Source organism: Lissotriton helveticus, chromosome 5_1 (assembly GCF_964261635.1).
Source record: "Lissotriton helveticus chromosome 5_1, aLisHel1.1, whole genome shotgun sequence".
Classification (NCBI taxonomy): Eukaryota; Metazoa; Chordata; class Amphibia; order Caudata; family Salamandridae; genus Lissotriton; species Lissotriton helveticus.
The window spans coordinates 57,906,554-58,050,732 of NC_136065.1; positions in this window are offsets into that span (position 1 = coordinate 57,906,554).

Consider the following 144,179-nt stretch of genomic DNA (forward strand, 5'->3'; position numbering starts at 1 on the left):
AAATATTCGAGATAAGGGCGAATATCTCTAAAAGCTACCACCTGCCCTGAGCAGTTCTTAGCCATGTTATCCAATGGGAGGTGGATAACATGGCTAAGAGCATTAGCTCGGTAATGCATGAATATCGCTGAGTTTTCAGCGATATTAATGCATTGCGGTCGTTTTTTATCGTATTTCCGATAAACCTTGATAATAGCAAGGTTTATCTGCGATAATTTCTGACGGTAAAAAAATCGTTGCTAAGCATCGTTAGGGATAAATATCGCTTAACTTTGGTAATATGCCCCAACGTCTGTTAACGTTCGATTCGAAGGAAATCAGGAAGTGTTGAAAAACATTGTCTGCGCCATCTTGTCTTTTTTCAAATGCCACACTTTTGTCGTGCACGGAAGCCATTTTAGATGCCTTGACCAGACCCACTCTGTGCACGCTGTCGATCCTTAGCATGGCTCCCCACCCTCGCAAGCATCTCCCCCAGGCAGTGGTCACCCCCGCTCTCTGTCTTATGCATGGGTAATAAACCTCCCCCATCTGCGCTGCTGTTCCCTGAGAATCACACCCTGTGCCCGCCCGACACCTCCCTTTCGCCCTATTCACTACCGCACCCTCTGACACTCCTTTTCCTCTGTGTCCGATTGTCCAGGCTGGTCCTAGGGTATCAGCTAGCCCTGCAGATGTAGTTTATGGCCACAGCTGTAAAGAATCACCCCTCTTCAAAGGAGTTATAGTAGATCAAGGCCCACACTCGATGAGATCCGTCACAGCAGAAGCGTTGCTATTATCTGAAAACCATCCTGTATTGTGATTGGGGAGGGGACCGAGCCTGAAGCGGAAGATTCCAGGGATGACTCTTTGTACATCAAAGTTTTTACAATTATGTGTCACATTAAAAATATATAGCACTCCGACAAAGTAGTAAGATTATAAAACTTTAATAATTTATAAATATATACAAGAAAACAAAAATAGTAATAACATATAAACATTTTTAGGGAAAAACAACGAAGTAGCGGTCGGCTGTGCGAATAGTCCCAACGCAGCACAACGTCCAGATTTCCGGCGTGGGGCGTCGCGGGGGGTGGGTCATCAGTAGCAAACTGTTGTGCGAATAGTTCCAAGGCAGCAGAACGCGCCGAAATCTAGATGACACGAAAGTGATGTCTAGTAAGTTGCCACCCAGCAAATAACGGCATGGGGCGTCGCGGGGGGTGGGTCATCAGTAGCAAACTGTTGCGCCAATAGTTCCAAGGCAGCAGAACGATGGCACCAAGGTGATGTCCAGTAAGTTGCCGCACTGGTTTTGGTATCCTACAATGCTGCTCCGAATAACGGCGTGGAGCGCCCCGGGGGAGGCGGCGTGAACGGGCCTCTCCAGGTGGAGTCTCGTCTGTTGTAGTGGGGCGCCCCTTTACCGTTTCAGTTGCCATTCCGTCCGTTTTTGGTCCACTGTGTCAAAAGCCGCAATTCAGCTGAGTTGCGCCCACTCTTGCGGTGCAGCGATAGGCGGCTGTCACAGGACTCTCAAAATGGCGGCAGGCTGTTTCCTTTTTGGGCCTGGTCCACTGAAATGGCCCTGGGACACCTTGGAAATCGGACGCTTGTCTGCTAGGTCTTGGACCTCATTCTCGAAAGCGTCCCCTCCGCCTTGAGAATTCATCAAAAGTTTTGGGGGCTCCGACTCCTGCAGGCTTCTGGTGGGGAGCGGCTGCCATGATTGCTCGCGGAATGACCACGACTGAGCTACGAGATGGTGGTGCTTTCATGCTGACGCCAGCTTCAGTCTGAAACATCCAGAAACAAGGTGGGGCTTTCATCGTTTGGGGAAAAAAAAAAGTTTTCATCCTATGAAAAGTGTTGTTTTTAGGTCACATGATCAAGCCTTCCATCATTAGGAAACCAAAAGTAAAATGAACCAATGAAAAGTTTTATAAACAAGTCACATGACCTGTTATGCGGCATAGGGTGTAAAATTAGGAGAAAATACGTTGGCACGTGAGGCGGCGTCAGTAGCGGACCGATGTGCGAATAGGCCGAAGGCAACACAACGCGCCAAGATCCGGATGGCACCGAGGTGGTGTCCAGCAAGTTGCAGCACTGGTGTGGCCATCCTACAATGCTGAAAGTCGGCGTGGGGCGCCCCGTTGGCTTGTGAGTTTGCGTCAGTAGCGGACCGATGTGCGAATAGGCCGAAGGCAGCACAACGCGCCAAGATCCGGATGGCACCGAGGTGGTGTCATAGTTGAGAGTTCTGAGCAGCGGTTGTAACACTGTCTGAAGCTTATTTGCAGCTGCTGCAGCTTCACTACGCGTCAAGATCCGGATGGCACCGAGGTGGTGTCTAGTAAGGTGCACTGGTGTGGCCATCCTACAATGCTGAAAGTCGGCGTGGGGCGCCCCGTTGGCCTGTGAGTTTGCGTCAGTAGCGGACCGATGTGCGAATAGGCCGAAGGCAGCACAACGCGCCAAGATCCGGATGGCACCAAGGTGGTGTCTAGTAAGTTGCCGCACTGGTGTGGCTATCCAACAATGCTGAAAGTCGGCGTGGGGCGCCCCGTTGGCCTGTGAGTTTGCGTCAGTAGCGGACCGATGTGCGAATAGGCCGAAGGCAGCACAACGCGCCAAGATCCGGATGGCACCGAGGTGGTGTCTAGTAAGTTGCCGCACTGGTGTGGCCATCCAACAATGCTGAAAGTCGGCGTGGGGCGCCCCGTTGGCCTGTGAGTTTGCGTCAGTAGCGGACCGATGTGCGAATAGGCCGAAGGCAGCACAACGCGCCAAGATCTGGATGGCACCGAGGTGGTGTCTAGTAAGTTGCCGCACTGGTGTGGCCATCCTACAATGCTGAAAGTCGGCGTGGGGCGCCCCGTTGGCCTGTGAGTTTGCGTCAGTAGCGGACCGATGTGCGAATAGGCCGAAGGCAGCACAACGCGCCAAGATCCGGATGGCACCGAGGTGGTGTCTAGTAAGTTGCCGCACTGGTGTGGCCATCCTACAATGCTGAAAGTCGGCGTGGGGCGCCCCGTTGGCCTGTGAGATGGCGTCAGTAGCGGACCGATGTGCGAATGGGGCCAAAGGCAGCGCAACAATATTTTCTGATTTGAAGACACCACAAGGCGCTGAGATGCCAAGATCCGGATGGCACCGAGGTGGTGTCTAGCAAGTTGTGGCACTGGTGTGGCCATCGTACAATGGTAAAAGTCGGCGTGGGGCGCCCTGTTGGCCTGTGAGATGGTGTCAGTAGCGGACTGATGTGTGAATGGGGCCAAAGGCAGCGCAACAATATTTTCTACTATATTTTCGGAGTAGAAGACACCACAAGGCGCTGAGATGCCAAGATCCGGATGGCACCGAGGTGATGTGTAAGTTGCGGACCGATGTGCGAATGGGGCAAAAGGCAGCTCAACAATATTTTCTGAAGAGAATACACCACAAGGCGCTGAGATGCCAAGATCCGGATGGCACCGAGGTGATGTCTAAGTTGCGGACCGATGTGCGAATGGGGCCAAAGGTAGCGTAACAAGATTTTCTGTATGGAAGATACCACTAGGCGTTGAGATGCCAAGATTCGGATGGCACCGAGGTGATGTCTAGCAAGTTGTGCCACTGGTGTGGCCATCGTACAATGGTAAAAGTCGGCGTGGGGCGCCCTATTGGCCTGTGAGATGGTGTCAGTAGCGGACTGATGTGCGAATGGGGCCAAAGGCAGCGCAACAATATTTTCTGACTGACACCACAAGGCGCTGAGATGCCAAGATCCGGATGGCATCGAGGTGATGTCTAAGTTGCGGACTGATGTGTGAATGGGGCCAAAGGCAGCGTAACAATGTTTTCTGTATGGAAGATACCACTAGGCGTTGAGATGCCAAGATTCGGATGGCACCGAGGTGATGTCTAGCAAGTTGGTGTGGTCATCCTACAATGCTGAAACTCGGCGTGGGTCACCCCATTAGCCTGTGAGATGGCGTCAGTAGCGGACCGATGTGCGAATAGGCCGAAGGCAGCACAACGCGCCAAGATCCGGATGTCACCGTGGTGGTTTCATAGTTGAGAGGCACTTCATCTGCAGTGGGGCGCCGAGATCCGGATGGCACCGAGGTGATGTCTAGCAAGTTGCTGTACTGGTGTGGTCATCCTACAATGCTGAAATGTAGTGGGGCGCCCCTTTACCGTTTCAGTTGCCATTCAGCTGAGTTTCGGCCGCTCTTGATGCTACAGCGACAGGCGGCTGCAAGAGGACTCTCAAAATGGCGGCCTGTTCTTTGGATTTGGGCCTGGTCCACTAAAATGGCCCTGGGACACCTTAGAACTCGGACGCTCGATTTTTTTTTCCTTTCCTGTACATGCAAAAAAAGGTAAATGCCCGGTATGTTACACGCTTCATCTGCCACGATGAACTCTCCAGAGGAACCGAAAAAAAATATAGTTGTGGTAACTATACCATGCATCGTCATATGGAGAGGTGGCACCAATTAATTATAGTGCTGCATAAAAGAGAGATTTGGAGGAGAACCCCTGACCTGCTAGTACATTCATCAAAGAAGTGGCACTGAGAGCTTCAGAGGCAAGGGAAACGGTCCCAAATATTTAGAAGAACTTTGGAAAGATTAAAATGACATGTTTAGATTGTGGTAAATTAATTTCATGTGGGCAGATGAGTGTTACTCTAATAAATACAGCATATGAACATCATCATAGTCGATGGTTGGTAGAGACATTTTGACTATATCCTGGACCTGCCCGTCCTCGCCCAAAATGGCGCCGGAATAAATGGGACTCGTAACTCCTTGTTGTGTACTGGTTGCAGAACCTTGAAATCACGAGATACGTATGCAGTTTTGAAGCACATGGCGGGCGGGGACGAGAATTGATTGAATATTTCGACATCCCTATTGATATTAAGTTCTGATGTGTTATTGATTACTGTACTGTTGAAAATTCGAATTAACGTCACCCATGGTACTTGCCCGCAAATGTATATCTAGATAATTTTATTGTAACTGGCCCTGTCGTATTTTAATTATAAAATGTACGTCCACCGATTCCGTAACTGTTAGACACCTTAGTTTTTGCAACCTAATGGCCCGCCCGTTACGTTCCTCTACAGTGTAAATGTCTATTCATCATATACGATTACAGTTTGCTCCGTGGCAGGCCCACGTGGTTATAGGCTCGTATTTGTATAATGAAATTTTCACAATAAAGGTTTTTAAAAGAAAACATGGTAGTAGTGTATACATTGGTAAAGTTTTTAATAATAGTCACTGTTTTAGAATCATTAAAAGGCAAGTGAAATAAAGCAGACCAATTACATGAAGGGTAAAAGGTATAATACGAAGGAACGCAGTAAAGATAAATGGTCAAGGGCTGTTGTGTTTTCTATTCCTGCAACATAAAGTGATCGATAAGAATCTCATATTCAGGCGTATCGGCGACTAAGACAGCAGGTCGACCCTCTTTTGCTCAACGGCTCCGTCATGGGACGAAGAAACGCTCTTTTTCTCGAAAAAAGAATATATTTTACTTGCAGGACAGTTGTAAAATTTCCGGGAAAGTACATTAGCCTGGAACATTATAACATATATTTAAGAGAAAATAATGTTCGGAAGTAATTAAAAGCGTAATTTTTAGGTGATATGACCAAGGCTTTCATCATTAGAATAAGAAAAGTAAAATGAACCAATGAAAAGTTGTATTAACAAGTCACATGACTTGTTATGCTTACATTACGCGCTGCGCGCCCCGGATGACTTCCGGATGCGCTAACGCGGCGCGTTATATGACGCATTACGCGACAACGCAGGTCCAGAATATAGTCAAAATGTCTCCACCAACCAGCGGTCGAAACACAACCCCTTTCAGCAGGCTAAATAGTTCTGTTAAATGACAACAGAAGGGACAGGCAACAAGAATCATCAGTCAAAGAGGGGAGGGCTAGTTCTTCTCTACCGGGTTACATTGGGGCGCTACCGGAACTGATCGAATTGGTAGTCTACAGTGTTTCTGGATGTTTCAGACCGAAGCTGGGGTTAGCATGAGAGCAGCACCATTTCGTAGCTCCGTTGTGGCCATTCGCAACCAATCATGGCAGCCGCTCTTTATCGTTATTTTGGGCGGGGTGGGTGGCGGAGCCGAGCTGTTTTGCAGCCATCATTGTGTGGAGTTCAGTTCATCTCACTAGTTTTGTATTTGTCATGAGGGGTTGTTCCTAATGTTTCTATTTTAGCGAGGTCAAAAAGAGATCCCATTAGTGGCCTACTGATTTTGCTCGATTCCTTTTCTTTTTTTTTACACGATTTTTCGTTATCTGCAAAGACTAAACAGAGTATTGCGACTCTGTGTTTGTTTGTAAATAGAGAATGAACCAAAGAGAACTAATTCTAAAACAGTAAATACTTGGATAACAATCAATCAAATGGAGAGAGAAGCAGGCACGACGGATTACAACGGGGGCAAAGGCCTGCGTTAACTACCTTTCACTATCTGCAAAGAGAGAGTACTCCTAATAGAAATGAGGGGGGGGGGCACCATTCAAAGCAGATCAGTGTGCATAAACACGAAAATGTTTTCACTTACCACGTACTTGACATTCGACAGCTTATGATATTTGCTATTAAAAAACCATTGAAATTCACTGAAAAAACCATAGGTTATAGACCATATATAGTTAGGAATTAGCATTTACAAAACCTTGAAAATTCACTGAAAAAACCATAGGTTATAGACCATATATAGTTAGGAATTAGCATTTAAAAAACCTTATTTTACTCACACAAAACCATTGAAATTCCATATATAGTTAGTTGCACTAACTATATATCGCGCACCCGCAATCCACTGCTGATCATGTCACATATTACATCATTCATGACATGGTCAGTGACATCACTGATGACATCACTGATGACATCTCAAATGACATCACTGATGACATCACTGATGACATCTCATTTGACATCAATGACCACATCACTGATGATATCATTCATGTGACAATACAATGCATCTCCTCACATTTTAATATAACCTCTGTTTCACCCAGTGTTAAATACAGAGTATAATTTTTGAAACCATTGACACACCAATACTAGTTACTACATACGTACTCACTGATTCCTACGTCTACACACACATTCACTCATTCACCCATACAATCATTCATACATACAATCACTCATCTTTACAACACTATCATATGCACTCATACACCTATACAGACACTCACACTCTGCCACTCATCCATGGAGTTACTCACACACCTAGTCAGTCCTGTAAAGAATCAATCACACTTCCATTTTCTTGTCTATACAGTTAAACATAGAGCACCTTACATTTTCAAACATATAGTAACACATACTTACTTTCTTATACAATCATTGATACAAGTACACATTCATCTGCACAGAGTCACACACCTCCCAGCCAGCCACACACACACTCAGTCTCCCATACAAATACTTGGACAATCAATCAATAACCCATATAGTTAATCATATAGCTACTGATCAACACATGCAGTAGTTTACAGAACAACAGACATAATGATGCACAAATTAAGACAGTTTAGTCACTAACCCATGCACTCAGTGAGACACATTTAATCACTCACTCATACATTCAGTCATGCACCTACTAAATCCTTCGTCCAGACAGTTATACATCTACTCATTCTTCAATATCTAAAACATATTTAAACTTTACAGAAACACACAGTCACTGGATGATGTCATCAGTGATGTCATCAGTGATGTCATTTGAGATGTCATCAGTGATGTCATCAGTGATGTCACTGACCATGTCATGAATGATGTAATATGTTACATGATCAGCAGTGGATTGCGGGTGCGCGATATATAGTTAGTGCAACTAACTATATATGGAATTTCAATGGTTTTGTGTGAGTAAAATAAGGTTTTTTAAATGCTAATTCCTAACTATATATGGTCTATAACCTATGGTTTTTTCAGTGAATTTATATATGTTTAAATTTTTTTTACAGAGGCCCCCGAAGAAGGGACGCGGGTCCCGAAATGCATCGGGCCAACTTCAGCAACAATCGTCGTAAAATGTCAAAAACACTTGTATGAAACACTATACTATTGTTTAACCAAATGCAATGTTGAAAAATTGCAATTGAATGTTAAGATTTATGATTTGATTCTGAATAGAGATTCTCAATATCAAATGAAATTAATTGAATAAACATGAAAATTTCGTGAATACATTTTGAAAAGATTAAAGTAAAGTTCTTTAAAATCAGAAGAGGAGTTGAGACAAGGATTGTTGTGCGATCGGTAGAGTTGGGATATCTTAACACTAACCATTTGCTCAAATGGTGCCAGGAAAAGCCTATCTCGTGAGCGTTACTTCCAGGGTCATTTGCTGTATGCAAGTATTGTATCCAAACTGCAAACCAGACAAGGAGGCAGCAATATGGCCTTCTCTGAATATCTCTTCTATTCGAATTGATACTTTAAGCAGAATGAAGTCTATTGTTTTACAGACAACTGTGCCTTTAACCTCGTCTAGAGAAACGTATGATCTGCAAGTTGCAAGGACAGCTGCAGAGATACATACACTATTATCGACAAATTGCCCCGTGCATTTCGTAGAAAGGTTAGGTCAAATCTTAAACATGTCTGATACCAGTGTCATCGCACATGTATTTAAGACAATTTTTTCGGGACTGTTAACACCCTTTGAAGCAGTCCTGAGCATCTTCCCGAATTTCGTGCACTCCGTGTTCGGCGGCCTGCCTCTCCTCCTGGGACTCGTAGCAGGTATTTTATTTTGTTCGTTCTGCTCCGATATAGCAAGTCAAGTCACAGACAAAACCCAGGCAACAGTGGAAGAAATGATCCTGGCGATGAGATACCGAGAAAGGATTACTAAGGTCCTCGGTTTGGCGAAGCTAAGAGATCTGAATAATTCCTGGTTTCTTTCATACAGACCAATCTGGCAAGATTGTATCTTACCTGTTCTACGATGCCTATTATGCGGAGAAGAATGCGTGTCGGACGTCTGTCTTACACTACCATCAGCAGTACCTATGGATATCGATACTTTGCTTGGTTCGGTAACGGCTCATGCAACGTGTTGTCCCCAGCGGTTACCTATTCTGATGACGGCATTCGTTGAGACCTCACCATTACGATTAGGTGGCGGTGAGGTACAAGATGAAAGCGGCACACAGGAACAACCTTCTGTGGCCATTGCTGATCCAGACATCGATGAAGGCAATGAGTCTCACATTTGCACTATTTCTACTTTTTCAGACTTGGTCCAACTTTCACCTACTGTTGTAGACGAATTCTTTGCCAGCCTATCTGAACTTATGTTCTCCCCTAACAACGAGAATAACTTTTAAAACGAAACATGAGCACACAGCGTTCCCTGAACTCTGAATTCGGCCTTCAGTTTTTGATAAACAGAACTGCTAGAAACTTTGGAACTCATTTTTCTTCCCTGAAAGCGAAATTATTTTTTCCGTTCCCAAAATATTTACCTTTTTTTTGGCACATGGTACTCTGCTTAAAGTAGAACTATTCTTAGAGAACAGAATTTCTATTTTTAGAATCTCTAGGGACAATATTTTGACTTAGCCTCTAGCACATGTACAGTCTTGTATAAATATGTGATGAAATGGTCTCGACCTTCTCTTCAGTATTAAGAGCCATTTCATGAATGTAAATTTCGCAATTCATTCAGCCAATATTTCAACGTACTTAGGGGCTCATTAGGATGGCGGACGGAGGAGCTACCGCGGCCCTGGAGTACGCGGAAAATGCCTTTTCCGTGTCCGCCTGCCGCGGACACTCCGTCCGCCACATCAGGATAGGAACTAGTGTCAAAATTCCGTCCGCGACGGAAGAGCACACACCGCCGCCCAACTACACCCGACCACGCGGCAGACGGAACCATTCCTGCGACTCCGCCGTATGTACTGACGTCGAAGACCGTCCCCCAAATCAAGATGGCGGAAAATACACATAAAACCGCAGCGGATAAACAACCTGTCTGAACACGGCGGATTCCCCACAGCGAAGATAAGAGACATAGCAGAGATACCCACCGTAAGCTGCTCGCCACCATGGACCCAGCGCTACACGCTTTCCCGATGCTCCTCGCGATCCACCACGTCCTAGTCTTGGCCCACCATCGAAGCCGGCGCAGGTAAGGCACAAACCATTGGCTGTCTGGAGGGTAATACCTGCAAGGGTCGTGACGTAGGGAGGGGGAGTGTCATGTAACCGAAACCACTGATTTGAAAGCAAATAGAAATACACATTTGTAGTAAGCAACCAGGAATGACAACGCCAAACCACGAGACATGATTGACTACCTTTATTACACATAATAGGGGTATAATCACAGTGTATGTGTGAGCATGGGCAAAGTGGCCACCAGAGCAGGTACATCAGAGGCAGCAGATCAGAGGGCAGAATGCAGTATCACATTATCAACAGGGCATTGTGGGCAACAGAGCAGGTACATCAGAGGCAGCAGATCAGAGTGTAGAATGCAGTATCAGAAGAGCAACAGGGCATTGTGTGCAACAGAGCAGGTACATCTGAGGCAGCACGTGAGAGGGGCTAAGTGCATCAACAGTCCATAGCACTGAACATGTCCATCTGAGGCAGGAAGTGAGAGGGGCTAAGTGCATCAACAGTCCATAGCACTGAACATGTCCATCAGTGGCAGCACGTGAGAGGGGCAAAGTGCATCAACAGTCCATAGCACTGAACATGTCCATCAGAGGCAGCACGTGAGAGGGGCAAAGTGCATCAACAGTCCATGGCAGAGAACAGAGCAGGTACATCAGAGGCAGCACATGAGAGGGGCTAAGTGCATCAACAGTCCATAGCACTGAACATGTCCATCAGAGGCACCACGTGAGAGGGGCAAAGTGCATCAACAGTCCATGGCAGAGAACAGAGCAGGTACATCAGAGGCAGCAGATCAGAGTGCAGAATTCAGTATCAGAACAGCAACAGGGCAGTGTCCATAACAGTGCAGGTACATCAGTTCATTTGGTCTTTATTTCGAATAAAAAAATTCATAAAAGGCAACATACAAACCATTCACAATAAAAAGTTCCACTGGCAATTCCCCAGTACAAATAAAATATAATACAACAAGCACATAAATTAATACCGCTAATATCCACAATATACTGATCGGACAGGATACAAAAGTACATCTGGTTAGAACAATCAGTTTAAAAGTGTATTCAGTCTCTTAGCTCGAATCAACCAGGCCCAACCCAAAAATTTAGCAACACAAACCACAACCGTTTCTGATCTGATTTCTTGTCGTTTTGTGAGTGCATCCCGGTGACCACTACAATTCAGGGTTGTACATATGGGTTTTAGCCATTTGTTTCGAGGGGATCGATAAACAGGACAACCAAAGAATAGATGACCAACACTTTCTTCCTGGTCAGGACACCAGAAACATTTGTTTCCTGCTTTCGTTTCCCACTTTGCAGTAAAGGAATTGACAGGCAAGGTACCAGTACGGAACTGATGGTACAGTTTGCGGTCTAACACCTTGGAAATCAGGTCCCAATACTGCTCAAGAGAAGGAATAACCTTATGCATTAAGAATAAACCAGTTAAATTTGTATCCAGTGATTGGGTTACTAAAATAGATCTTTTCCAGGCCCAAGAAAGGGCCTTGAACTCCGGTTTTGATGGAAAAATTGACCCCCCTGGGTTGGACCATAACTCCGGTAGGCCCATCATATGCAGGATGTATTTGACTTCCCTGAGCCATGATATTTTTTGCGCGCCCCACAGTGATTTTACCTCGTCTAGCTCACGGGAGAAAAGACTAAGCTCTGGGGTAGTCCAGAGACGACGCCATAGTGCCACAAGGCGATACTGTGCCATCTCATTGATAGGTCTACAACCAAGATCTAGTAACAAAGGTTTTATAGGTGCAGACTGCGGGAGACCTACCAGGTTCCGTAGGAACCTATTCTGCGCAATGGCCAAACATGATAGATCCTTGTAGCCCCAGACATCAGCTCCGTATAGGGTTGCAGCAATAACCTTGGCATCATAGATTTTTAGGGCAGGAGTGATGCGTTTTGTGAGGGATTTCCTTTGTTCATGGACCAAACATCCAGCCAGATGGTTAAATTTAAGTTTAGTTGTCTCCAGTTGGGGATTCCAATTGAGTTGGTGATCAAGAGTCACACCTAAATATGTCATGACCTTGACCTGCTCAATTAGAACGCCGTTTAAAGTGACAGAACAATTGGGGGGGTTTTCTTGCAAAAAACCATGAATTTGATTTTCTCAACGTTTATCTGCAAGTCATTTGTTTTACAAAACTCTGAGAATCTGTTCAGGGCTACCTGAAGCCCACCCCTTGTTTTCGAAAGGAGAAGGGTGTCGTCCGCGAAGATTAACATGGGATATTTAAAACTGCCCAGAGTGGGTGCGTCGGACTGTGTATTTTTAAAATATTGGACCACCTGGTAAATAAACAGAAGGAACAAGGTGGGGGCCAAGACACAGCCTTGGCGCACCCCACGATGAACGGGGAAGCTTTTGGTCACCTGTCCCTGACTCCCCCACCTTACCTGAGCAAAATTATCCTCATGTAAACGCTGGACTAAACTCAAAAGCTCTAATGGAAGGCCCATTAGTCTAAGAGCCTCCCATAGTTTCTTCCTTGGGACTAGATCAAAAGCCGACTTAAGGTCGACAAATGCGGCGTATAAAACACCGCCACCCAAAAAAACCACCTTCCAAAAAAGCAGTGAAAAACAGAACACCTGATCTATAGTGCTGGTACCAAATCTAAACCCTGCCTGCATAGGGGAAAGTATGTTGTTCGATTCGATCCAACCCTGAATTCTTACTAAAACCATCCTTGATACTATTTTCTGGATCGAATCGATCAGGCTAATAGGCCGGTAATTATTTGGGATGGAACGGTCGCCTTTTTTATATACTGGCAGAATTTCCGCCCCTTTCCAGGATTTAGGGATCTCAGCCCCAGCAGCGATGTTGTTAGCCAGTAGCGTGATGTAGGGGACCCATAGGTCAGGGTTTAGTTTGAAGAGGTCTGCTGGTATGGCATCTAAGCCTGGGGATTTACCAGACTGTATGGACTCAAGAGCGTGTACAGTATCGGATTCTAAAAATATAAGTCTGTCTCCCATTTGTGGTAGGGTACTCAGTGGCGCGATTACAGTGGTTTGATCCAGTGCTACACTTGGGTCTTTGAATTGGGCCGAAAAAAATTCCACCCAAGACTGAGCTGAGACATGATTGTCCGGTGTTTGGGAAACTGAGTCCCTGCCCCGTCTGACAATCAACCAAAATTCCGTTTGGTTAGAGGATTCACAAGCTCTGAGGAGATCAAGCCAGTAAGAATCATTCCAGTCCCGCTTGGCTGCCCAAAGAGTATGCTTATAGCGCTGCCTAGCTATCCTAATATCATCAGTGTTCCGGGCCTTGACAGCAACTATTAGGTTACTGTGGGCGTCTCTGCAACTCTTATTGTACCATTTTTTGTGCACCTTTGCAATATCAGACTTTGAGGGTTTGGTAAGAAGGTTCTTAAGGCCCAAAAAACACTCCTCGTGGAGATTGGTGATTATGGAATCAGCGTCACCAGAGGGGGGTAATGGTGACATCCTACTCCACACATTGAGAACCAGCTCCTCAATCTTAGAAATAAGCGCTGGATCAACTAAAACCCTGGACCATTTTACTCGCCGTCTGTTGTCGCACAGAACTACATCAGACGTTAAGCAATTAGTTCCCATGACGGGAGCACCCAGACCGGAGACCAAAATCTCCAGGGAAAGAGGGTTATGGTCGCTCTCTGGTCTGGACTCTACCACCATATCTCTCACATTTGACCATGATTCGATATTAATCAATATATAATCGATACGGCTAGAGCTCAGACCGTTGTCAAAAGTTTTTGTCCCTGAACTGTCAGAACGTGTGCGCCCATTTGCTGCCCGAAGGCCCCACTCCAGACAGAAACCCAACCAGTGTAGAGCTGCCTCAGTGCCCCTAACTCCCTTGGTAATGGTTAGCGGGGGGATATTCCAGGCAGTATCCTCCTCAGATCCCACATCCTCTGCCAAGGTAAGTATGGGCTCGAAAGATGTATTCATATCACCCGCTATTATAACAAGCTGATCAACTTTAGATTTCTTAAGAAGTTGATCGAGGTCGTTCAGGACAGTTTGTTTCCTCCCACCCTGACAGCCATGGGCATAGACATCAATTAGGAGAAAATCCTTGGTATTGGCTTTGCTCAAGGTAATACATAAGAGGTCGGCACTCTCTACCAAAATTTCCTTAGCGTGAAAGCCCAGATTGTTTTTAATCCAAATGGTAAGGCCACCAGAGGCCCTACCCTTGGGACCCTGAATAGCAGGTTTGGTAAAGTTTAGATAACCCAGTCTAAATAAGGGGACTGTTGACCATGTTTCCTGGAAAACAACGATATCATAGGAGTCAATGAAGTCGACCCAATCATCGTTGTCCAAGCGTCCCCGTAACCCTGCAATGTTCCAGGAGACCACTCTTAGTGGATTATCCGTGCCGTTGGCAGAGGATATCTGTGCCAGGCCCATTTCCCCTGTCCCAATCTTAACTGAGATATTAGCAGAGTCTGAAATTGGACCTATATATTTAAGAGAGGTTAAGCCATTTGTGGGTGTTATCAATGGAGTAGATAGGGCAATCCCCCGTGGGTGAAGGGAGTCCACAGTAGGCATTATATCAACAGGCCCCCCAAGTCAATCAACCTCCTCCAAGCAGCCAAACATGTTGGAGATAGGTGCCCCTTGCCACCAATTATGCTGGCTGTGTCCATCAATCCTGCGAGTTGTCCATCTAGTGTTCTGGACAGTTGACCATAGACCCTCCTTCGCGGGTTGCTGCCTTGGAGGATAGAAAAAAGTAAGGGGTCTCACAACTATTGGGGAGTTAGCTTCATAAGAGGGCCATGCACAAAGGTGCTGTGCTGTGTGAGGGTCTGCAAAAGATACCACTATACAGTCACCGGCTATGGACTTGTGTGTGGGGCCTATCCAAGGCACTCTACGTACCATTAATACACTACTTCTTTGGTGGTCGGGAAGCTGTTTGTTTGAATTAAGCCAATGGATGACTTTGTTTTTCAGAGAATGATGGTTCTCCTGGGATTGCAGGCCCAGTTCAGGAACTCCAGCTAATATAATAACATAAGGCCCAGCTTCCGGTGGAAGGTCAATAAACCCTCCACGAAAGTTGGGGCGACTAGCCGGCCGGTGAGAGTTATTCACAAAGTCTGACCTTATGGCGTGGTGCGGTACGGTTCGTGGATTGGGTTTCTGCTTGGGGTGGGCTGAATTTTGCGAAGGAAGAGAGCTTTGTGCAGCAGAACTAGGGGTGGATACAATATGGTTTACAACAGTAGTACCGGGCTTTGGTATGGGTTTGGGTATTGGTGGAGCCGCTGGAATATTTTGGGGTATTTGTGGGGGTAGTAGCGTAGGTTCTGATGCCTTGGTCTGTGGGATTGGGTCGATTTCACGTGGAAGTTTTGCTTCCATTTCCTTTAAGCTTAGGCTAGCCAGGGTGACTATAGTCCTGTCCATTTCTAACAAGTTATTCTCTATGCGAGAAAGTCTTAGTTCCAGGGGGGTGAGTAATTGTTTTAACGTACCCCAGACTATTTTAAGGAATTCTTCGTCACCCCCCCTGTCTTTCTCAGATCCACTCAACCGACCCTCAGGTTCATTCACTCTATTCGTGACTGGGGAGGCAACCAAAAAATTGTCTTCCACAGGACTGTGTGAACCAAGAGCAACTTCCCCACCCAAAGAGCAGGAATTAGTTTTAGAACTATCATCCTTCAACCCGTAAGAAGCCAATGCCCTTCTGCTGTTAAAAAACTGTGATCTAGCAATTTTAGCTTTTTTCCGTGCGTATATAGACCTAGCAAGACATTTCTTTTTATAAGTGGCAGCTTTCTTAACACTGCTTGATGTCATGGGTAGGTTACTTTTGGAAGGAAAGGAGATGCCTGTCACGCAGGTAGGTGGGATGGGATCCTGAATGGGTTTCACGGGAGTGGGTTGTGAATTGGGGGGAAACATTGGAGAGGTAGTAGTAGGGGCAGGATGGATGGCTGCCGTTGTTAACAATGGCCGAGGACCCAATGTATGCTCGGGGGTACGGGCAGAAGCAATACTCCCCAGGGATGATTTTTTTGTGCTGGCTAAGTGCTCGGATAACCTTCGTGCAGCTTCAAGATCCAAAGAGACCCTGTGCTGCATTTTACTAATTTCCTCGTCAATAGCCAAGTTAGTTTTGATTAAGAAATCATCCAGGGTTCTGTTGGAATTGCTCGCAGCCATGAGGGTTTTGCTACGGCTACCCTGTGTGCACATTATACAGAATATATAAATAACAATAAATACAAAAACAATAAAACTGTATAATGCACCAGCCAGGGGGGGTGGCCCAGCCCAGCCCTCTTAGACCTCGAACGGCCTCAAACGGCCCGCTCTTAGCCCGGTCTTTGCCCCGGGCTGCGTCGCGCGCTGCGGGAGAACAAGTACTGTTTATAGTGGTTTAGAAAGGGCGGGGGGGTGGAGCTGCAGGGAGAGCGGACCGGAAGCTGGGCGCGGTCTCGCAGGGACACCTGGATCAGGTAGTCCCTACACGCTCGCAGCCCTGCAGCGTTGCTGTCCCCAAGGCCAAAACAGGGGTTCCCCCACAGGAAACAGACGACGTTGGTGCAGGTCCCTCGACGAAGCAGCACCCGCGGAGCGGGTGCGGCGAGATTCAAAAGTGCTCAGATCACAAGGTGAGCGCAAAACCAGCGGTGCGCTTTACAGCGAACAAAGTATCCCAGTGGCAGGGGCTAGTCCAGGTGGTTTTAATGACCCTCTGATGGGTGGGGGGTGGAGCTGCAGGGAGAGCGGACCGGAAGCTGGGCGCGGTCTCGCAGGGACACCTGGATCAGGTAGTCCCTACACGCTCGCAGCCCTGCAGCGTTGCTGTCCCCAAGGCCAAAACAGGGGTTCCCCCACAGGAAACAGACGACGTTGGTGCAGGTCCCTCGACGAAGCGGCACCCGCGGAGCGGGTGCGGCGAGATTCAAAAGTGCTCAGATCACAAGGTGAGCTCAAAACCAGCGGTGCGCTTTACAGCGAACAAAGTATCCCAGTGGCAGGGGTTGTCCAGGTGGTTTTAATGACCCTCTGATGGGCGGGGGTGGAGCTGCAGGGAGAGCGGACCGGAAGCTGGGCGCGGTCTCGCAGGGACACCTGGATCAGGTAGTCCCTACACGCTCGCAGCCCTGCAGCGTTGCTGTCCCCAAGGCCAAAACAGGGGTTCCCCCACAGGAAACAGACGACGTTGGTGCAGGTCCCTCGACGAAGCGGCACCCGCAGAGCGGGTGCGGCGAGATTCAAAAGTGCTCAGATCACAAGGTGAGCGCAAAACCAGCGGTGCGCTTTACAGCGAACAAAGTATCCCAGTGGCAGGGGCTAGTCCAGGTGGTTTTAATGACCCTCTGATGGGCGGGGGGTGGAGCTGCAGGGAGAGCGGACCGGAAGCTGGGCGCGGTCTCGCAGGGACACCTGGATCAGGTAGTCCCTACACGCTCGCAGCCCTGCAGCGTTGCTGTCCCCAAGGCCAAAACAGGGGTTCCCCCACAGGAAACAGACGACGTTGGTGCAGGTCCCTCGACGAAGCGGCACCCGCGGAGCGGGTGCGGCGAGATTCAAAAGTGCTCAGATCACAAGGTGAGCGCAAAACCAGCGGTGCGCTTTACAGCGAACAAAGTATCCCAGTGGCAGGGGCTAGTCCAGGTGGTTTTAATGACCCTCTGATGGGCGAGGGGTGGAGCTGCAGGGAGAGCGGACCGGAAGCTGGGCGCGGTCTCGCAGGGACACCTGGATCAGGTAGTCCCTACACGCTCGCAGCCCTGCAGCGTTGCTGTCCCCAAGGCCAAAACAGGGGTTCCCCCACAGGAAACAGACGACGTTGGTGCAGGTCCCTCGACGAAGCGGCACCCGCGGAGCGGGTGCGGTGAGATTCAAAAGTGCTCAGATCACAAGGTGAGCGCAAAACCAGCGGTGCGCTTTACAGCGAACAAAGTATCCCCAGCACATGAGAGGGGCTAAGTGCATCAACAGTCCATAGCACTGAACATGTCCATCAGAGGCACCACGTGAGAGGGGCAAAGTGCATCAACAGTCCATGGCAGAGAACAGAGCAGGTACATCAGAGGCAGCAGATCAGAGTGCAGAATTCAGTATCAGAACAGCAACAGGGCAGTGTCCATAACAGTGCAGGTACATCAGAGGCAGCAGATCAGAGGGCAGAATGCAGTATCAGAACAGCAACAGGGCAGTGTCCATAACAGTGCAGGTACATCAGAGGCAGCAGATCAGAGGGCAGAATGTAGTATCAGAACAGCAACAGGGCAGTGTCCATAACAGTGCAGGTACATCAGAGGCAGCAGATCAGAGGGCAGAATGCAGTATCACATTATCAACAGGGCATTGTGGGCAACAGAGCAGGTACATCAGAGGCAGCAGATCAGAGGGCAGAATGCAGTATCAGAACAGCAACAGGGCAGTGTCCATAACAGTGCAGGTACATCAGAGGCAGCAGATCAGAGGGCAGAATGCAGTATCACATTATTAACAGGGCATTGTGGGCAACAGAGCAGGTACATCAGAGGCGGCACAAGTACGTGTTCCAACCAACCCGTCCCAGGGACCACAACAGTGCAAGGCTGTTCTCAATGGACAATGGACACACCATGTGAAATAACATGTGAGTGAAGTGAACAGCACCTCACATCACAGAATCAGGTGGACTGCGTGAACTACCTGCCTCAGACACACTGGCAGCACCAGCAACAGGAGTGTGAGACACAGCTACAGCCCGAGTGACACACACATGGGCCACAGACCCAGACACACTGCCAGCACCAGAAACAGGAGTGTGAGACACAGCTACAGCCCGAGTGACACACACATGGGCCACAGACCCAGACACACTGCCAGCACCAGAAACAGGAGTGTGAGACACAGCTACAGCCCGAGTGACACACACATGGGCCACAGACCCAGACACACTGCCAGCACCAGAAACAGGAGTGTGAGACACAGCCACAGCCCGAGTGACACACACATGGGCCACAGACCCAGACACACTGCCAGCACCAGAAACAGGAGTGTGAGACACAGCCACAGCCCGAGTGACACACACATGGGCCACGGACCCAGACACACTGCCAGCACCAGAAACAGGAGTGTGAGACACAGCTACAGCCCGAGTGACACACACATGGGCCACAGACCCAGACACACTGCCAGAACCTGAAACAGGAATGTGAGACACAGCCACAGATGTAGTGACTGACACGTGAGCCACAGACCCAGACACACTGCCAGCACCAGAAACAGGAGTGTGAGACACAGCCACAGATCTACTCACTGACACATGAGCCATAGACCCAGATACACTGCCAGCACCTGAAACAGGAGAGGGCACAACTGAGACTGTGCCACTACATGATGCATGACAGCAAACAGACACAGTGCCACTATCTGATACATGAGAGTCAACTGCACCTGCGCCACTGGGACCACTGGAATGATGACCCACAGGGCTGTATGGGCCAGGAGGCAGGGTGGGCCTGGGAGGGATAGCTGCACTTGAGCGACATCGGGGTGGCCAGGTGTCAATGGTGTGTGTCTGCGTTTCTTAGGGATATGTGAGTGCACCCTGGACAGGACAGGACAGGCAAGTGGTGTTGATTCTAAACAAATATCACCCACCATAGGTGGAGCATCTGCTGCCGGGGATCGGCTTTCTGGGGAGGTGCTGGAGCCTGCTTGTCGTTTGATGTGTGCCTGCCGCCTGGACTCTGATTCATGTGTAATGGGGGATGCAACAACAGGGGACTCCCTCCTCTGCTTCTGACTGGCCTGGATGGGAGTGGAGGTATGGGGGGACTCCGCTGCGGAGACATCTGTTTGCCGCTCATTCGAAAACATCAGCCGCAGTGCAGCCAGGCGGTGCACTGCTTCCGCTACTTTCGATTGGCCATACGCGGCCAGCGTTCCCTCTTCCCATTGGCTGCATGTGCACGGACCGTCACGGTGACACATTGGCAACCGCACGTGCAAGCCTCCGGCACAGATGCTTCATTTGCAACAATGTTCAATCACTGGCGCCACCATGGCGGTGCACGTACTCTGCGGGGGAGGTGGAGGCCTACACACCCTTTCGATGTAGTCAATGGACATGGCAGTTCATGACCCCTCTTACAGTCAAATTGCATCATCCACCGTACACCGGCCGGACCAGCCCGGCCTTTGACAGCCGTCCCGGCCATGTCCACAACCGCCTTCCCGGCCATGTCCACAACCACCGTCCCGGCCATGTCCACAACCGCCGTGCCAGGCCCGGCCTAGGACCGCCGTCCCGGCCATGTCCACAACCGCCATCCCGGCCATGTCCACAACCGCCGTGCCAGGCCTGGACAGGCCTGGCACGGCGGTTGTGGACATGGCCGAGACGGCGGTTGTGGACATGGCCGGTACGGCGGTTGTGGACATGGCCGGGACGGCGGTTGTGGACATGGCCGGGACGGCGGTCAAAGGCCGGGCCTGGCACGGCGCTTGTGGACATGGCCGAGACGGCGGTTGTGGACATGGCCGGGACGGCGGTTGTGGACATGGCTGGGACGGCGGTTGTGGACATGGCCGGGACGGCGGTTGTGGACATGGCCGGGACGGCGGTTGTGGACATGGCCGGGACGGCGGTCAAAGGCCGGGCCTGGCACGGCGGTTGTGGACATGGCCGAGACGGCGGTTGTGGACATGGCCGGGACGGCGGTTGTGGACATGGCCGGGACGGCGGTTGTGGACATGGCCGGGACGGCGGTTGTGGACATGGCTGGGACGGCGGTTGTGGACATGGCCGGGACGGCGGTTGTGGACATGACCGGGACGGCGGTCAAAGGCCGGGCCTGGCACGGCGGTTGTGGACATGGCCGGGACGGCGGTCAAAGGCCGGGCCTGGCACGGCGGTTGTGGACATGGCCGGGACGGCGGTCAAAAGCCGGGCTGGTCCAGCCGGTGTACGGTGGATGATGCAATGTGACTGTAAGAGGGGTCATGAACTGCCATGTCCATTGCCTACATCGAAAGGGTGTGTAGGCCTCCACCTCCCCCGCAGAGTACGTGCACCGCCATGGTGGCGCCAGTGATAGAACATTGTTGCAAATGAAGCATCCGTGCCGGAGGCTTGCCCGTGCGGTTGCCAATGTGTCACCGTGACGGTCCGTGCACATGCAGCCAATGGGAAGAGGGAACGCTGGCCACGTATGGCCAATCGAAAGTAGCAGAAGCAGTGCACCGCCATGGCGGCGCCAATGATATGATATTGTGAGACGCTGCACCGTGATGTGTTGTCTGCAGTTGCGTCATGAGGGTTGTGAGCGTGATAGGGTAATTTCATATGTCATGCACTATTCCATGTGTGTCCATACTATGCCCATCGGTGGGCACACAATGTGCAACAGATGTGCATGTCGACGTGTTGACGACGGGTGTGACCTTACGGACTATTTTACATCTTCACATGTACACAGTACATCACGGCTGTATGGCCACATTCTGATTCTGTTGACAGTGCGTGGTTCAGGCGAGGTGACTACAATGGTGGTGGTACACATGCATTCAGTGTATGTGTGTTTGCTGTTGTGTCACCATGCATGTAATTACCGTATGCTCATCCATTATTGGTGTTGGCATTTGTGCATGATGACATGGTGTGTGTGTGTATCATTATCGTTTGTGTGCATGCACTTGCATGTGTGTCAGTGATGTGGCTTCTAAACATTAGGGTCAAGACACACGTATTGTCAGTAATGTTCACATGTGAGTAAGTTGCATTGTACGTGTTGACACACTTCCTGTTGCAAGTGGCTGCACATTGTTAGAGGGCCACTCCGTATTGTATTAACTATCAGACATGTGACACATATGACCATTCTCCTAAACATTTTTCTTCTTGCTAATGTTGGCTTACATGTGATGGAGTTGCACACGTATGCGTCGTTTGGAAGTTGACTCAAGTTACATCTCTCTCACACACAGGAGGGCTCCAAATGTAGATCGGCCATACACTGTGCTTGAGGATATGGTTGACGAGGAGGTGATTAGGAAATTCCGGCTGGATCGACGTCAGTTGATGGAGCTTGTTGCCCAATTGTCTCCTCATCTACAGCCACGAAGGACGTATCCTGGTTCTATTACACCCACAGCAAAGGTTATGGCGGCACTACATTTCTTTGCTACTGGCACCTTTCAGTACACAGTTGGACATGCCGGGGGGATGTCACAGTCCATGTTCAGCACGGTACTTCGGGATGTTTTAAGAGCCATGATGCTGTACAAGAATGACTACATCCATTTCCCACGGCCGGAAGAGTTGGCAGCAGTCAAAGCAGACTTCTATGCACTGGGCCAAATACCACACGTAGTGGGTTCAATTGATGGCACACATATCGCCATCATTCCACCACGGGCACGTGAGCAGGTTTTTAGGAATCGCAAGCACTTCCATTCGCTGAACGTGCAGGTGGTGTGCCTGGCAAACAACATCATCACCCATGTGTGTGCAAGATTTCCAGGCTCCGCACATGACGCCCACATCATGCGGAGCAGCATTGTCCCCCAACTGATGGCAAATCTGCGACCCGGTCAAGCGTGGCTTGTTGGTGAGTGTGCAGTGGGGACTTTTGTGTTCTCTGTGTGGCATGGGGTACCCACCATATCTTGTTGTGATATTTGTGTCTGTCATCCCCCTACATAGGCGACTCGGCGTACCCAAACCGGCCCTGGCTCCTGAGTCCCCTACGTAATCCTACAACAGCGGGTGAAATGCGCTACAATGATGCACATAGAAGGACACGGAGAGTGATTGAACGTACCTTTGGACTGCTAAAGTCTAGGTTTCGGTGCCTGGATAAGACCGGAGGGGCCCTGCCTTACTCACCAGGCAAAGTATGCAGGATCGTGATTGCCTGCTGCATGCTCCACAACCTGGCCGTGCGCAATGACATTGAACTGCTCTTGGACCCTGAAGACGAAGAAGTTCCTCGGCCTCCCATCCCACCCATGTCGACTGATGAGGATAGTGGTGAGGAGGAAGGTGTGGACCAGAGGCGCCAGCTCATTGATCGCTACTTCCCTTGAATGTGAGTAACTACCTCTTGTGCCGGTTGACAATGCCTCATGTATGTTTGCTGGTGTTGTGTGGATATGGGGTGCATCAGCTGTGTGTTCTGGTTTGTGATGGTTGCATATGTGTGTCTTCATTTCTTTGGACATACAAGTCTCCATGATGTGTGTCCTATTGTTAGAATTGGGGGTCTCTGGTTGGCGCAAGTAGGTACTTGTGACAAGCAGGGACCCTCTCCTCTAAGTCAGGGCAAAGGATGACCCTTCAGAATTACCCTTGCTCACCCTCTAGGTGCGTGGCGTGAGCAGCCAAGGCGATTCTCCAGGCGTTAGTCAGTTAAGCATTTGTAGACACACACACAGTAAAATATACCAATCCCCCCACAAATGGACACCAGGCTGTGAGTATATAAAAATACGCTTCTTTATGTAAAATATATATATCTCTTAGGTCAGACTTATCACAAGATCAAATAACGGTTCTGTATGCCCACAGGTTGTAAATAGGCAAGCTCTCTTTTAGTTGTAGTTCAAAAATGCACTGTTCTTATCTCCAGTTGTATTCCACAGTGTTCTCTTGAGTCTCTGTTCGTTTCTGCCCTCGGTTGCGCTTTGGACGGGTGAAATCCCGACGCCCTGCCAAGTCTCACGCTTCCCGCGTGAGGCGCGATCGGCCCGGCCGGGTCTCTGACAGCGAGTGGCCCCCCCTGGTCTGCGGGACTCCCCCGGGGGGGAAACACCGACCTCAGAGCTGTCCAGGTGGAGGGGAGGCCCAAGGACCCAGCGCAGTCCCAGTCACTCGGGCAGGGGCTCCGATTGCAGCCTCGTCTCCCCGACAGCTAAAGGATTCCAGCGGGAGGGGCTGGAGCGCTCTTCTCAGCGCGGAGCTGCAGGCAGGCACACAGAGCGGTGCGAGTCAGCGGAACAGGGGCGGCTCGCACCGCGGGTGATATTCACAATTCCTTGGCCCTGGCAGGCAGGCTGGCAACCCCAAAATCAAGGGTAGAAACAAACGTTTGCGGGCCACGAGCCCGTTGACGGTCTCGGTGGCGGCTTTCCTCCGGGGACAAAGGCGAGGTGCCCAGCGGCTCAGGCAGAGCGAGGCTGGCACCCGAGGCGTCCGTCCAGTCGGAGGTCTGTCCCCTGGGTCTGTTTGCGTCCGGTGGGGATTTCTGGCGGGAGGGTGAGGCACCGCAGCGGGCCCTCTTAGGCGGTCGACACAGCGATCCCCTCAGCGGGGGAAGAGCGGCTCAACGGAGCGGAGCTCTTCCTCGGCGGGGACGAGGAGACACAGTCGGTCACGGCCTCAGGGAGGGGCTGGGGGGCACCACAGCAGCGAGCCTTCCAGGCGGTCAACACGGCGATCTCCTCAGCGGGGGGAGAGCGGCTCAACGGAGCGGAGCTCTTCCTCGGCGGGGACGAGGAGACACAGTCGGTCACGGCCTCAGAGAGGGGCTGGGGGGCACCAAGGTCACAGCTCCGGCCGTAGTAGATATCCCGGTTAATTACCGGCAGACGAGCAGAGGCAGGTTGAGCCAGATGGTCCTGTGGCTCAGGTCAGGGGGCAAGCTCAGTCAAGCCCTTGGAGAATGTTTAAGCACAAAGTAGCAAAGTCTTTTCTCATCAAGTCTTTTCCTCTCCTTTCTCAGCAAGGCAAGCAGCAGGCCAGTTCTCCCAGCGTCTCTTCTCCTTCTAGTCGGGCAGAGGTCCTTCGTGGTGAAACAGGATTCTAATTTACAAGGAGCAGGGCTCCTACTTTTATACACAGTTTCTTTTGTTCTCACTGGCCAGGGGGGCCTCTGCATAACTGCTCTCAGCTCCTGAGCACTTGTGGTGGGTACTTCTGCTGCTGCATTCAGTGTGAGGGCAGGCACATCAGCCGCTCCCCAGGGGGGCGGAGCCGGCATTGTGAAGACAGGGGCAGCCTGAGCACTCTGTTGACAAGCTTCGGTCCTTCCTGGGCCAGGTGCAGGCTGAGTCATCAGTCGCTCCCCAGGAGGGCGGAGCCAGCATTGTGGTGGCAGAGCACAGCCTGATGCATCATTCAGGGGAAACTCCCACCACCCACTAAGGTGTCATCTGGCTATTCACTACCTGTCAACTCCCAGCCCTGTCACTCACATACACCAGACAGTCAGATCCACATCCAAGCAGAGGCGGGCTGAAATGGTTAGGCAAGCAAATGCTAACTTTCTAAAAGTAGCATTTGCAAACACAGGATATTAAAATAAACTTTACTAAAAGAAGTATTTTATTATTCTGAGTTCAGGCATACTAAACATTAATTTCTACCATGTTCCCTGAGCCTGCTGGGATTATAGAGTGTAATAATTCCAGCAGCCCATCTGGCCTAGAAGGGAACTGGTAGCCTTACAATAGTGAAAAACGAATTTGGCAGTAATTCACTATTAGAACATGCCACACACATCAGGGCATGTTCTACCTTACACTTACAATGCACCCTGCCCTTAGGCCTACCATAGGGGTGACTAATATGAAGTTAAGGGAAGGTTTAGGGGCTGGCAAGTGTGTGCACTTGCCCAGCCAGCATGACAGTACCAGACTGTACGCAGGTTCTGCAATGGCAGACCCTAGACACATTTTAAGGCTGCTTCTGTGGGTGGCGCAACCAGCGCTGCAGGCCCACTAGCAGTATTGGCATTCACAAGCCCTGGCACTCCTGGTGCACTTTACTGGGGACTGACAGTAAATCCAATGAACCAATCAGGTATATCAATCACATGTACACTTTACAGTAGGGAGCACTTGCACTGCGGCACGGGTTGGCCGTGGCGCAGTGCCCTGAGTAGCGGACACCAGCAAAAACATCTGAGGCACAACAGCAAAAAGTGGAAGGGAAACTCACGCCAAGGTGCCAGGTCTAACACGTGTCCCCTCCAGCTGAAATGTGGGGGGAACTACCCTTCCCCAGGGAGTTCCACATCACTAAGGCGGAAAAACCTGGACAGACCGTCAGCGTTGGCGTGATCTGTGCCAGGGCGGTGTTCCACCGTAAAGTCCATACCCTGTAGGGAGATGGACCACCTCAACAGTTTTGGGTTCTCACCCCTCATTTGCATCAACCATCTGAGGGGCCTGTGGTCTGTCTGAACCCGGAAGTGAGACCCAAACAAGTAGGGTCTTAGCTTCTTCAGCGCCCAGACCACAGCAAATGCTTCTCGCTCTATTGCACTCCACCTACTTTCCCGTGGAAGTAACCTCCTACTGATGAAGGCTACAGGGTGGTCCCAGCCCTCCTCAGTCATCTGTGAGAGAACAGCCCCTACACCATGCTCTGAAGCGTCTGTTTGCACTATGAATTCCTTGGAGAAATCAGGAGCCAGGAGCACGGGCGCCGTGCACATGGCAGTCTTCAGGGTGTCAAAAGCCTTCTGACAGGTGTCAGTCCAAATCACATTCCTGGGCTGCTTCTTAGAAGTCAGCTCTGTCAAGGGGGTCACAATAGTGCCATAGCCCTTGACAAACCTCCTGTAATACCCAGTGAGCCCCAGGAAGGCTCTCACTGCAGTCTGGGTCTTGGGGGGTTCCCAAGCCAAGATGGTCTCAATTTTGGGTTGCAAGGGTGCCACCTTGCCACTCCCCACTTGGTGTCCCAAGTACACCACGGAACCCTGCCCAATCTGGCACTTGCTCGCCTTGATTGTGAGGCCTGCCTTGCGCAGCGCCATCAACACTTCCCAGAGGTGCTGCAGGTGTTCTGGCCAGGTGCCACTGAACACTGCGATGTCATCCAGGTAGGCGGCACTGAACTCATCCAGCCCAACCAACACCTGGTTGACCAACCTCTGAAAGGTGGCAGGGGCATTCTTCATCCCAAATGGCATAACCCGGAACTGGAAATGCCCATCTGGTGTGGAGAATGCGGACCTCTCCTTTGCCCCATCGGTCAAGGCGATCTGCCAGTACCCAGACGTTAAATCAAACGTGCTGAGGAACCGGGCAGCCCCTAGCCGATCAATGAGCTCATCAGCTCTGGGGATAGGGTGCGCGTCAGTCTTGGTGACTGAATTGAGTCCTCTGTAGTCCACACAGAACCGGAGTTCAGGTGTGGCTCCCGGCGCAGCAGCCTTTGGGACCAAGACCACGGGGCTGGACCAAGGACTGCTGGAAGACTCAACCACCCTAAGAGCAAGCATCTTGGAGACCTCCTCCTTGATGCAGGCCCGGACCCTGTCAGTTACCCTGTAAGCCTTATGCTTCACAGGTAAGCTGTCTCCTGTGTCCACATCATGGACGCACCAATCTGTGACACTAGGAACCAGGGAGAACAGGTCTGGAAACTGCCCCAGCAACTGGCGGCAGTCTTCCTGTTGCTCAGGGGTCAGGGTGGGTGAGAGGTTAACTCCATCCACTGACCCATCTTTCTCACAGGCCACTAAGAGGTCAGGAAGAGGCTCAGACTCCTCTTCCATTCCATCATCAGTGGCCAGCAGCATGCCCACTTCGGACCTTTTCAATTGGGGCTTGAGGCGGTTGACATGTAAGACCCTTAAAGGATTCCTGGGCGTCTTCATGTCCACCAAGTATGTCACTGAGCTCTTGCGCTCCACAACCTCAAATGGGCCTGTCCACTTATCCTGAAGTGCACAGGGTTCCACTGGGGCCAAGACATACACCTCTTGTCCAGGCTGAAGCTCTACCAGAGTGGCATTCTGGTCGTACCACCGCTTCATCTCCTCCTGGCTAGCTTCCAGATTTGCCTCAGCAAGTTGTCTGAAGCGCCTGGTTTGGTTTCTGAAGGCCAGCATGTAGCTATATACATTCTGGGGAGGTTTCCTGGGAGATTGCTCCCAGCCTTCCTTTACCAAACTCAGTGGTCCTCTCACGGGGTGACCATACAGCAGCTCAAAGGGGCTGAACCCTAGAGACTTCTGTGGCACCTCGCGGTATGCAAAGAGCAGGCATGGTAAGAGGACGTCCCACTTACGCCTCATTGGACCTTCCAGGCCCATGATCATGCCCTTTAGGGTTCGGTTGAATCTTTCAACCAACCCATTTCCTTGGGGATGGTAAGGTGTGGTGAACTTGTAGGTTACACCACACTCTTGCCAAAGGGACTTCATATACTTCGATATGAAGTTGGTCCCTCTGTCGCTCACCACCTCTAGAGGGAACCCCACTCTGGAGAAAATTCCCATTAGTGCACGCCCCACCACGGGGGCCGTCACTGTCCTCAGAGGGATGGCTTCAGGGTACCGGGTGGCATGATCCACCAAGACCAGGATGAACCTGTTGCCCATGGCTGTCTTGGGGTCCAGAGGCCCAACAATGTCAATACCCACTCGTTGGAATGGAGTACTGACTACAGGGAATGGTTGGAGTGGAGCCTTGTTCTTCCCTCCACTCTTCCCACTTGCCTGGCAAGTTGGGCAGGTCCTACAATGAGCATCTGAGCTCTTGTGCATTTGGGGCCAGTAAAAGTGGGTGACAAGCCTGTCATAGGTCTTGTCCATCCCCAAATGTCCTGCTAACGGCACATCATGAGCCAGTCCCAGTAGGAAGGCTCTGAACTTCTGGGGTACCACCAGCACACGGGCTGACCCAGGTTCAGCAGTCTTAGGCTCCGAATACAGGAGGTCATTCTCCCAGTACACATAATGTGTTTTGGCCTGAACACCATTGGCCTGGTCTGCAGCCTGCTGCCGCATACCCACGAGAGAAGGGCATTCTTTCTGCTCCCTGCAGAATTCCTCCCTGGAGGGGCCTCCTTCTTGCTGCCAATGGGTCAGCTCAGGCAGGTCCCCCAGTTCAGCAATCTGTTCCCCTGTAGGCTCCAGGGCATCCCCCTCAAGGTCTGCTTCCTCCTGGACCGTGGGAACAGCAGGGGCCGGTTTCCCGCGCCCCCTGCGCCTTCTCCCTAAGGCCGGTTCCTGGGCCTCTCCTTCAGGTCCCAGGACTTCTTGATCACCCCTACTGGCTGCCATGGACCGGGTGGTCACGCACGCCCAGTCAGGCAGACCCACCATCTTCAGGTGAGTCGTTTTCTCCACCTTTTCCCAAGGGGAGTCCTCCAAGTCATTCCCTAGCAAACAGTCAACAGGCATGGTTTTCCTCACACAGACCTGCAGAGTACCAGAGACCCCCCCCACTCGAAGGGAACTTGAGCCATCGGACACTGACTCTCTGAATTGTCAGCGTTGACAACCCTACAGTAGGCATGGGGTACAACCTGCTCTTGAGACACCAGGTGCTGCCTCACTGCAGTCACACTGGCTCCTGTATCTCTAAGAGCCTCAGCTTTCTTACCATTGATGGTAACCACCTGCCCATATTTTTTAGTGTTAGAGGGCAGGTAGTTTGTAGGGACCATCTCACTGTCTCCTAGTGAGACTAGGGTCATCTGAACAGGATCTCCACCCCCCGGGACCATCACTTCTTCTCCTAAGTGAACACTGGTCACTTGTCGGGGCGGAGCACCAGTGGGTGCTGGTTTTCCAAACAGGCGACACTTGGGGTCACTGGCTATGTGCCCCGGGTCACCACATTTGTAACAATTGTAGGGCCCCTTTGGAACAGGTCTACCTGTCGGGGCCCCATTCTGCTTTGGGGGTGGGGGAGGCTGAGAACCCTTCTGCTGGTTCCCTTGAGGATTACTTTGGGGGCCTTTAGGGAACCCTTTCTGTTTACCCCTGTCCCCCCCACTCTTCTGCTGGGGACCCTGCCCACCCTTGGCGGAGTCTCCCACTGGACCCTTGTGGACCCTGGTGCTGAGCCAGCGGTCCGCCTCCTCAGCAAGCTTCCTCGGGTTGGACAGCTTGCTATCAATCAGGTGCTGGCGTAACTCAGGAAAACAGTTATCAGACAAGTGCTCCCATGCAATTAAATCAAAGAGACTTTGAAAATCATTCACCTTGTTACCCTTCACCCAACCATCCAGGGCTCTGCAAAAAAAATTCACATACTCCACATACGTAGTCCCAGGACGCTTTGCACACCCCCTGAACCTCTGTCTATATAATTCAGGGGTAAGCCCATACCTGGTCATTAAGGCCTCTTTCATGTGGGGATAGGAAATCTGTTCTGCAGTGGGCAAATCTAGCAGGGTGTCCCGCCCTTCGCTAAGGAACCTTCCCCACAACCCCGCTCCCCAATCTTTCTCAGGGACCCGGTGGGAGGACATGGCTACCTCATATGCCCTAAACCACTGTCCTATGTCATCCCCCCTAAAGAATTCTTTAACTATATCTTTGGGGATGTACACCTTGGACTCTACCTGCACCGGCGTTGTGCTGCCACCAGAAGGAGCTGTTCCCAAACCTCGTTGATCCAACTCCTTCATTCTCAGGTCATGGTCCAGCTGGCGTTGCTGTGCCTCCATGGCCAATCTTTGCTTGTCCATTTCCAGTTTTTGTTTTTCCATTTCCATTTGCCCAGCTAATCTTGCCATCTCCATTGCATGTGCCCTGTCTGCTGCCCTGTCTGCCAGCTCCTCTGGTGACAGGCCTCTGGGGGGCTCTACAGCGCCATCTGGTGGAATGATATCCACCGGGGTCTGTGGATCTCTTGACTCCCTCCAGGCTCTCAGCGCCGTCACGAGTTGGGTCTTGTTGCTTAATCCACTTTTGGCAATTCTGCATTTTGTGCAGAGATCTTTCAGCTGGTCATTGGTTAAGCTCCTCAAGGCTCCCTCTCTCCAATCTATGTCATCTGCTCCAGAGAAGGTAGAGAGCGCTCTTCCGGCAGGAAGTGAGCCAGGCATGGCTTCAGAAATGGCAGATGTCTCAACAAAATTAGCAAAAAGGAACTGGAAACCTGTGGCTGCGTTATAGATCTGCTCTCCCTATGTGGTGATCAGTAATTCACTGTATGTAAACTACAAATGCAAATTCGCAAATCCTCACCGCTGCGACCAATGTTAGAATTGGGGGTCTCTGGTTGGCGCAAGTAGGTACTTGTGACAAGCAGGGACCCTCTCCTCTAAGTCAGGGCAAAGGATGACCCTTCAGAATTACCCTTGCTCACCCTCTAGGTGCGTGGCGTGAGCAGCCAAGGCGATTCTCCAGGCGTTAGTCAGTTAAGCATTTGTAGACACACACACAGTAAAATATACCAATCCCCCCACAAATGGACACCAGGCTGTGAGTATATAAAAATACGCTTCTTTATGTAAAATATATATATCTCTTAGGTCAGACTTATCACAAGATCAAATAACGGTTCTGTATGCCCACAGGTTGTAAATAGGCAAGCTCTCTTTTAGTTGTAGTTCAAAAATGCACTGTTCTTATCTCCAGTTGTATTCCACAGTGTTCTCTTGAGTCTCTGTTCGTTTCTGCCCTCGGTTGCGCTTTGGACGGGTGAAATCCCGACGCCCTGCCAAGTCTCACGCTTCCCGCGTGAGGCGCGATCGGCCCGGCCGGGTCTCTGACAGCTGATGGCCCCCCTGGTCTGCGGGACCCCCCCGGGGGGGAAACACCGAACTCAGAGCTGTCCAGGTGGAGGGGAGGCCCAAGGACCCAGCGCAGTCCCAGTCACTCGGGCAGGGGCTCCGATTGCAGCCTCGTCTCCCCGACAGCTAAAGGATTCCAGCGGGAGGGGCTGGAGCGCTCTTCTCAGCGCGGAGCTGCAGGCAGGCACACAGAGCGGTGCGAGTCAGCGGAACAGGGGCGGCTCGCACCGCGGGTGATATTCACAATTCCTTGGCCCTGGCAGGCAGGCTGGCAACCCCAAAATCAAGGGTAGAAACAAACGTTTGCGGGCCACGAGCCCGTTGACGGTCTCGGTGGCGGCTTTCCTCCGGGGACAAAGGCGAGGTGCCCAGCGGCTCAGGCAGAGCGAGGCTGGCACCCGAGGCGTCCGTCCAGTCGGAGGTCTGTCCCCTGGGTCTGTTTGCGTCCGGTGGGGATTTCTGGCGGGAGGTTGAGGCACCGCAGCGGGCCCTCTTAGGCGGTCGACACAGCGATCCCCTCAGCGGGGGAAGAGCGGCTCAACGGAGCGGAGCTCTTCCTCGGCGGGGACGAGGAGACACAGTCGGTCACGGCCTCAGGGAGGGGCTGGGGGGCACCACAGCAGCGAGCCTTCCAGGCGGTCAACACGGCGATCTCCTCAGCGGGGGGAGAGCGGCTCAACGGAGCGGAGCTCTTCCTCGGCGGGGACGAGGAGACACAGTCGGTCACGGCCTCAGAGAGGGGCTGGGGGGCACCAAGGTCACAGCTCCGGCCGTAGTAGATATCCCGTTTAATTACCGGCAGACGAGCAGAGGCAGGTTGAGCCAGATGGTCCTGTGGCTCAGGTCAGGGGGCAAGCTCAGTCAAGCCCTTGGAGAATGTTTAAGCACAAAGTAGCAAAGTCTTTTCTCATCAAGTCTTTTCCTCTCCTTTCTCAGCAAGGCAAGCAGCAGGCCAGTTCTCCCAGCGTCTCTTCTCCTTCTAGTCGGGCAGAGGTCCTTCGTGGTGAAACAGGATTCTAATTTACAAGGAGCAGGGCTCCTACTTTTATACACAGTTTCTTTTGTTCTCACTGGCCAGGGGGGCCTCTGCATAACTGCTCTCAGCTCCTGAGCACTTGTGGTGGGTACTTCTGCTGCTGCATTCAGTGTGAGGGCAGGCACATCAGCCGCTCCCCAGGGGGGCGGAGCCGGCATTGTGAAGACAGGGGCAGCCTGAGCACTCTGTTGACAAGCTTCGGTCCTTCCTGGGCCAGGTGCAGGCTGAGTCATCAGTCGCTCCCCAGGAGGGCGGAGCCAGCATTGTGGTGGCAGAGCACAGCCTGATGCATCATTCAGGGGAAACTCCCACCACCCACTAAGGTGTCATCTGGCTATTCACTACCTGTCAACTCCCAGCCCTGTCACTCACATACACCAGACAGTCAGATCCACATCCAAGCAGAGGCGGGCTGAAATGGTTAGGCAAGCAAATGCTAACTTTCTAAAAGTAGCATTTGCAAACACAGGATATTAAAATAAACTTTACTAAAAGAAGTATTTTATTATTCTGAGTTCAGGCATACTAAACATTAATTTCTACCATGTTCCCTGAGCCTGCTGGGATTATAGAGTGTAATAATTCCAGCAGCCCATCTGGCCTAGAAGGGAACTGGTAGCCTTACAATAGTGAAAAACGAATTTGGCAGTAATTCACTATTAGAACATGCCACACACATCAGGGCATGTTCTACCTTACACTTACAATGCACCCTGCCCTTAGGCCTACCATAGGGGTGACTAATATGAAGTTAAGGGAAGGTTTAGGGGCTGGCAAGTGTGTGCACTTGCCCAGCCAGCATGACAGTACCAGACTGTACGCAGGTTCTGCAATGGCAGACCCTAGACACATTTTAAGGCTGCTTCTGTGGGTGGCGCAACCAGCGCTGCAGGCCCACTAGCAGTATTGGCATTCACAAGCCCTGGCACTCCTGGTGCACTTTACTGGGGACTGACAGTAAATCCAATGAACCAATCAGGTATATCAATCACATGTACACTTTACAGTAGGGAGCACTTGCACTGCGGCACGGGATGGCCGTGGCGCAGTGCCCTGAGTAGCGGACACCAGCAAAAACATCTGAGGCACAACAGCAAAAAGTGGAAGGGAAACTCACGCCAAGGTGCCAGGTCTAACACCTATCATCCCATGCTTTTGTGAGGAGTGTAGTTTGTGGAATGTTGCTGTGCAGTGTGTTGTGGTGTGTGTGAATCTGTTTCCTGACGTGTGTTTGCTGTCTCTGATTTTCCCTAGGTCAATCCCGCAGCGCCATGATTATGTACGACTAGGATCCCTGCACCTGTTTACGTCTGTTTCTGAAGGCAATCATGTGAATAAACATGGAGGCAAAACATCATTGAGTGTGTAAGTGGCATTTATTTACAGGTTGTGCATTTGTGCTGGTGAATATTTACAAGTAAGTGGGGGGGAGGGAGTTGGAGTTGAAGGTAATTACAGATGAAATGTCCGTGCTGACACCACATTGGGGGGTGTCAGGCTAGTCCAGCAGACCAGTGGCAATGATTGTCTATGTGGGACAGGATACTTTGCTGGGTGAATGTCTGGCTCAGGCAGTGACAAAGTCATTGGCGGCCCCTCTTGGAGCGTGTGGATGGCGCACCCACACTGCTCTCACCCACTTCCAGCCTCGGGCGGCCCCTCCGTCTTTGAGGTGGAACTGAGTCAGCTGGGGGTGCAGGTTGTTCATGGGCCACATCCGTCGCCAGGGGCACAGGTGGTGGTGGTGGTGGTGGCGGTGGAGGTGACGGTGGCGGTGGCGCAAGGACAATTGGTTGAGGGGGGTGGGGTTGTTCCGGGCAATTCATTCCCTCCACATTGTTGTCTGCTGGCCCATGATGTGCACTATCTGGCCAAGGTGCCCCGAAATTTCCCGCAACATGTTCGTGTTGTCCACCGAGTCCTGGTGTGCACGATCTGCATGTTCCTGGGCACGGTCGTATGAAGCCTGGCACCTGGCTAGGGCTTCAAGGGACTCTGCCACAGGATGGGGTAGGTGTCCTTCCTCAGTGCGGCGGAGTGTGGGTCGCCTGATTGCCTGATGTGCTGTCGCCTCTCTCCTTTGTGGCCCACTCACCCTGCTTGGGTGTGAGGCCGATGGACCTGCGTCGTGCGCTGGGTTAGGCAGGGTGGCACAGGCAGGAGTGGTGGTACTGGTGGTGGTGGCGGTGGTGGTGGGGACTCTGCAGATCACTGAGGCAGGTGTCGTAGGAGTCACACATGCGACAGTTGTCGGGCCCAGGAGTCCCTGTGAGCCAGTTGGCCCTGGCTGTCTGCTTGGGCCCGCACCATCCTCCGCACCGGAGCTGCCTGTGTCATCGTCCCCAGAGGGTCCGGTATGTGTGGGAGGCGAGTCTTGCGGCCGGGTGCTGGTTTCCCCAGTCAGTTCACGATCACCTGAGGGACAAGATTGAGCTGGTCTGTAATGTGGACATTACATGTTTATATCGATTTGTAAACATTTCTGTGTCCTGTCGCACACATCCCACACACCCTACCCTCCACCACCACCCTCCCTGTGAACATGGGGGCCTGTTGGGAGTTGTAGTTGTGTGCTCTCACATACCCCACCCACCACCACCACCCTCCCTGTGAACATGGGGGCCTGTTGGGAGTTGTAGTTGTGAGCTCTCACACACCCCACCCACCACCACCACCCTCCCCGTGAACATGGGGGCCTGTTGGGAGTTGTAGTTGTGTGCTCTCACACACCCCACCCACCACCACCACCCTCCCTGTGAACATGGGGGCCTGTTGGGAGTTGTAGTTGTGAGCTCTCACACACCCCACCCACCACCACCACCCTCCCCGTGAACATGGGGGCCTGTTGGGAGTTGTAGTTGTATGCTCTCACACACCCCACCCACCACCACCACCCTCCCTGTGAACATGGGGGCCTGTTGGGAGTTGTAGTTGTGAGCTCTCACACACCCCACCCACCACCACCACCCTCCCCGTGAACATGGGGGCCTGTTGTGAGTTGTAGTTGTGAGCTCTCACACACCCCACCCACCACCACCACCCTCCCCGTGAACATGGGGGCCTGTTGGGAGTTGTAGTTGTGAGCTCTCACACACCCCACCCACCACCACCACCCTCCCTGTGAACATGGGGGCCTGTTGGGAGTTGTAGTTGTGTGCTCTCACACACCCCACCCACCACCGCCACCCTCCCCCTGAACATGGGGGCCTGTTGGTAGCCATGTACATTTTGGTGGGTATGTGTCCGACGTGCATGGGTTGGGGCGTAGGAGATGTGTCTTCTCAGTTGTGTGAGCCTGACCATGTCGTACTGATCGTGGTGCTTGGTTTGTACTTACCAGCCTCTTCTCCTTCATCAAGTCCGTCTAGGCTCTCTGGGTGAAGTATTGCCAGCACCTTCTCCTCCCAATCGGTGTAGGGTATGGGCTCCGGGGGTGTTCCGCCGCCAGTATGATTGGCTCTTGCATAGTTTTTGGCGCGGATGCCTTTCACCCTGGTCTTCAGGTCATGCCACCGCCTCTGAATTTCATGCTTCGTCCTTGGCACGGTCCCTGACGCATTCACCCGAGTGACGATTCTGTCCCACATGTGATTCTTTTGCGCCACGGAGGTCTGCTGGACTTGGGCCCCGAAGATGTGGGGCTCAACACGGATGATTTCATCTACCATTACCTTCAACTCGGTCTCCGTGAATTTAGGTTTTTTTTGGGGTGCCATGGTGTGTGGTGCTCAGTGTGTGGGTTGAGTGAGTTGGGGGGTGCAGGTGTGTGGTGTGTGATGTGTAGGAATGGTGTGGTGGGTGTTTGTGTGGTGGGTGTGGTAGGGTGGTGGTTGTGTGTCTTCTATTTGAGTAAGCTATATATATATTAGGGCCTCTTGCTAGCAGCAATGCTGTGATGCAAAGGATTGTGGTAGTGGGTGGGTGTCATTTTATAGTCGTGTCTCAATGGTTGATGGCAGTCAGGTGGTAGGTGGGCGTGTTGACTGGTGTGCATTATTGGGTACCTGGGAGGTGTCATGGTGGCTTGTGCTTGGTGTTGGTGTATCAGGTGGGGGGGTTGTCACATTTTCATGTGTTTGCTAATTACTTACGGTACACTTTCTGACATTTGTTTGACGTTATGGATGTTGTGCGTGTTGGCCTTCCGCAGTGATTCACTGTTTATCGTTGCATTCTTTCCGCCGCGGACGTGGATGGCTGTGCGTACCGTGGTACAGGCGGATTTATCCTAATTGCGGACACGGAGTTTTCACAGGTATGGCGGTAAATCTGTATTTTTCCGCGGTCATGTCTGTCCGCGGCGGTGGGTGTTCATTAGGCTCCGTCCGCCGCGGACGGAGTTAGATGTGTTCCGTCCACCGCGGACGGTGTTTGTTATCATCCGTCCGCCGCGGTCGGAGTTTCGTCACATGAATATCCTAATCGCAACCGCGGATTATCCGCGGCGCGTCCAGGAGTAAAATTTCTCCGACCATGGCGGACAGTACCCGTTTCCGTCCGCCATCCTAATCGACCCCTATATGTGCATTATCTGAATGATACCACTGCTTGAAAACGTACAGTATAATACTCATTTTTCGTGTATAGTCAAGTCAAGTCAGAATTTATATAGCGCACTACATACCCATAGGGTCTCAAGGCGCTTGAGGAAGGGGGGGGAGGTTTACTTATCGAATATCCAGGTTTTAAGTTGTTTTCTGAAGGCTAGGTGGTTTTGAGTAAGGCGGAGGTGGATGGGAAGGGAATTCCAGGTTTTGGCCGCTATGTAGCAGAAGGATCTTCCCCCCATGGTGGCTTTGTGGATGCACGGAACAGCGACGAGGGCTTGGTTGGACGAACGCAGCTGGCGGGTGGGGGTGTAAAAGGACAGGCGCGTGTTGAGACAATCAGGTCCAAGTTCGTATAGGGCTTTGTGTGCGTGGGTGAGGAGACGGAACGTTATTCTCTTGTTGACGGGGAGCCAGTGAAGGTCTTTCAGGTGAACGGAAATGTGGTCTGTGCGGGGGATGTCTAGTATGAGTCTGGCTGAAGCATTTTGGATGCGTTGGAGTTTTTTCTGCAGTTTTGCGGTGGAACCGGCGTAAAGGGTGTTTCCGTAGTCCAGACGGCTTGTAACCAGTGCGTGGGTGACCGTTTTTCTTGTTTCGGTGGGGATCAAGCGAAATGTTTTTTTGAGCATGCGTAGGATGTTGAAGCATGAAGATGAGACGGCATTGACTTGTCTGGTCATCGAGAGTGAGGAGTCCAGGATGATGCCCAGGTTCCGTGCGTGGTCCGTCGGTATGGGGGCTTTTCCTAGAGCCGTTGGCCACCAAGAGTCGTCCCAGGCGGAAGGGGATGAACCTAAGATGAGGACTTCCGTTTTTTATATACCTATTCAAATGCATTTTATGTATTTTGGGGTGGGTTGGAAAACACATGCATCATTATATGTTTAGTATTGCTTAGTATTTAGTAATGATGGACATTATACGTGGAGTGGGTGTTGTGAACGTATCTAGGACCCTATTTAAATATTCCCGATTTATGCCCTCATGTGGTTATAACAAATCATATCCTTATAAAGGCATAATAATCATATCCATATTTAGTCATAGCCAATGCAGTCCAAACACTGCAAGGGTACTCCCATAGACTCCTAGAAAGTACAACGCATTCTTTAAACAAACCAAGCCTCCAGCAGCCTGGGAATTCCCCCTGCTTCTGTTTTGATTTGTCCAAGAACTCCTGGAGTCCTAAAAGAACTGCGAGTTCTTAGTGACGTCTTATGTCCAACCTTACGTCAAACTCGGCACCTTCCAGGTATAAATATACCAGCATCTGCCTTAAGCAAACACACAGTGGTTTGGAGCAGATCGACTATCTACTTGCCCGACGCCATGCTGTAGCAAGTGCCGAAGGAAGCCGACCCTCCCGTTAACGCACTGAGAGAGACGCTGTCTTTTCTCCTGCCGAGAAATCCAGCTCCAGTGTTTCCAGTCACCCTTGCGGGTTGCTGGAAGATCGAGTCCTGAGAAAGAGATACATGACCTCCTTCATTCTATAACCAAGGTACGGCGCTGATTAGATCCTTAGAGAATTCTTGATTCAGATTCTTGGCAAAAACTATCTTAACTCAAACTATATCTCACTTACTCCTTCACACGTACTAGGCTTAGGTTAGGTACACCGGGGTAGGCGTATTTTAGAAACACCAGTTGAGTACATTTAGTGAACTTTTATCAATGTATGTATTTTATCCGTTTTAAGTATCTTATAGCTTAGAAACCATATAAATGCTTTTACAGTATTATTTCATAATACTCCTTTTACTGTACGCACTTTACTCTATGACAAGTATTGCAATTGTGGCAATTCACTTCTCTTGCATGAGAAAGAAGACTGCTCAATAAATAACCACTTTTATTGAAAACGCCCGTCTCTCTATTTCTCTGCACTTCTGGTGAAACTAAGCATGCACGATTGACTGAGTGAAATAGCTGTCTATTGTTTTCGCGACTCTGGAGATATACTCCTTATTCTGGAGGGAGCAAAGTTGTCATGTTTATGCGGTTGTCAGAAACTAATACCTTTTTGTCTATTCAGGAAAGTTAACTCCTTTCTGTTCACTCGAGAAAGTTTCTAGTAACCTCTGAGCTAGCTGGCATTTATAATTAAGTCTAACATATTCAGTAGAGACCTAGTCGACCTCAGTCCTACGTCTAAACTATCGTTCATGCTATTCCAATGCGCAGAGCCTATTAGGAATATAGGTACTACACTACAACCCATTTCACTTTGAAAAATCTTCCTTAACTTAGTGCAGGTCGAGGGAGCCGGGAAACCTCCGGGTAGCTGTTGTGCCATACAAATTCATTAAATAAATAAATAAATAAATACTGAGTCTAACAATGTTATGGGCTGTAGACGCCTGCTGCTAAGTGGCGCATTGTACCCAGGGGGGGGGGTTTCGTAAGTTTGACGGGGGAATGATCGGAGTATGTACGGGCTAGATGTGTGACATCTTATATAAATGGGCCTAACTCTCTGGATACTAAACAGTAGTCTAAGCATGCCCAAGAAGCGGTTAGTGTGGTGTAATGAGTACCTTCCAATTCAAGGGGATAAAGATGACGCCATGAGTCAAGTATTCCAGTGTCTGTTCCTAGTCTGCTCAGGACATCGTATGATCTATTATAATGATGTGGTGAGGGATTCGACCTGTCCACTGTTGGGTTTAGAGCCACGTTAAAGTCCCCTCCCCATATTATGTGGGTTTAACCTATTTCTACAATCAAGCCCCACAGTGAAGTAAAAAACTCAGGGTTATCTACATTAGGGCCGTAGCAGCAGACCAGAGTTACTGAGTCCACACCCAGTTGCTCCCATATAATTGAGTATCTTCCATTACTGTCAATAAGTGAGCCAGCCAATCTGAGCAGAGTCAGTTTTTTGATAAGTATAGCAGTTCCTCTGGCACATGAGCAGTATGACGAAACACCCTATAATCTGCCCACTAGGTGGCAAAAGTGATAGGACGCAGTAGATTAGTGTGTGTTTCTTGGAGCATAGCAATGTTGATTTGTTGCTGATCCACGTAAGCCAATATTTGGCGACACTTTCATGGGTCCCCCAATACCTGAACATTCCAAGTGAGCATCCTTATATGTCGGTCAATTTTTATATTTATTTTTAATGTTTTAATATTTTTATATTTCGGTCAATGCCAAGTGAGTATCCTTTATTCTACGGTCAATTTATAAATCAGCCATTATCCCTGTTGGTGTGAAGGAGAGAACCACAGCCATGTCATCTGGGAAGCCTATTGCCAAACACCTGTGTTTCTGTCTACCATGTCGTATCTGCATATCATCCGTAAACATTAAACCCAGACCCATACCTCCCCCCTTCCACTGAAGCATCTCAATTATGCCAGATATCGTAGCCCCACCCCCACCCAAACGCCCAAAAACACTTTAAACAAGCAGCACTTAAGAGTGCAGTAGAACTCAAATGTAAGAGGGTGTCCACAAGGGGGATCTCCTAGGGGCATGCACCTAGACCCCACCCTCAAAGTTCACTGAAGTGATGACAGTACCTCTGAGAAGGTGGGGGTTCTTGGCGTGGCATTTCTATTTTCCCCAGTATTACGTTTTGTAAGTCCACAGAGAATATTATTCTGGCGCTGCAGGCATATATGACGTTAATCCCGGGGCATTCCAGTATTGCAGCCTCCGAAATCCTACGAAAACTCATTGGCATTGCATTACGTGAGTGAAAGTGTTAAAGATAAAAAAAAATTTGACCTCCATCAACATGCAGTAGATATTTGTTAAACTACTGTTACTTTGCACTTTAAGGTTTTTAATCTTGGAGGTGGTTGGCTTCTCATTAAAGTTACTTGGTCCATCCACTATCCATTTTTATCTTTAACACTTTCACTCACGTATATATTTCTTTAAGCACTGCTTCCGGTTACCACTGTGTTGAATAGTGATATGTACAATATGGACATACCACCTTGTGATATCGCCCAAATGATGACAACAAGGGCGGTTCAGAGTGCGTAACTGATGGGTACATATATCACATTGTGATTAGTCCCTTTGTACTTCACAGTATAGTGAAGACCGTTTGAATACAGAGACCTTAAGTTTCACATAGACCCACAGTTATTGGTTGTTTATAAAGTATGTTCTAAGGGGTTATAACTGTTTATTTGGTCTTTAAATATTCCCTTGGACCCTACTCCCTCCGTGTTTGTTATTATATTAAAGCATAGCCAATTTAGGCTTGTCGCAACTTTTGCTTGGCAGGGAGAAATTTGTGCCTATCTTCCTGCCCTGAGGCTGTAAATTTGGGATATATGGTGAACTTGTTGTCTTCAAAACTGAGCGGACTTTTTCCCGATCCATCTTTAGTGTGACTTCACGATCCCTGTAACTCAAGAGTCCTGCTATGATAGGTCTGGGTGCACTACCTAGAGGAGGCCCAGGCCCCGTTGATCGATGCGCTCTTTCAACAATAAAATGATATGAAAGTGTCTCAGATCCTATTGTGGCAAGTAGCAGTTTCTCCACGTAATCTTCTATCTTCCCAGTGTTTGTGCTTTCTGGAATACCTAATATGCGTATATTATTGCGTCTATTTCTGGTTTCAATATCATCCTTTTTAGCTGCAATAAGCTTTAAAAGTTTCTCCATCTGTGTCACATTTGCTTGAACATGAGATGTAGTAAGCTCCACATCCGACGCTCTGATCCCTTTAAGCCCTCTTCGTGGTTATCCAATTTATGGACTATGGCATCCATCCGCGTTGTCATGGTGTCCATTTTGTCAGCTATTGCGTTGAGTCCTTGCCTGACCTCCATCATTATGGCTTTTACGTCCTCATCTGCTGGTGAAGATGATTGCCGGGCCAGCTCTTCACTACTCTTAGTGTTCCTGTTGTAGTTGTGTGCTCTTATTGGCATCAAACGTTAGTCTCAGTTGCCGGGCGTCGGGCTTCCCCATGCTGTAGGTTTCGTGGCAGGCTGCCTCTGATTATGTAACAATTGTATGTTCTAGAAGTTCTTTGCCCAATTCCTGATTATCCTATACTTAGAGCAGTCGAAATTAGCAGGGACGCTGATAGCTATACGATGACTCACTTGATTCTATCTCCACTAACAGCCATAGGCAGCGATGCAATTTCCCCTTTTTCTTTTTCCTCTCCACCTCCCTTATGGCACCCAGCAGAGCATAATCCAGAGAGAGGCTGAAGCATTTAGGTCAATAAATGCAGAAAGATCAATATTGCATAACAATGTGCAAGGGCAGCACTACGGATTCAGTTCAAGCTCTTCACCACCGGGTGCTACAGGGTGCTGTCTAAACCTTTCCCGCCTCAGGGGCTAAAGGAGACGATTAACACACCTGGATGTCAGCGTCAATCAGCAGAGCATGCCACAATAAAGCGCAGATTCCCTGTCATGTGTCAATGAGCCGAGAAAGCAGACTCGTGGGCATGACACAGCAGCTGTACTGGATAAAGACTGCTTCCGTCAGTCTGCAATGAGCCTTGAAAGCAGACTCGTGGGCATGACACAGCAGCTGTACTGGATAAAGACTGCTTCCGTTAGTCTGCAATGAGTCATGAAAGCAGACTCGTGGGCATGACACAGCAGCTGTACTGGATAAAGACTGCTTCCGTCAGTCTGCAATGAGTCGTGAAAGCAGACTCGTGGGCATGACACAGCAGCTGTACTGGATAAAGACTGCTTCTGTCAGTCTGCAAAGAGTCGTGAAAGCAGACCCGTGGACATGACACAGCAGCCGTACTGGATAAAGACTGCTTCCGTCAGTCTGCAAAGAGTCGTGAAAGCAGACTCGTGGGCATGACACAGCAGCTGTACCAGATAAAGACTGCTTCCGTCAGTCATTTGCAGCTGTACTGGATAAAGACTGCTTCCGTCAGTCTGCAGTGAGTCGTGAAAGCAGACTCGTGGGCATGACACAGCAGCTGTACCGGATAAAGACTGCTTCCGTCAGTCTGCAATGAGTCGTGAAAGCAGACCCGTGGACATGACACAGCAGCTGTACTGGATAAAGACTGCTTCCGTCAGTCTGCAATGAGTCATGAAAGCAGACTCGTGGGCATGACACAGCAGCTGTACTGGATAAAGACTGCTTCCGTCAGTCTGCAATGAGTCATGAAAGCAGACTCGTGGGCATGACACAGCAGCTGTACTGGATAAAGACTGCTTCCGTCAGTCTGCAATGAGTCGTGAAAACAGACCCGTGGACATGACACAGCAGCTGTACTGGAAAAAGACTGCTTCCGTCAGTCTGCAATGAGTCGTGAAAGCAGACTCGTGGGCATGACACAGCAACTGTACTGGATAAAGACTGCTTCCGTCAGTCTGCAATGAGTCGTGAAAGCAGACTCGTGGGCATGACACAGCAGCTGTACTGGATAAAGACTGCTTCCGTCAGTCTGCAAAGAGTCGTGAAAGCAGACCCGTGGACATGACACAGAAGCTGTACTGGATAAAGACTGCTTCCGTCAGTCTGCAATGAGTCGTGAAAGCAGACTCGTGGGCATGACACAGCAGCTGTACTGGATAAAGACTGCTTCCGTCAGTCTGCAAAGAGTCGTGAAAGCAGACCCGTGGGCATGACACAGCAGCAGTACTGGATAAAGACTGCTTCCGTCAGTCTGCAATGAGTCATGAAAGCAGACTCGTGGGCATGACACAGCAGCTGTACTGGATAAAGACTGCTTCCGTCAGTCTGCAATGAGTCATGAAAGCAGACCGTGGGCATGACACAGCAGCTGTACTGGATAAAGACTGCTTCCCTCAGTCTGCAATGAGTCGTGAAAGCAGACTCGTGGGCATGACACAGCAGCTGTACTGGATAAAGACTGCTTCCGTCAGTCTGCAATGAGTCGTGAAAGCAGACCCGTGGGCATGGGGTTTTGCCTGCACTGTTGTTAGCGAGGACACTCTCTGCCCTGAAGGACGTACCGAGGACTTGCCGTTCCCTGGAGGGAACCAACGCCTGCTATCCTTTGTGTTGCCGCCTGCGGGGACCGGGACGGGACTGCGAGACCCAGCATTCTCAGCGCGGTTTCCATCGCAGCGCAGCTGGTGTCTCTTCCCGCCCCTAGCACTCCCGCAGGCTAAAAGCAGCCCGTAGTTCCTACCTTACGGGTTTTGCCTGCACTGTTGTTAGCGAGGACACTCTCTGCCCTGAAGGACGTACCGAGGACTTGCCGTTCCCTGGAGGGAACCAACGCCTGCTATCCTTTGTGTTGCCGCCTGCGGGGACCGGGACGGGACTGCGAGACCCAGCATTCTCAGCGCGGTTTCCATCGCAGCGCAGCTGGTGTCTCTTCCCGCCCCCAACACTCTCTACTTAACCCCGCACCTTCCCGCGGACCGCGGGACGCGTGCGGGCGAAGACCGGGCAAAGAGCGGGCCCTCTGTGGCCCTCAGAGGCCGGAAAAGGCTGGGCTGGGCCAGAACCTCTGGTCGGACATCGGCCCGTGTAGGACTATCGGAGTAAGCCCACTGGGGTATTATTTTCCTGCTTAAAATGTCTATTGAAGCCCTAACTCCGGAACTTATTGGTTCAGATAAGCCAGTGAGCTTGATCAATGGGACATTAGACAACTAGTTTAAGAAAACTGTTATGGACACCCCCAGTATTCCTACCCTAGCGGAACGACGGGCTGAGCGTCGACGCTCGGTGGAAAGCATGAAAAATAGGTCACTACCTGACTCACCCGTATTGATCATCTCCACCTTGGAGGGGACTTTAACTGAGAATGATTGTACTTTTTCTCAGGATAGTGTTCCATTAATATTTAGAGAGCGTACGCCCATGAATGATACTGGGTCCCAGGATATTGTGAATGCCCCTATTAATCCTATTAATCCCAGTGTAACTAAGGCCACAATTATAACTGAGGCACTGATAACCCCTATCCCTATGCAAAGTAAACCCGCTAGGAGCAGGGCTAAGAAAGTTATGCCTACTAAAACTTATGGCCCCCCACCTAATAAAAAAAGACGGAAAAGGGCCGACTTACCGAAGCGCAAAATAAATCATGCTGATTTTGAGATTAAAGCTAATATTAATACAGGGTGAGAGCGGGTACTAGCATTGGAACAGGGAACTATGGCTACATCACTTATACATACAAGCCCCACGTCTAAAGTAGTGGAGGCCAGCTCTGATAATTCATCCGTTGGTGTGGTACCACAGGAATCTCCAAGCCATGTCTTACTCGATAGTATAGAGTGCATAATAAGGACATACACTCTTGCTATCGTAGAAAGACTTAATAAAATGGATGATAGGCTCAGGAAGATAGAGGGGGATATCGGTAGCAAGTTAGCAACCACTAAGGTTCTTTCTAACCCTGTTTTACAAACTACCCTCATACCAACTCCTTCAAGTACCCCAGTTGTAACCCCTACACCTGCCCCTGCCCAGACTATGGTCATGTCACAAGCATCACACACCCCTAGAGAAATTATACCTAAAGCTACCTCTGTATTGTCAAAAAGTAAACTCACATTGCCCCCTGCTGTATCAGCTAGTGGGCCGACGAGGAGCATAGGACAAGCCCCTGGGAACCAGAAGAGGGATAGGGGGGGTGGGAGGCCTACACGGGGGAACTATAGTAAGGGCTCCCTTCCAGAACTTCCACCGGAAGCAGTGCCTTTCGTGGTGGTCCTTACCGGGGTGCCAGAGCTAGAGGCGAACAAACGCGAGGGTTTTGCTCAACTGAAGAATAAAATAACGCATTGGTTGAGCATGTATAGGCCGATTCCAAATAACATCAATGGCGATATTGTCCATGTTCGTCGCCTCCCCTGGCTGGGGGGAAGACCCAAGGACATTGAGGGCGACGTGGTGGTCATAAATTTCAGAGACCAGAATGCTGTCCACTTTATACTTAATTGGTCCTCTGATCAAGATAGTAACCATATCACCCCTCGCCCACGCACATACTTCTATCCACGTCCAGTGGTGTTCCCTCCCCACCACCAATCCCCGCCAGCCCCTCCACCACCTTTACCCAGGCAAATGTATTCAAATCCATACTGTCCACCCGTGTACAATAATGGGTATCCATTAATTGGTCATTATCCTGCAGTGGCAGCCGACCCATATGGGTGGAACATTGTGGCTCCAAGGCATAATTCCTCCTCTCACAGGAGAATGGACCATCTCAAACCTTTTACGCCCCTGGAGACCACCAATAGGTTTGACCTGTTTAGCGGCCTGGAGGATTGTGATTGAAGCCAGCTGGCTACTGGGGAGGTGGGTGAGGGAACACGTGGAGACGGTGGGGGGGATGTGGACAGAGGTATGGTGGAGAGAGGCTCTATTACGGATAATTTGTCTACTGGGTTTAATGCTGCTCCTACCACCAGCTGCTATGAAGAGAGTATTGGGCAGCCTCAATGCAACCTGGATCCCTTCACTTTGGTAGATGTCATTACAACCCCTATGGTCTCATTGACGAGTGGTATTATCCCCCGGCTATCTGATGACCCCCTGATCAGGGACGTATCCCCCCCCTACACGGGCCCTCCGCCCATTGAGGCTGCAAGACCATCAGTGGGAGGGTATAAGCTGGGGAGTTGGAATATTGCCAGGTGGAATAACAAGGCGGATCGTTTAGGGTGGTTAGAATTTGTAACCCAATTTGATATTTTATGTCTCCAGGAGACCTGGGCAACTGAAGATGTTCGCCTTGATGGCTACGTTGCCTATAACTGCCCAGCCCAGCCCTCCAATATGGGTAGAGCTAGTCAAGTCAAGTCAAGTCAAGTCAGAATTTATATAGCGCACTACATACCCATAGGGTCTCAAGGCGCTTGAGGGAGGGGGGGGGAGGTTTACTTATCGAATATCCATGTTTTAAGTTGTTTTCTGAAGGCTAGGTGGTTTTGAGTAAGGCGGAGGTGGATGGGAAGGGAATTCCAGGTCTTGGCCGCTAAGTAGGAGAAGGATCTTCCTCCCATGGTGGCTTTGTGGATGCGCGGAACAGCGGCGAGGGCTTGGTTGGATGAACGCAGCTGGCTGGTGGGGGTGTAAAAGGAAAGGCGCGTGTTGAGACAATCAGGTCCAAGTTCGTATAGGGCTTTGTGTGCGTGGGTGAGGAGACGGAACGTTATTCTCTTGTTGACGGGGAGCCAGTGAAGGTCTTTCAGGTGAGCGGAAATGTGGTCTGTGCGGGGGATGTCTAGTATGAGTCTGGCTGAGGCATTTTGGATGCGTGGAGTTTTTTCTGTAGTTTCGCGGTGGAACCGGCGTAAAGGGTATTTCCGTAGTCCAGACGGCTTGTAACCAGTGCGTGGGTGACCGTTTTTCTTGTTTCGGTGGGGATCCAGTGAAATGTTTTTTTGAGCATGCGTAGGATGTTGAAGCATGAAGATGAGACGGCGTTGACTTGTCTGGTCATCAAGAGTGAGGAGTCCAGGATGATGCCCAGGTTCCGTGCGTGGTCCGTCGGTATGGGGGCTTTTCCTAGGGCCGTTGGCCACCAAGAGTCGTCCCAGGCGGAAGGGGATGAGCCTAAGATGAGGACTTCCGTTTTGTCCGAGTTCAGTTTCAGACGGCTCTGCTTCATCCACTCGGCTACTTCTTTCATCCCTTCGTGTAGGTTGGTTTTGGCGGTGGTAGGGTCTTTGGTGAGTGAGAGGATCAGCTGAGTGTCATCAGCGTAGGAGATGATGTTGAGGTTGTGTTGACGTGCGATGGTTGTGAGGGGGCTCATGTAGACGTTAAAGAGGGTGGGGCTGAGTGATGATCCTTGCGGGACGCCGCAGATGACTTCGGTGGCCTCTGATTTAAAAGGGGGGAGGCGGACTCTCTGAGTTCTTCCAGCGAGGAACGAAATGATCCAGTCCAATGCTTTTCCTTGAATTCCGATATTTCTGAGGCGATGTATCAGGGTGCTATGGCAGACTGTGTCGAAGGCTGCGGAGAGGTCAAGGAGGATAAGGGCGACTGTGTCTCCATTGTCCAGTAGTGTTCGAATGTCGTCTGTTGCTGCGATGAGGGCGGTCTCGGTGCTGTGTTTGGCTCGGAAGCCAGACTGTGAGGAGTCGAGTGATTTGTTAGTTTCGAGGAAGGTGGCGAGCTGATTGTTAATGGCTTTCTCAATGACTTTGGCGGGGAATGGGAGGAGCGAGATGGGGCGGTAGTTTTTGAGTTCGGTGGGGTCAGCTGTGGGTTTCTTCAGAAGGGCGCTGAGTTTGGCGTGTTTCCAGCTATCTGGGAATGTGGTGGAGTTAAGGGAGTGGTTGATGACATCTCGGAGATGGGGTGCGATAATGGAGTCTGCTTTGTTGAAGATGTGATGGGGACATGGGTCTGTGGGGGATCCTGAGTGGATGGAGTTCATCAGGCGAATGGTCTCTTCTGTGGTGATTGGGTTCCATTCGAGAAGGATATTCGGAGGAGGTAACGGTTCGGAGGTGAGTGGGGTGGATTGGTTTACAGGTGTGTTGTCAAAGCTGTTATGGATGTCGGCGATTTTGTCATGAAAGAATGAGGCAAGGGAGTCGCAGAGGACTTGAGAGGGGGTGATGTCGTTAGAGCTGGCGATGGGGAGGGTGAATTCTTTGATGATGTTGAAAAGTTCCTTGCTGTTGTGGGCGTTGTTGTCTAGTCGATCTTTGAGTGCTGATTTCTTGGCTGTCCGGATTAGTTGGTGATGTTTGTGGGTGGCGTTTTTGAAGGCGGCTTGGGTGATAGTGTTTGGGTCTGTTTTCCAAGTTTTCTCAAGGGAACGACAGAGCTTCTTGGATTTCTTAAGGTCATCGTTAAACCAGGGGGCGTTCTTGCTTCCTTGCTTGATTCGATGTTTTTTCAAGGGTGCTAATTTGTCGGCGGTTTGGGTTAACCTTTGTGTGAGGTTAATGGCGGCTTGGTTAGGGTTCGTTGAATAGGCAGGGGGTTTTTGAAGGAGCGATGTGGATATCTGGTCTATTGTGATTTTGTTTCAATTTCTTCGCAGAGTTGGTTGAGGGTGGTTGTGGGTCGAGGTCTTGTTGTAAATGAAGTGGATGCAGCTGTGGTCCGTCCAGTGGAGGGGTGTGGTATGAGTGAAGGAGATATGCTTGCTGGAAGTGAAGATAGGGTCAAGTGTGTGTCCTGCGTAGTGTGTGGGGGTGTTAACAAGTTGTTTGAGTCCGAGATTGGCGAGATTGTCCAGAAGGGTGGTAGTGTTACTGTCGTTGCTCTTTTCCAGATGGAAATTGAGGTCTCCCAGTAGAATGTATTCTTCCGAAGGGAGGGCGTGTGGGGTGATAAAGTCAGTGATGTCTTCGCTGAATTTTGTACGGGGTCCTGGTGGCCTGTAGAGGAGGGTGCCTCTGAGTGTGGTCTTGGGGTCGGTGTGGATCTGGAAATGAAGGTGTTCGGCGATAGCGAGGTTGTCATCTGAGCTAGTTGAGACGCGGATGGTGTTCTTGTGGACGATGGCGATGCCTCCTCCTGTTTGGATGGGGCGGTCCTTATGGATGATCTTGTAGCCGTCCGGGATGGCTATGGTGATGTCTGGAGCTGAAGAGGCATTCATCCAGGTTTCTGTTAGGAAGGCGATGTCCGGGGAAATGGTGTCGAGTAGATTCCAGAGGTCGATGGCGTGTTTGTGAACCGAGCGGGTGTTGAGAAGGATGCACTTGAGGTGGTTGGTGTTGGCTCTCTGTTTGGTGTTTGTGGATTTGGATTGGGGCTTGACGCAGGTGAATTTGCAGGAGTGGCAGGTGAAGGGTCCATGAGTGAGTCCTGGTGCTGCTTGGGCGCAGTTAGTGTGTCGGCCGGGGTTGAGTGCTATGAGGGAGGAGGCGTTGTATATAATGCGGGGAGGATGGGTGAAGCGGGGACCAGGGGGTCTGGCTCTGGGCGCGGTCCAGGCGCGGACGGGCTTACCTTTGGCGCACCTTCGGCGCGGCCGCAGCGCGTGGACGCTGCGAGTTGGAACATCTGCCTTAAATGGTGGATAGGGGGCGGAGCGTGGGAGGGGCAGCTGGGAGGCGGTATCGGGGAGGGTAGGCTGGCCAGGGGAGTGCACACCAAATGGAATGGAGGAATGGGAGTGGAACGTGAGATGGGGCAGAGGGCACAGAAGTTCCAGAAACAATAAACAAATAGCGATAATGCAATTGAAAGCAGCAGTACCAAGCAGCACCTTGTGTTCAACAAAAATAACACGAATTAAATTGCAATAGCTCGCGCATGCGCAAATCAGAGGGCGAGACTCGGCGCTAGTTATGGTAGAAAACGCCAGCAATTACAAGCCAAACAATACCACACAGCAGTTCCCAACAGCGCTGGAAGGAGGCTCACGCTCGGGGTCTGGAAGCAGGAAGCGTGTAGGAGCGACCGCAATGGACAGGGTCCAGACGGTCACAGCGTTGGGAGGGGGGAGGTCAGCTAGGTATTCGTGGAGGGTTGGTGATACTGCTGTCTGTAAGGCTGCCGGTGCGAGTGAAAACTCATCTGACCGTTGGCCTGCACTCGCAGTTGTTATGGTTGCAACATAGGGATGGGCGGAATGTTCTAGTAATTAATCATTATAACAATGTTTTCAACCATTCAAATACTGTTATAGTCGATGAACTTGATGTGGAGGTTGATAAGTTGTGTGGTCGAAATAGGGTGTCTTTTGAAATTCTGTGGGGAGGTGATTTCAACATTCATATGTGTCCCTTTGTTGGCATGAGGGTATGTGGTTATGGTGGGGAGGACGGGGAAGATCAGGCCCATTTCCTACACTCGGCCTATGGCGATTCTCTCAACACCCTCATGCTTAAATTGGATCTACGTATTATGTTACCTGGGAAGACAAAGAGGGTAATCCTGTACCAACCTTTATAGGTAGGAACTGTGCGACGGTTATTGACTACCTCATTGTCTCCACCAGTATTACCATTTTGTGCACCACCCCCGAAATAGTAGACTTAGCCCTTAGCGACCACAACTGCTTAACAATGTACCTATCCCTGTGGGGGGATAAGATAAAGTAAGATAAAGGCGTCGCACGGTATAGTGTCAGACGTAATTCCACACAGACCAAACAGCCCTAGAATCAAATGGGGTAGGCACAATGAGGAACGTCTATTAAGTACCATAGTGTCAGCTTGTCTAGATGAGGTAGAGTATTGTCTTGAGCCTGATATAGGTAGTGCTGGCATATTAGCTAGCTTTGACACCATCAATAAAAATATTGCTAAAATTTTAACTGGTACAAAGCCCAAAGGCACCGGGACCACCTGCGGGTGGTTCAATAGGGAATGTACCAAATCCCTACAAAAATTAAAAGCTGCTCTCAATTGTAAACCTAGGGATAGGGAAGCAGTCAGGGCCCTAAGGAGGAACTATACAATTCGCCTGAAGGCCAGGAAACAGGAATTAAGGGAAGAAGCCTGGGACAACCTGACTAAGGCCGTGGATCTTAGGGATACTAAGTTATTCTGGTCCACGGTCAATAGTCCATTTCTCCAGAAGGATGAATTCCCGGTACTGTCTGCCCAGGTGAGCGAGGAACAGTGGGTGGCTCATTTTTCTAGCATCTTTAACCCCGATGGATTAGATGCAGGGAGCGATAAGGATGCTGTGGCTGACATCCCCTTACCCCTTAATATCACAGTCACCGAGGTGGACGTGGCCATTCGGTGTAGTAAGGGGGGGAAGGCACCGGGCCCCGACGGGGTACCCGTGGACCTTTATAAAGCCGAGGTATCCCTTTGGAGCCCATTGCTGACCAAGGTGTTTAATGCAGCAGCAACGACCTCGGCCCCACAGGTCTGGGGGGAGTCCATTATTATCCCTATCTACAAAAAAGGAGAGAGAGGAGAGGCAAAAAACTATCGCCCTATCTCACTCCTTACTGCCTCCCTTAAAATCATGAGCAGGGTGTTATTGAGCCGTCTGGAGGACTGGGTTGAAGAAAAGGGTATCCTTGCGGACTCCCAGTTTGGATTTCGCAAGGGGTTAGGCACAATAGAACAGTGTATAAACCTGGACCTCATCATAGGCAAATATACACGCGCTAAGCAAGGCTCACTGTTCCTTTGTTTTGCGGACCTCTCCAGTGCCTTTGATTTGGTTGATCATGGTCTTCTGTGGACAACTCTACTGGATATGGGCGCCCCACGCGAAATCATTTATTTTCTGGCACAATTGTATAGGAAGCTATCGGCAAAGATACGTTATGGGCAACTGGGTGAGTGTTCCCCTAATATCTCTGTAGGCTCTGGTATCAGGCAGGGATGTGTCCTTGCCCCCCTTCTTTTCTCCCTTTTTATTAATACCATTGAGTCCGAACTACGTGCTGTCAGTGCTGATGCGCCGTCTGCTGACGGCATATCTATCCCGGTACTGCTCTATGCTGACGACACGGTCCTACTCTCTAGAACCCCTGTCGGGCTGCAGAGACTCATGGATAAATTTGTAGATTTTATCAATGGGAGAAAATTAAAAATTAACAATTCAAAAACTTTAATTATGGCCTATGGCAAGAAAGTTAAACATGTAAGACCTTCTATAGTTATGGATCAAATAATACAAGTGGTTGACAAATTTTGCTATTTAGGTATTACATTTAATAGTGGGGGCATATGGGCGTCCGAAGTGACTAATGTAAGAGCTAAAATGGGCAAGTGTGCTTTTGGCATTTTTAAGTTTGCTTCCAAGTTAGGCTCCAGGCGTATATCCGACATGTTGTATTTATATCGTCATAAATGTGTTGCCTTGACCCTCTATGGTTCAGGGGTATGGGGCCACTGTAATCATAATATGCTTCAGGTGGAGGAAAATAAATTTGTCAAAAAGCTTCATTGCTTACCACCCTCTGCCTCAACCAATCTGATCCACCAGGAGGTTGGTCTGGAATATCTTTCCGATCTAATAAGCCTTAGACCACTTTTGGTGTGGAGATCCATTTGGTTCAAGGAGCAGACAGGGTTTACAAGAAAGATTATTCTAGATTGTCTCCACATGGACAAGTGTTCCCGTATCCCCTGGCTTAATTACATCATCTGTGTATTTAAGGATGTCTTCAAATTGCATGTTTGTGATAATCCATCTAGAGTTATAGACATCCCTAAGAAAGAACTTAAACATGTCTTTATGAGGGCTAGGACCCTAAAGCGTAATGTTGCCATTTCTCAGTACCCTACACATGTCTTTTATGATAAGTATAACATGTTGGAACCGGGTTTCGCAGGATACCTTAAAATGGTTACCATTCGCTCTCACCAATATGTACTGACAAGACTGCGGATGGGGACCGTTCATACGCTTGTCGTGTGCCCGCATATTAAGACTCACACTATTGCCCCTTGCCCATGCGATGGGACTTCAAAGCAAAGCCCGGAGCATTTTTTATTGATATGCCCATTTTATCTTCATCTTCGTAAAACCTATCTGAAACCACTTTTCAAAAGATATAATGTATCCCCTACTAAATCTGCCATGAGGCTTTTATTTGCACTTGATTCGCAGGGCATTTGTTTTTTCACCGCTGTATTTATTTTAAAGTCAGTACACTTGAGGAAAAATATGTCCTTTGTTACATGAGTATTTATAAATCAATTGATCAATCAGCTGATCCTCTCCCTGACCAACGACCCCGCCGCCGCCAGAGCCAACCTTCACGAAGGAATGAAAGAGGTAGCCGAGTGGATGTCGACCAGCCGCCTGAAGCTGAACTCGGACAAGACGGAAGTCCTCATCCTGGGCTCCTCGCCCTCCGCCTGGGACGACTCCTGGTGGCCCCCCGCCCTGGGCACCGCACCCAAACCAACGGACCACGCACGCAACCTGGGCTTCATCCTGGACTCCTCCCTCTCCATGACCAGACAAGTCAACGCCGTCTCCTCGTCATGCTTCAACATCCTACGCATGCTACGGAAGATCTTCTGGTGGATCCCTACCGAGACCAGGAGGACCGTCACCCAGGCCCTCGTCACCAGCCGACTGGACTACGGCAGCGCCCTCTACGCCGGTACCACCGCCAAGCTCCAGAAGAGACTCCAGCGGATCCAGAACGCCTCGGCCAGACTCATCCTCGACATCCCACGAACCAGCCACATCTCCGGACATCTGAGAGACCTGCATTGGCTCCCCGTCAACAAAAGAATCACCTTCCGCCTCCTCACCCACGCACACAAAGCCCTACACGACCAAGGCCCGAGCTACCTCAACAACCGAGTCAACTTCTATGCTCCCAAACGCCACCTCCGATCAGCCAACCACGCCCTCGCCGCCGTCCCCCGCATCCGAAGAGCGACAACAGGAGGAAGGTCCTTCTCCTACCTGGCCGCCAAGACCTGGAACTCCCTCCCGACCGACCTGCGCCTGACCCAAGACCACCTCTCCTTCAGGAAGAAGCTGAAGACCTGGCTGTTCGAGCAGTAACGCCCCCCCCCCCCAGCGCCTTGAGACCCTACGGGTAAGTAGTGCGCTCTATAAATGTCTTTGATTGATTGATTGAATTGCATTTTATATGTATTTTATTGTATCATGTATGTATGTACTTTTATGATTATTGTCAACAAATGATCGAATAAAGTTTTTTTGAATTGAATTGAATTGAGTCGTGAAAGCAGACTCGTGGGCATGACACAGCAGCTGTACTGGATAAAGACTGCTTCAGTCAGTCAGCAATGAGTCGTGAAAGCAGACCCGTGGACATGACACAGCAGCTGTACTGGATAAAGACTGCTTCCGTCAGTCTGCAAAGAGTCGTGAAAGCAGACTCGTGGGCATGACACAGCAGCTGTACCGGAGAAAGACTGCTTCCGTCAGTCTGCAATGAGTCGTGAAAGCAGACCCGTGGACATGACACAGCAGCTGTACTGGATAAAGACTGCTTCCGTCAGTCTGCAATGAGTCGTGAAAGCAGACCCGTGGGCATGACACAGCAGCTGTACTGGATAAAGACTGCTTCCGTCAGTCTGCAATGAGTCGTGAAAGCAGATTCGTGGGCATGACACAGCAGCTGTACTGGATAAAGACTGCTTCCGTCAGTCTGCAATGAGTCGTGAAAGCAGACCCGTGGACATGACACAGCAGCTGTACTGGATAAAGACTGCTTCCGTCAGTCTGCAATGAGTCGTGAAAGCAGACTCGTGGGCATGACACAGCAGCTGTACTGGATAAAGACTGCTTCCGTCAGTCTGCAATGAGTCGTGAAAGCAGACTCGTGGGCATGATACAGCAGCTGTACCGGATACAGCCTGCTTCCGTCAGTCTGCAATGAGTCGTGAAAGCAGACTCGTGGGCATGACACAGAAGCTGTACCGGATAAAGACTGCTTCCGTCAGTCTGCAATGAGTCCTGAAAGCAGACTCGTGGGCATGACACAGCAGCTGTACTGGATAAAGACTGCTTCCGTCAGTCTGCAATGAGTCGTGAAAGCAGACTCGTGGGCATGACACAGCAGCTGTACTGGATAAAGACTGCTTCCGTCAGTCTGCAATGAGTCGTGAAAGCAGACCCGTGGACATGACACAGCAGCTGTACTGGATAAAGACTGCTTCCGTCAGTCTGCAATGAGTCGTGAAAGCAGACTCGTGGGCATGACACAGCAGCTGTACTGGATAAAGACTGCTTCCGTCAGTCTGCAATGAGTCGTGAAAGCAGACTCGTGGGCATGACACAGCAGCTGTACTGGTTAAAGACTGCTTCCGTCAGTATGCAATGAGTCGTGAAAGCAGACCAGTGGGCATGAGACAGCAGCTGTACTGGATAAAGACTGCTTCCGTCAGTCTGCAAAGAGTCGTGAAAGCAGACCCGTGGACATGACACAGCAGCTGTACTGGATAAAGACTGCTTCTGTCAGTCTGCAATGAGTCCTGAAAGCAGACTCGTGGGCATGACACAGCAGCTGTACTGGATAAAGACTGCTTCCGTCAGTCTGCAATGAGTCGTGAAAGCAGACTCGTGGGCATGACACAGCAGCTGTACTGGATAAAGACTGCTTCCGTCAGTCTGCAAAGAGTCGTGAAAGCAGACTCGTGGGCATGACACAGCAGCTGTACTGGATAAAGACTGCTTCCGTCAGTCTGCAATGAGTCGTGAAAACAGACTCGTGGGCATGACACAGAAGCTGTACTGGATAAAGACTTCTTCCGTCAGTCTGCAATGAGTCGTGAAAGCCGACCCGTGGACATGGCACAGCAGCTGAACTGGATAAAGACTGCTTCCGTCAGTCTGCAATGAGTCGTGAAAGCAGACTCGTGGGCATGACACAGCAGCTGTACTGGATAAAGACTGCTTCCGTCAGTCTGCAAAGAGTCGTGAAAGCAGACTCGTGGGCATGACACAGCAGCTGTACTGGATAAACACTGCTTCCATCAGTCTGCAATGAGTCGTGAAAGCAGACCCGTGGGCATGACACAGCAGCTGTACTGGATAAAGACTGCTTCCGTCAGTCTGCAATGAGTCGTGAAAGCAGACTCGTGGGCATGACACAGCAGCTGTACCGGATAAAGACTGCTTCCGTCAGTCTGCAATGAGTCGTGAAAGCAGACCCGTGGGCATGACACAGCAGCTTTACCGGATAAAGACTGCTTCCGTCAGTCTGCAATGAGTCGTGAAAGCAGACCCGTGGGCATGACACACCAGCTGTACTGGATAAAGACTGCTTCCGTCAGTCTGCAATGAGTCGTGAAAGCAGACTCGTGGGCATGACACAGCAGCTGTACTGGATAAAGACTGCTTCCGTCAGTCTGCAAAGAGTCGTGAAAGCAGACCCGTGGGTATGACACAGCAGCTGTACCGGATAAAGACTGCTTCCATCAGTCATTTGCAGCTGTACTGGATAAAGACTGCTTCCGTCAGTCTGCAGTGAGTCGTGAAAGCAGACCCGTGGACATGACACAGCAGCTGTACTGGATAAAGACTGCTTCCGTCAGTCTGCAAAGAGTCGTGAAAGCAGACTCGTGGGCATGACACAGCAGCTGTACTGGATAAAGACTGCTTCCGTCAGTCTGCAATGAGTAGTGAAAGCAGACTCGTGGGCATGACACAGCAGCTGTACTGGATAAAGACTGCTTCCGTCAGTCTGCAAAGAGTCGTGAAAGCAGACTCGTGGGCATGACACAGCAGCTGTACTGGATAAAGACTGCTTTCGTCAGTCTGCAATGAGTCGTGAAAGCAGACTCGTGGGCATGACACAGCAGCTGTACTGGATAAAGACTGCTTCCGTCAGTCTGCAATGAGTCATGAAAGCAGACTCGTGGGCATGACACAGCAGCTGTACTGGATAAAGACTGCTTCCGTCAGTCTGCAATGAGTCGTGAAAGCAGACTCGTGGGCATGACACAGCAGCTGTACTGGATAAAGACTGCTTCAGTCAGTCTGCAATGAGTCGTGAAAGCAGACTCGTGGGCATGACACAGCAGCTGTACTGGATAAAGACTGCTTCCGTCAGTCTGCAATGAGTCGTGAAAGCAGACTCGTGGGCATGACACAGCAGCTGTACTGGATAAAGACTGCTTCCGTCAGTCTGCAAAGAGTTGTGAAAGCAGACCCGTGGGCATGACACAGCAGCTGTACTGGATAAAGACTGCTTCCGTCAGTCTGCAAAGAGTCTTGAAAGCAGACTCGTGGGCATGACACAGCAGCTGTACCGGATAAAGACTGCTTCCGTCAGTCTGCAATGAGTCGTGAAAGCAGACTCGTGGGCATGACACAGCAGCTGTACCGGATAAAGACTGCTTCCGTCAGTCTGCAATGAGTCGTGAAAGCAGACCCGTGGACATGACACAGCAGCTGTACTGGATAAAGACTGCTTCCGTCAGTCTGCAATGAGTCGTGAAAGCAGACTCGTGGGCATGACACAGCAGCTGTACTGGATAAAGACTGCTTCCGTCAGTCTGCAATGAGTCGTGAAAGCAGACCCGTGGACATGACACAGCAGCTGTACTGGATAAAGACTGCTTCCGTCAGTCTGCAATGAGTCGTGAAAGCAGACTCGTGGGCATGACACAGCAGCTGTACTGGATAAAGACTGCTTCCGTCAGTCTGCAATGAGTCGTGAAAGCAGACTCGTGGGCATGACACAGCAGCTGTACTGGATAAAGACTGCTTCCGTCAGTCTGCAATGAGTCGTGAAAGCAGACCCGTGGACATGACACAGCAGCTGTACTGGATAAAGACTGCTTCCGTCAGTCTGCAATGAGTCGTGAAAGCAGACCCGTGGACATGACACAGCAGCTGTACTGGATAAAGACTGCTTCCGTCAGTCTGCAAAGAGTCGTGAAAGCAGACTCGTGGGCATGACACAGCAGCTGTACCGGAGAAAGACTGCTTCCGTCAGTCTGCAATGAGTCGTGAAAGCAGACCCGTGGACATGACACAGCAGCTGTACTGGATAAAGACTGCTTCCGTCAGTCTGCAATGAGTCGTGAAAGCAGACCCGTGGGCATGACACAGCAGCTGTACTGGATAAAGACTGCTTCCGTCAGTCTGCAATGAGTCGTGAAAGCAGATTCGTGGGCATGACACAGCAGCTGTACTGGATAAAGACTGCTTCCGTCAGTCTGCAATGAGTCGTGAAAGCAGACCCGTGGACATGACACAGCAGCTGTACTGGATAAAGACTGCTTCCGTCAGTCTGCAATGAGTCGTGAAAGCAGACTCGTGGGCATGACACAGCAGCTGTACTGGATAAAGACTGCTTCCGTCAGTCTGCAATGAGTCGTGAAAGCAGACTCGTGGGCATGATACAGCAGCTGTACCGGATACAGCCTGCTTCCGTCAGTCTGCAATGAGTCGTGAAAGCAGACTCGTGGGCATGACACAGAAGCTGTACCGGATAAAGACTGCTTCCGTCAGTCTGCAATGAGTCCTGAAAGCAGACTCGTGGGCATGACACAGCAGCTGTACTGGATAAAGACTGCTTCCGTCAGTCTGCAATGAGTCGTGAAAGCAGACTCGTGGGCATGACACAGCAGCTGTACTGGATAAAGACTGCTTCCGTCAGTCTGCAATGAGTCGTGAAAGCAGACCCGTGGACATGACACAGCAGCTGTACTGGATAAAGACTGCTTCCGTCAGTCTGCAATGAGTCGTGAAAGCAGACTCGTGGGCATGACACAGCAGCTGTACTGGATAAAGACTGCTTCCGTCAGTCTGCAATGAGTCGTGAAAGCAGACTCGTGGGCATGACACAGCAGCTGTACTGGTTAAAGACTGCTTCCGTCAGTATGCAATGAGTCGTGAAAGCAGACCAGTGGGCATGAGACAGCAGCTGTACTGGATAAAGACTGCTTCCGTCAGTCTGCAAAGAGTCGTGAAAGCAGACCCGTGGACATGACACAGCAGCTGTACTGGATAAAGACTGCTTCTGTCAGTCTGCAATGAGTCCTGAAAGCAGACTCGTGGGCATGACACAGCAGCTGTACTGGATAAAGACTGCTTCCGTCAGTCTGCAATGAGTCGTGAAAGCAGACTCGTGGGCATGACACAGCAGCTGTACTGGATAAAGACTGCTTCCGTCAGTCTGCAAAGAGTCGTGAAAGCAGACTCGTGGGCATGACACAGCAGCTGTACTGGATAAAGACTGCTTCCGTCAGTCTGCAATGAGTCGTGAAAACAGACTCGTGGGCATGACACAGAAGCTGTACCGGATAAAGACTGCTTCCGTCAGTCTGCAATGAGTCGTGAAAGCAGACTCGTGGGCATGACACAGCAGCTGTACCGGATAAAGACTGCTTCAGTCAGTCTGCAATGAGTCGTGAAAGCAGATTCGTGGGCATGACACAGCAGCTGTACTGGATAAAGACTGCTTCAGTCAGTCAGCAATGAGTCGTGAAAGCAGACTCGTGGGCATGACACAGCAGCTGTACTGGATAAAGACTGCTTCCGTCAGTCTGCAATGAGTCGTGAAAGCAGACTCGTGGACATGACACAGCAGCTGTACTGGATAAAGACTGCTTCCGTCAGTCTGCAATGAGTCGTGAAAGCAGACCCGTGGGCATGACACAGCAGCTGTACTGGATAAAGACTGCTTCCGTCAGTCTGCAATGAGTCGTGAAAGCAGATTCGTGGGCATGACACAGCAGCTGTACTGGATAAAGACTGCTTCCGTCAGTCTGCAATGAGTCGTGAAAGCAGACCCGTGGACATGACACAGCAGCTGTACTGGATAAAGACTGCTTCCGTCAGTCTGCAATGAGTCGTGAAAGCAGACTCGTGGGCATGACACAGCAGCTGTACTGGATAAAGACTGCTTCCGTCAGTCTGCAATGAGTCGTGAAAGCAGACTCGTGGGCATGATACAGCAGCTGTACCGGATACAGCCTGCTTCCGTCAGTCTGCAATGAGTCGTGAAAGCAGACTCGTGGGCATGACACAGAAGCTGTACCGGATAAAGACTGCTTCCGTCAGTCTGCAATGAGTCCTGAAAGCAGACTCGTGGGCATGACACAGCAGCTGTACTGGATAAAGACTGCTTCCGTCAGTCTGCAATGAGTCGTGAAAGCAGACTCGTGGGCATGACACAGCAGCTGTACTGGATAAAGACTGCTTCCGTCAGTCTGCAATGAGTCGTGAAAGCAGACCCGTGGACATGACACAGCAGCTGTACTGGATAAAGACTGCTTCCGTCAGTCTGCAATGAGTCGTGAAAGCAGACTCGTGGGCATGACACAGCAGCTGTACTGGATAAAGACTGCTTCCGTCAGTCTGCAATGAGTCGTGAAAGCAGACTCGTGGGCATGACACAGCAGCTGTACTGGTTAAAGACTGCTTCCGTCAGTATGCAATGAGTCGTGAAAGCAGACCAGTGGGCATGAGACAGCAGCTGTACTGGATAAAGACTGCTTCCGTCAGTCTGCAAAGAGTCGTGAAAGCAGACCCGTGGACATGACACAGCAGCTGTACTGGATAAAGACTGCTTCTGTCAGTCTGCAATGAGTCCTGAAAGCAGACTCGTGGGCATGACACAGCAGCTGTACTGGATAAAGACTGCTTCCGTCAGTCTGCAATGAGTCGTGAAAGCAGACTCGTGGGCATGACACAGCAGCTGTACTGGATAAAGACTGCTTCCGTCAGTCTGCAAAGAGTCGTGAAAGCAGACTCGTGGGCATGACACAGCAGCTGTACTGGATAAAGACTGCTTCCGTCAGTCTGCAATGAGTCGTGAAAACAGACTCGTGGGCATGACACAGAAGCTGTACTGGATAAAGACTTCTTCCGTCAGTCTGCAATGAGTCGTGAAAGCCGACCCGTGGACATGGCACAGCAGCTGAACTGGATAAAGACTGCTTCCGTCAGTCTGCAATGAGTCGTGAAAGCAGACTCGTGGGCATGACACAGCAGCTGTACTGGATAAAGACTGCTTCCGTCAGTCTGCAAAGAGTCGTGAAAGCAGACTCGTGGGCATGACACAGCAGCTGTACTGGATAAACACTGCTTCCATCAGTCTGCAATGAGTCGTGAAAGCAGACCCGTGGGCATGACACAGCAGCTGTACTGGATAAAGACTGCTTCCGTCAGTCTGCAATGAGTCGTGAAAGCAGACTCGTGGGCATGACACAGCAGCTGTACCGGATAAAGACTGCTTCCGTCAGTCTGCAATGAGTCGTGAAAGCAGACCCGTGGGCATGACACAGCAGCTTTACCGGATAAAGACTGCTTCCGTCAGTCTGCAATGAGTCGTGAAAGCAGACCCGTGGGCATGACACACCAGCTGTACTGGATAAAGACTGCTTCCGTCAGTCTGCAATGAGTCGTGAAAGCAGACTCGTGGGCATGACACAGCAGCTGTACTGGATAAAGACTGCTTCCGTCAGTCTGCAAAGAGTCGTGAAAGCAGACCCGTGGGTATGACACAGCAGCTGTACCGGATAAAGACTGCTTCCATCAGTCATTTGCAGCTGTACTGGATAAAGACTGCTTCCGTCAGTCTGCAGTGAGTCGTGAAAGCAGACCCGTGGACATGACACAGCAGCTGTACTGGATAAAGACTGCTTCCGTCAGTCTGCAAAGAGTCGTGAAAGCAGACTCGTGGGCATGACACAGCAGCTGTACTGGATAAAGACTGCTTCCGTCAGTCTGCAATGAGTAGTGAAAGCAGACTCGTGGGCATGACACAGCAGCTGTACTGGATAAAGACTGCTTCCGTCAGTCTGCAAAGAGTCGTGAAAGCAGACTCGTGGGCATGACACAGCAGCTGTACTGGATAAAGACTGCTTTCGTCAGTCTGCAATGAGTCGTGAAAGCAGACTCGTGGGCATGACACAGCAGCTGTACTGGATAAAGACTGCTTCCGTCAGTCTGCAATGAGTCATGAAAGCAGACTCGTGGGCATGACACAGCAGCTGTACTGGATAAAGACTGCTTCCGTCAGTCTGCAATGAGTCGTGAAAGCAGACTCGTGGGCATGACACAGCAGCTGTACTGGATAAAGACTGCTTCAGTCAGTCTGCAATGAGTCGTGAAAGCAGACTCGTGGGCATGACACAGCAGCTGTACTGGATAAAGACTGCTTCCGTCAGTCTGCAATGAGTCGTGAAAGCAGACTCGTGGGCATGACACAGCAGCTGTACTGGATAAAGACTGCTTCCGTCAGTCTGCAAAGAGTTGTGAAAGCAGACCCGTGGGCATGACACAGCAGCTGTACTGGATAAAGACTGCTTCCGTCAGTCTGCAAAGAGTCTTGAAAGCAGACTCGTGGGCATGACACAGCAGCTGTACCGGATAAAGACTGCTTCCGTCAGTCTGCAATGAGTCGTGAAAGCAGACTCGTGGGCATGACACAGCAGCTGTACCGGATAAAGACTGCTTCCGTCAGTCTGCAATGAGTCGTGAAAGCAGACCCGTGGACATGACACAGCAGCTGTACTGGATAAAGACTGCTTCCGTCAGTCTGCAATGAGTCGTGAAAGCAGACTCGTGGGCATGACACAGCAGCTGTACTGGATAAAGACTGCTTCCGTCAGTCTGCAATGAGTCGTGAAAGCAGACCCGTGGACATGACACAGCAGCTGTACTGGATAAAGACTGCTTCCGTCAGTCTGCAATGAGTCGTGAAAGCAGACTCGTGGGCATGACACAGCAGCTGTACTGGATAAAGACTGCTTCCGTCAGTCTGCAATGAGTCGTGAAAGCAGACTCGTGGGCATGACACAGCAGCTGTACTGGATAAAGACTGCTTCCGTCAGTCTGCAATGAGTCGTGAAAGCAGACCCGTGGACATGACACAGCAGCTGTACTGGATAAAGACTGCTTCCGTCAGTCTGCAATGAGTCGTGAAAGCAGACCCGTGGACATGACACAGCAGCTGTACTGGATAAAGACTGCTTCCGTCAGTCTGCAAAGAGTCGTGAAAGCAGACTCGTGGGCATGACACAGCAGCTGTACCGGAGAAAGACTGCTTCCGTCAGTCTGCAATGAGTCGTGAAAGCAGACCCGTGGACATGACACAGCAGCTGTACTGGATAAAGACTGCTTCCGTCAGTCTGCAATGAGTCGTGAAAGCAGACCCGTGGGCATGACACAGCAGCTGTACTGGATAAAGACTGCTTCCGTCAGTCTGCAATGAGTCGTGAAAGCAGATTCGTGGGCATGACACAGCAGCTGTACTGGATAAAGACTGCTTCCGTCAGTCTGCAATGAGTCGTGAAAGCAGACCCGTGGACATGACACAGCAGCTGTACTGGATAAAGACTGCTTCCGTCAGTCTGCAATGAGTCGTGAAAGCAGACTCGTGGGCATGACACAGCAGCTGTACTGGATAAAGACTGCTTCCGTCAGTCTGCAATGAGTCGTGAAAGCAGACTCGTGGGCATGATACAGCAGCTGTACCGGATACAGCCTGCTTCCGTCAGTCTGCAATGAGTCGTGAAAGCAGACTCGTGGGCATGACACAGAAGCTGTACCGGATAAAGACTGCTTCCGTCAGTCTGCAATGAGTCCTGAAAGCAGACTCGTGGGCATGACACAGCAGCTGTACTGGATAAAGACTGCTTCCGTCAGTCTGCAATGAGTCGTGAAAGCAGACTCGTGGGCATGACACAGCAGCTGTACTGGATAAAGACTGCTTCCGTCAGTCTGCAATGAGTCGTGAAAGCAGACCCGTGGACATGACACAGCAGCTGTACTGGATAAAGACTGCTTCCGTCAGTCTGCAATGAGTCGTGAAAGCAGACTCGTGGGCATGACACAGCAGCTGTACTGGATAAAGACTGCTTCCGTCAGTCTGCAATGAGTCGTGAAAGCAGACTCGTGGGCATGACACAGCAGCTGTACTGGTTAAAGACTGCTTCCGTCAGTATGCAATGAGTCGTGAAAGCAGACCAGTGGGCATGAGACAGCAGCTGTACTGGATAAAGACTGCTTCCGTCAGTCTGCAAAGAGTCGTGAAAGCAGACCCGTGGACATGACACAGCAGCTGTACTGGATAAAGACTGCTTCTGTCAGTCTGCAATGAGTCCTGAAAGCAGACTCGTGGGCATGACACAGCAGCTGTACTGGATAAAGACTGCTTCCGTCAGTCTGCAATGAGTCGTGAAAGCAGACTCGTGGGCATGACACAGCAGCTGTACTGGATAAAGACTGCTTCCGTCAGTCTGCAAAGAGTCGTGAAAGCAGACTCGTGGGCATGACACAGCAGCTGTACTGGATAAAGACTGCTTCCGTCAGTCTGCAATGAGTCGTGAAAACAGACTCGTGGGCATGACACAGAAGCTGTACTGGATAAAGACTTCTTCCGTCAGTCTGCAATGAGTCGTGAAAGCCGACCCGTGGACATGGCACAGCAGCTGAACTGGATAAAGACTGCTTCCGTCAGTCTGCAATGAGTCGTGAAAGCAGACTCGTGGGCATGACACAGCAGCTGTACTGGATAAAGACTGCTTCCGTCAGTCTGCAAAGAGTCGTGAAAGCAGACTCGTGGGCATGACACAGCAGCTGTACTGGATAAACACTGCTTCCATCAGTCTGCAATGAGTCGTGAAAGCAGACCCGTGGGCATGACACAGCAGCTGTACTGGATAAAGACTGCTTCCGTCAGTCTGCAATGAGTCGTGAAAGCAGACTCGTGGGCATGACACAGCAGCTGTACCGGATAAAGACTGCTTCCGTCAGTCTGCAATGAGTCGTGAAAGCAGACCCGTGGGCATGACACAGCAGCTTTACCGGATAAAGACTGCTTCCGTCAGTCTGCAATGAGTCGTGAAAGCAGACCCGTGGGCATGACACACCAGCTGTACTGGATAAAGACTGCTTCCGTCAGTCTGCAATGAGTCGTGAAAGCAGACTCGTGGGCATGACACAGCAGCTGTACTGGATAAAGACTGCTTCCGTCAGTCTGCAAAGAGTCGTGAAAGCAGACCCGTGGGTATGACACAGCAGCTGTACCGGATAAAGACTGCTTCCGTCAGTCATTTGCAGCTGTACTGGATAAAGACTGCTTCCGTCAGTCTGCAGTGAGTCGTGAAAGCAGACCCGTGGACATGACACAGCAGCTGTACTGGATAAAGACTGCTTCCGTCAGTCTGCAAAGAGTCGTGAAAGCAGACTCGTGGGCATGACACAGCAGCTGTACTGGATAAAGACTGCTTCCGTCAGTCTGCAATGAGTAGTGAAAGCAGACTCGTGGGCATGACACAGCAGCTGTACTGGATAAAGACTGCTTCCGTCAGTCTGCAAAGAGTCGTGAAAGCAGACTCGTGGGCATGACACAGCAGCTGTACTGGATAAAGACTGCTTTCGTCAGTCTGCAATGAGTCGTGAAAGCAGACTCGTGGGCATGACACAGCAGCTGTACTGGATAAAGACTGCTTCCGTCAGTCTGCAATGAGTCATGAAAGCAGACTCGTGGGCATGACACAGCAGCTGTACTGGATAAAGACTGCTTCCGTCAGTCTGCAATGAGTCGTGAAAGCAGACTCGTGGGCATGACACAGCAGCTGTACTGGATAAAGACTGCTTCAGTCAGTCTGCAATGAGTCGTGAAAGCAGACTCGTGGGCATGACACAGCAGCTGTACTGGATAAAGACTGCTTCCGTCAGTCTGCAATGAGTCGTGAAAGCAGACTCGTGGGCATGACACAGCAGCTGTACTGGATAAAGACTGCTTCCGTCAGTCTGCAAAGAGTTGTGAAAGCAGACCCGTGGGCATGACACAGCAGCTGTACTGGATAAAGACTGCTTCCGTCAGTCTGCAAAGAGTCTTGAAAGCAGACTCGTGGGCATGACACAGCAGCTGTACCGGATAAAGACTGCTTCCGTCAGTCTGCAATGAGTCGTGAAAGCAGACTCGTGGGCATGACACAGCAGCTGTACCGGATAAAGACTGCTTCCGTCAGTCTGCAATGAGTCGTGAAAGCAGACCCGTGGACATGACACAGCAGCTGTACTGGATAAAGACTGCTTCCGTCAGTCTGCAATGAGTCGTGAAAGCAGACTCGTGGGCATGACACAGCAGCTGTACTGGATAAAGACTGCTTCCGTCAGTCTGCAATGAGTCGTGAAAGCAGACCCGTGGACATGACACAGCAGCTGTACTGGATAAAGACTGCTTCCGTCAGTCTGCAATGAGTCGTGAAAGCAGACTCGTGGGCATGACACAGCAGCTGTACTGGATAAAGACTGCTTCCGTCAGTCTGCAATGAGTCGTGAAAGCAGACTCGTGGGCATGACACAGCAGCTGTACTGGATAAAGACTGCTTCCGTCAGTCTGCAATGAGTCGTGAAAGCAGACCCGTGGACATGACACAGCAGCTGTACTGGATAAAGACTGCTTCCGTCAGTCTGCAATGAGTCGTGAAAGCAGACCCGTGGGCATGACACAGCAGCTGTACTGGATAAAGACTGCTTCCGTCAGTCTGCAATGAGTCGTGAAAGCAGACTCGTGGGCATGACACAGCAGCTGTACTGGATAAAGACTGCTTCCGTCAGTCTGCAATGAGTCGTGAAAGCAGACCCGTGGACATGACACAGCAGCTTTACTGGATAAAGACTGCTTCCGTCAGTCTGCAATGAGTCGTGAAAGCAGACTCGTGGGCATGACACAGCAGCTGTACTGGATAGAGACTGCTTCCGTCACCTGCGTCACCCAGCGCCCCCAGTTTCTTGAGTTTTACCTCTCTTCCACCCATCATGGATCCTTGCTTGTATCCGGCTGCAGCACAGAGTAATGGCCAGTGGATGTTGTATGCGTCCAGGGGTCCATGTAGGCAGTAATCAACAAACTCACTGAGCCAGGCGTAGCGTGTAGTGGGCGGAACTAAAGTAAGTATTCGTGGAAGAGGAACACATGTGGTGCGGGCACCCACTAGCAGTATTGTGCTCCCCCCTCCAGACTGTACACAGCACACGGGTCCTGATACCCCTGCCGGGTCCACCGCTAGCTCAAGCATATAGTGCACATCACCAACTTTAACACAAAGGGGTAAGGAGCAAGAATAAACATGGCATGTTGTGTCGAAAGTCCTCAGCGTCTAAAACATCGCCACATTGCAGTGCACATTTGAGGAGCTAATGTCTGTGGTGCAGCGCAAATAGGACGCCCCAAAATAGTGATGAGGAAGGACAGACGATCCGTGATTTTGTATGGACCTCCACAGGTCATGAAAGAACAAATCCTTGCACCTTTTGCAGACAAGCCCCTACCCCAGTGTCCACAAAGATCAGATGTAGCATCTTCCTTTCTGCAAATAAATCCCTCGCAGCAAACACTGGTCGATTCAGCAATGCACCAGTGGGGCAAGAAGCTCAGCCTGAGATCACACACCATCGTAGTTCAATGAAGAGGAGCTGGGCGCACACTCCTTCACCCTGCCACAGCAGTCTCCGCCATCTTGGGTGCAAAGAGCCAGCTTCAAGCCCCTCAGCCGCGCAATTCACAGCCCGTCCAGACACCTTCCCTGCCATGTACACCGGGTGCAAAGCTCACCCGTATGCGCAGGATTCACTGTCGTTTGCCTGGAGAAACTCAGGGCAAGCAGAGCAGCGGTCCCAATGGCTACACACGTGGGCGCAACAGTTGGCGCACAGCTCCAGCAGGCGATCGCGAAGGGGCTGCAGAGGGGGGCCCACCAGTCACCAGGCATGATTACACCACAGTGGTGTAGACAGTAAGCCGCCGTCACAAGTCCTAGAGCCCTCGGGGATGTCCACACAGGTCTCAGACCCCAAGGCACAGAGAAGGAGGAGTGCGCCATTTTGTGCAGGCAGCGCTCCCCGCTCCACACGACCGATGGCAAAACATGTATGAAGTGGAAAGACCATCGATAGATCTCCGCTATCCCAGGGTCAGCAGGTTCCATTTGCCAAGGGTTAGCATACACATTATGTGTCATTTTATTTTATATTTAAATAAAAGTCGATATTATATACATCTATGTTTTTTACTTCAATATTTTTTACATCAATGTTGTGTCAGTGAACTCGTTAGTCATAAGCACAATGTAGAGTTTCCTTCATCGACACACGTATGCTTCCATACCTGTATTTTCCTCACATAATAATGTCTCCGTCCATTCATCCGTCCACCCATCCATAATTGAATGGCTTTTTTCTGCACTTTACAATCCGGCTCGCATGTTAGTTTCCCATATGCGTGTCTCAACGCCATTCTTCTCGTCCCGGTTCTCATTTATTTTTTATCCAACGCACTCTCTCTTTCCCCCTTACTTAGCTGCCTTCCTGCACGCTGCACACGCCTCATCACTGTGCCAACCTTCTCTTCTCCATGCATCCCATATACTGGGAGTTCAGCAGTCCATCATGATGTATTAGTTAGAGTCAGTAAATAGAAGGTTGATATCATGCCAATAAAATAAGGCAATTAAACAACAAGGGTTTGCCTTGAGCGCAGTAAGGCTACGCCACTGTAATGATCAACAAAACAAAATGCCAGTACTGCTTAATATTTCCTATAATTCAGCAGAACAATGAAAACACAACTGTCCTGCACGGACCACACGTTCAGTCCTGATTTAATCTTAAACAATTTATTTATTCATATTTTTTTTGTTTCTTTTCAAAATTATGGTGTGAAGAACAATTATTTTTCATCTGACAATTAGAACCATAGTATTTACAAGGGGAGCTCCTATTTACAAATTCTATATGAGAGTATGTACAAGAGGACAGTGAATAGGAATAGAATTCTTGTGGAAAAAGAAGAGACGTACATTCAACTTAGATTCATTAGCAATCTGTGTCACAATCATAACATACATATATAGTACAATAGAAAGGAAAAAGAAGAAAGATAAGTCAGTGTGTAAGTGTCCCTCACCTATTTGTTTATGTTTTTTGGGGTCATGCGGGGCAACTATCACAGAGTCAATTATTAACTTTATTTAGTTATTAAACAAAAGGCCAAGTTCGTTGGAAACTTCCCAAGACAGGGAAGTGGCTTCTTGGACAGCCACGTGTATACTCGCACATTGGCCTTGCTCAGCTGGGGTGGTGTCTTCATCCTTTGATATTCAGCCACTGGAATGTAATTGAGAGAAACTCCACTATCCAGCACAAACTTGGCAAAGTGAGGACCGATTTTGATGTCAAACCGTTGGTATCTCTTTAAGTGGTCGAGGTCCGCTACCAGGCTTATATATTTGTCGCTGTCCTGCGAGATGGGTGACAGCGATGTGGACTCTCTTGACGAGGAACGCCGAGATTGGTAGTTCTGGCGGGAGTGACAGCTGGAGTGTGACGACCCGGTGGATGAATCTCGGCGATCTTGCACCGCTTTAGCCTGATGGCGACTGCTTGATGGACGAAACTGTCTGGTGTGTTCTCGTTGATCATCTTTCCGGGAAGTTCCACAGACACTTTCAAAATGATTATCCCTTCCACACTTCCAGCACCTCTGACCTAGTGCCGGGCACGTGTCCATATGAGGGAAATCATATCCGTATCTGTGACATTTGAGTTGCCGCTCCGATCTCTTTCTGGTGCGACTTTAGCTTCTGCGTCGATGACTTGAGGGTTGATGCTGTCTTCTGGATCTGGAGGAGCGAGTTTGTGGCAGGGAGCGTCTATGCATCTGTCGAGACTGAATTCTGAAGGCTTGCTCACGTTTCTCGCTTTGCCAGCCTCCATTTTCTTCGCATACTCATCAGCTTGATCCTTCACTCACGTCATTTCCTCGATCTCATCTAGTGAATAGCTTTTCTTAAGCAGTTTGCGTCGCAATGATTCTGATACGCAGCCTTCTATAATTCTCAGTCTGAGTGCATCTTCTGTGGAAAAGAATCAAAGTCACAGTATCGTGCTAAGGATCTCAGACGTGTGATGAATACACTCCTGGGTTCTCCTTTCTCCTGCGATGCCAGGTTAAACGTATATTGCTCATAGTCCACATTCTTTTTGTGTAGGAACTTACGGTTGAGCGCCTCACAGACAGCAGCATACGAGGCCGCGGACGCAGCTGGCAATTCTTTTAGGATCTGCCCGACTTCTTTACCCACTAGGTTCCTTAGAGCGATCAATTGTTGTTCTGCATCAGTCAAGTGGGACCGTTTCATGAAGTCCGTGAAGTCCTCTAACCATTCTTGCCACCGGAGACCCATACCCCCACCAGATTTGAGAGTGAGGGGTTCTGGAGGATGTAAGAACGACACTCCTAGCACACTCATGGGACCGGGTTCAGCGCTCGCCTGACGAGACCCAGACATCGTGGGACTCTTTTCTGTCGATCACGCACTGGTGATTCTCGCTCTTCGAGTTGTACTTGACAAGGCTTGTTGATTATACTGGTAGCATATACCAGTGCTTGTTGTGTATTTTTTTTTCCGCTCAGGTGAACACGCTACCGCTTCTTTACATCTCTCAGTGTATTCACCAATGCTTGTTCTAAGTGTTGCTGTACTGGTTAAATATACCAGTCCTCTTTGTTTTTTTCACTCAGTTGAACTCGCCATTGCTTGTTTACTTCTCTCGTTGCATTCGCCAATACTTGTTTACGTGTTCCAGTATTGGTTGCATACACCAGTGCTTGTTGAATCTTTCACTCAGTTGAACTCGCCAATGCTTGTTTACTTCTCTCGTTGCATTCGCCAGTGCTTGTTTACGTGTTGCAGTACTGGTTGCATACACCAATGCTTGTTGAATTTTCACTCAGTTGAACTCGCCAATGTTTGTTTGCTTCTCTCCTTGCAATCGCCAATGCTTATTTACGTGTTCCAGTATTGGATGCATACACCAGTGCTTGTTTACTTCTCTTGTTGCATTCGCCAATGCTTGTTTACAAAGTTCCAGTACTGGTTGCATACACCAATGCTTGTTGAATCTTCACACAGTTGAACTTGCCAATGTTTGTTTGCTTCTCTCCTTGCATTCGCCAATGCTTATTGGCTTTCCAGCCCTCTGCCTGACTCTAAAATGGCCGCTGATGATCCCTGACAGGGGATTGGACGAGGTGCCTGACCACAAGATGGCCGCCGCGAGAATCTCGTTAAGGCCGGGACCAGGGCCTTCAGCAGCCGGTACAAGGAGCACTTCCCTCCAGAATCGCCGGCACCGGCAGGCACTCACTGGCTCCCCAGGCACAGCATCGATGGCACACCAGGTGAAGGAGGCGCATTCAGGCCGCCTCGGACGACGACAGCATCACCGGGGTGGGCTCCCGGCAGGCAGGCAGAACGAAGCGCTCTAACCCCACAGCACGCTACACACACACGGTGCAGCTGGGGTGGGCTCCCAGCGGGTGCAAACACACCTCTGGACAGCTGGGGTGTGCACCCAGCACGCGAGGACACTCGCGCAGCAACACAGCAGCGAAGTAGACAGGCGGCCCAACACACTGGGCTCGCCACGACTGCCAGGCATTCACCAATGTACTCCGACACAGTTAGCCAGTTCCGCACTACCGCAGGTCCCGTGGCCACCCTCGTCGCCAGTTGTAGTGTCTTGGCAACCACAAAGACACGGACTCGGTGGGAACTGTCGGAACACCTTTAATGTACGTCTGCCTTCTTCACACTCTATGGGCTAACTGCCTCACTTGTTCCCCGACTCCTCCCTTTCCGTCCGCCTCTATCCTGTCCCCGGGCAGGTCCTAGTGCCCTATACATTTCACATCTTTACACCTGTGAGGACTGAAGCTGCCTCCTGTGAGGACTGAAGCTGCTCCTGTGAGAACTGAAACTGCTCCTGTGAGGACTGAAGCTGCTTCCTGTGAGGACTGAAGTTGCTCCTGTGAGGACTGAAGCTGCTCCTGTGAGGACTGAAGCTGACTCCTGTGAGGACTGAAGCTGCTCCTGTGAGGACTGAAGCTGCTCCTGTGAGGACTGAAGGTGCCTCCTGTGAGGACTGAAGGTGCCTCCTGTGAGGACTGAAGCTGCTCCTGTGAGGAATGAAGCTGCTCCTGTGAGGACTGAAGCTGCTCCTGTGAGGACTGAAGCTGCTCCTGTGAGGACTGAAGCTGCCTCCTGTGAGGACTGAAGCTGCTCCTGTGAGGACCAAAGCTGCTCCTGTGAGGACTGAATCTGCTCCTGTGAGGACTGAAGCTGCTCCTGTGAGGACTGAAGCTGCCTCCTGTGAGGACTGAAGCTGCTTCCTGTGAGGACTGAAGTTGCTCCTGTGAGGACTGAAGCTGCTCCTGTGAGGACTGAAGTTGCTCCTGTGAGGACTGAAGCTGCTCCTGTGAGGACTGAAGCTGCTCCTGTGGGGACTGAAGCTGCTCCTGTGAGGACTGAAGCTGCTCCTGTGAGGACTGAAGCTGCCTCCTGTGAGGACTAAAGCTGCCTCCTGTCAGAACTGAAGCCTCTCCTGTGAGGACTGAAGCTGCCTCCTGTGAGGACTGAAGCTGCTCCTGTGAGGACTGAAGCTGCCTCCTGTGAGGACTGAAACTGCTCCTGTGAGGACTGAAGCTGCTCCTGTGAGGACTGAAGCTGCTCCTGTGAGGACTGAAGCTGCTCCTGTGAGGACTGAAGGTGCCTCCTGTCAGAATTGAAGCCTCTCCTCTGAGGACTGAAGCTGCCTCCTGTGAGGACTGAAGGTGCTCCTGTGAGGACTGAAGCTGCTCCTGTGAGGACTGAAGCTGCTCCTGTGAGGACTGAAGTAGCTCCTGTGAGGACTGAAGATGCTCCTGTGAGGACTGAAGCTGCCTCCTGTGAGGACTAAAGCTGCCTCCTGTGAGGACTGAAGTAGCTCCTGTGAGGACTGAAGCTGCCTCCTGTGAGGACTGATGCTGCCTCCTGTGAGGACTGAAGCTGCTCCTGTGAGGACTGAAGCTGCCTCCTGTGAGGACTGAAGTAGCTCCTGTGAGGACTGAAGCTGCCTCCTGTGAGGACTGAAGCTGCCTCCTGTGAGGACTGAAGTAGCTCCTGTGAGGACTGAAGCTGCCTCCTGTGAGGACTAAAGCTGCCTCCTGTGAGGACTGAAGAAGCTCCTGTGAGGACTGAAGCTGCCTCCTGTGAGGACTGATGCTGCCTCCTGTGAGGACTGAAGCTGCCTCCTGTGAGAACTAAAGCTGCCTTCTGTGAGGGCTGATGTGCCTCCTGTGAGGACTGAAGCTGCTCCTGTGAGGACTGAAACTGCTCCTGTGAGGACTAAAGCTGCTTGCTGTGAGGACTGAAGGTGCCTCCTGTGAGGACTGAAGCTGCTCCTGTGAGGACTGAAGGTGCCTCCTGTGAGGACTGAAGCTGCTCCTGTGAGGACTGAAGCTGCTCCTGTGAGGACTGAAGCTGCTCCTGTGAGGACTGAAGCTGCCTCCTGTGAGGACTGAAGCTGCTCCTGTGAGGACCAAAGCTGCTCCTGTGAGGACTGAATCTGCTCCTGTGGGGACTAAAGCTGCTCCTGTGAGGACTGAAGCTGCTCCTGTGAGGACTGAAGCTGCCTCCTGTGAGGACTGAAGCTGCTTCCTGTGAGGACTGAAGTTGCTCCTGTGAGGACTGAAGCTGCTCCTGTGAGGACTGAAGTTGCTCCTGTGAGGACTGAAGCTGCTCCTGTGAGGACTGAAGCTGCTCCTGTGGGGACTGAAGCTGCTCCTGTGAGGACTGAAGCTGCTCCTGTGAAGACTGAAGCTGCTCCTGTGAGGACTGAAGCTGCCTCCTGTGAGGACTAAAGCTGCCTCCTGTCAGAACTGAAGCCTCTCCTGTGAGGACTGAAGCTGCCTCCTGTGAGGACTGAAGCTGCTCCTGTGAGGACTGAAGCTGCCTCCTGTGAGGACTGAGGCTGACTCCTGTGAGGACTGAGGCTGACTCCTGTGAGGACTGAAGCTGCTCCTGTGAGGACTGGAGCGGCTCCTGTGAGGACTGAAGCTGCTCCTGTGAGGACTGAAGCTGCCTCCTGTGAGGACTGAGGCTAACTCCTGTGAGGACTGAGGCTGACTCCTGTGAGGACTGAAGCTGCTCCTGTGAGGACTGAAGCTGCCTCCTGTGAGGACTGAGGCTGACTCCTGTGAGGACTGAGGCTGACTCCTGTGAGGACTGAGGCTGACTCCTGTGAGGACTGAAGCTGCCTCCTGTGAGGACTGAAGCTGCTCCTGTGAGGACTGGAGCGGTTCCTGTGAGGACTGAAGCTGCCTCCTGCTGGGGCTTTAATGGAGGCTGTTAAATGGGACCTGTTTCCGGCCCCACCTTTATTTACAAAGAGCTTTTTCCCTCAAAGCTCACCCATTGGCCAGCAGCTTCAGGGCAGATGTCACTCTAGATTCACCACAGGGCTTGTTTCAGACCCTATATCACAGTATTTCTATCAACCGAGGGTCAGGTTGAAGCCTCCAGCTTTTGAGTGACAGCTCAGGCACGAGGCACAGAATCCCGGCAGAAGGCGGGCGCAGCCAGGTGTTCCAAGTTCCATTACTGGTTGTATTTCTATAAAGTTTTTATAACCCCAGCAGCAGTCTTATCAGACAGTCCACAGTCCACCTTGAGTCGCAGTCTTGATACCATTCACTGCAGACGACAGCAGGTGTGAGCTCTCTTCAGTGCCAAGGAGGACTCTTCCGACCCAGGAGAAGCGCCCAGAGGCAGACCCGCGGGTGAGAGACACTTCCATGCACTTCCATGCACTAGGACGCGCATTGTTTTATTTATTCTGCATTCTTAAATGTGAATTGATGGATTCAGAGGTTTACTTCTTCCAATACTTGCTCTCTGAGCAGAAACCCTTTCAAAGCTGTGTGTTCAGTTGGAGTGCACCAGGGAGTGCTGGTACTTTACAGCTCTTTACAGCACTTTACAGTAAATGTCCACGCTTGCGTGATGTGACGGTGCGTGTTTAGCACAGTTTAGAAGCTGCTTTCCTAAATGTCAGCGCGGTTCCAAGGTCTGTGTTCCCTTTTCATGGCTCTCCTGTGGGTGGGGTGAACATATGTGAAGTGCCAGCCAGCCTTGGAGAGCTGTGCGACACCCCGGAGCAGGGCGGTGTGGACTGAGGGGGCTACAAACAGTGCCCAGTGACGGTGTCCTTTCACTGCTGGGGGGTCTCAGGATCGGGGTCACGGGGCGTGACCCGGAACCACAGGCTCCCACGGGGCGGGACCTCCATCTTAGTCAAGGATACATGATGCGGCATCTGATAAAGATACATGATGCGGCATCTGATAAAGATACATTCTGCGGCATCTGATAAAGATACATTATGCGGCATCTGATAAAGATACATTGTGCGGCATCTGATAAAGATACATGATGCGGCATCTGATAAAGATACATTCTGCGGCATCTGATAAAGATACATTATGCGGCATCTGATAAAGATACATTGTGCGGCATCTGATAAAGATACATTGTGCGGCATCTGATAAAGATACATTGTGCGGCATCTGATAAAGATACATTATGCGGCATCTGATAAAGATACTTTGTGCGGCATCTGATAAAGATACATTGTGCGGCATCTGATAAAGATACATTCTGCGGCATCTGATAAAGATACATTGTGCGGCATCTGATAAAGATACATTGTGCGGCATCTGATAAAGATACATTCTGCGGCATCTGATAAAGATACATTGTGCGGCATCTGATAAAGATACATTCTGCGGCATCTGAGCTGATTTGCATATCGCCATTGTCTAACCCAGGGTGGTGTGGAGTGCAAAAAAACGATGGATTTGGGCCCAGATCCTTTGACTGGGGGAGTGTGTGACATTGATCCACATTCAGTCCATCACTTGTTGTTTTTGCAATTGCCGCCCTAAGTGCGCAGGGGATGCCCAGACGTGGGTCCCAGGCACTCCACACCACTTGGAGTCAAGCTAGCCGGGCTGAAGAGAGGTGTTACCTCGAAACCGGTCCGGTCCTCGGATGCTTGATTCCGTTCTGGGAAGGACATGGCTTTTGTAGTTCGGACTGGACTGTTCCCATGGGGCAACAGGGTCAGAGCTGATTTGCATATCGCCATTGTCTAACCCAGGGTGGTGTGGAGTGCAAAAAAACGATGGATTTGGGCCCAGATCCTTTGACTGGGGGAGTGTGTGACATTGATCCACATTCAGTCCATCACTTGTTGTTTTTGCAATGATACATTCTGCGGCATCTGATAAAGGTACATTATGCGGCATCTGATAACGATACATTCTGCGGCATCTGATAAAGGTACATTATGCGGCATCTGATAACGATACATTCTGTGGCATTTGATAAAGATACATTATGCGGCATCTGATAAAGATACATTATGCGACCGCCTATGACTCGCAATGAGCGCGTGGCGCGGCCCCCCTCGAGCCCCCGGACAGGACCTGGTGATTAATATAGCCCGGTGTGAACTTTTTTAATATAATTTATATTAAAACTCCATTTCATGCCGCATCAAGATCTAGACTTATCCAGATGATTCCTCTTGACTTTGAATATAAACTTGCAGATGTCTATCGATGCGAACATTCATAGGTTCTAATTTCTCGATGTGAAAGCATCTTTAAGCTGAAGCTGTACAAAATTTTGCTAAATGTTTTCTCCTGTGAAATTTTTTCCCACTTTTCTTTCTTCTCAGACTTTGTAATATATGATATGACATAGCGAGAAACAGCAATTCAGTTATCTGCAACATATTGCATGTCCATATTTGCATTCCACATCTTCTAAATCACCGCATTGTAATCATTAATGTGCTTTGATTGTTCTGTTCTTTTAATATTATAAGTATTTTTGGGTGAATTTCGAGTGATAGTATGCCTCACTGCTGACATAAAACTGTTCAGTCTTCCTTGCGATGACTTATGGTGCAGTGAGTTAGTAATACCTTTGGCGCTTAGTGTGTACATACCCTGCGATGATGCGTGATTCAGGGGGGCCTCACTCAGACCAATGTCTTTTGTCTATTGAATTCTGTCAGGTTTCTGTTGAACAGGATTAGTGGCACCACGTTTCGTGGCTTGTGTTGAACAGGATTAGTGGCACCATGTGTCGCGCCTTGTGTTGTACAGGGTTAGTGGCACCACGTGTTGCTGGCCTTGCATATGGAAATATGCGTCACTGATCGAAGGGAGTGTGGTGCTGTGGTCGCTGTCACGGACTTGGGGTCATTGCCGTACAGGACTCAGGACACAGTTATACATGTGGGATTGGCTTGTGTTAAAGGGGTTTAGTAGGACTACTAGTCGCCGGCCTTGCATATGGAAGTATGCCTCACAAATCGAAGGGAGTAAGGTGTTGTGGTCGCTGCCACAGACTTGGGGTCACTGCCATTAAGGACTAAGGACACAGTTACACATGTGAGATCAGCTTGTGTTAAAGAGGGTTAGTCGCACCACATGTCGCCTGCCTTGCATATGGAAATATGCCTCACTGATCGAAGGGTGTCTGCTGCTGTGGATGTCTCATAGAGTTGGGGTCACTGCCGTTCAGGACTCAGGACACAGTTACACATGTGGGATCGGCTTATGTTAAAGATGGTTAGTGGCACCATGTGTCGCCGGTCTTCCACAGTGTTGGCCAGAGGTAGCCGTGAGCAAGGACCCACAGCCACGTGCATACGTTGGTGGCCCCACCGGCCTGTGTAGTGCAGGTTCAGTGGCACCACGTGTCGCTGACCTTCTAAATGCAAATATCCCTCTCTGATTGAAGGGAGTCTGGTGCTATAGTCGGTGCCACAAAGTTGGGGTCGCTGGCGTTCAGGATTCAGGACACAGTTACACATGTGGGATCGGGTTGTGTTGAACAGGGTTGGTTGCCACCATGTGTCGACAATCTTCCACTATGTAGGCCAGAGGCAGCGGTCAGCAAAGGCGCACAGGCACGTGATGTTGACTTGAGCTGCACAGATTGGGAGCATTTGTCTTCTTAACCCATTATTGTCTCCTACACAATTTGCGTCACTACTAATCTTGAATTGTGAACCGCGCTAACTTCAGTGTAGGGCGGAGGCAGCGGTCAGGATGGGTGGACAGCCACATGGCGTTGAGTTGAGCTGCACAGTTAGTGGCACCTGGAGCACTCAGTGTGTGCACACCCTACGATGATACATTGTCCCGGCGGGCCGTACAGGGAGCAATGTCTTTTGTTTAATGAATTCTGCCTTGATAAGGCCACGTGTTGATGAGTTATGGTGCAGTGAGTTAGTAGCATCTGAAGCACACAGCGTGTGTGCATCCTGCGATGATACGTGGTCCAGACGGGTCTCACTGGGAGCAATGTCTTTTATCTAATGAATTCTGCCTTAATAACGCCACGTGGCGATGACTTATGGTGCAGTGAGTTAGTAGCACCTGAAGCACGCAGCGTGTGCGCAGCCTGCGATGATGCGTGGTCCGGGCGGGCCGCACTGGGAGCAACGTGTCTTGCATACTGGAGTGCGTCATCTGCAATCTCCACTGCATCTGAATTGTGAGCCCTGCTGTCCGCAGTGTAGATCAAAGGCAGTAATCGGTACAGACATAAGTCTGCAGTGCTGTGCCGCTGGGTTTGCAGGGGGCCTGTGTCGAGGAGGCCTGCGGTCATGACTTCAGCCCCGTGGCAGGGTGTGGGCCACCGCTCTGCAGACTCATTGGTCTTACCATAAGTGAACCACGCCAAGGGCCTGACCTATTTATTCATACTTGTATGCTGGATTGGCACATGTTGGACCAGCCCACTCCGATTCTGCTTCCAGGGGGGGACAACACAGCTACATGACCGAGATCTTCCCCACTGCGTGAGGTAATATGGTGGGGTCCACTGTGCACTACACTTCAAGTATCAATACTATATCTCCAAATGGAGAGGTTTGTGCTTTGCGTAGTGAGGTCTGTGCAATGCATCACCGGTACACTTGGCATTGTGTGCATTATTATTGATGGCCGACTTGCCTTCTTCACACATACTTGGTTGCCACATCTCCCAACATTCAGCTATTGTGCTGCTGAGGGGCCATGGCACTTTGGGAAGGTCTGTTGTCCAGTTTTGTGCTGCATCGGTGGTAGTAGGGGTGGTGGTCCAGGAGAAAGGTTCTGGTGGTTGTGGCTCTGGGTGTTGTAGCCTTGTAGGGTGTCGGACCTGCTTGATCAGTAGCTGTATCACATGTTGGTCTTTAGATGTGGCTGTGAGTTGGGTCCAATTCACGCTGTAGATAGTCGGCCTCCTTACAACAGTTAAAGGTTGATGTTAATTTCTTACTGCTAACTTGGCTTATCGCCTGTTTTTGGATCGCATTGCAGATTTGGCTGGTCATTGAAAATATGGGGAAGTCGGGCTTATGGTTTTTTTTCCATGCGAATGCTTACTTTGCATATCATTAGTGTTAGTTGTGGCACTCGTTAGTGGCGATTTTTTTGGCGGAAGGTATGGATGGAAAAGTGAGGAGATTTGCAGTTTTCACAGGTTGAAAATGGGACGATAATTTAAAAACACAAAAAAAATAGGTTTAATGAACATTATAATTAGAAATTAGCATTTAAAAAACCTTTGAAATTCACTGAAAAAAACATAGGTTTCAGGGACGTTATAGTTTGAAATTAGCATTTAAAAAAAACTTGGAAATTCACTGAAAAAAACATAGGTTTCAGGGATCTTATAGTTAGTTGGACATTTCGCTCATAGAAAATCATAGAAATTCCCCTGTTATTGTTAGTTGAGCTAACTATAACTTGCGCCCCGCAATGCACTGCTGATGATGTCATATATTACATCATTCATGACATGGTCAGTGACATCACTGATGACATCACTGATGACATCATCCATGTGAAAATCTGATACACCTCATCAGACCCTAATATAACACTTGATACACCCACTCTAAAATACAGACTATACTTTTCGAAACCATTAACACATCAATACCAGTTAGTACATATCCACTCAAAAATTCCTAGGTCTACACACACATACATTCATTCACCCATACAGTCCTCATACATACAGTCAGCCATCAATATAGCATTATCATATCCAGTCACATATCTATACAGACACTCACACATCGCCTCTCATTCATAGAGTTATTCACACACCTAGTCAGTAATGGAAATAATGAATCACTCTTTTATTTACTCACCTGTACAGTTATACACATTTCACCTCTCTTATTTAAACATATACTAACACATACTTACACTCTAATACAATAACTAATAACTAATACAAGCACACACTGATCCATACAGGCACTCTCACAATCACTCACTCTCACACCTAGTCATTTATATAGTCCAACACTCATATAAACTGCCTTTCACATATGCAGTTACTCACACATGAACCACTGAGGCATCCATTCACTCACCAAGACACTCATACACACACTCACCCAGCCATACAGTCCTTCACAGATAGACACTTGAACACATATACCCAGTGAATTATCCACTCACACATCTATGCACAGATTCACACCCCCCACCCACCCACACAGACACTCAGGCACCCATACAGATACTCAGACTGCCCAAAGATGTGTGAATAGTTGATTCACTAGATATATGAAGTTAAAACTACATGTTCTAACAGTTGTTTGGGTGAGTGAATATCTTTATGGGTGTGGTGATGAGCAAATATATTTCTCAATGGTACATGTACAACAACTAGAAAAATAAAATGCAGTGTATGTGTCAGTTGTTGTATATAAATAAGTATACATAAGGCTCAATGATTGTGTGAGTGACTGTATGGATAACTTTATACTTGTAATAATGATTTTATAATTCACTAAGTATGACTTACTATCTAAATGAATAGATGAAGTAGTGTTTTTATAAGTGTGTAGCTAAGTAAATATGTAAGTATGATCCATTGTTTGCATAAGTGAGTAGGAGGACTTCATATGTGAATAGGATGTGTGCTGTTGTTTAATGTCAATATAGGTGTATAAGTATTTTTGATAGTGTTCTATTGTTCATTGACAGCATGTATGAGTGAATCTACAGGTAAGTGATTAGATGTGTGTATACATCTATGAATCACTGAGTGGGTTTTTAGATACTTGTATTGCTGTAACAATGGATTCAAATATGATACTCTGTATTTTACAAAGAGTGATGAAAGATTTTACTAGTGTATGAAAAGGTGTATGTGATTGTCACGTGGATGATGTCATCAGTGATGTCATCAGTGATGTTATTTGAGATGTCATCAGTGATGTCACTGACCATGTCATGAATGATGTAATAAGTGACATCATCAGCAGTGGATTGCGGGTGCGCGAAATATAGTTAGTACAACTAACTATATAGGAGCAATTTCAATGGTTTTGTTTGAGTGAAATGTCCAGCTAACTATAACACCCCTGGAACGTATAGTTTTTTGAGTGAATTTTAAAGGTTTTTTAAATGCTAATTCCTAACTATATAAGGCCTGAAACCTATGTTTTTTTCAGTGAATTTCAAAGGTTTTTTAAATGCTAATTCCTAGCTATCTAAGGCCTGAAACCCATGTTTTTTTCAGTGAATTTGCAAGGTTTTTAAATGCTATTTCCTAACTATATAAGGCCTGAAACCTATGTTTTTTTCAGTGAATTTCAAAGTTTTTTTTAATGCTAATTCCTAACTATATAAGACCTGAAAGACCACCAGGAATCTCCAGTATGCGCCAGGGGACTGCATTGCAGAGAGGTGTAATGAAGCAACGACCCTTTTTACACCTCTCTGCAACGCAGCCCCCGTGCATGTTTGAAGAGGGGGAGCTCATTCCCCTTGCATACTGGGGGCCCCTGGGGGCCAACTAGCCCACCTGGAACCTCCAGTATGCGCCAGGGGGCTGCATTGCAGAGGTGTAATGAGGCTATGCCCCTTGTTACACCTCTCCGCAGCCCCTTGGCACGTTTGCAGAGGGGGAACTAATTGCCCTTGCATACTGGGAGTCCCTGGGGGCCAACTAGCCCACCAGGAGACTCCAGTATGCGCCAGGGGGCTGCATTGCAGAGAGGTGTAATGAGGCCACACCCTTATTTACACCTCTCTGCAACGCAGGCCACTGGCGCGTTTGCAGAGGGGGGACTAATTCCCCTTGCATATTGGGGGTCCCTGGGTCATATCTGCCCAAACGCCGATATTCCGAACGATTGAAAATGACTTTTCTTGAGAAACATTTGGATTTGGATTATCATGTCCTATACTTTGGAATTTTTGAAAGACTGACTTTGGGGATGCTATAAATTACTCAAGTCTATCTGAATTGTGTGGGTAAAATTGATACCTAGTCACTTTGAATAAGAATGTACTTACGTCTCGTCTAACATTTGGAAGAAATATCTAGTTATATGACAACAGGATACCGACATAACTTGAAGGAAATAAGAACGCCCTGAAGAAGTTCTGTTGTACAGAACGAAACGCGTCGGCTGGCTGTGGTACATAAACTTAAGGAAAATAAAAGCATTTGAATATACACCAAGATTCAGCGCTTCAATAAGGACTCTAAGTGGTATGATTTGATTGGACTTAATGTGCAAGTGGTGCTGTGCCAAACTTTGGAATATTCTCCACTACTCTCTACTACTTACTCTCTACTACTCCACTACTCTCTAATACTCACTCTCTGCTACTCATTCTCTACTACTCTCTACTACTCTCTCTCTACTACTCACTCCCTACTACTCACTATCTACTACTCTCTACTACTCACTCTCTACTACTCTCTACTCTCTACTACTCACTCTCTACTACTCTCTCTCTACTACTCACTCTTTACTACTCACTGTCTACTACTCTCTACTACTCACTCTCTACTTCTTACTCTCTACTACTCTCTATTACTCATTCTCTGCTACTCTCTCTATACTACTCTCTACTACTCACTCTCTACTACTCACTCTACTACTCACTCTCTACTACTCTCTACTACTCACTCTCTACTACTCTCTCTCTACTACTCCCTACTACTCACTCTACTACTCACTCTCTACTACTCTCTACTATTCTCTCTCTCTGCTACTCACTCTCTACTACTCTCTACTACTCACTCTCTACTACTCACTCTCTACTACTCTCTACTACTCACTCTTTACTACTCTCTACTACTCACTCTCTACTGCTTTCTACTACTCACTCTACTACTTACTCTACTACTCTCTACTACTCACTCGCTACTACTCACTCTCTACTACTCTCTACTACTCACTCTACTATTCACTATACTACTCTCTACTATTCACTCTCTGCTACTCTCTCTACTGCTCTCTACGACTCTCTACAACTCACTCTCTACTATCTATTACTCTCTCTATACTCTCTACCTCTCTACCTCTCTCTACTTCTCTCTCTACTAGTCTCTACCTCTCTACCTCTACATCTCTACCTCTACCTCTTTACCTCTACACCTCTACCTTTCTACCTCTCTCTACACGCACACATATACACATATATATGCATATGCATTTATATATATGTATGTGTAAATATATATATATATACATACATATATAAACAAATGTAATCTGCATATCTATATAAATACAAATATAAATGCATGCATACATATACATATATGCATACATATGCATGTTATTTACATGAAAGTTTTAAAAACACTAATAAAAGCAAAGCTAAAAAGCCACCTCATTACAAACAGAATGGCTTTAACTTAAACGAGGGTGAGATCCATTGCATTTTCAATGCTTGTTTACTTTGGTTCCATCAATAAGGCATTCAGATGTGTCACACATTTGCCATGAATTCTGAATGTTAGCACTCTAGTTGCTCATTAGATCACTGTAGTAAAGCTACTGCTCACCAGGGAAGTCTGCTGCTGGTGTTCAAAGTGCATGTTTCAGTCTGCATGTCAGAATTTTTTTAATGAAATAGAAGAGGATTTGAAAAGTCACTCAAAATGTGCCCTAATTTTTCTTTCTGAAGCACTAATCATACTTTCTATGGTAAAATGAGCCCCCTCATTTTGTTCCTTTTTAAATTAAATGTTTTCAGACTTACCACTTCATTCCAATCAAGATGGCTTCTGGTGTGCCATACTTTTGTCATAAGTAAGACTGTTAGTGCTCTAGTTGTTCTTTAGAACACTCTGGGACATTCTGTCATTGGGCTATACTTGGGCTACATCTGGGTGATATTTGGGCTACATTTGGGCTCTTTTGTCTCTGGTGGCCATCTTGGGAGACTGCATGTCAGAATTTTTAATGAAATAGAAGAGGATTTGAGAAGTCACTCAAAATGTGCCCTAATTTTTCTTTCTGCAGCACTAATCATACTTTCTATGGCAAAATATACCCCCTCATTTTGTTCCTTTTTAAATTAAATGTTTTAAGAGTTACCACTTTATTCCAATCAAGATGGCTTCTGGTGTGCCATACTTTTGTCATAAGTAAGACTGTTAGCGCTCTAGTTGTTCTTTAGAACACTCTGGGACATTCTGTCATTGGGCTATACCTGGGCTACATCTGGGTGATATTTGTGCTACATTTGGGCTCTTTTGTCTCTGGTGGCCATCTTGGGAGACTGCATGTCAGACTTTTTTAATGAAATAGAAGAGGATTTGAGAAGTCACTCAAAATGTGCCCTAATTTTTCTTTCTGCAGCACTATTCATACTTTCTATGGCAAAATATACCCCCTCATTTTGTTCCTTTTTAAATTAAATGTTTTCAGACTTACCACTTCATTCCAATCAAGATGGCTTCTGGTGTGCCATACTTTTGTCATAAGTAAGACTGTTAGCGCTCTAGTTGTTCTTTAGAACATTCGGGACATTCTGTCATTGGGCTATACCTGGGCTACATCTGGGTGATATTTGGGCTACATTTGGGCTCTTTTGTCTCTGGTGGCCATCTTGGGAGACTGCATGTCAGAATCTTTTTAATGGAATAGAAGAGGATTTGACAAGTCACTCAAAATGTGCCCTAATTTTTCTTTCTGAAGAACTAATCATACTTTCTATGGCAAATTGAACCCCCCTCATTTTGTTCCTTTTTAAATTAAATGTTTTCAGACTTACCACTTCATTTCAATCAAGATGGCTTCTGGTGTGCCATACTTTTGTCATAAGTAAGACTGTTAGCGCTCTAGTTGTTCTTTAGAACACTCTGGGACATTCTGTCAATGGGCTATACTTGGGCTACATCTGGGTGATATTTGGGCTACATTTGGGCTCTTTTGTCTCTAGTGGCCATCTTGGGAGACTGCATGTCAGAATTTTTTAATGAAATAGAAGAGGAGTTGAGAAGTCACTCAAAATGTGCCCTCATTTTTCTTTCTGCAGCACTAATCATGCTCCTATGGCAAAATATACCCCCTCATTTTGTTCCTTTTTAAATTAAATGTTTTAAGAGCTACCACTTTATTCCAATTAAGATGGCTTCAGGTGTGCCATACCTTTGTAATAAGTAGGACTGTTAGCGCTCTAGTTTTGCTTTAGAACACTCTAGGAGGCTGCAGTAGAACACAAAGGAATCAGCTGACAGTCTCTGTCCTTGTTGGATGTACATGTTTTACTGAGAATGTCAGACTTCATTCTCACATGACTGAGAATGATAATGTGAATTTACAGAAAATATGGTTTCAGTTTAGCTTATAGATCCCCTTTCAAACCACTGTGGGAAAAGCATGAGATAATGGTTTTCTTTCAAACATGATTCATGATATCACAGCAGAAGGCTTTTTCACATGGTAAAATCCCCTTAGAACACACCACAATTCCTAAAATGAGTATGGTACCATCAACAAATAATTTATAATGTAACTAAAGTCCTAAAACCCTCTATTAACTACAATGCTTTTTAATGAGGTGCTATCATGTATATTGGTCCCAAGATGGCTGTCAACACTTCTTGGATGAAGTGCTGACAAGCCAATCAGATCTCACGATGAGATGTGTGGTTAGGCTCCGCCCAGATATATATGTGTTTTTGAAGTTAATGTTCATAAAAACCACTGGAGCAATTTTCACCAAATATAGAAAAGGCACTTCTGCGTACCAGTCCCTACAATTTTGCAAAGTTTGGTGTAATTCCATTCAGCGGTTCGGTCTGTAGCCTTGTCTATTCGTCCTATGGAAATTAACATGGGGAAAACATGTTTTGGGGCCCCCCTTTTTTCTTGGCCCCCACATGGCGAATCCCCCCGAAACCTCCAGGGTAGAAGCGGAGGGGAGCTGGCCTAAATTTTGGAAACTTGCATGCAAATTCCTCAACCGGCGCCAAAGTTATTCCTAATAGAATGTTGCGGATTTCCTATGGTAGCTAGGTCCTAACTATATATACCTACTGGCTATTGCCAGTAGGTATATATATATATATATATATATCCACAAACACATATTTGCCCATGTAGAAACGCCAACACACCTGAAAGTTAGTCCGTTGCTTTAATTGTGGGCAGTAGGAATGTCATGCTCATTCAACCCGCAGAAGTTGCCAAACATGTTTCGGGCTTACCCCGCCCTTGATCACTGGCCATACGACTGTCCCGGCAGCCAGGGAAACTTAAATACCATTGAGACCCGCCCCTGTGGGTTTCCTATGCTTTATGGTCTTGGTAGTTTCTTGCCTTCCACGTAGTGTGTGCTGTCCGTGACAATGATATGCAAAAATTGTACGCCCCAAGTGGGTAACTGCGGGGAGAAGCCACAACATCTCTGCTCGTTGTACCCAACAATCCTGGGCTTTCAGGTCCCGCTGTTGCACCCGGGGGCTCCAGGCACTTGCAGGGCACTTGTTACAGCAGCGGGGCATCTCCGCGACGAGGCGCGCCGCTAAATAAATCCACCAACACATATTTGCCCATGTAGAAACGCCAACACACCTGAAAGTTAGTCCGTTGCTTTAATTGTGGGCAGTAGGAATGTCATGCTCATTCCCCCCGCAGAAGTTGCCAAACATGTTTCGGGCTTACCACGCCCTTGATCACTGGCAATACCACTGTCCCGGCAGCCAGGGAAACTTAAGTACCATTGAGACCCGCCCCTGTGGGTTTCCTATGCCTTATGGTCTTGGTAGTTTCTTGCCTTCCACGTGGTGTGTGCTGTCCGTGACAATGATATGCAAAAATTGTACGCCCCAAGTGGGTAACTGCGGGGAGAAGCCACAACATCTCTGCTCGTTGTACCCAACAATCCTGGGTTTCAGGTCCCGCTGTTGCACCCGGGGGCTCCAGGCACATGCAGGGCACTTGTTACAGCAGCGGGGCATCTCCGCGACGAGGCGCGCCGCTAAATAAATCCACCAACACATATTTGCCCATGTAGAAACGCCAACACACCTGAAAGTTAGTCTGTTTCTTTAATTGTGGGCAGCACAGGTTTCAGGGCTGTTATAGTTAGTTGGACATTTCACTCATTCAAAACTAGAGAGATTTGTCTGTTATAGTTAGTTTAGCTAACTTTAACTCGCGCCCCCGTAATGCACTGCTGATGAAGTCACATATTACATCATTCATGAGATGGTCAGTGACATCACTGATGACATCTCAAATTACATCACTGATGACATCATCGAGTGACTGTGTGTTTCTATAAAGTTTAAATATGTGTTATATATATGCCAAGGTGTATTGAAGAATGAGTGGGTGTATAAGTGTCTGGTTGGATGATTTAGTAAGTACATTACGGACTGTATATGTGAGTGATTAAATGTGTCTTATTGAATACATGGGTTAGTGACTGAAACAGACATTTACAGAGTTTAGTTTGTCTGTTGGAGTGTAAGCGGTTGCATGGGTTGGTGAGTAGCTAAATGAGGATCTATATGGGTTATTGATTGGTTGTCTGAGTATCTGTACGGGTGCCTGAGTGTCTGTGTGAGTGGGTGGGGGTGTGTGACTCTGTGCTTTGTTACTCTGTGCATATATGTGTGAGTGGATGATGCACTGGGTGTATGGGTTCAAGAGTGTATCTGGGCTGTATGGATGAGTAAGTGTGTGTATGGGTATGTTGGTGAATGAATAGATGCCTCAGTGGTACATGTGTGAGTAACTGCATATGTAAAAGACAGTATATGTGAATGTTTGGGTTTATAAATAACTATATGTGAGAGTGAGTGAATGTGGGAGTGGCTGTATGGATGAATCTGTGCTTGTATTAGTCATTGTATAAGAGTGTAAGTATATGCTGGTATATGTTTGAATAAGTGATGCGCATATGGGCGTTGCATATGCGACCTGTGCTACGTCATAGACACATGGTGTTACGCCAGGTACGCCATTCCCTAATTTTTTTTGTATGTCTCAAAACTATGTCTAAATAACTTTAAAGTGTATAGGAGAGCAAGCGATAATCTAAAATATGTTAAACATTTATATATTTCTGTAATAAACTTATATTATAGTAAATATATTTTCTCAAATTTGCTTCGGGTGCGGTCTCCTTGCAAGCTGGCTGTGCGATTGCCATGTGACCTTTAAAAAAAGCATTTGATTGGTTCATAACATTTCCAATTGTAGCAGTGGGAAATCGCCACCCATTTTAGTCATTCTCTCTACAGCATTTGATGAGCCACACCTCTTTTGCTTAGAGAGCTTTTTTGAAAACATTTTGCTATGTTCACATATCTTACACTACACACAACATGAAACCATCAGCTTTATCAATATTCATGGTCTGTTAAGTAACCTTCCACCTGTGATAGGCATACACCTAAAAGTTACATAACCCAAGTTTTCCCCACTGTCAGAGGTAACATGGTTGCATACGCTGTCCACAGCACAATGTAATGTGGTACGGCTCAGGGGCAGTATCATGCATAGATAATGAAGACACGGACACAGATAGATAGTGGAAGTGGGTACGGGCACGTGTGCTCGACGGATGTACGTTAGTACAACGCGATCTTTTAGATCGCGGTACTTTTCAACGCTGCCTTTACAACGCAAGTTGTTACAACGATTTGCGTTGGTGTGCGTGGATTGTGGATTATTATAATTTTATATTCTAACACCAGCCCACATAACAGTAGGGAAGGTGTTGGAATATAAAATTACAATCTTCCTTATACAACAGCGCCATCCAGCGCAAGTCGTCGTAACGACTTGCGTTGTAATGGCACCGTTGTAAAGGTACTGCGGTGTAAACACCGCGTTGTAAACGATGTTCCCCGTGCTCGACACCTTTTTATTACCAGGGTCACATATCCAGTGATGTCTGTGCTGGATGCGTGTGGCGTGAGTGTAAACCAGCCCTCAGGGAATGGTTGCTGCTAGCATCAACTACAACAGTAACCATTGAATCAAACACAGAGATTCAATAATAAAGGAGTCAATAGTTTGTGCTGCAGTAAGGCAGGGACAGTAGAGGTAAAATAATACAGAAAAAATTCTATCGTAAAAGAACCATAATTTGTGGTATACTGAGACACAGGCAATAGACCTGAAATAATACACAAAAAGATTGTACCATAAAGGGTCCAGCAGTTCTAGTACACTTAGATAGCCACATCAAAAGCATTCAGCATGTGCACAGCCAGCGATGATGCGTGCTGTGGGCGGGCCATACTAGGAGCAATGTCTGTTGCCATCAACACTGCATCATCTGCAATAGCGACTCGATCTGAATTGTGAACTCTGCTGTCTGCAGTGTAGGCCAGAGAGAGCGTCAACAAGGGCCCACAGCTATGTAACGGTGACTTGAACTGCCCAGTTTGTCATGCACGAAGCAACAAAAAGCGTGTGCGGATCCTGCAATGATGCATACGCGTGGTGCGGACAGAGCGCACTGGAGTAATGTCTTTTCCTACATGACTGCATCATCAACAATAGCGACTCGATCTGAATTGTGAACACTGCTGTCTGCAGTGTAAATTGAAGGCAGTAGTCACACAGACATCCATGAACACTTTTTCTCACTTCCTCTTCACAAAATACAACATAAATTACAGAAAACTCTGCAATGAATAAATCAAAACAATTCGAATTGCGATTTATGCTGTCCACAGTGTAGACTATTTAGTGTTCCTTTGAACTTGCAAGATGAATTTCATCATTGTAGTAAACCTATAACTCATCTAAAAAAAGTTCTTTAAGCAAGTATACTAAGAGGATATTCTGTATATTTCAATAGATGTTGTAGTTAGTTGCCTATTGGATTCTGTAATTAAACAATCACCACTTGATCTGAATTGTGAGCCCTGCTGACTGCAGTGTAGGCTAGAGGCAGTGGCCATTAACACCTCACAGCCACTTGCCATTGGATTTGGAAGCACAGAGTTTGATGCACCTGATTGGAGGGGGTACACAGAAATATTCACAGACTTTAACTTCTGACTTCCTCAATCATAGAATCAAGACCCCGTTTCACTGTTCGGACCTGCTGTACCACGGTGTACTCCACCGACTGGTGTCAACAAAGCACAATAATCATGTGCAACAGTTAGCTACGCAAGCAGGGAGTCTGATGCACCTCAACGGAGGGAGTTCTATGAAAACGAAGCAACAGGTAATATTGGACATCTTCCATTGTGGGATCAAGACACCGTTCCACTGTTGGGACCTAGAGTTAGTTGCACCTGGTAAAAGGGAGTACCTTCATCTTCACTCTCAGATGCAGTTCTAACATCATCCATTGTGGGATCAAGACACCATTCCACTGTTGGGACCTAGAGTTGGTTGCACCTGGTCGGAGGGGTACACAGAAATCATCACAGACTTTCACTTCTGACATCCTCAATCATAGGATCAAGACTCTGTTTTACTGTTCGGACCTGCTGTACCGCTGTGTAGTCCAGCGAGTACAGTCAATGAAGCCCAATAATCCTGTACAGCAGTTAGCTACGGAGGCACAGAGTCTGATGTACCTCAACGGAGAGATTTCTGTGAAAAGCAAGCAGCAGGTAATATTGGACATCGTCCATTGTGGGATCAAGACACCGTTCTACTGTTGGGACCTAGAGTTGGTTGCACCTGGTTGAAAGGAGTACCTCCATCTCCACTCTCAGATGCAGTTCTAATATCATCCATTGTGGGGTCAAGACACCATTCCACTGTTGGGACCTAGAGTTGGTTGCACCCGGTCGAAGGGAGTACCTTCATCTCCACTCTCAGATGCAGTTCTAACATCGTCCATTGTGGGATCAAGACACCGTTCCACTGTTGGTACCTGTTCGACTACTGTGTTAGTAGTATACAGAGCACTCCACGCTTCTGGGCCTCAGGCTGGGCACTGTGTGCCTGTGTCGCGGTAGCCAGCGTTGATCTCAGGAGCCTTCCGAGCTCGCAGACCTCTGCCCAGCACCTTCCGCCGGCACATGGTGAGCCCTCTTTCACATACGGCGGTGTCAAAAGATGAACTGTGCGGCATATATGCGTTGCAGCGGCCCTTGCCGGTTTCTCGGTACCAGCACACTGAGATTATCATTCACGCAGCCACCTTCACTCATGGGGTCAACCTCGTGGCGGTGTAAGCTGCACAGACCTGGCAGACACGTTCGCCATTCCGGAACAAAACCACACCCAGAGAAACGTTCCTTTTATTCATACCCCTATGCTAGCCCACTACGCTAAGGATTGGGGGGAATAGGGGGCACGTACGCGCTATGTTTCTGTAATCTTCCCTACTGATTGTACTGCCATGGTTGCGTCCACTGTCTACTTCACTCAATAGACCATCAGTGTATGTTTTGCTTTGCATACTCAAGTCTGTCCGGCACATCCCCTCAACACTTTGCATTGTATACTTTTATAATCGAGAATCACTTGCCACCTTCGCACATTCTTTGCTCCCATCTCTCCCCGCATTCTGCATTGTGTAACAGAGGTGCCATACCATGTTTGGTTTGTGTACATGGCTAGCCATGGTTCCCACAGTACGTAGTGTTATAGTGTCTGCTAGGTGTACATGTTGTTTGTCATGTTGCATGTGAGTATACAAGGTAGCACGTTTATTCACGAGCAGTGGTTTTTCCCATTTACATATCGCTCTCTTAAAGAGAATACAGAAGTTTTTCTCACAAGTAAAAACTGCGACCACAATGGCAGTCATTCATTACTATCCAAGAATGTTCAACTGCACAACGCTACTAAGCTTACTGCCCCCAATTTTGCGTGCTTTCCTAAAAGCACACCAATTCCCACAATCAGACCAACATTCACACAGCTTTCTGATGGCAGTTATCTGCTTGTCAATAACATGCACTCCTACGGAAAGTGAGCTGGCATACTGTATGTCCTTACTCTTTCAAACCGAGTAACTTCCTGTGGCAATGTCTATTCCCGCCCACACAAAGTAACTCCCAAACTTCAACTTGGCCTTAATCCCTACTTTGAAAACAGATTTAATTAAACTAACAAAACTAAAGCACTTTTGTTCAGAACAGACGTGTCTCTCACTTCTGCAAAAGAAATGTATCGACAGCAGATAGCACGAACTTCAAGTAAAATACAGTCCCTTTTAAATACGAACCTCCCATTACACTTTGTGAATTGTTACACAATTTTCAACACATCTCACACTCAAGTTCTGGCACACTGTTTTAACACGGTCTCCTCCGGCCTTCTCACAGGCTTTCAAACTGTTGTAATACCACACTTCATTAATTCGATCATCTCTGGAATAACAAGAACAGTGCCCATAATTCTCGCTCTCTTTGCGGCCATCACACTACTATTTTTGCTTGTAAAAATTGGCTGCTCTCCCTGTGGTAACAAGCATGTCCGACAGAATACGCCTCTACGTGAAGCTACATCAAAATCGTGAAAAAATGGAACTCATTTTCGGCTGCCTGCCTCTATCTATTATCGGAGCCAGCTACAACAAGACATTCATTTACACATATGCAATCTGCGTGCAACCATCTTTTTATTGCAAAACTTGCCAGTTCGACTGGCGAATGGATGTATGCCTTGCCAACATCCCAACAATCACTCCCGATATCCAGCAGATAATGCAGTATCTTGAAAACCATGAACTTGATTGTTCAGACAGTGGAGAAATGACGGATGCAACGCAAAAAAGTATCGTGGCAGAATGGGATTTCTGCGCAGCTGCAAATGATCTCCTGCAACATGCGACCTTTCACAATGTCGCAGATTGCCTGCCATTTCAAATTGCCGCTCCAACATTCGAGGAACATTACTGTCCCTTCGAGGATATGAATTGGATCGCTTCGCTTTTCTCACACGATGGCAACAATTTATGGCACTTAAATAAAGACACTTTTTATATAACTTTCAAACTCCATCGCTTTATTACACACAACCACTTTCTTAGACACACCTGATTTCACCATTTGTCTTCTGTGGCATTGCAACATTCTGCATTATATTCTTCATGATTATTTCTTTATTCATGCTTGCTAAAGCACTGCATCCAAGTCTTCAGACCGGTAGGGGTGAGCAGTTCGCTTCCCACTCCCTGTGTAGTATAAACGCATATTTACACCACTTACACAGGTATTCTACAGCGGCCAGTATCTTACAGAGCCCGCAGCACATCACTTTACAGCAATCAGCTCACGGCTTAGGCTCACGGTTTCAACCCACGATTCATCAGACTGGTATGAATGAGGCGTTTGCTTCCCACTCCTGCTAAACTCTAAACACATACTAACACCACCTGCACAGCTATGCTACAGCGGCCAGTATGCTACAGCGCCAAGATCGCATCAGTTTACAGCACTCAGCTCACTCTTTAGTTGCACACTTTCATCCTGAGTGTACCGGCACCTCACCTCAGCACCATATCACTGTGAGCAAAACAGCACTTTCACACCATTAGGGGTTAATACTTCGCTTCAGGCAGTATGCTACAGCACCCAGAGCACATTAGTTTACAGCACTCAGCTCACGGTTTAGGCGCCCGCTTTCATCCCCGAGTGTACTGGCACCTCACTTCAGCACCATCCCACTCTGGGAAAAACAGAACTTTCACACCGGTAGGAGTAAATGCTTTGCTTCACACTCCCTCTATAGCATACCCTAACTACCCCACAGAGCTCACAGCACTCCTACCCTGCTCTTTCCTACGTTTTTCACCCTTCTTCCCTTCCTCGCTTAAACGTTAACACAAAATGACTTCCAATACTTCCTAGTTGCAACCGTTCTCAGCCAATAAGCAGCAAGCTCGGGCTCGTAACACCTCAGCCAATCAGATGACAGAATTCCCAAATATCGATATCTGTAAATTTCGATATTTCTCTAAAACTACTGAACGGATTTACACCAAATAAACAAAAGCGTACTTTGTAGACCAAGACCCTTCTCCCTGCCACTTTTGGGGTAATTCCGTTCACCCGTTCGACCTGTAGCCTTGTCTAAAGTTTCCTATGGAAATTGCATGTAGAAAACACATTTTAGAACCCTACTTTTTTCTTGGCCCCCCTTGACGAATCACCTCCAAACTTTCAACATAGGAGCTGATATGAACAAAGAAGTAGTTTGGATTCATCAAACAACGCCAAAGTTATAAGCAAAAAAAATGCTCTTCCTATGGAAACTTGGTCCTAACTATAACTACCTACTGGCGACCGCCAGTAGGTAATACATATATATATATATTCACTGAAAAAACCATAGGTTATAGACCATATATAGTTAGGAATTAGCATTTACAAAACCTTGATAATTCACTGAAAAAACCATAGGTTATAGACCATATATAGTTAGGAATTAGCATTTACAAAACCTTGAAAATTCACTGAAAAAACCATAGGTTATAGACCATATATCGTTAGGAATTAGCATTTAAAAAACCTTATTTTACTCACACAAAACCATTGAAATAACATATATAGTTAGTTGCACTAACTATATATCGCGCACCCGCAATCCACTGCTGATGATGTCACATATTACATCATTCATGACATGGTCAGTGACATCACTGATGACATCACTGATGACATCTCAAATGACATCACTGATGACATCACTGATGACAACATCCAGTGACTGTATGTTTCTGTAAAGTTAAAATGTGTCTTACATATTGAAGAATGAGTGGAAGTATAAGTGTCTGGACAAAGGATTTAGTAGGTGCATGACTGAATGTATGAGTGAGTGATTAAATGTGTCTCACTGAGTGCATGGGTTAGTGACTAAACTGTCTTAATTTGTGCATCATTATGTATGTTGTTCTGTAAACTGCTGCATGTGTTGATCAGTAGCTATATGATTAACTATATGGGTTACTGATTGATTGTCCAAATATTTGTATGGGAGACTGAGTGTGTGTGTGGCTGGCTGGGAGGTGTGTGACTCTGTGCAGATCAATGTGTACTTGTATCAATGATTGTATAAGAAGGTAAGTATGTGTTAGTATATGTTTGAAAATGTAAGGTGCTCTATGTTTAACTGTATAGACAAGAAAATGGAAGTGTCATTGATTCTTTACAGGACTGACTAGGTGTGTGAGTAACTCCATGGATGAGTGGCAGACTGTGAGTGTCTGTATAGGTGTATGAGTGCATATGATAGTGTTGTAAAGATGAGTGATTGTATGTATGAATGATTGTATGGGTGAATGAGTGAAGGTGTGTGTAGACGTAGGAATCAGTGAGTGCGTATGTAGTAACTAGTATTGGTGTGTCAATGGTTTCAAAAATTATACTCTGTATTTAACACTGGGTGAAACAGAGGTTATATTAAAATGTGAGGAGATGCATTGTATTGTCACATGAATGATATCATCAGTGATGTGGTCATTGATGTCAAATGAGATGTCATCAGTGATGTCATCAGTGATGTCATTTGAGATGTCATCAGTGATGTCATCAGTGATGTCACTGACCATGTCATGAATGATGTAATATGTGACATCATCAGCAGTGGATTGCGGGTGCGCGATATATAGTTAGTGCAACTAACTATATGTGGAATTTCAATGGTTTTGTGTGAGTAAAATAAGGTTTTTTAAATGCTAATTCCTAACGATATATGGTCTATAACCTATGTTTTTTTCAGTGAATTTTCAAGGTTTTGTAAATGCTAATTCCTAACTATATATGGTCTATAACCTATGGTTTTTTCAGTGAATTTTCAAGGTTTTGTAAATGCTAATTCCTAACTATATATGGTCTATAACCTATGGTTTTTTCAGTGAATTTCAATGGTTTTTTAATAGCAAATATCATAAGCTGTCGAATGTCAAGTACGTGGTAAGTAAAAACATTTTCGTGTTTATGCACACTGATCTGCTTTGAATGCTGCCCCCCCTTCATTTCTATTAGGAGTACTCTCTCTTTGCAGATAGTAAAAGGTAGTTAACGCAGGCCTTTGCCCCCGTTGTAATACGTCGTGCCTGCTTCTCTCTCCATTTGATTGATTGTACTCTTTGGTTCATTCTCTATTTACAAACAAGCACAGAGTCGCAATACTCTGTTTAGTCTTTGCAGATAGCGAAAAATCGTGTAAAAAAACAAAAGGAATCGAGCAAAATCAGTAGGCCACTAATGGGATCTCTTTTTGACCTCACTAAAATAGAAACATTAGGAACAACCCCTCATGACAAATACGAAACTAGTGAGATGAACTGAACTCCACACCATGATGGCTGCAATACAGCTCGGCTCCGCCACCCACCCCGCCCAAAATAACGATAAAGAGCGGCTGCCATGATTGCTCGCGGAATGGCCACGACGGAGCTACGAAATGGTGGTGCTCTCATGCTAACCCCAGCTTCAGTCTGAAACATCCAGAAACACTGTAGACTACCAATTCGATCAGTTCCGGTAGCGCCCCAACGTAACCCGGTAGAGAAGAACTAGCCCTCCCCTCTTTGACTGATGGTTCTTGTTGCCTGTCCCTTCTGTTGTCATTTAACAGAACTATTTAGCCTGCTGAAAGGGGTTGTGTTCCGACCGCTGGTTGGTGGAGACATTTTGACTATATTCTGGACCTGCGTTGTCGCGTAATGCGTCATATGACGCGCCGCGTTAGCGCATCCGGAAGTCATCCGGGGCGCGACGCGCAGCGCGTAACGTAAGCATAACAGGTCATGTGACTTGTTAATAAAACTTTTCATTGGTTCATTTTACTTTTCTTATTCTAATGATGAAAGGCTTGGTCATATGACCTAAAAATTACGCTTTTTATTACTTCCGAACATTATTTTTTCTTAAATATATGTTATAATGTTCCAGGCTAATGTACTTTCCCGGAAAATTTACAACTGTCCTGCAAGTAAAATATATTCTTTTTTCGAGAAAAAGGGCGTTTCTTCGTCCCATGACTGAGCCGTTGAGCAAAAGAGGGTCGACCTGCTGTCTTAGTCGCCGATACGCCTGAATATGAGATTCTTATCGATCACTTTATGTTGCAGGAGTAGAAAACACAACAGCCCTTGACCATTTATCTTTACTGCGTTCCTGCGTATTATACCTTTTACCCTTCATGTAATTGGTCTGCTTTATTTCACTTGCCTTTTACTGATTCTAAAACAGTGACTATTATTAAAAACTTTACCAATGTATATACTACTACCATGTTTTCTTTTAAAAACCTTTATTGTGAAAATTTCATTATACAAATACGAGCCTATAACCACGTGGGCCGGCCACGGAGCAAACTGTAATCGTATATGATGAGTAGACATTTACACTGTAGAGGAACGTAACGGGCGGGCCATTAGGTTGCAAGAACTAAGGTGTCTAACAGTTGCGGAATCGGTGGACGTACATTTTATAATTAAAATACGACAGGGCCAGTTACAATAAAATTATCTAGATATACATTTGCGGGCAAGTACCATGGGTGAAGTTAATTCGAACTTTCAATAGTACAGTAATCAATAACACATCAGAACTTAATATCAATAGAGATGTCGAAATATTCAATCTATTCTCGTCCCCGCCCGCCATGTGCTTCAAAACTGCATACGTATCTCGTGATATCAAGGTTGTGCAACCAGTACACAACAAGGAGTTACGAGTCCCATTTATTCCGGCGCCATTTTGGCGAGGACGGGCAGGTCCAGGATGTAGTCAAAATGTCTCTACCAACCATCGACTATGATGATGTTCATATGCTGTATTTATTAGAGTAACACTCATCTGTCCACATGAAATTAATTTGCCACAATCTAAACATGTCATTTTAATCTTTCCAAAGTTCTTCTAAATATTTGGGACCGTTTCCCTTGCCTCTGATGCTGTCAGTGCCACTTCTTTGATGAATGTACTGGCAGGTCGGGGTTCTCCTCCAAATCTCTCTTTTATCCAGCACTATAATTAATTGGTGCCAACTCTCCATATGACGATGCATGGTATAGTTACCATAACTATATTTTTTTTCGGTTCCTCTGGAGAGTACATCGTGGCAGATGAAGCGTGTAACGTACCGGGCATTTACCTTTTTTTGCATGTAGAGGAAAGGAAAAACAATTTGAGCGTCCGAGTTCTAAGGTGTCCCAGGGCCATTTTAGTGGACCAGGCCCAAATCGAAAGAACAGGCCGCCATTTTGAGAGTCCTGTTGCAGCCGCCTGTCGCTGTAGCATCAAGAGCGGCCGAAACTCAGCTAAATGGCAACTGAAACGGTAAAGGGGCGCCCCACTACAGCAGACGAGCCTCCACCTAGGAAGGCCCGTTCACGCTGCCTCCCCCCCCCTTCGGGCACCCCACACCGTTATTTGGAGCAGTATTGTAGGATGGCCACACCAGTGCGGCAACTTGCTAGACATCACCTCGGTGGTAACCGAATCTCAGCGAGATATCAATATAGGACTAGCTATGTTGTGTTAGAGGAAACTCAGAAGGTATATCTGTAGGCAAACCCTTAGGTTTGGTCATGAAGCCCTCACACACCAACCTAGTTGGTGTCATGCTTCATCATCGGGCCCACCACAGTGACACCGAATGTGTCCCGTGTGTGCTGCGACTCCAGATTACTGAGGAGCTGGTATTCTTACTGAGTGTGCAGTGTTGGTGAGAATGAAGATGAAAGGTTTTAAAAGCTATACAGGTGGTCCCAGTTCCCGAGGGTAAGAGGTAAATTTAATACCTGGGCCCCTGTTAGCAAGATAAAAAGGCTGTGGACGATGTGGAGTATATTAGGGGCTCCTACGTCCTTGTGGTCTACATGTTTCAGCCAGGCCTTTTGATTAAAACTGGCTTTCCTCAGGACCAAATGAGTATGTGTGGGTGAAAATAAACTATATTAAGTGAAAGTGTGTGGTAAAAAAGTGTTGCACTCGCTAAGGTGCCGTACGTGTAAGAGGGGGATTCCCTCTGCTTTACTGTACATAAAACACAAAGACAGTACAGACATACAAAAAGAGTCATTGAGAATGGTATTAACCAAAACACAACAAATAGCCGGCTTCTGGTGTGCGTGAGCGACCTAGAGCGGCAAGTAACAATGCCATGAGTGTGCCATGGCTAAGGTGAACTATGGCGGTTAAATATTAAACGCAGTGGCAGTGGTGGGCTACACAGCGAAACAGGCATAGCGTGAGGTACAGGTAAGTATGGTACATAATTCCTCACACTTGCTACTTGCTGTTAAAGCCTCATGGGTCACTTGGCAGGGAGGGAAAGAAGATCCTAAATGATTGTAGAGGATTACAGTTAGGATAGTACCTGTGGAGAGAAATTGTTGCTTACCCAGAGCGTTGTGCAGAGATCAAGCTTACTCACGGTATTTCCGATCAGCGGTTCCTGCGACCTATCGTCCTGCTCCAGTGTCCCGAATGAGCTTTGCCAGAGTCAGGTATGGGCTTAAATAGCCGGTTTGATTGTTATCACCTGGAGAGGGGAGAGGGCGCGGTCGCGTTTCCTTTTTAGAGCGCGGGCGCTGGGAGCTAGCGGTCTGCGCGTTGCGCATGCGCGATGTGAGGTTTCCAGCGCATGCGTGGTAGAGGTGTGTGCGAGCGCTATCCATTCGCGCATGCGCCATGGTACCAGGACTAGGTTAGCATTGGTAGTGGCATGTGCGCGCGAGTGCGTGCGCAACTGGGGCAAAAAAAGGAAAAGAAGCCCGTGTGGGTCTTTTAAGGTTTAAAAAGCAACAACAGCGATTGCAAGGTATATAGGCAAAGAAGGCAATTACAGAGTAGGGACAGATCACGAGTCTGAGCGCAGACAGGGATACTGACCAATACTTTACATAGGAGTGTTTATCTCGCCAGAGCATTCCACGGGATGGAATCATTGAGCCCCTCTATATGGGTAGAAAGGCGATAAATCCAGCGTTGCTCTTTGGTGAGCAGAGTCTTCTCATCACAAGCTGAAAGTGCGAATTGTTCGATGACCGTCCAGGTGAAATCATTCGGGGTGTGATTTTGCACGATGAAGTGCTGGGTCAGTTTGCTGATGTTTTTACCACAGCGCATGGTGCTCCTGTGTTCAGTCATCCTGGTTCTAACCTTCCTGGTCGTCATGCCTATGTATCTCAAGCCACAGCGACAGGTGATTAGGTATACTAGGTTAGATGAATTACAGTTCGTGAATTGTCGTTGTGTCCAGGTTTTACCATCTTCCAACGACAATGTTTTGGAAGGGGTAGTCAGGTGGCAGACGCTACAGTTGTAACATGGTTGGTGGCCTGTTAGTTCTGGTAGGCCCCAAGTGTTTAAAATTGTATGGCCGGTTTGCTGTGTTTTTCTGGGTCTCGTGGTTACCAGCTGATCCTTCAGATTTTGTGCTCTTTTGTAAGCAAAGCGGGGGAGGTCCCAGTTCCTCGCGCCTGAATTGATGATCTTCCAATTTTTGCGAATTATGCTGGAGACCTGATTGGAGGCGGTGTTATAGGTGGTGACACACGTCATGATGGGTGTTTCTGGTGGTCTGACCACGGTCTCAAGAAGGGCCTCCCTGTTTTGGTTGCGTGCTCGTTTACAGGATTTTGTGATGATTCTGGATGGGTAGCCACGGTCTCCCAACTTGTGGACCAAGGCTTTGGACTGGTGTTTGAAGTCATGGAGGTTGCTGCAGTTCCGGCGAATGCGCAGGAACTGTCCAAATGGCAGGTTCTCTCTCAAAGGTCTGGGGTGGAAACTATCAAAGCGCAACAACGAGTTCCTGGAAGTCGGTTTGTAATGAGTCGTTGTGGTCAGACCCCCCTGATCAGCTTTTATGTTGAGGTCCAGAAACGCCAGTTCAGTAGGACTGCTAGTGCAGGTGAACTTTAGAAAGGGATCAAGGCTATTGATCCAGGTGAGAAAATCTTTCAATGTCTCCTCATTGCCTTCCCAGACAATGAGGATATCGTCAATATATCGACGCCAAATTGTTATATTTGCTGAGTAGGGGTTCGTGGGGGCTTCGATATTTGTCTGCTCAAAGTGGTGGACATATAGCCCCGCCACGCTCGGCGCAAAGACACTGCCCATCGAGGTACCATTCGTTTGTAAGAAGAATGTATCTTCGTATTGGAAATAGTTCTCTTTTAATGCCAGCGTGGCGCAATCCAAGATGAAGTGACGGGGTGTACGATGTTGCCAGTCAATCTCCATCAAGACATCATGGAGTACCTTCAGTGTGGCATCCTGAGGGAGGCTCGTATATAGGCTCTCCACGTCCAATCCCACCAGGAGGTGTTTGTCTCTATCGAAACTGACATCCTTGATGATGTTAAGGAGGTGCTTCGTGTCTTTGACGTAGGATGGAGTTTTCTGAACCAATGGGTTGAGGTAGTGATCGCAGAACCGTGATAACGGTTCTAGGAGGGACTTTATCCCTGACACTATGGGTCTGCCCGGTGGTGGGGTGACCCCTTTATGCACCTTGGGCATGATGTAAAAGTAGGGTACTTTTGCATCACGTGTGTTGAGATATTCAGCTTCTTGCTTTGAGATGTATTCTGCGTCAGAAGCCTCCTGTACTAGTTCTGTGATCTTTTTTTGTAGATCTTTGGATGGGTCTCTCAGTAATTTTCTATAGTTACGAGTGTCGCTTAATAGTCTGCGGCATTCGGTGTCGTAGTCGATTTTGTTCATGATGACTATCCCTCCACCTTTATCTGCTGGTTTGATGATGCGGGTAGGGTCATTTTGGAGTTTTTTGATGATCTCCCTATCTTGAAAAGACAGATTGTTGAAATGGTTTTGGGGTTGCAATTTCTCGACTTCTGAGTATACTGCCAACTCGAAGGTACTGATCTCCACTGGCACGGTGGCAGGTGGTGGAGTGAAGTTGGATTTGAGTTTCAACCCAGTCTCATTAGTGGTTTCTGAGTCAAGAGGTTTCTCCTTGTTTTCGAAAAACGCTTTTAGCTTGAGTTTTCTAAAAAACTCGGCCAGTTCGACATGGAGTTTGAAAGTATCTAGTCTGATGGTCGGGACAAATGACAGTCCTTTGTTCAGGACATTGGTTTCTTCATTGGTGAGGGGTACGTCGGAGAGGTTGAATACCAGGGTGCCGGTATTGGTTGGTTCAGCTATTTGCTGGGGCCCGCTTGCTCTTTGGCTTTGTTCCTCGTGTTGGCACTGACCGGATCCTCTTCTGTGGACCACTGTGCTGGTTGAGGCGCCCACTGCACTTGCTGTGGTGGATTCCTTCTCTTGCCACGGGGTCTGCGGCCTTGGCCTAAAAAAGGATATCGTTGATTTGGGTTGTTCTGGTAGTATGGTACCTGGCCAGGCGGATATAAAGGTGGATATCCATAATAAGGAGGCATTGGGCCAAATGGAGGAGGGCCGAAGTTCTGGAATTGCGGGGGGCCTTGCCAAGGTTGTGCTTGTTGTTTCCCTCCACGGCCTCTCCCTCTGGCTTTGTGGGATCCATTACTGGAGCCACTGGAAATGGAACTAGTATCTCCTGAGCTGTCCGTGTTCTGGCCTCTTGTGGGTGCAGTATACGTGTCGTCAGCATAGGGATAAGTTTTTAGATAGCTGAAGTTTTTTAGATCCTTCTCGAATTTCTTTATCTTGGTTTGGGTTAGGTATTCTTTGTAATCGTTCATCTCCCGATTTTGATCTTCCAATTTCTTTTTGTATCCTGTCAGAGTGGTTTTGAAGTGGGTCTCAGTTGCCTGGATCTCTATTATAACTGCGTCTGAAAGGCGTTTGGCAGTTTTTATTATCAAGATGAGCCAGTCCCTGGTGCAGTGCCAGGCTATCTGAGCCCAGTCTTTCCTAAAGGTGACATCATCAAGGAATATTCTGGGAGCGTTGGTGACCAGTAAGCCTTTAGGCGCTGTGTTGGTCCTCAGGTATTGTGCGAGGATAACGCCATGCAAAATAGTGCGTATCCTGTTTCGCTTTTTCTCAGTGAGAGTGTCCCAATCTGTAGTCTGCGCTATTGTTGTTGCTGTGTTAAAATCTGCCAAGAGTGTGGGGTCATCGAGGATTTCAGTGACGTCATCCTCGGTGAATGTTAGGCCTGTGTTTTGTGCCATCTTGTATCAGATACAAGATGGCACAAAACACAGGCCTAACATTCACCGAGGATGACGTCACTGAAATCCTCGATGACCCCACACTCTTGGCAGATTTTAACACAGCAACAACAATAGCGCAGACTACAGATTGGGACACTCTCACTGAGAAAAAGCGAAACAGGATACGCACTATTTTGCATGGCGTTATCCTCGCACAATACCTGAGGACCAACACAGCGCCTAAAGGCTTACTGGTCACCAACGCTCCCAGAATATTCCTTGATGATGTCACCTTTAGGAAAGACTGGGCTCAGATAGCCTGGCACTGCACCAGGGACTGGCTCATCTTGATAATAAAAACTGCCAAACGCCTTTCAGACGCAGTTATAATAGAGATCCAGGCAACTGAGACCCACTTCAAAACCACTCTGACAGGATACAAAAAGAAATTGGAAGATCAAAATCGGGAGATGAACGATTACAAAGAATACCTAACCCAAACCAAGATAAAGAAATTCGAGAAGGATCTAAAAAACTTCAGCTATCTAAAAACTTATCCCTATGCTGACGACACGTATACTGCACCCACAAGAGGCCAGAACACGGACAGCTCAGGAGATACTAGTTCCATTTCCAGTGGCTCCAGTAATGGATCCCACAAAGCCAGAGGGAGAGGCCGTGGAGGGAAACAACAAGCACAACCTTGGCAAGGCCCCCCGCAATTCCAGAACTTCGGCCCTCCTCCATTTGGCCCAATGCCTCCTTATTATGGATATCCACCTTTATATCCGCCTGGCCAGGTACCATACTACCAGAACAACCCAAATCAACGATATCCTTTTTTAGGCCAAGGCCGCAGACCCCGTGGCAAGAGAAGGAATCCACCACAGCAAGTGCAGTGGGCGCCTCAACCAGCACAGTGGTCCACAGAAGAGGATCCGGTCAGTGCCAACACGAGGAACAAAGCCAAAGAGCAAGCGGGCCCCAGCAAATAGCTGAACCAACCAATACCGGCACCCTGGTATTCAACCTCTCCGACGTACCCCTCACCAATGAAGAAACCAATGTCCTGAACAAAGGACTGTCATTTGTCCCGACCATCAGACTAGATACTTTCAAACTCCATGTCGAACTGGCCGAGTTTTTTAGAAAACTCAAGCTAAAAGCGTTTTTCGAAAACAAGGAGAAACCTCTTGACTCAGAAACCACTAATGAGACTGGGTTGAAACTCAAATCCAACTTCACTCCACCACCTGCCACCGTGCCAGTGGAGATCAGTACCTTCGAGTTGGCAGTATACTCAGAAGTCGAGAAATTGCAACCCCAAAACCATTTCAACAATCTGTCTTTTCAAGATAGGGAGATCATCAAAAAACTCCAAAATGACCCTACCCGCATCATCAAACCAGCAGATAAAGGTGGAGGGATAGTCATCATGAACAAAATCGACTACGACACCGAATGCCGCAGACTATTAAGCGACACTCGTAACTATAGAAAATTACTGAGAGACCCATCCAAAGATCTACAAAAAAAGATCACAGAACTAGTACAGGAGGCTTCTGACGCAGAATACATCTCAAAGCAAGAAGCTGAATATCTCAACACACGTGATGCAAAAGTACCCTACTTTTACATCATGCCCAAGGTGCATAAAGGGGTCACCCCACCACCGGGCAGACCCATAGTGTCAGGGATAAAGTCCCTCCTAGAACCGTTATCACGGTTCTGCGATCACTACCTCAACCCATTGGTTCAGAAAACTCCATCCTACGTCAAAGACACGAAGCACCTCCTTAACATCATCAAGGATGTCAGTTTCGATAGAGACAAACACCTCCTGGTGGGATTGGACGTGGAGAGCCTATATACGAGCCTCCCTCAGGATGCCACACTGAAGGTACTCCATGATGTCTTGATGGAGATTGACTGGCAACATCGTACACCCCGTCACTTCATCTTGGATTGCGCCACGCTGGCATTAAAAGAGAACTATTTCCAATACGAAGATACATTCTTCTTACAAACGAATGGTACCTCGATGGGCAGTGTCTTTGCGCCGAGCGTGGCGGGGCTATATGTCCACCACTTTGAGCAGACAAATATCGAAGCCCCCACGAACCCCTACTCAGCAAATATAACAATTTGGCGTCGATATATTGACGATATCCTCATTGTCTGGGAAGGCAATGAGGAGACATTGAAAGATTTTCTCACCTGGATCAATAGCCTTGATCCCTTTCTAAAGTTCACCTGCACTAGCAGTCCTACTGAACTGGCGTTTCTGGACCTCAACATAAAAGCTGATCAGGGGGGTCTGACCACAACGACTCATTACAAACCGACTTCCAGGAACTCGTTGTTGCGCTTTGATAGTTTCCACCCCAGACCTTTGAGAGAGAACCTGCCATTTGGACAGTTCCTGCGCATTCGCCGGAACTGCAGCAACCTCCATGACTTCAAACACCAGTCCAAAGCCTTGGTCCACAAGTTGGGAGACCGTGGCTACCCATCCAGAATCATCACAAAATCCTGTAAACGAGCACGCAACCAAAACAGGGAGGCCCTTCTTGAGACCGTGGTCAGACCACCAGAAACACCCATCATGACGTGTGTCACCACCTATAACACCGCCTCCAATCAGGTCTCCAGCATAATTCGCAAAAATTGGAAGATCATCAATTCAGGCGCGAGGAACTGGGACCTCCCCCGCTTTGCTTACAAAAGAGCACAAAATCTGAAGGATCAGCTGGTAACCACGAGACCCAGAAAAACACAGCAAACCGGCCATACAATTTTAAACACTTGGGGCCTACCAGAACTAACAGGCCACCAACCATGTTACAACTGTAGCGTCTGCCACCTGACTACCCCTTCCAAAACATTGTCGTTGGAAGATGGTAAAACCTGGACACAACGACAATTCACGAACTGTAATTCATCTAACCTAGTATACCTAATCACCTGTCGCTGTGGCTTGAGATACATAGGCATGACGACCAGGAAGGTTAGAACCAGGATGACTGAACACAGGAGCACCATGCGCTGTGGTAAAAACATCAGCAAACTGACCCAGCACTTCATCGTGCAAAATCACACCCCGAATGATTTCACCTGGACGGTCATCGAACAATTCGCACTTTCAGCTTGTGATGAGAAGACTCTGCTCACCAAAGAGCAACGCTGGATTTATCGCCTTTCTACCCATATAGAGGGGCTCAATGATTCCATCCCGTGGAATGCTCTGGCGAGATAAACACTCCTATGTAAAGTATTGGTCAGTATCCCTGTCTGCGCTCAGACTCGTGATCTGTCCCTACTCTGTAATTGCCTTCTTTGCCTATATACCTTGCAATCGCTGTTGTTGCTTTTTAAACCTTAAAAGACCCACACGGGCTTCTTTTCCTTTTTTTGCCCCAGTTGCGCACGCACTCGCGCGCACATGCCACTACCAATGCTAACCTAGTCCTGGTACCATGGCGCATGCGCGAATGGATAGCGCTCGCACACACCTCTACCACGCATGCGCTGGAAACCTCACATCGCGCATGCGCAACGCGCAGACCGCTAGCTCCCAGCGCCCGCGCTCTAAAAAGGAAACGCGACCGCGCCCTCTCCCCTCTCCAGGTGATAACAATCAAACCGGCTATTTAAGCCCATACCTGACTCTGGCAAAGCTCATTCGGGACACTGGAGCAGGACGATAGGTCGCAGGAACCGCTGATCGGAAATACCGTGAGTAAGCTTGATCTCTGCACAACGCTCTGGGTAAGCAACAATTTCTCTCCACAGGTACTATCCTAACTGTAATCCTCTACAATCATTTAGGATCTTCTTTCCCTCCCTGCCAAGTGACCCATGAGGCTTTAACAGCAAGTAGCAAGTGTGAGGAATTATGTACCATACTTACCTGTACCTCACGCTATGCCTGTTTCGCTGTGTAGCCCACCACTGCCACTGCGTTTAATATTTAACCGCCATAGTTCACCTTAGCCATGGCACACTCATGGCATTGTTACTTGCCGCTCTAGGTCGCTCACGCACACCAGAAGCCGGCTATTTGTTGTGTTTTGGTTAATACCATTCTCAATGACTCTTTTTGTATGTCTGTACTGTCTTTGTGTTTTATGTACAGTAAAGCAGAGGGAATCCCCCTCTTACACGTACGGCACCTTAGCGAGTGCAACACTTTTTTACCACACACTTTCACTTAATATAGTTTATTTTCACCCACACATACTCATTTGGTCCTGAGGAAAGCCAGTTTTAATCAAAAGGCCTGGCTGAAACATGTAGACCACAAGGACGTAGGAGCCCCTAATATACTCCACATCGTCCACAGCCTTTTTATCTTGCTAACAGGGGCCCAGGTATTAAATTTACCTCTTACCCTCGGGAACTGGGACCACCTGTATAGCTTTTAAAACCTTTCATCTTCATTCTCACCAACACTGCACACTCAGTAAGAATACCAGCTCCTCAGTAATCTGGAGTCGCAGCACACCCGGGACACATTCGGTGTCACTGTGGTGGGCCCGATGATGAAGCATGACACCAACTAGGTTGGTGTGTGAGGGCTTCATGACCAAACCTAAGGGTTTGCCTACAGATATACCTTCTGAGTTTCCTCTAACACAACATAGCTAGTCCTATATTGATATCTCTACATATAACCAGGGGACCCGGACTGGCTTACCTAGTCCTCTCTCTCCCTTTTGATTTGCTGAACCGAATCTCAGCGCCTTGTGGTGTCTTCTATTCAGAAAATATTGTTGCGCTGCCTTTGGCCCCATTCGCACATCGGTCCGCTACTGACGCCCCCTCACAGGCCAACGGGGCGCCCCACGCCTACTTTCAGCATTGTAGGATGGCCACACCAGTACGGCAACTTGCTAGACACCACCTCGGTGCCATCCGGATCTTGGCATCTCAGCGCCTTGTGGTGTCTTCTATTCAGAAAATATTGTTGCGCTGCCTTTGGCCCCATTCGCACATCGGTCCGCTACTGACGCCATCTCACAGGCTAATGGGGCGCCCCACGCCGACTTTCAGCATTGTAGGATGGCCACACCAGTACAGCAACTTGCTAGACACCACCTCGGTGCCATCCGGATCTTGGCATCTCAGCGCCTAGTGGTGTCTTCTATTCAGAAAATATTGTTGCGCTGCCTTTGGCCCCATTCGCACATCGGTCCGCTACTGACACCATCTCGCCCCACGCCGACTTTTACCATTGTAGGATGGCCACACCAGTGCGGCAACTTGCTAGACACCACCTCGGTGCCATCCGGATCTTGGCATCTCAGCGCCTTGTGGTGTCTTCTATTCAGAAAATATTGTTGCGCTGCCTGTGGCCCCATTCGCACATCGGTCCGCTACTGACGCCATCTCACAGGCCAACGGGGCGCCCCACGCCGACTTTCAACATTGTAGGATGGCCACACCAGTGCGACAACTTACTAGACACCACCTCGGTGCCATCCGGATCTTGGCGCGTTGTGCTGCCTTCGGCCTATTCGCACATCGGTCCGCTACTGACGCAAACTCACAGGCCAACGGGGCGCCCCACGCCGACTTTCAGCATTGTAGGATGGCCACACCAGTGCTGCAACTTGCTGGACCCCACCTCGGTGCCATCCGGATCTTGGCGCGTTGTGTTGCCTTCGGCCTATTCGCACATCGGTCCGCTACTGACGCCGCCTCATGTGCCAACGTATTTTCTCCGCATTTTATCCCCTATGCCGCATAACAGGTCATGTGACTTGTTTATAAAACTTTTCATTGGTTCATTTTACTTTTGGTTTCCTAATGATGGAAGGCTTGATCATATGACCTAAAAATAACACTTTTCATTGGATGAAAACTTTTTTTTTCCCAAACGATGAAAGCCCCACCTTGTTTCTGGATGTTTCAGACTGAAGCTGGCGTCAGCATGAAAGCACCACCATCTCGTGGCTCCGTCGTGGTCATTCCGCGAGCAATCATGGCAGCCGCTCCCCACCAGAAGCCTGCAGGAGTCGGGGGCCCCCAAAACTTTTGTTGAATCCTCAAGGCGGAGGGGACGCTTTCGAGAATGGGGTCCAAGACCTAGCAGACAAGCGTCCGATTTCCAAGGTGTCCCAGGGCCATTTCAGTGGACCAGGCCCAAAAAGGAAAGAGCCTGCCGCCATTTTGAGAGTCCTGTGACAGCCGCCTATCGCTGCACCGCAAGAGTGGGCGCAACTCAGCTGAATTGCGGCTTTTGACACAGTGGACCAAAAGCGGACGGAATGGCAACTGAAACGGTAAAGGGGCGCCCCACTACAGCAGACGAGACTCCACCTGGAGAGGCCCGTTCACGCCGCCTCCCCCCCCTCCGGGGCACCCCACGCCGTTATTCGGAGGGCGGCAACTTACTGGACATCACCTTGGTGCCATCGTTCTGCTGCCTTGGAACTATTCGCACAACAGACCGCTACTGATGACCCACCCCCCGCGACGCCCCACGCCGGATACCGAAATCAGTGCGGCACCCAGGCAACATCACCTGGGTGCCGTCCAGAAATCTGGACGTTGTGCTGCGTTGGGACTATTCGCACAACCGACCGCTACTTCCTTCTTTTTCCCTAAAATTTTTTAAATGTTTTTACTGTTTTTGTTTTGTTGTATATATTTATAAGTTATTAAAGTTTTATAATCCTACTACTTTGTTGGAGTGCTATATATTTTTAATGTGACACATAATTGTAAAAACTTTGATGTACAAAGAGTCATCCCTGGAAACTTCCGCTTCAGTCTCGGTCCCCTCCCCAATCACAATACAGGATGGTTTTCAGATAGTAGGAACGCGTGTGCTGTGACGGATCTCATCGAGTGTGGGCCTTGATCTACTATAACTCCTTTGAAGAGGGGTGATTCTTTACAGCTGGGGCCATAAACTACATCTGCAGGGCTAGCTGATAGCCTAGGACCGGCCTGGACAATCGGACACAGAGGAAAAGGAGTGTCAAAGGGTGCGGTAGTGAATAGGGCGAAAGGGAGGTGTCGGGCGGGCACAGGGTGTGATTCTCAGGGAAGAGCAGCGCAGATGGGGGGAGGTTTATTACCCATGCATAAGACAGAGAGCGGGGGTGACCAGTGCCTGGGGGAGATGCTTGCGAGGGTGGGGAGCCATGCTAAGGATCGACAGCGTGCAGAGAGTGGGTCTGGTCAAGGCATCTAAAATGACTGCCGTGCACGACAAAAGTGTGGCATTTGAAAAAAGGCAAGATGGCGCAGACAATGTTTTTCAACACTTCCTGATTTCCTTCGAATCGAACGTTAACAGACGTTGGGGCATATTACCAAAGTTAAGCGATATTTATCCCTAACGATGCTTAGCAACGAATTTTTTACCGCTAAGCATCGTCAGAAATTATCGCAGATAAACCTTGCTATTATCAAGGTTTATCGCAAATGCGATAAAAAACGACCGCAATGCATTAATATCGCTGAAAAGTCAGCGATATTCATGCATTACCGAGCTAATGCTCTTAGCCATGTTATCCACCTCCCATTGGATAACATGGCTAAGAACTGCTCAGGGCAGGTGTTATTTTTTGGAGATATTCGCGCTTAGCGCGAATATCTCCAAAAGTTGGTAATAGGAGATAGCGATGTTAGCGACTGTTTCCAGTCGCTAACATCTTGGCATGCCCACTTTGCATGTCATTAGTGATAAATATCACTGACATGCAAAGTGGAGCCCAAGATGGTCGCTATCTCCTACTAGCGGTCGCTAACTGGTGTTAGCAACAGCTAGGTAATACAGAGATAATTTTATCTCCGCGAAGCGGAGCGCTGTTACAGATATATATCTTTTTTTGAACGTTAATTTCTCAAAATCCACTGAAGCACATATATTGAGACCTAGCAAAGGCACATCGGGCTACCAGTCCCTACAATTTTGCCAAGTTTCGTGCAAATCCATTCAGCCGTTCGATTATTATTATTTTTATTTTTTTTGCCCCGCGGGGCCCTTTTAAAACCTCCACATCAAACCTAAGAGGTCAAGGAGGATCTACTATGCCGCCTTATGGTCATTTGCCCCTTCGCTTTGGCCTCCTCTTGTCTTTCGATCCTACCGAGAGACAAGATGGCGGCCGCTACGGACTGTTTGCAATGTTTACAGACGCCGGAGAACCAATCAGCTTCGCAAAGCTCCGTAACGCGAAAAGTACGCGAAGCGGAGCGCTGTTACAGATATATATCTTTTTTTGAACGTTAATTTCTCAAAATCCACTGGAGCACATATATTGAGACCTAGCAAAGGCACATCGGGCTACCAGTCCCTAATATTTTGCCAAGTTTCGTGCAAATCCATTCAGCCGTTCGATTATTATTATTTTTATTTTTTTTTGCCCCGCGGGGCCCTTTTAAAACCTCCACATCAAACCTAGGGGGTCAGGGAGGATCTACTATGCCCCCTTATGGTCATTTGCCCCTTCGCTTTGGCCTCCTCTTGTCTCTCGATCCTACCGAGAGACAAGATGGCGGCCGCTACGGACTGTTTGGAATGTTTACAGACGCCGGAGAACCAATCAGCTTCGCTTCACAAAGCTCCGTAACGCGAAAAGTACGCGAACTGGAGCGCTGCCCGGTCCGCTGTTACAGATATATATCTTTTTTTTAACGTTAATTTCTCAAAATCCACTGGAGCACATATATTGAGACCTAGCAAAGGCACATCGGGCTACCAGTCCCTACAATTTTGCCAAGTTTCGTGCAAATCCATTCAGCCGTTCGGGCTAAAAGTGAGGCCAACCGCCCTATGGAAAACTCAATGTTAAAAACACGTTTTGGGACCCCCCTTTTTTCTCGGCCCCCCCTTGACGAACCCCCCCCAAATTTTCAGGGGCTGCTCAGAAGAAACATGTTCCATTTTCCTGAAAATTTCAGCCAATTCCGTCCACAAACGCCAAAGTTATTACACATAGAATTTTCAAAAATCCCATAGAGAAAAAATCCTAACTATATATACCTACTGGCGACCGCCAGTAGGTAATATATATATATATATATATATATTACCTACTGGCGACCGCCAGTGGGTAATATATATATATATATATATATTACCTACTGGCGGTCGCCAGTAGGTATATATAGTTAGGATTTTTTCTCTATGGGTTTTTTGAAAATTCTATGTCTAATAACTTTGGCGTTTGTGGACGGAATTGGCTGAAATTTTCAGGAAAATGGCACATTATGTTTCTGAGCAGCCCTTGAAAATTTGGGGGGGGTTCGTCAAGGGGGGGCCGAGAAAAAAGGGGGGTCCCAAAACGTGTTTTTAACATTGAGTTTTCCATAGGGCGGTTGGCCTCACTTTTAGCCCGAACGGCTGAATGGATTTGCACGAAACTTGGCAAAATTGTAGGGACTGGTAGCCCGATGTGCCTTTTGTAGGTCTCAATATATGTGCTCCAGTGGATTTTGAGAAATTAACGTTTAAAAAAAGATATATATCTGTAACAGCGGACCTGGCAGCGTCCCAGGACGCGTACTTTACGCGCAACGGAGCTTTGTGAAGCGAAGCTGATTGGTTCTCCGGCGTCTGTCAACATTCCAAACAGTCCGTAGCGGCCGCCATCTTGTCTCTCGGTAGGATCGAGAGACAAGAGGAGGCCAAAGCGAAGGGGCAAATGACCATAAGGGGGCATAGTACATTGTCGCTCACCCCCTAGGTTTGATGTGGAGGTTTTAAAAGGGCCCCGCGGGGCAAAAAAAAATAAAAATAATAATAATCGAACAGCTGAATGGATTTGCACGAAACTTGGCAAAATTGTAGGGACTGGTAGCCCGATGTGCCTTTGCTAGATCTCAATATATGTGCTCCAGTGGATTTTGAGAAATTAACGTTCAAAAAAAGATATATATCTGTAACAGCGCACCGCTTCGCGTACTTTTCGCGTTACGGAGCTTTGCGAAGCGAAGCTGATTGGCTCTCCGGTGTCTGTAAACATTCCAAACAGTCCGTAGCGGCCGCCATCTTGTCTCTCGGTAGGATCGAACAGCTGAATGGATTTGCACGAAACTTGGCAAAATTGTAGGGACTGGTAGCCCGATGTGCCTTTGCTAGGTCTCAATATATGTGCTTCAGTGCATTTTGAGAAATTAACGTTCAGAAACAAGATATATATCTGTAACAGCGCTCCGCTTCGCGGAGATAAAATTATATGTGTATTACCTAGCTGTTGCTAACACCAGTTAGCGACGGCTAGTAGAATATAGCGACCATCTTGGGCCCCACTTTGCATGTGAGTGATATTTATCACTAATGACATGCAAAGTGGGCATGCCAAGATGTTAGCGACTGGAAACAGTCGCTAACATCGCTATCTCCTATTATCAACTTTTGGAAATATTCGAGATAAGCGCGAATATCTCCAAAAGCTACCACCTGCCCTGAGCAGTTCTTAGCCATGTTATCCAATGGGAGGTGGATAACATGGCTAAGAGCATTAGCTCGGTAATGCATGAATATCGCTGAGTTTTCAGCGATATTAATGCATTGCGGTCGTTTTTTATCGTATTTCCGATAAACCTTGATAATAGCAAGGTTTATCTGCGATAATTTCTGACGGTAAAAAAATCGTTGCTAAGCATCGTTAGGGATAAATATCGCTTAACTTTGGTAATATGCCCCAACGTCTGTTAACGTTCGATTCGAAGGAAATCAGGAAGTGTTGAAAAACATTGTCTGCGCCATCTTGTCTTTTTTCAAATGCCACACTTTTGTCGTGCACGGCAGCCATTTTAGATGCCTTGACCAGACCCACTCTGTGCACGCTGTCGATCCTTAGCATGGCTCCCCACCCTCGCAAGCATCTCCCCCAGGCAGTGGTCACCCCCGCTCTCTGTCTTATGCATGGGTAATAAACCTCCCCCCATCTGCGCTGCTCTTCCCTGAGAATCACACCCTGTGCCCGCCCGACACCTCCCTTTCGCCCTATTCACTACCGCACCCTCTGACACTCCTTTTCCTCTGTGTCCGATTGTCCAGGCTGGTCCTAGGGTATCAGCTAGCCCTGCAGATGTAGTTTATGGCCACAGCTGTAAAGAATCACCCCTCTTCAAAGGAGTTATAGTAGATCAAGGCCCACACTCGATGAGATCCGTCACAGCAGAAGCGTTGCTATTATCTGAAAACCATCCTGTATTGTGATTGGGGAGGGGACCGAGCCTGAAGCGGAAGATTCCAGGGATGACTCTTTGTACATCAAAGTTTTTACAATTATGTGTCACATTAAAAATATATAGCACTCCGACAAAGTAGTAAGATTATAAAACTTTAATAATTTATAAATATATACAAGAAAACAAAAATAGTAATAACATATAAACATTTTTAGGGAAAAACAACGAAGTAGCGGTCGGCTGTGCGAATAGTCCCAACACAGCACAACGTCCAGATTTCCGGCGTGGGGCGTCGCGGGGGGTGGGTCATCAGTAGCAAACTGTTGTGCGAATAGTTCCAAGGCAGCAGAACGCGCTGAAATCTAGATGACACTAAAGTGATGTCTAGTAAGTTGCCACCCAGCAAATAACGGCATGGGGCGTCGCGGGGGGTGGGTCATCAGTAGCAAACTGTTGCGCGAATAGTTCCAAGGCAGCAGAACGATGGCACCAAGGTGATGTCCAGTAAGTTGCCGCACTGGTTTTGGTATCCTACAATGCTGCTCCGAATAACGGCGCGGGGCGCCCCGGGGGAGGCGGCGTGAACGGGCCTCTCCAGGTGGAGTGTCATCTGTTGTAGTGGGGCGCCCCTTTACCGTTTCAGTTGCCATTCCGTCCGTTTTTGGTCCACTGTGTCAAAAGCCGCAATTCAGCTGAGTTGCGCCCACTCTTGCGGTGCAGCGATAGGCGGCTGTCACAGGACTCTCAAAATGGCGGCAGGCTGTTTCCTTTTTGGGCCTGGTCCACTGAAATGGCCCTGGGACACCTTGGAAATCGGACGCTTGTCTGCTAGGTCTTGGACCCCATTCTCGAAAGCGTCCCCTCCGCCTTGAGAATTCATCAAAAGTTTTGGGGGCTCCGACTCCTGCAGGCTTCTGGTGGGGAGCGGCTGCCATGATTGCTCGCGGAATGACCACGACTGAGCTACGAGATGGTGGTGCTCTCATGCTGACGCCAGCTTCAGTCTGAAACATCCAGAAACAAGGTGGGGCTTTCATCGTTTGGGAAAAAAAAAAAGTTTTCATCCAATGAAAAGTGTTGTTTTTAGGTCACATGATCAAGCCTTCCATCATTAGGAAACCAAAAGTAAAATTAACCAATGAAAAGTTTTATAAACAAGTCACATGACCTGTTATGCGGCATAGGGTGTAAAATGCGGAGAAAATACGTTGGCACGTGAGGCGGCGTCAGTAGCGGACCGATGTGCGAATAGGCCGAAGGCAACACAACGCGCCAAGATCCGGATGGCACCGAGGTGGTGTCCAGCAAGTTGCAGCACTGGTGTGGCCATCCTACAATGCTGAAAGTCGGCGTGGGGCGCCCCGTTGGCACGTGAGGCGGCGTCAGTAGCGGACCGATGTGCGAATAGGCCGAAGGCAACACAACGCGCCAAGATCCGGATGGCACCGAGGTGGTGTCCAGCAAGTTGCAGCACTGGTGTGGCCATCCTACAATGCTGAAAGTCGGCGTGGGGCGCCCCGTTGGCACGTGAGGCGGCGTCAGTAGCGGACCGATGTGCGAATAGGCCGAAGGCAACACAATGCACCAAGATCCGGATGGCACCGAGGTGGTGTCCAGCAAGTTGCAGCACTGGTGTGGCCATCCTACAATGCTGAAAGTCGGCGTGGGGCGCCCCGTTGGCCTGTGAGTTTGCGTCAGTAGCGGACCGATGTGCGAATAGGCCGAAGGCAGCACAACGCGCCAAGATCCGGATGGCACCGAGGTGGTGTCTAGTAAGTTGCCGCACTGGTGTGGCCATCCAACAATGCTGAAAGTCGGCGTGGGGCGCCCCGTTGGCCTGTGAGTTTGCGTCAGTAGCGGACCGATGTGCGAATAGGCCGAAGGCAGCACAACGCGCCAAGATCCGGATGGCACCGAGGTGGTGTCTAGTAAGTTGCCGCACTGGTGTGGCCATCCTACAATGCTGAAAGTCGGCGTGGGGCGCCCCGTTGGACTGTGAGATGGCGTCAGTAGCGGACCGATGTGTGAATGGGGCCGAAGGCAGCGCAACAATATTTTCGGAATAGAAGACACCACTAGGCGCTGAGATTCCAAGATCCGGATGGCACCGAGGTGGTGTGTAGCAAGTTGCCGCACTGGTGTGGCCATCCTACAATGCTGAAAGTCGGCGTGGGGCGCCCCGTTGGCCTGTGAGTTTGCGTCAGTAGCGGACCGATGTGCGAATAGGCCGAAGGCAGCACAACGCGCCAAGATCCGGATGGCACCGAGGTGGTGTCTAGTAAGTTGTCGCACTTCTGTGGCCATCCTACAATGTTGAAAGTCGGCGTGGGGCGCCCCGTTGGCCTGTGAGATGGCGTCAGTAGCGGACCGATGTGCGAATGGGGCCAAAGGCAGCGCAACAATATTTTCTGATTTGAAGACACCACAAGGCGCTGAGATGCCAAGATCCGGATGGCACCGAGGTGGTGTCTAGCAAGTTGTGGCACTGGTGTGGCCATCGTACAATGGTAAAAGTCGGCGTGGGGCGCCCTGTTGGCCTGTGAGATGGTGTCAGTAGTGGACTGATGTGTGAATGGGGCCAAAGGCAGCGCAACAATATTTTCTACAATATTTTCGGAGTAGAAGACACCACAAGGCGCTGAGATGCCAAGATCCGGATGGCACCGAGGTGATGTCTAAGTTGCGGACCGATGTGCGAATGGGGCCAAAGGTAGCGTAACAAGATTTTCTGTATGGAAGATACCACTAGGCGTTGAGATGCCAAGATTCGGATGGCACCGAGGTGATGTCTAGCAAGTTGTGCCACTGGTGTGGCCATCGTACAATGGTAAAAGTCGGCGTGGGGCGCCCTATTGGCCTGTGAGATGGTGTCAGTAGCGGACTGATGTGCGAATGGGGCCAAAGGCAGCGCAACAATATTTTCTGACTGACACCACAAGGCGCTGAGATGCCAAGATCCGGATGGCACCGAGGTGATGTCTAAGTTGCGGACTGATGTGCGAATGGGGCCAAAGGCAGCGTAACAATATTTTCTGTATGGAAGATACCACTAGGCGTTGAGATGCCAAGATTCGGATGGCACCGAGGTGATGTCTAGCAAGTTGGTGTGGTCATCCTACAATGCTGAAACTCGGCGTGGGTCACCCCATTAGCCTGTGAGATGGCGTCAGTAGCGGACCGATGTGCGAATAGGCCGAAGGCAGCACAACGCGCCAAGATCCGGATGTCACCGTGGTGGCTTCATAGTTGAGAGGCACTTCATCTGCAGTGGGGCGCCGAGATCCGGATGGCACCGAGGTGATGTCTAGCAAGTTGCTGTACTGGTGTGGTCATCCTACAATGCTGAAATGTAGTGGGGCGCCCATTTACCGTTTCAGTTGCCATTCAGCTGAGTTTCGGCTGCTCTTGATGCTACAGCGACAGGCGGCTGCAAGAGGACTCTCAAAATGGCGGCCTGTTCTTTGGATTTGGGCCTGGTCCACTAAATTGGCCCTGGGACACCTTAGAACTTGGACGCTCGATTTTTTTTTCCTTTCCTGTACATGCAAAAAAAGGTAAATGCCCGGTACGTTACACGCTTCATCTGCCACGATGAACTCTCCAGAGGAACCGAAAAAAAATATAGTTGTGGTAACTATACCATGCATCGTCATATGGAGAGGTGGCACCAATTAATTATAGTGCTGCATAAAAGAGAGATTTGGAGGAGAACCCCTGACCTGCTAGTACATTCATCAAAGAAGTGGCACTGAGAGCTTCAGAGGCAAGGGAAACGGTCCCAAATATTTAGAAGAACTTTGGAAAGATTAAAATGACATGTTTAGATTGTGGTAAATTAATTTCATGTGGACAGATGAGTGTTACTCTAATAAATACAGCATATGAACATCATCATAGTCGATGGTTGGTAGAGACATTTTGACTATATCCTGGACCTGCCCGTCCTCGCCCAAAATGGCGCCGGAATAAATGGGACTCGTAACTCCTTGTTGTGTACTGGTTGCAGAACCTTGAAATCACGAGATACGTATGCAGTTTTGAAGCACATGGCGGGCGGGGACGAGAATTGATTGAATATTTCGACATCCCTATTGATATTAAGTTCTGATGTGTTATTGATTATTGTACTGTTGAAAGTTCGAATTAACGTCACCCATGGTACTTGCCCGCAAATGTATATCTAGATAATTTTATTGTAACTGGCCCTGTCGTATTTTAATTATAAAATGTACGTCCACCGATTCCGTAACTGTTAGACACCTTAGTTCTTGCAACCTAATGGCCCGCCCGTTACGTTCCTCTACAGTGTAAATGTCTATTCATCATATACGATTACAGTTTGCTCCGTGGCAGGCCCACGTGGTTATAGGCTCGTATTTGTATAATGAAATTTTCACAATAAAGGTTTTTAAAAGAAAACATGGTAGTAGTATATACATTGGTAAAGTTTTTAATAATAGTCACTGTTTTAGAATCATTAAAAGGCAAGTGAAATAAAGCAGACCAATTACATGAAGGGTAAAAGGTATAATACGAAGGAACGCAGTAAAGATAAATGGTCAAGGGCTGTTGTGTTTTCTATTCCTGCAACATAAAGTGATCGATAAGAATCTCATATTCAGGCGTATCGGCGACTAAGACAGCAGGTCGACCCTCTTTTGCTCAACGGCTCCGTCATGGGACGAAGAAACGCTCTTTTTCTCGAAAAAAGAATATATTTTACTTGCAGGACAGTTGTAAAATTTCCGGGAAAGTACATTAGCCTGGAACATTATAACATATATTTAAGAAAAAATAATGGTCGGAAGTAATTAAAAGCGTAATTTTTAGGTGATATGACCAAGGCTTTCATCATTAGAATAAGAAAAGTAAAATGAACCAATGAAAAGTTTTATTAACAAGTCACATGACTTGTTATGCTTACGTTACGCGCTGCGCGCCCCGGATGACTTCCGGATGCGCTAACGCGGCGCGTCATATGACGCATTACGCGACAACGCAGGTCCAGAATATAGTCAAAATGTCTCCACCAACCAGCGGTCGAAACACAACCCCTTTCAGCAGGCTAAATAGTTCTGTTAAATGACAACAGAAGGGACAGGCAACAAGAACCATCAGTCAAAGAGGGGAGGGCTAGTTCTTCTCTACCGGGTTACATTGGGGCGCTACCGGAACTGATCGAATTGGTAGTCTACAGTGTTTCTGGATGTTTCAGACTGAAGCTGGGGTTAGCATGAGAGCAGCACCATTTCGTAGCTCCGTCGTGGCCATTCCGCAACCAATCATGGCAGCCGCTCTTTATCGTTATTTTGGGCGGGGTGGGTGGCGGAGCCGAGCTGTTTTGCAGCCATCATTGTGTGGAGTTCAGTTCATCTCACTAGTTTTGTATTTGTCAGGAGGGGTTGTTCCTAATGTTTCTATTTTAGCGAGGTCAAAAAGAGATCCCATTAGTGGCCTACTGATTTTGCTCGATTCCTTTTCTTTTTTTTTACACGATTTTTCGTTATCTGCAAAGACTAAACAGAGTATTGCGACTCTGTGTTTGTTTGTAAATAGAGAATGAACCAAAGAGAACTAATTCTAAAATAGTAAATACTTGGATAACAATCAATCAAATGGAGAGAGAAGCAGGCACGACGGATTACAACGGGGGCAAAGGCCTGCGTTAACAACCTTTCACTATCTGCAAAGAGAGAGTACTCCCAATAGAAATGAGGGGGGGGGGCACCATTCAAAGCAGATCAGTGTGCATAAACACGAAAATGTTTTCACTTACCACGTACTTGACATTCGACAGCTTATGATATTTGCTATTAAAAAACCATTGAAATTCACTGAAAGAACCATAGGTTATAGACCATATATAGTTAGGAATTAGCATTTACAAAACCTTGAACATTCACTGAAAAAACCATAGGTTATAGACCATATATAGTTAGGAATTAGCATTTAAAAAACCTTATTTTACTCACACAAAACCATTGAAATTCCATATATAGTTAGTTGCACTAACTATATATCGCGCACCCGCAATCCACTGCTGATCATGTCACATATTACATCATTCATGACATGGTCAGTGACATCACTGATGACATCACTGATGACATCTCAAATGACATCACTGATGACATCTCATTTGACATCATTCTTGTGCTAATACGATAAACCTCTTCAGACTCTAATATAACCTTAGATACACTCAGTGTATACAGACACTCACACACTGCCACTCATCCATGGAGTTACTCACACACCCAGTCAGTCATGCAAAGAAACAATCTCACCTCCATTTCTTCAACTATACAGTTAAACACACCTTACTTATTGAAACATATACTAACACATATTTACTCTCTTATACAATCCCTGATACAAGTTCACAATGATCGATACAACCACTCACTCATTCAGTGGCTCTCATGCACAGTTATTTATATATGCCAACTCTCACATGTACTGTGTTTAACATATGTACTTACTATGACATGTAGCATTGAGATATCCATTCACTCATCAATACACTCATGCACACAGTCAACTGCCCATGTAGCTGTTTCCACATGCAGTCTTGAACTCATACACCTAGTGAATAAACTGCTCACACATCTATGCATAGAGTCACACACCTTCCAGCCACCCCCACACAAACTCAATCTGCCATAGAAATACTTGGGCAACCAATTAATAACACATATAGCCTCTCGTATAGCTAATGATCAACACATGCAGCAGTTTACAGAACAACAGACATAATGATGCACAAATTAAGACAGTTTAGTCACTAACCCATGCACTCAGTGAGACACATTTAATCACTCACTCATACATTCAGTCATGCACCTACTAAATCCTTCGTCCAGACACTTATACATCTACTCATTCTTCAATATGTAAAACATATTTAAACTTTACAGAAACACACAGTCACTGGATGACGTCATCAGTGATCTCATCAGTGATGTCATTTGAGATGTCATCAGTGATGTCATCAGTGATGTCACTGACCATGTCATGAATGATGTAATATGTGACATGATCAGCAGTGGATTGCGGGTGCGCGATATATAGTTAGTGCAACTAACTATATATGGAATTTCAATGGTTTTGTGTGAGTAAAATAAGGTTTTTTAAATGCTAATTCCTAACTATATATGGTCTATAACCTATGGTTTTTTCAGTGAATATATATATATATATATATATATATATATATTCACTGAAAGGCACGTTATAGTTTGGAATTTACATTTAAAAAAACTTAGAAATTCACTGAAAAAACCATAGGTTTCAGGGGCATATTAGTTAACTCATGCGCCCGCAATGCACTGCTGATGACGTCACATATTACATCACTCATGACATTGTAAGTGACATCACTCATGATATCACTGATGACATCTCAAATGACATCACTGATGACATCATCCAGTGAATGTGTGTTTTTCTGAAAGTGAAATATGTTTTATATATGTACATCTGAAGGTCGATGGAAGAATAAATGGGTATATACGTGTTTAAATGGATGATGTTTTTTCGTAAAATTAATTGTATAACTGTCTGATTAAGTGTATCTTAGTGAATACATGGGTTAATGAGTAATGTTTAAATATGTAAATATGTGTATCAGTCTCTCACTTTGTGTATAAGTGGCTGCATGGGTTGGTTAGTAGCTACATGAGTGTCTACATGGGTTATTAGTTGTTTTTTGAGTATCAGTATGAGTGTCTGAGTGTTTGTATGGTTTGGTGGTGGGTATTACTTAGTGCATAGATGCATGAATGAGTGACTCACTGTTTGTGAATCTGTTAGTGAGTAAATGTCTGTCTCAATAGTGTATTTATGAGTAACTACATATGTTTTAAACTAGTATATGTGAGTATTGGTGTATATAAGTGACTATATGTGAGAGTGAGAGATTGGAAGAGTTCCTGTACAAATAAGTATCTGTTTCTATAAGTGATTGTTTAAGAGAATAAGTATGTGTAAGTTTCTGTAGAAGTAAGTGTGGTAGTGTGTGTATGACTGTATATGCAATTTAATGGAAGCTTGATACTTTGTTTGCTTGTGTGACTATGTGTGTGACTAAATCTATGGATGAGTGTCATTGTGTAAGAGGATATATAGGTGTATGAGTACATATGATGCGTGAGTACATGTATGAGTGACTGTATAGGACTGTTGGTGAATTGGTGGATGTGTATGTAGATCTTGGAATTAATAAACAAGTGTGTTGTAAGTGGTATTGGTATGTCCATTGTTTTCAAAATGTTAGTTTCAATGTTTGAGTGTGTGTATCTTTTGCTCGTAATGTACATAGGTGCAGATTTAGCATCACTTTTAACATGTGAAAAGTGACACGAAAGTGGCGCAAGGGGCTTGTAAATCTGCTCTAGTGTTCTGTCGTCTTAGTTTGCTTTCCCCTGTCACGTAGATTATCCTGGGTAAATATAACGGTTTCTGTGCAGCCAGTACCTTTCAACTCTACCCCAAACTGCTTCCTGCCTGTTACCATAGTAACAGTTCATGAAATACTTAAGTGAGCACACAGGTCACAAGTTTACCACACCATGTTGCTAATCCAAACAGTAACTGTGCTGGAGTTAATTGCAGCTACAGATTCTGGTAAAGAGCTGGTAAAGAGTTAGCCTCAGTATTGTTCTTCTAGTTATAAACATCATTTGTACTTTTTATTGTTAAATGTTCTCTAAGCATATGATTATCTCACTAAATAATAGTGAAATGTTGTTAGAAAAAAAAGATGTTTACAATCTTTTTTTAATGAACTTTTATTAGAACAAAAATAAATAACGAGAAAAGTAAATTTAACATAGCAATATAATAAACAAAATGTGAGATGGATTCCAATGGTAGGAGGGTAGGTAACCTACAAAACAAAAATGAAAATAAGTGCTTAAAATTAGATCGATGCAACTGAATGAGGTCAAAGATCACAAATAACATAACACTTGGCAATATTGGTTATTTGCACGTGTGCAGTGTGGCTGATACATCCCACCCCTCTCATAGGCCCGCGTTGAAGAGGTGTTTGTAGGGAACTGCCTACTGCGTCAGATGTACAGTAGATCTTTAAAATGATTCAGAGATGAGACAGAATTAGGTGAGAGATCATGTCATTATGCAGGACAATATCATTTATTTGCGACGCATTTAATTGAAGGCATTGTGTATCTAGGTTGCTCTGCTTACCTTTTGTAAACACTGTGTTCAACAGAGCTTACAACTTGAATTCCGTTTCCATTCTACACTGTAGACTGTATTAAATTCAGCCTTGATTTATTTATCTGCAGAGTGGACAGCATCGTCCCTAACTTGAAAAGAGAAAAAGAAACAATGCGAGCGAGTGGGAGAGAGAGAAAAAATGACATTGAAAGTGTTAGACGGAGAAAGTAATAGATGGAGCAGGAGAGGTCGTGTTAATACTGGGGAAAATCTTTGTAGCTCACCTTTATGCCTATTTTGTGTGTCCAAACATGTGCCGGTTCATAGTGCACCCTCAAGTTTAGTGATCTGAAAGTTAGTACAGAGTTAGTAATAGCAGAGTACATACAACTGTACATGTATATTTCTGCTTTATGCCTTTGGACACTCAGGATACTGTATTACATAAACTTCCACTGCAAGGTGGTGTCTATGCGCTCTTTTTTTTTCTCAGAGTACTATACCACATGCACTCCCACTGCATAGCGGTGAGTTCTTATTACTGCGTACCCAGCCAGTTTAACCTCATTGGCTCTCAGAGTCCAGAGGTGAGTGCCTTTTCTTGCACACCCAGACTGTTTCAACCTATCCATTCTCACTGCCCGGAGTTAATGGTATATTCCTAAGCAGTCAAGCTGCTGCACATTATCCACTCTCTCCGTCCACAGGTGACTTCTCGTTGCTTTGGAAACAAGCTTCTTTGCTCACCTTGTGCCATTGACGTTATTCGAAGAGGGTCCACCACGTGTCGAAGCAACCTTCTCAGGCGTTTTTACGATGGCCATGCATCGTCTCATAATCCTCAAACGTTGAGCTTTAGAGGTGTTGGGGGGAATGCCAATTTTTGAAACAACCTGTTAGATAAAAAGGAGAGAGGAAGTGAGAGAGTGACTGAAAAGAATATTCGCAGCTCACCTTTCTCTCACCGGTGTGTCTTCCACCATGTGCCGGGCCATATTGCACCCTGAAGCTCTACATCTAAAAGATAGTAAAAGAAAGATATTATGATTGGTAATTGTCACTATGTTAATGTGGAGTAGAATAACATCGCCCTTTCACACACCTTCCCTTCCGCATTAAAAACACAACTATTTGTATAGTTCCAACTTGTTTAATGTACTTTGATTTATGAAGAATTATTAGAGTAGTAATGTTTTTCATCCGGTTGTGAAAATAAGTGGTGCTCAGTGATATTCGTACTTTCAATGATCACGAGCAACAGACTTTTGACCAACTATAAAAACTTTCCTGCTATAGGAAGACAAAATACAAATGTAATAAGATACGGTATATAAGCCTGCTTACGCCTAAATCGCTGCGTCCCCTTTTTGTATCCAGTCTGCTGCACCCATCTACTCCCTCTGTGCGAACCCAGGCCTTACTGCTCACCTTTTCGCGGACAAGGTACATTCTACATCGTGCAGTCCCCTTCTGGCACCAAGAAGTCTCATATTTGGTGCTAAGTCTTGATATCGCTATAGGAAAGGACATAATTGTGCACCCATCTTCATCGCAGGTTCCTCACCCGGTCAGTCCTTACGGTACCACTAACTCAGTGACCAAAGAGGCCACGGACGTGGTGGTGGGCCTCTTGTTCAGTACTTCGGGCCTACATGACGCGTCTGAACCACCAGGACGGGCCATCACAACGTTTGCGATGGGAGCAACTATAAAATGATGTAGAGCATATGTGCCCCGTCTTTTTATTAGTAGGGTCACGTGTGTTGTGATGCATGTGGTGGATGGGTGTGGTGTGGGTTTATATCAGAAAAGTAGGTTGGAAGGTTCCCCTGATTCAGTCACAGGGAGGGGAGCAGATACAAAGAAAATGGAGCAACCCTGTGTGTTACTTGGTCAATTTCACTAGACCAATGAGTTGTGTGGGCAGTGTGTTGTGGGATTAGGTGCTATATGGCTACTAAGGTTACTATGCAGTATCTGTTTGGTAAAATAGTACAGGAAGAAACTAAAAAACTTAATATATATAAAAAGAGTGCAATTTATTAGGTACCTCCCTTACCAGGGTTACATTCTAAATTATAAAAACATTTAAAAACCATAAAACCATTATTTATGTAATTTTCAAAATAACATCAAAGGCAAAAGAGTCACACAATGTACAAAATCATGTTTTTTGTTTTTTGACTTTTTAATGATTTTGTACATTGTGTGACTCTTTTGCCTTTGATGTTATTTTGAAAATTACATAAATAATGGTTTTATGGTTTTTAAATGTTTTTATAATTTAGAATGTAACCCTGGTAAGGGAGGTACCTAATAAATTGCACTCTTTTTATATATATTAAGTTTTTTAGTTTCTTCCTGTACTATTTTACCAAACAGATACTGCATAGTAACCTTAGTAGCCATATAGCACCTAATCCCACAACACACTGCCCACACAACTCATTGGTCTAGTGAAATTGACCAAGTAACACACAGGGTTGCTCCATTTTCTTTGTGGGTTTATATCAGTCATGAGGGAATGTGTGTGTGTGCTGTTCCGAAAACTAGACCTGGAACTAAGAAATCACTACAATGGAAATCTTGGCCAAGTAGCGTTGTTGTGTTTTTCTGGAAGCGTAAGCAGAGTAGGCTGGACTAACGTATGCCACTGCTGCGCGAGGCTGTGAAGGATGATTCCAGAGCTATGTGCGTGGTTCCATCGTGAGCTATATGAGAACTCAAGTGATTTGGGTGTCCGTGTTGTAGTGCTGCCGTCACCCGGGTGTTAAACGCAAATGTGTCATTATATCTGTAAAGTCACACAACATTGCCGACATGGAAGGTACGGGGTATCACTGACCCTATAGTCATTCATAGTTGCACACATAAAAGATGGTGGACATGACGCATTTATGCGAATATGAATGTTTGTGTACAATCAGTGGAGTGTTGTAGCTGTAGAAATACAGGGCTTTGAAAGATTTAGGATGTAGTTTTTGGCACATGAAGGGCAGCTAAAATATATACGTATGTGGTCATTCAGGTACACTGTCGAACTTGGTGCTGGAAATCAGTGTTCGAGGCACATCCACATCCTGTTATTGTAGAGAAACAACGTAATCTATGCGTGCCTGAAAATGTACTGTAAATATTGTGCTCATGTAAATTGCAGATATAGTTTTGGGTCAACTTCACGCTATATAAATATGCTAAAAAAAAACAAGAAATAGCACACACTTATAAATTTACTATACACTTTCTTTGCAGTATTGTAATGATCCAGTTTGTACGTTCGTATTTGTAGAATGAGCGAGAGAAAGTTGTATAATCGAAGTTTTTGTTACTGGCAGAGGTAAGATGGTTGCACACGCTGTTTACAGTACAATATAATGTGGTAGGGTGCAGGAGCAGCATTTTACAAACATAATAAATACACCGACACAGATAGTTGAAGTGGGTAGGGGCACGTGTGCTCGACTCTATTTTATTACGTTGCTGTTGGTAACAAGTAGAATAGTAATCATGATATCACACACAGATATTCAATCATAAACGGTTTATGACTTCTGCTGCACAAAGGTAGGAACACTTTATGTGAAGTAATACACCGAAGATTCTATCATAAAGGGTTCATGAGTTGTGGCGCAATAAGGTAGGGTAGGTTTGTGTGGAACCTGGGATGATGCGTGGTTCAGGCAGACCGCACTCGTAAGAATGTCTTTTGGCTACTGAATTTTGCCCTAATTGGGCGACATGGCGATTATTTATAATGCACTGAGTTAGTGGTACGTATGGTGCTCAGTGTTTTGCCTACTGGACTGCATCATTTGTAATCACAACTGAAATAAAAGATGAAACATGTATGGAATACATTGTCGAAATATGTATGTTTCAGGGACATTATAGTTCAAGTTGTGACCTGAGCTGTCTGCAGTGTAGACTACCATTGAGTGTGCATTTGCACTTGCAGCGTGAATTTTGTTTTTCAACTAAACCTAGGATTGATATAAAAGAAGTTTTTGAAGGAAGGCTACCAAAGGGATATTGTGTAGGTTTGAGGGTAATTATACTTTGTTTGGTACTGCATACTATAAATAATGAATGAAGAGTCAGTTGAATTCTGCCTGAATACGGCCATGTGTCGATGAATTATGGTGCACTGAGTTAGTAGTACCTTTGGGACTCAGAGTGCACATAACCTGTGATGATGCGTGGTCCGGTAGGTCGCACTGGGGTAATGTTTTCTAACTACTGAATTTTGCCTTAATAAAGCCTTGTGGCGATTATTTATGATGTTCTGAGTTAGTGGTCCGTCTGGTATTTAGTGTGTGCTCATCCTACGATGATGCGTGGTCTGAACGGGCTGTACTGAAAGCATTGACTGTTGCATACTGGACTGAATGCCCTTTGAGGGGAAAAAAAGTAACATCAATTCTTCAGCAACAAAATGATCAGAATTAGATGTTTCTTCCAGTGGTGTAGCCATTTTTGTCTCCAAAAAAGAAATTCAGGTTTCCAATGAAGAAAAAGTGAGGTTCAAATTGTGACCTATGCTGTCCACAGTGTAGACTGTCATCAAGTGTGCCTTTGCATTTGCAGCGTGAATTTTATTATTCAACTAAATCTATAACTGATATAAAAGAAGTTTATGAAGGAAGCATACTAAAGGGATATTGTATAGGTTTGATAGGTTTTATACTTAGTTTGGTATTGTACTCTGCAAACAATTGTGAGCTCTGATGACCACAGTGTAGGCAGGAGGCAGCGGTTAGCAAGAGCCCAGGGCCACGTGGGGTTGAGTAGAGCCGCACAGTGTTGGTAATTTAGTGTGTGTGCAGCCAGCAATGATAAGCGGAGCACTGAGTTAGTGGCACCAGAAACAACAATATTCTGTGGAGCCTGCGATGATGCGAGGTCCGTACAGGCTGTACTGATAGTAATGTTTTTTGTCTTGTGAATTCTGTCTTAGTAAGGCTACGTGGCGATGATTTTTGGAGCATTGAGTTAGTAGTACCTTTGGCGCTTAGTGTGTACGTACCCTGTGATGATGCGTGGTCGGGGGAGGGGGGAGGCACAGTAATTGGAGTAATGTCTTTTGTCGATTTAATTCTGCATGAATTCTATTTAAAAGTGATAGTATGCCTCATTGCCGACATAAACCTGTTCTCTCTTCTTTGCGATGATTTATGGTGCACTGAGTTAAAAGTATATTTGGCACTGAGCTGGTACGTAGCCTGCGATTATGCATGGTCCAGGGGGGCCGCACTGGGAGCAATGTTTTTTGCCTAGTGAATTCTGCCTTAATAAGGCCATGGGGATATGACTTGTGGTGCAGTGAGTTAGTGGTACCTGAAGAATTCAGCGTGTGTGCACCTTGCGATGATTCGCAGTTCAGTCGTGTCGCAGTGGTACAATGTCTCTTGCCTACTGGAATGCGTCATGTGCAATCACCATTCCACCTGAATCGTGAGCCCTCACAATGTAGATAGAAGGCAGTAGTCATCACAGACATCAAGAAATTCTTTTTGTCGTATCCTTTAACAAAATCTGAGGACATAAAGTACAATAATCTCTACCATAAAAAAATGAGCGCTGAATTTCATGCTGTCCATAGTATAGATTCAAAGCTGAATTGAAGTTGTGAACCCATCTGTCCACACTGTAGATTGAAAGCAGTAGTCAGCACAGATATCGACAAATGATTTTTGTCACTTATTTTAACAAAATCTAAATACATACAGTACAATTGTCTCTGCCTTAAATAAATCAAGGCTGAATTTACTACTGTCCATAGTGTAGATGCAAAGCTGAATTTAAATTGTGAACCCTGCTGTTCGCAGTGTAGATCGGAGGCAGTAGTTGACACAGACATCGAGGAATGCTTTTTTGTCACATACTTTAACAAAATCTGAGGACACAGTACAATTGTCTCTGCCTTAAATAAATCAAGACTGAATTCAATGTTTTCTGTACTGCTGATGCGCAACTGGTATCAAGTTGTAAACTCTACTGACCGCACTGTAGATTGAAGGCAGTAGTCAGCTGATATCGACAACACATTTTTGTCACTTATTTTAACAAAGTCTGAGGACATAGAGTACAATCGTCTCTGCCTTACATTAATCAAGGCTGAATTTCCTACTGTCCGTAGTGTAGATGCAAAGCTGAATTCAAGTTATGAACCCTGCTGTTCGAAGTGTAAATCGAAGGCAGTAGTTGACACAGACATCGAGGAATGCTTTTTTGTCGCATACTTTAACAAAATCTGAGGACACAGTACAATTGTCTCTGCCTTAAATAAATCAAGACTGAATTCAATTTTGTCTGTGGTGCTGATGCGCAACTGGTATCAAGTTGTAAACTCTACTAACCGCAATGTAGATCAAAGGCAGTAGTCAGCACACATATCGTTGAATAATTTTTGTCACTTATTTTAACAAAGTCTGAGGACATAGAATACAAAATGTCTCTGCCTTAGGTAAATCAAGGCTAAATTCAATGCTCTGCGTAGTGTAGATCCAAAGTTGAATTCAAGTTGTGAACCCTGCTGTCCTCAGCGTAGATCGAAGGCAGTAGTCGATACAGGCATAAGTCTGCGATGTTGTGGCGCTGTGTTCGCAATGGGCCTGTGTCGAGGAGGCACGTGGTCATGGCAGCAGCCATGGGGCAGGGAGAGGATCTTCGCTGTGGCGGAGTCTCTTCTCTTTGCAGAAGTGAACCACGCCCAAGGCGTAGCCTAATTATTTACACTCTTACGCTGGAGTTGCGTGCCTTTGACCAGCCATGGTTGTCGGAAGTGTATAATTAGTACCTCTATCACATATTCCTCTTTAAATATGGGTGTGAGTTGGATGTAATTCACGCAGTACATACAAAACGTCCTTACACTAGTTAAATGTTGATGTTAATTTGTTAGTGGTAAGTGGAACTATTGCCTGTTTTTTTAGGTAGCATTGAAGATTTAGCTTTTTGTTGAAAATATGAGGAAGTGGTGAACATTATATTTAGGAATTATCATTTAAAAAACCTTTGAAATTCACTGAAAAAAAACATAGGTTTCACATATGTTATAGTTAGGAATCAGCATTTAAAAACCCCTAGAAATTCACTGAAAAAATAACCATAGGTTTCAGGGGTGTTATAGTTAGCTGCACATTTCACTCATACAAAACCATTGAAATTCCTCCGTTATAGTTAGTTGTACTAACTGTAACTCTCGCACCCGCAATCGACTGGTGATGATGTCACATATTACATCATTCATTACATGGTCAGTGACATCACTGATGTGTACATTTTCTTGATTTAGAAGTATTCCTACAAAACAATCAGTTGCATTCTAGAACATGTAGAAAGCCCATATCGGGAAACTCTATTTTACATGCTAGAAGCTTCCACCCGACAAAACTCAAGGAGAGCTTCCCTTATGCGGAATGCCTCTGCATGAAACGTAACTGTAGTACAGCAAACCGTTTGAATGGTGCTACGAATGACCCCTTTTTTAAGAGACTCAGTCACAGGGGTACAGTCGTCAAGAAATACTCAAGACAGCCCAGATTCAGACTCTGCAAATCAAGAGAAAGGATCTGCTCTTTAGCCAGACTAGCATGTTAAAGAAGACCCCACAAACAGGTACACCTAGGCTCATTACGGGCTATACAACATACCACACAAATTTGCATAGAATTCTCTACAGAAACTGGCCAATCGTCGAAAGCGACCCCCTCATTGGTTCGACCATTGCTAGAGATCCTCCTATATCCTTCAGGAGAGCAAAGTCAACATGCAGTGAACTAGTATGGTGTTGGGAGTGGGGGTCCGTATCTCTCACCGCCGCCACCAAATGCTGGAGGCGGGAGTCCCTATCCCACCCCGCTGTCACCGGGTGCGAGAGCTGGACTCCTCGTTTTTATGTTAGGCTAAGTAAGGACACAATCTGAGATAGCCCTGCTCACCCCCTTAGTAGCTTGGCACAAGCAGCCAGGATTATCTCCAAGTCACAAGTGCACAGTATGTGCAACCACACTCACAGCAACCCAATGATGTCACCACAAACAGACACAAGTTTTTATAATAAAGAGTATAATCTTTATACAAGAAGTCATACGATATGACCAAATGTTACACACCCAACATACAATAATGTGTAGTATTTCCTCCGGTGCATTGGTAGGTTTTAATCCCAACCACTGCTTCTAACCAACAGTTAAGCGGACTTCTAACCGTTTCCAAAAGGTTAGGGAAGTCGTATTGCTAGAATCACACATGTTGCAAAGGAAACAAAATACTGCGATTTGTAACAATATACTCCTGAGCTGTGCAATAGAGAAACAATGCTATACGTAGTGCCACAGTCATGTACTTTGCAATAGAAGGAATAATGCAGGGGTGCGTGGCTTGGTGCCCGGGGAGTATGACGGCACCCGAGTAGAGCTCTCCGGTGTGCCCGGTAGACTCCGTGACCTCCGACGTATCTTCACTCTGCAGGAGATGGAGTCCGGATCATGAAGGTCGTGGGATCATTCTGCTACCCTCGGTAACACATTTCACGCTGTTTCAAGGGAGTTATTTGGCTCAGTAAGTCCGGTCGCGGCTCTGTTTTTGCCACGGCCGCCATTTTCTTTCTTCACACGACGTGCGTCTCCCTGCAAAGCAGTTTTGAAAATGCTTTTTCTTTATGGAATTTACCCGCTTGCTTTATAAGATTGCCCACGATTGAGCCATTGATTCTTTTCACGCTGGGGATGTCACGTTTTGAAGATTTATGTACTGTCTGACATCTACTGAGGAATGCAAATTGTTTTTTGGGAGGCAGCCATTTTGTGCTTCACGAGTGCTTTGGAAGTGTTCTCTCACGTTGCTGCTTTGTTTGCCACAACAATACAGCTCCTGCTTCTTTATGTTTCAGCATTTTCAGGCCTGAGGTATTTACATCTTTTAAGATGGAGCTTCAATGAGTAACGCTGCATATTAATTGCTGACTTCTATTTCTACATATTTCCCCTATTGTGCAGCACAATGAGGACGCTTTTATGATTTATCTCGCACAGCATGCACTTTTAATTTTCTCTACATTTTTGCTTTGGAGAGTGGACTTAATACGCTTCAATTTTTGTTATACCCTAATAATTATTTCAATTCTTGTGCTTGCATACAGGCAACTTATCCATCTGTTGATGACTTGACTATTTCTTATATGGGTGCTCAGTTTCCTGCGTTATTTTTGCACTCACAGAGCTGTACCTTCTGTGTATTCGTTGGAGGAAGGTGCAATGTAGGCAACAAAGTGGCGCACTCTTCATCCTCTAAACCAAAGCACATTTTTATTAAAAATTCCAAGATATTTCCTGAGTTCTCCAACTAAAAAGACTCTCAAACATCCATCCTTCAGTGGTCGGAGTTGACAATGGATTCCTCTTCTGTCACCCAAGGAAAACCCAACACCAAGCGGCTAAAAAAGGACCCCCCCCTCCACCTAAATCAACCTCATCAGTATCTACTGAGCTTTTGCTGGAGGAAATTAGAGCTTTACGACACTTTATGGAAGAAGCCAATGCCAAATGGCAAATTTTAACAGATAACTGGTCTCAACTTGAAAAAAGGGTCTCCTCAGTGGAACAATGTGTCTCCTCCTTAAATGAAACCTGTGCCAATTTTTCTCATTTACATTTACAAGTTTTTTCGCTCCAAAGGCAAGTGGAGGACCTTGAAAATCGCAACAGACTGAACAATCTTCGCATTTACGGCCTGGGGGAGGGTGTTGAAGGGGCTGACCCTCTTGCTTTTATCAAGTCGTTTCTCCCCAAGTTACTACACATCGATTAGGCCGAGTCCCCTCTCAATCTTCAACTTCACAATGACCAGGAGGAGTCATCTTATATTAGAATACACCAAATTATTGAAGTTAATATCAGCGGTCAAGGCTTCTCCGAGAATCACATGGTCGGGCTCATCTTTGTTCTACGCATAGGATTACGCCAACGCCAATGCAAACCGCCATACAGCTTTCCCGAACATGAGAGCTGATCTCCGGTCAATAGGGGCCAGATACGGCCTTTTTCATCCATGCCTCTTCAAAGTCACTTACAACAATAGAACAACGACGTATGAAGATCCTTTTCATCTCCAAATCTTCATAAACGCTTGTAGCTCGTCTACTATGGATTCTTCGGGTCCTTCCTCTTCATCCAATACTTGAGAGTCTATTTTCCTTTACATGAATTCCTCTAGACTTTGTTTCTTTTTCCTAACGATTGTTATTCCATGTTTTGAAGCTCCTAGTTTCGCGAATAGTTACCGGATTTTTCGATGTTACTAAGGCGCATTTGTCACTGCAAACATGTTTAATGTTATTGTTGTTTAATCTCATTACTGTTCTTTCCAGTAATCCCTTTTAACCTCATTGTTTTTGTCTCCACAGATTGTATATCCCTGTCTTGTGATGTCCTCCTGGTTCCCTGTTCGGTTCAACCTGGATGTGTCGCCTACTTCATGTGATTCCACCCCCCTCCTCGTATCTTCCTGATTGTGTTCCCTTGATTTCTCGTTCTGTAGGTATGTTTTTCTTCTGTATGTTTATCATGCTTATGCTTCTAATTGTTATCCTACTTCCAATCCTATACTTTCTTCTTTGTTAGCTTTAGGTGTCATTTTCTTCTTACCCTTTTATAGGTTTTCTCCTCTTTTGTTGGTTTGTTCCTTTCCCACCTGTTTACTTTTCCTTCGCCTCTGCTCTTTCCTTTCTTTTTTCTTGTACTCACCCTTCTTTTTCACTATTTAGGTTTCATTGATATTCTCTTTCTATTTGGTTCTTTTCAGTTTATAATTGATATTGTCTTTTCCCAACTCTTATTGTTCATCATACGTTACTTTTGTCATGCTTATTCTTGTAGTCCAACTTTTCTGGCAGATTCTGGTATGTTTTTGATATCCTTTACAGTTTTCGGTTTTTATAGTCTTTATTTCGAAGTTTTCCTTCATAAAAGACATAACATACATAAAAAAATTTTTTTTATCAAAAGCAAAAAGAAGAGAATGATATTAATCAAAGTCAAAAGCAAAATATAAAAAGGATAATCCTTAATATAAGCAAATAACCACTTAAAACATTTTTTCCTTTAGCAGTTATCAACAAAAAGAATTATACCAACAATATCTGGAACAGTTTCCGTTATACACAATATTAAAACCAACAAATACAACAGATAATATGTCCCAGAACGTAATCAGTCAATTTCAATTTCGAAATAATCTAGTAAAATTAATGATGGACGCTACTTGCTAGCTTCTTTGATATATCTTGCTCGGATTACCCAAGCCCATCCAAGATATTTTGCCAAACCAATTGACACCCACTCCGCTGTATTAGTTCTTAGAATGTGTATTGCTTCTTTACACACCCGTGTTTTTGTTCGACGACAAACTGGTTTGAGCCACTTCAGACGGGGTGCGCGATAGGCATGACATTCGAATAAGAGATGACTCTCAGTTTCGTTAACTTCTAAACAAAAGGGGCAATACATTTTCGGACTATTCTGCCATTTGTTAGTAAATTCCCTAATTGGTAAGGTGCCTACTCTGAATTGATGATAGAGTTTTCTATCTAGGCCTTTAGTGATGTTATCCCAATAGGTCTCAAGTTGGGGAATTACTTTATAAAGCAAGAAGGAACCAGTAAGTGAAGAACCAGCTGAAAGTGAAATCATATCACTTTTAACAGCAGACCAGAACAACTGTTTAAACTCATTCTTTGGGGGAAAGATTTGATTACCTGGATCTGACCAATGTAACGGTAGACCCATCTTAAGGAGGGTGGCTTTAATGCTCTTGAACCAGGGTATATATCCTGAGCCAAAAGACAGTTGAACCTCCCGAAGCTCATTAGCAAACATTATCAGTTCTGGGGTAGACCAGATTCTTCTCCATAAAGCAACCATTCTAAACAGAGCTTGATTTTTAAGAGATTGACAGCCCATATCGAGCAATAGTGGGATTGCAGGGGTTGAGGGCGGTAGACCAACCAAATTTCGAAAAAATTTGTTCTGAATTTTATCTAATGGTACAAGATCAACATGTCCCCAGAGATCAGAGCCATAAAGAACGGCCGAACTAATTTTGGCCTTATAGATTTTCGTGGCAGGAAGTACTCTTTTCGTGAGGGAGCAACGCTGTTCCTTCACGAGACACCCCGATAACCTAGCTAGTTTGAGGCACATAGCCTCAATCTGTTCTTTCCACCGCAGTCTATAATCAATAGACACGCCTAGGTAGGTCATTACCCATACTTGCTCTAGTGATACTTCGTTCATGGTAACATAACCCTTACGTGGTTTACATTTTGTAAATACCATAAACTTGGTTTTCGAGACATTAATCTCCAAATCATTTAGTTTACAAAACTCCGTGAATTTATTAATGGCAGTTTGCAACCCCACCTGGGTTTTAGCCAGAATCAGGGTATCGTCGGCGAAGATTAAAAGTGGGAATTTAGTCCCTCCCAATACAGGGGCATCAGATGAAACAGATGAAAGGAACTCCACTACCTGATTAATAAACAAAAGAAAGAGGGATGGTGCCAAGACGCACCCTTGTCTAACTCCCCGCGTAACAGGGAATGACTCCGTTACTTGGCTTTGGGATCCCCATCTCACTCTTGCAAAGTTATGATTATGTAACCTAATCGTTAAGTCTAATAAATCAGGAGGCATTCCCATTTTACTTAGTGCCAACCACATCTTGTCTCTAGGGACCAGGTCGAACGCAGATTTTAAATCTACGAACGCAGCGTATAATGTACCTCCTCCTAGATGCACCGTCTTCCAGTAAATCATGGTGAATCTGACTACCTGATCGATAGTGCTTGTGTTGGCTCTAAAGCCTGCCTGTAGTGGGGACAAGATATTTTCTTCCCTCGCCCATGACTGTATTCTGCCTAACAGCAATCTGGCCATTACTTTTTGTAATGCGTCGATAAGGCTAATGGGGCGATAATTCGCCGCACTAGACTTATCTCCTTTCTTATGTACCGGAAGAATCTCGGCCCCTCTCCAAGATACCGGGATATCTGCTCCCAAAGCAATGGCATTAGCCAGAGCAGTGATATACGGGACCCAATGTTCCATATCATATTTAAAAAGGTCTACTGGGACACAGTCCATCCCGGGTGCTTTGCCATTTTTACTTAATTGTATCGCTATCTCCGTCTCGTGTTCACTAAAAACCACATGTCCGCAGTTCACCAACTGTGGAAGAATCAACATTCCCTCCTCGCTGGGATTATCATTTATTTGTTTATCACGAAACTGGGCTGAAAAAAACTCAACCCACGTATCCGCCGAGACATGGTTAGTTGGGGTTTGCTGGTCACCACATCCACCCCATTTTACTACCTGCCAGAATTTCAAATGGTTACCTGATAGACTGGCCTCATAAAGGTCCTGCCAACGATTATCATCCCATATAGTTTTAGCAAGTTTAAGGGTTTTTCTGTACTCCGCCCTCGCAACTTTAATTGCCTGAGTATCCCTAGATTTAATTACAGATATCAGGCAATTATGCGCCTTCCTACAGCTTGCATCATACCATTTTGCCCCCAAATTACCTTTTTTTTTATGGTTAAGACCACCTTTAAACGTAAAATGGGTTTTTATTGTGGTAAATAATGATTCATGAATTGGGCCTACCTGATCAAGGATGCCCCTATTTGCCAATATTAGCTCCAACTTTTCAGTAGCCAAAATGACATCCTTGGAGATCTTAGACAGGACTCTAGGGTCTTCCACAATCTTATCCCAGCGAAGCCTACGACAATCGTTACTGAGGACTGCATTCGCGGTTGTATAGATATCAACATTTTGTATTCTATCTATACCCAATTCCATTTTTAACGTGATTGTCAATGGGTTATGGTCACTTTCGGGACGTACAATTACTTCCATGTCTACCAAAAGATTCCAGTACTCCATTTTAAATAAACAGTAGTCAATACGGCTGTTACTATAGCCATTGTCGAAAGTGGGATTTCCTGCAAGGTCAGACTTGGTCCTCCCATTGGCTGCCCTCAAGTTCCTCTCCAGACATAGCCCAAGCCAATGTAGCACTGCCTCTGTTGCCTTAGTAACTGGTGGTAGAGATAGGCTGGGAATGTTCCAAAGTTGGTCTGCATCCTCATAGCAACCATCATCCATAGACAATATGGGTTCAATTGTACAATTCAAATCACCCTGTAACATTACACATTTGTCAGTACCAATATCATTTAGCAAGAGTTCAAGATCATTCATCACTTCAGGGCATTTTCCCCCAGGTCTTCCCCTTGCATAAACGTTGATCACGAATAGATCCTGAGCTTCAGCCCTAGTCAATTTCAAACCCATGAGATCATCATTCGCAGTTATTAACTCATATATCCTGACATTTAGCGATTGGCGAACCCAAATTACAAGTCCCCCAGACGGCCGTCCCCTTGGGCCTTTGTGAGCTGGTTTATAAAAGTTCAAAAAGCCCAGCCGGAAAAGTGATTCCATCGACCAAGATTCTTGAAAAACCATAACATCATATTGCTCTACAAAAATCCCCCAGTCAGTCTCAACCATTTTACCCTTTAGCCCTGCAATATTCCAAGACAGTACCTTTAAACAGTTTACAGGCTCACAAGGAGGATCAGTCGGTAAAAGAACTGGTAGGTCTATTAATTCAACTGGGCCTTCGCACGACACATTAGGCACAATAGAACACAAACCCTCAGTATATTCATCTACCATCAAGACAACAAGAGAATTATTGCTCAAGTGGTCATCCAAAATTTCCACCACATCAGTTCCTGGGGAGATGACATCTTCCACTAACTCCCGTGTACTATTTAGAATTGAGGGTGAAATAACCTTTAACAAATCTAGATGTCCCTGGTCATTAACCATAAATCCACTATCATGTCAATCTACTCCATCCAACCAACTAAGTGGAGCAAATCGATTTGAAAGGTGGGGCCGGAACAAAGGATGGATGGACACATCAGGAAAGGAACGTTCTCTTGAACCATTCCCAGTAGGGAAATGATTATAGTTTGAGACAGAATTAATTTTTGGGTAGAAGTATTGTAATGATAGGGTCTGAACATCACCAATACGACCAAATCTGGGCTCTCTGCAAATAAGTTCAGCAACCCAAGGTTCTCTAAAACTAATAACAATGCAGTCACCCTCTAGATCTTTTTTACTATATCCAACCCACTCTACTCTTCTAACATTGAGTATAACTGCCTTCGTGGGGTGCGGTAGGGGTCGGTTCTTATTTAGCCAATAATTGACTTTGTTACGTAATTCGTTATAAGATTCCTGTTTCCCTACTTCCAAGGGAGCCACACCAGTTAAGATAACAGTATAGGGTAGTGATTCCGGAGGAAGGTTCACATTACGTTTAGTACTAGCCGTTCCAGGCTTTTTATTGGCTGTATTAGTTTTAGGTACAGGCTTGGGGGGTTTAGGTATAATGCTAGGAACGGAAATGGAATTATTTGCAGTAGTGGGTTTACTATTTCTATTTACTACAGGAACCTGGGTACGTCCAGAATTAGTTACTTGATTGGAAGCACTTGGGGCATTAGATGGCCCAGTCGATTTCCTTATGACCCCATCAGTTACGTCCTTAACTTGCACAGGGGGAATTACTTGTGGCCCTACCAGGACTGAACGATGTAATAAATTGTTTGAAATGGACATATTTTCTTTAATTAATGTTTCCATTAAGTCCATTTTATCATTTAGGAGCCTTGTTCTTTCGAAGATAGGTAGTAGGAGTGATTTGATCAAGAGCTCGATTTTCCCCAATAAGTTGACTTCAATGCCACCATCTACAGCGTTAATACTCCCTGTGGGTTCTAAAAATCTAGATGACAAAGAGGGTTGGGGAATGACAGCAGAGGTTGGGCTTTTCGGATGCGGAGTACCCTCACTATGGATAGAATCCTCTCTTTTCCTTTTACTTGTTTTGCAAACGGACTGAATCTCCAAAGACTTGGGGTGAGGATTAATAACAGAACCTAGTATATTATCAGGGGGCTGGTTTACTGGGTCGCTAGCCATATATACAGAAGAATGACTAATGGAACTACTTTCCAACGAATTGACAGAATCTGTGTCTAGGTCCCCAGTATCTTCTACCAGTACAACATCCTGATTAGGTGTGGTCGAAATAACATCTCTAGCATTTACAACAACTCCTGTCTGGTCAGTTAATGGGACCGGGGAGCGGGCATTATGAATCGGTCCTAGTGAAGAACGCCTACCAGTCACCAAATCCAACGATAGGCGTTTTTCAACCAGGGCGATTTCATTTTCCAAAACGCGAGTAGTGCGCTGGAAGAATTGGTCCATGGTGCCAGTAAAAACCCCATTAGAAGTAGACATCTGCACTTGCCTGACTTTGCCAGAGCGAAGAGGCATATTAAAAGGCGTGGGAACAAATAGAATAATATACAAGTATTAAAATAAAACAAGAGTAAGAGGTATACCAAAAATAACTGGAATATCATAAAATACCCAATATCACAATAGAAATCATCAACAAATAAGTTCAATAAATAGCCTCAAGGGTCAAATAAAAACACAATATATGAATAAAGAACCAAAATCCGAAAATAAAAATATAAAGGGAGTAGCCCTGCCCAGCCTTGATCAGCCTTGGACGGCCGCTGACGGCCCCGCCCTTGTCCCGGGCTTCTCCCGCGCGCTCTCCCGCGCTGCGGGAGTACTAATGGCCGATATAGATTAATCACACAATAGGTGGGAGGTGTAGGAGGGGTCGGGGAGAGCGGCCCAGGTGTTGACAGTCAGGGCTGGCGGGCGCTCCTGGGAATTGCAGTCCCAGTTGGAGCGCACGCACTCGCTCGCAGCCCCGGGGAGTCTCTGTCTTCGCTGTTCCCTCCACAAACCTTCAGGCTGCTTGCAACAATGTATCTTTAACGATGCGGGACCCGCGGAGCGGGTTCCGCGAGAAGTAAATGTAAAAGCCGGTAAATCCCAGACGGAAATCTTAAACCTGCAAAGCGTCCCACACGCCGTCACAAGGGAAAATGCTTATCAATCCTCGGTGGAAGGGTAGGAGGGGTCGGGGAGAGCGGCCCAGGTGTTGACAGTCAGGGCTGGCGGGCGCTCCTGGGAATTGCAGTCCCAGTTGGAGCGCACGCACTCGCTCGCAGCCCCGGGGAGTCTCTGTCTTCGCCGTTCCCTCCACAAACCTTCAGGCTGCTTGCAACAATGCATCTTTAACGATGCGGGACCCGCGGAGCGGGTTCCGCGAGAAGTAAATGTAAAAGCCGGTAAATCCCAGACGGAAATCTTAAAACTGCAAAGCGTCCCACACGCCGTCACAAGGGAAAATGCTTATCAATCCTCGGTGGAAGGGTAGGAGGGGTCGGGGAGAGCGGCCCAGGTGTTGACAGTCAGGGCTGGCGGGCGCTCCTGGGAATTGCAGTCCCAGTTGGAGCGCACGCACTCGCTCGCAGCCCCGGGGAGTCTCTGTCTTCGCCGTTCCCTCCACAAACCTTCAGGCTGCTTGCAACAATGTATCTTTAACGATGCGGGACCCGCGGAGCGGGTTCCGCGAGAAGTAAATGTAAAAGCCGGTAAATCCCAGACGGAAATCTTAAAACTGCAAAGCGTCCCTTTACTTCTTCTAACCTATCGTGTTGTTAAAATTAGTTTCATGGAATGTTAGAGGACTTAACTCCCATATACGAAAGCAGAGAATACTAACTCATCTGGCTAAGTTAAATGCGAACATAGTATTCCTGCAAGAAACTCATCTTACAGAAGATGAGTCATTAAAATTAAAAAAAGGATGGGTGGGAGAAGTATTTTATTCCAGTGGAGATGGTAAACATAATGGAGTTATGATGTTGTGTCGTTGATCCCTTAATTTTCAATTCATCTCATAAGACTCTGATACCGATGGCCGTTGGATTAATGTTAAATTGATGCTTAAGGATGTTCCAGTCTCTTTTTTCATTGTTTATGCCTCAACAGGCGGCGACACCTCCTTTTGGAAGCAGATCACTCTCCACATGGAGGACAATTTTATTTTGGCGGGAGACTGTAATCAGGGTTTTGATCCTTTTATAGATTAGAACTCTAAAGTGTCATTTATTTCTAACAAATCACACAAATCCTTTATTCACGAGGTCACACAAAATAAACTTTTGGATGCCTGGAGATTATGGAATCCTACTACGAGGGAATATACCTTTTATTGCCCGGTGCATCATTCCCAATCACGACTTGATTATTTTTTTGTATCGCATAACATCTTACAAGCACTTACACTTATGGAAATAGGCCCTATTTTATTATCTGACCACGCTCCGGTTTTGATCGCTGTGGACATTTTACCCAAACCAAATTCTCCCAGAAGATGGCGTTTTATTAATACCCTGCTTTTAGACCCAGAATTTTCTTCTTCATTCAAAACCTTTTAAATACTTTCTCCTAAATCATACTGATTCCCTGCCTTTTTCAACTATTTGGGAAGCTTTTAAAGCCTCTGCTAGGGATTTTATTATATCCTATGTGTCAAAGAAATGTACTGTTGCTCGCAATCCTACTCGTTCTTTGTTCCAAGACATTAAGAGACTGGAGCATTCTTTTTACACTTCCAGTTCTAGAGATGTTCTTAACACCCTCATCAAAGCAAAGTTACAGTTTAATAAGGAATCAACAGATAATGCTTCATTATATTTATTAAAATCTAGGGCGAAATTCTATGGTGGTAGAAATAAGGCAGGAACATTTTTAGTGAATTATTTAAAAACAAAACAGAACAAAGTGAATATTGATGCCATTTTTGATGATTTTTAATGATGAGTTTGCTTTATTTTATAAAAAAACTAGCAGCCCGTCCCGACGTTGTCCGGGTATGAATTGCTGCCGGCCAGTAGTATATTGTTTTGTAGGATTTTGTTTTGATAGCATTTCTTATCTGTGACAGGCATGTGAAACGCTACAATTCACAGTGCACTGCTGATGCACTTAAGAGTGCGCGTTCAGTAGTGTGTGAACTCGAGTTTCCCTACTTTATTTTTCCTTGCAATATTATATAGCGCAAACTCGACAACATGGCATGAGCACAATTTACATTACAGAAGAGCACATACATTTGTGGTAGGCACGGGGAAACAAAGCGATTTGCCTGGAATCACAGGATGTTGAGCTGATGTCGAGATTTGAACGTAGCTCACCAACTCTAAAGTTCACAATTCTAGAACTTGTGGCGGGAGGTGTGTCTAAAAGTGTATGTCGGTGCTGGCCATCAATGAGAGAGACCTGTGCATTTTTCAAATCGGTGGTGAAAAAATATGAGTATGTTGCTGGAGATGTGGGCCGCCGTGCCACCAATGTACTTACCGGGGGAGGGTAAACACCCATTATTCCGCAAGTTTTTCCGCATACCATCACTCCACATACTTTCATTACGAAACTACCATGACTCCGCAATGCCATTATAACGCTTGGCATTACATTTTATATGTTTATACCACGCATTCATTTTACAACGAAATTCGTTGTAAATGCATGAATGGTAGAAGCATGTTTTTTTTTATGTTTGGATAAGGTAAGTATGGGTATAGGGGTCTATGTTTTGGGGTACTGAGGTATATGTTTTGGGGTGTTTGGGTATTTTAAGCGTTCAGATATAGTTTTGGGTTATGGGGTACAGGGGTAGTTTTAGGATTTAGGGATAGGTATGGGTTTTGGGGTACAGGGGTATTTTTAGGGTTCAGGGCTAGGTTTCGGCTTTGGGATATAGGGGTATAGGGGTATTTTTCGGGTTCAGGGGTAGGTTTGGGTTTTGGGGTTCACGGTATTTTAAGGGTTCAGGGCTAGGTTTGGTTTTTGGGGTGCATGGGTATTTTTAGGGTTCAGGGCTAGGTTTGGGTTTTGGGGTACAGGGTATTTTAGGGTTCAGGGGTAGGTTTGGGTTTTGGGGTACAGGGTTATTTTTCTGGTTCAGGGCTAGGTTTGGGTTTTGGGGTACAGGGGTATTTTTAGGGTTCAGGGGTAGGTTTGGGTTTTGGGGTACAGGGGTATTTTAAGGATTCAGGGCTAGGTTTGGGTTTTGGGGTATAGGGGTACTTTAGGGTTCAGTGGTAGGTTCTGGTTTTGGGGTACAGGGGTATT